Source organism: Ailuropoda melanoleuca, chromosome 11 (genome assembly GCF_002007445.2).
Source record: "Ailuropoda melanoleuca isolate Jingjing chromosome 11, ASM200744v2, whole genome shotgun sequence".
In the NCBI taxonomy this organism is placed as follows: domain Eukaryota; kingdom Metazoa; phylum Chordata; class Mammalia; order Carnivora; family Ursidae; genus Ailuropoda; species Ailuropoda melanoleuca.
This window is the reverse complement of record NC_048228.1, coordinates 44356664-44500842: the sequence shown is the minus strand read 5'-3', so window position 1 is coordinate 44500842 and position 144179 is coordinate 44356664. Positions and strand designations below refer to the sequence as shown.

At 39.8% G+C, this 144179-nt stretch overlaps 4 protein-coding genes across 16 annotated transcripts in view; 1 reads left to right on the top strand and 3 right to left on the bottom strand.

The window, feature by feature from the left end:
- Nucleotides 1–27810, bottom strand: part of HPSE (heparanase) — a 30340-nt gene extending 2530 nt beyond the window's left edge. The window contains exons 1-12 of one of the 3 annotated variants that reach the window (XR_004628812.1): nucleotides 26846–27810; nucleotides 18273–18418; nucleotides 16395–16520; nucleotides 11820–11993; nucleotides 9904–10072; nucleotides 9579–9626; nucleotides 8778–8871; nucleotides 7800–7906; nucleotides 6552–6666; nucleotides 4310–4428; nucleotides 3551–3697; nucleotides 2774–2992 (exon numbers count right to left, since the gene is read on the bottom strand). Coding sequence is in view for 2 of the 3 variants with exons in the window: in XM_034671598.1 (XP_034527489.1) it covers nucleotides 3551–3697; nucleotides 4310–4428; nucleotides 6552–6666; nucleotides 7800–7906; nucleotides 8778–8871; nucleotides 9579–9626; nucleotides 9904–10072; nucleotides 11820–11993; nucleotides 16395–16520; nucleotides 18273–18418; nucleotides 26846–27237 (1637 nt within the window). In the remaining variant the exon portion in view is untranslated. The remainder of the gene's footprint in view (nucleotides 1–2773; nucleotides 2993–3550; nucleotides 3698–4309; nucleotides 4429–6551; nucleotides 6667–7799; nucleotides 7907–8777; nucleotides 8872–9578; nucleotides 9627–9903; nucleotides 10073–11819; nucleotides 11994–16394; nucleotides 16521–18272; nucleotides 18419–26845) is intronic. The other 2 variants (XM_034671598.1, XM_034671599.1) reach the window with 2 other exon arrangements.
- A 38842-nt stretch (nucleotides 27811–66652) lies between these two features.
- HELQ (helicase, POLQ like) lies at nucleotides 66653–110169 on the bottom strand. Of its 5 annotated transcripts, XM_011218693.3 has the most exons (18): nucleotides 109745–110169; nucleotides 108000–108717; nucleotides 103998–104176; nucleotides 103240–103440; nucleotides 102757–102829; nucleotides 100660–100757; nucleotides 99213–99311; nucleotides 97780–97925; nucleotides 93934–94173; nucleotides 91441–91582; nucleotides 90978–91082; nucleotides 83252–83474; nucleotides 81372–81529; nucleotides 79648–79746; nucleotides 76580–76753; nucleotides 74793–74906; nucleotides 73508–73642; nucleotides 66653–67257 (listed from the first exon to the last, which is right to left on the bottom strand). In XM_011218693.3, exons 1-18 carry the CDS (start codon nucleotides 109931–109933, stop codon nucleotides 67150–67152), a joined length of 3201 nt encoding a protein of 1066 aa, XP_011216995.2. In that variant the 5' UTR covers nucleotides 109934–110169; the 3' UTR covers nucleotides 66653–67149. The 5 variants fall into 5 exon arrangements, with proteins under 5 accessions (XP_011216995.2, XP_011217002.2, XP_034527484.1 ...); XM_011218700.3 differs by lacking the exon at nucleotides 74793–74906; XM_034671593.1 differs by lacking the exons at nucleotides 74793–74906; nucleotides 76580–76753.
- Nucleotides 110170–110274: 105 nt separating this feature from the next.
- On the top strand, nucleotides 110275–116089 carry MRPS18C (mitochondrial ribosomal protein S18C). Of its 2 annotated transcripts, XM_002912462.4 has the most exons (6): nucleotides 110275–110432; nucleotides 111226–111278; nucleotides 112818–112901; nucleotides 113785–113842; nucleotides 114369–114428; nucleotides 114512–116089. In XM_002912462.4, the coding sequence occupies exons 1-6, from the start codon at nucleotides 110333–110335 to the stop codon at nucleotides 114586–114588; spliced, it is 432 nt and encodes a 143-aa protein (XP_002912508.1). In that variant the 5' UTR covers nucleotides 110275–110332; the 3' UTR covers nucleotides 114589–116089. The 2 variants fall into 2 exon arrangements, with proteins under 2 accessions (XP_002912508.1, XP_011216987.1); XM_011218685.3 differs by lacking the exons at nucleotides 113785–113842; nucleotides 114512–116089 and having other exon boundaries at nucleotides 114369–114425.
- Nucleotides 116090–117448: 1359 nt separating this feature from the next.
- On the bottom strand, nucleotides 117449–133809 carry ABRAXAS1 (abraxas 1, BRCA1 A complex subunit). 6 transcript variants are annotated; one of them, XM_011218652.2, is made up of 10 exons: nucleotides 133643–133799; nucleotides 131880–132093; nucleotides 131561–131651; nucleotides 127544–127580; nucleotides 124695–124761; nucleotides 122978–123171; nucleotides 122162–122281; nucleotides 121107–121191; nucleotides 118754–118868; nucleotides 117449–118390 (listed from the first exon to the last, which is right to left on the bottom strand). In XM_011218652.2, the coding sequence occupies exons 2-10, from the start codon at nucleotides 131886–131888 to the stop codon at nucleotides 117957–117959; spliced, it is 1152 nt and encodes a 383-aa protein (XP_011216954.1). In that variant the 5' UTR covers nucleotides 131889–132093; nucleotides 133643–133799; the 3' UTR covers nucleotides 117449–117956. The 6 variants fall into 6 exon arrangements, with proteins under 6 accessions (XP_011216954.1, XP_002912507.1, XP_034527485.1 ...); XM_002912461.4 differs by lacking the exon at nucleotides 131880–132093 and having other exon boundaries at nucleotides 133643–133809; XM_034671594.1 differs by lacking the exon at nucleotides 124695–124761.
- Nucleotides 133810–144179: the final 10370 nt, after the last annotated feature.

Sequence of the window (144179 nt, the reverse complement as noted above, 5' to 3'; positions counted from 1 at the left end):
ACGTAACACATGTAACATACGTAGATCACTTACAGGAGTGCCCTGCATGTAGTAAGCACTGCAGAAGTAGTGCCTGTGGTCATTATTATTCTGATAAATAAGCGTAACAGAAGTAACCTGCTAATTCATCAGAACCATTTTTAATATTCTGATATATATTCCTTCATCTCTTTTCATCTTTTTTATGTTTATACGTGCATATCTTCATTTAAACAAGAGCGAGCATACCGTACATGGTCTCCCAAAACTTGATTCTTTTTCCCTTAACATATCTTAACATTTGCTCACACACATCTTCTATATCATTTTAACAGCTGTACAGGATTCCATTGTGTGAGCATAGTAGCTTAGTAATTGTCTAGTGTTAGACATTTGGCTGTTTCCAATTTAGAATTATTTTAATTTTCATCTCTAAAGATCTCTCAAACTCTATCCTCACTAAGTATCAGCAGAAAAACTGGTTTCCATTTAACCTTGGTTGGCTGCCCAGCTCTGGGCTCTGTACCCACAGACGGAAGAAGATAACCATGATCGTGCTAGGGGCTATCAAGCCCGCCCTGCATTTACCCTCAGTCCACACGCGCCTGAGTTTTGTCTTAGCGCCTATATCACATCCATTTTTAGATGGGATGGGGAGGAAAGGCCATGATGTCATCAGGAAACCACAAACAAAAAAAGGCCTTGAAAATACCTCTCAATGCCAGAAGTAAGAGCTGTTTTGCATCAATTTGAGACCATTTTCAAGGGTACATAAAAAAGTTTCAGAAATGCTTTAGGAGACGCCACAGAGCTTGAAGGTAAATCTCATCATAGTAAATTAATAGTGCAGCAGGTTCAGATGATGAAATATGGGCGAGATAATACCCAAGACCATCTGGCTACATTGTTTAATCAGCTGTAAAGATAGCTAAAGGATGCTATCAATACACTGAGGATAAGCTTAAAGCATGTGGGTTATTTCTACATTGGGCTGGGTAAATCAGGGTAGGGTTTTATTCAAGGGTAGTATCTTGTTTCATATTTTAAAGTCAGTAACACGGTGACAAGAAATAGAAGACATGCTTGTCAAGGTTCAGATGAAACAGAGCTGAAAGGAATTAGCAAGCAAGAGGAATCTGAATTAGGGATGGTAGGTAAAATTTATCTGAGAGAAATATAAAATACTGCTTTTATGTTAAAAATATAGTCTGTCAAATATTTACTAGACACTTACTACACCAGACCTTCTGTAGACACTATACAAGTTGTTCAACTAAAAAATGATTTTTTAAAAATATGATCATTGTTTAACCTTCTGAGGTCATTAGAATGAACAAGTGTGCAGACTGAACACTCATCAAACTTCTCTGAGATACTTTTGCAACATTTTACTTTATTTTTTGCAACACTTTAAAAGAGAAAAAAGTATAAGTAATGTATACTCATCAGAGAATTTAGGGTAATAAAACATTATCCACAATCTCACCAGTTTTCCATTAAGTATGAAATGTGTGATCAGAATGCAATGGGGTCTGATAAATATACCAAGAGAAGAATCATTGAAGAAAATGGGTATATTAAGCCTGGAGAGAACAATCTAATTGTCCTGCAGACATCAGAGTTATTCTGGAGAAAATTAGGTATTTGGCATTGTTCCACACTAAGGGTAGCAAACTCAAGTGCCCACGAGAGGCAAGGAATTTATATGTACAAGTGCAGTAGGACAGGGTCACAGAGATAACAGGGTCACAGAGGGACTAAGAAGAACCTGTCTAAACAACCCCAGTTCAACTCCATCTCCTTGGGAAAACAAGCCCAGAGTTCCTAGAATATCTCTTTAAAAAAATTTTTTTTAAGGATTTGTTAATTTATTTTAGAGGTGGGGGAGGAGAAAGGGAGAGGGAGAGAGAATTCCAAGCATACTCCCTGCCAAGTGTGGAGCCCAATGCAGGGCTCTATCTCAGGACCACAAGATCCTGACCTGAGCCGAAACCAAGAGTCAGATGCTTAACTGACTGAGACACCCAGGTGCCCCTAGAATATCTGTTTTTAAAGAATTCTTAAGCTAGAAATCCAGGTATTTTCAAAGTTATCAATTTTTTTAATGTTGGCAACTCAGTAAAAATAAAAATTAACACGGATTGCATGACCACCTCCCCTACCAGAGAAAATAGGGGAAAAGCCCTCTAAACCCACTTGTGCACAGGCATGAGGCATAGTTTCTGACCTCTGCTCTCGAGGACAGAACTTAAAATGGCAGATGGAAAGCAGAGAGAGACATTCCCCTTGCCAGAGAGGATGGCTGCTGGGAGAGGCTGCCAGATCCTAAAGAGGAGGAATCAAGCTGAGCTGAATGGCCTAAACTCCCCATCTAAGGTTGGCCTAAAATATCTCTTAACACTCTTCCAACTCTACAACTATTATTCCATGACTTCAGAAAAGCTTTTCCCTTGTCAGCATCAGACACAAAAATACACATTTCAAAGTCAGAACCCAAATAGAAAAAAAGTATCTATTACCCAAATATGCATTATTTACATTAGGGAGGGGAAAAAAAAGGTTCAAACGGCAGGAAAATTAGTAAGTAAATCATGGTATTTTTATAAAACATGCAGCCCATTAAAAATGTCTACAAAGGCTATGTATGGAAAGACATCTGTGGGTGCCCCCTCTTTCCCATTAGAGGTTTATGATTACAGTTGTAATAAAATAAAGCATAGGGAAAAAACAAGGAATGGTATCCAATGGTAATGTTTGTCTACGGAATATAGGTCTTTGGGGAGAGCATGCTTACTGTCTTTTCAGGTTCTGATGCTAATCATCACAGAAAACATCACTCGTATAGCATTTGCAGAGATGGGAGGAGATGGTGAGCATTTTGTAAACTCTTAATTTTTTACGCTCCAATGTGAGGAGAGTCATGATGAAAAGAGCTCCTTCCAACACACACTGGACAGAATCTTATGATGTTTGTGTGCCTGACTCTTCCAGGCTCATGGTCATCTTGGGCATTCTGTTGAATACAGTCTTTTTATAAGACATATCCAATGACTGGCTTTTAAAACTAAAATGTGTTACAACCAACTTCAAATAACCCACCTAAAAGGTACACGTCCGGACATTTTTTTCCCTTACTCTCACCAAATAAAAACACAACTTTAAACACTGTAAGAGAATCACACTCAGTTCACGTGGTGTAATATGTATACCAACCCCCACGCCCTTAGTACCAATTATACATAGGTACGTTCGCTTTAGTGACTATGTTACTGAGAATTATAAGTGTTTGTAGAGATAATCTACGTGCCATGAGGGTGTCTTGACATATCAAATTGTTTCGAAATGCAAACTATTCCCTAAGGTAACTGCTAATTTGTGTTCATATCTTTCTGCTTTGGACTCTGGGTGAGTTATAACTATATTGATAAATATTCATATATAAACTTCCTGAATATTAGGAATTGTTAGAACTTGAAATAGTTGACCTTTTTTTTGCTCCCTAGCAACACTCTATTCTGATAAATACCAATCAATTTGGTGAAAGTTTAAATGAAAAAGGAAAATTACTCACTTGGAAAGCAATCCATCAAGCCCTAAAGGTTTTATGAGGTATTTGTCCACTTGTTTGTCAAACAGATGAGAGGGCAACCTCAGGCGTTTGGTGACGTTATGGAGGTTTAAAGCATACAGAGTTAAATCTCCTTCTTTATACCTTGGGCTAAAAGCAAATAGATTAACTCCATAAAAACATTTATCTAACTTAAGCAATTAAAAACTCAATTACAAACATAATCATGGATGCTAAGAATTTGTATCTATAATGATGCTGGCCCTCTTTTTACTCTTCCTTTCATGGTTACAGTAGATGGCTGATGTGGTCCTATTTGAAAACACGATCGAAACTATTGCTCCCCACACTACCATTTCCTGGGTGAGAGCATTCTGAGATCTCTGCTGCTTTGCCAGGCTGAGTTGCTAGGAAGCTGGTCAGCCCAACCCTGTTCAAACATAAGAAGGTTAAATAATAAAAAGTGAATTTTCTGGGTTCCTAGGAATTCAAATTATAAACCATGTAAACAGGAGCTTTTCCTAGCCTTATGAAAAAACTAAAACAAATAAGAAAATTAAATCTATGGACACTTTTCAGAATTTCCATCCAAACCATTCCCCTACTTCCTAGGGGGTCCTCACTATTTCAAGAGTTCCCACTCACCGGAAATCACAGGTGGCTTTATTTTGACTAGGATTAATATTTAAGTATCATCCTATTAGGAAGGACATATTACTGATGAAAACTTGTTGACTGGTAAAGGGTGTGTTACACACTTACTGGTTGACATTGGTGCAATGAAGGTATACTCGAAGTTTATTTCTGTCTGGACCTTTCACACTTGCCATAAACACACTGGTGCCTACCAATTTCTTGAACAGAAGAGATAGCCAATAATCCTAGTTATGGTGGTTGGGGAGAGAAGGAACAAAAATAGATCTTATTTCTTTATTTAACAGAAACAGTGTGAGCAAATAGTTAATCCTACAGAGACTGTGACCGTTCTTCTAGACTATTTAAATGGACTACACCTTTTGATCCACTTTCCCACCATGAATCTGAGGGCAGTTTCTTGTTTGCTGCTTTTTATCACTGGAGGACTATACTTGCACAATTCAGAGGGCCATGAGCACTAGGAGATATATCTCAAGAAGGTAATTCATTGCTGAGAGAGTTTAAATATTCTTCATTGTCTGTCATCCAAGAATTCAAAGCAGAGCTCAAAGCAGAACTTTTAGATAGGCACATCTACACACTCACACGCACACAAAGGCAAGTCTTTACAATAAAACTTCTACCAGTTTAAGAGATTAAAATCATTTCTTTTTTTAAGAATTTTAAAATTTTTAGGTAATCTCTACACCCTACATGGGGCTCAAACCCACAACTGTGAGATCAAGACTTGCCTGCTCCACCAACTAAGTCAGCCAGGTGCCCCTAAAATAACTTATTTTAGAACCTTATAACCCCCCTTCCTGAATAAAGTAATGGATTAGGCAACAGTCATTACTAGCTATGAAGTTAAAAAAAAAAAAAAGGGAGCGAGAGAGAGAAAAGAGAGAGACAACCAGACATTATGTGCCTCTTATTGGAAGCATGTGACATCTCCTGTGAAGAATTATTGCAAAACAAAACAAAAACCAAAAATCTGAGTAAGTTCAAGCTTCTAGGTCTAACTGCCAGTTTACAAGAAACAGAGGAACAAGCTAATGGATAGCGCAGGAAAAATTTAGCAAAGTCCAGAACATGGGAAACACTATAGAACAAATTACCCGCTTTCTTTAGTTAATAAATCCCACAGGACAAAAAAGGAGCAGAGGGGAAACTTCAAGATTAACAGACTTAAGAGCTATTTCAACCGAATACAATATATGGATCTTGTCTGTATTCTGATGTGAACAAGCCAACTATTAAAAACACTTGAGACAATAAGGAAAATGTGAAACACCCACTGACTAAACATTTGATGATACTGAGGAATTAGTTAGTATTTCACAGTATAATAATATTTTATATTTGTATAAAGCAGATACATATTGACCTATTTATGGATATGGTGATACATCTGAGATTTGCTTGAAAATAATCCAGTGGTTGGGAGGTGAGGAGTGGGGAGGACTACATAGTAAACAGAATTGGGTATTTATATGCTTTTCTCTCTACTTTGAAATTTTCCATAATAAAAAGTTTTGTTTTGTTTTTTTAAAGAACCCTACTCAGTGTATCCCCAACTCTTCCTTCTTCATCTGAGGAAATGTAGACCCAACAGGGCAAACACCTTTTGTTTTTCTGCTTACATTCAAATTTTTCCCTGGAGAGAAGAGTAGAATCAATTATAAAGGAGATCTAACTTCAGTGTCGTGTGGTGACTGTTAGAGTGGAAAGCATTCAGGCCTCAAAGCCGGGATTTGTATGGGATTCTAGAGTAACATGGGACAATTGTGTGACTCCCCTAATTACCCGACCATGTCTCAGTTTGAACTTCCTCATCTGAAAAATGGATCTAAGACACTGCCTTGCCATCTCCCAGGACGGTTATGCAAATCAAATAAGAAAAGTCACGTGGGGGCGCCTGAGTGACTCATTCAGTTGGGCTTCCGACTCTTGATTTCCGCCCAGGTCACGATCTCAGGGTTGTGAGATCGAGCCCCACCTGTGCTCCTCGCTCCGCGTGGAGCCTGCCTAAGATTCTCTCTCCCTCTGCTCCTCCCCCCTCCACGCTTGCTCCCTCTCAAATAAATAAATAAAATCTTAAATAAAATTAAATTTAAAAATCCCATATTATGTCCCAAGTGACCCACATTAAAAACATTATTCTGCTTCTCAGTTTCTTCTCTTGGGACACAAAAGTATTAAAATGCATGATCTCTAAGGTTTCTTCCAATTCATCATTCCATGGATCGGCTGCCTACTCAGAGTACCGAATTTCCTGAGAGGATTGATTCTCCATAGGAGGTTGGTACAAGAGGCCCTCAGTATACTCCAGGCTACTCACAGCAATGGGAAAATGACAATCACTTACAGGTAGAGGTTCGAAGTTTTCATCCACTAAGTGGTAGTTTCCGGCTCCGAAGAGCACTTGCCTCATCACCACTTCCATGCCCATTCTGGCCGACAGGCCCAATTTATCCAGCCACCTGGAACAGAGTAAGGCCCAGCTCTCTTCATGTTTGGAAACCAAAGAAACTCAATTCTAATTACATGTTATTCTGATTAATTCATCTATGTGGGAGGAATTGACAGGAAACCAGAGAGGTGGTATCAATTATAAATAAGCCATTCTAATGAAATGGAGACTATCCTTCCCTTCTCATGTTCCCACATTTGAGCATGACAATAAATCCTAGAACACTATAAATATGCCATAGCTGTTCCTTTCGGGGTAAGAGGAGTTCTACTAAGCAGAGTAGATAAATTCTCGCCCTAGAGGCAATCATTCTCAGTCTTGCTGGATACCCTCCCCACCTCCCCACCCCCAGACCCATGTGAGGAAGAAAAGGTTGAAGCAGAAAAGGCAGCTTGTGGTCATCCGTAGTAAAATGTGAAGTAAGTAGAATCACACCTAGACTTTTGTGGCTATCTCCCTGCCCCCCTCCATCTTTGGCTAATGGCAAGACAAACATCTTTATTCTTAACTCTCCTCCTCATGCCCCCATGAGCAAAAAGGATTTGTTCTTTATTGTGGATTTACAAGAATGAGGGTAGGAGGCGAAAGAGAATAAGTCCCCATTGTGAGGATATAGAACTATAGATTAAGAATGTTCATGGAGTTATGGAATGTAAGTACACCAGCTGTTCATAGCAATCAAGTTCGTTGTGGCTGGAAGATGAGGGTGATTTCGTAAGTCTTTAAACGCACTGGTAGCTCCTCTGGTATGACCTCATACTTCAGACTCTAAACTCCCTGGGAATCTACGAACAGAGCTACACGTACACTAAGGATCCTTCTCAGACTCGAACGTCTGGATGCACTCTTTCATGATCTCTTTCAGGGGAAGGACTCCTTGGCATATTTATGGGCCATAATTAAGGAACAGCACTTCTAAAACAACTCATTCATACAATGATTAATTTGGAACACCCATTACAGATGTCCAACAAACTTCAGGAAAACATTTTCTTGCAAAATCTGGCATGAATCTTGGGTCTCAGCCACAGAAACCGTCTTTGATCCGCTGTTTGGCGGATGAGCCGTGTCAACAGAAGCTGTTTAATAAAAGGCCAGGAGGACGTTGGAGGCTGATCCCCGAGGCGGTGCTGCTTCACTCACATAAAGCCAGCCACAAAGGTGTTAGACAGCAAGGGCGCTCCACCCCCATACGCAGAGCTCGTTTCTCCTAACCAAACCTTCTTGTGGGGTCGGGTCTCCTCAACAACCTATGGAACAGGAGAGTCCCCATTATATTTGCAGACAAGCTGACCAACTATGGTGTCGAAGATTGATGACGTTCAAAACCTCGTATTCCCAGACTGATTTGTCCAATATGCTTACAAAATACGTTCATGGGCATTTAGGTTTGGGCAATTTACTTTTATTGGAAGACTAAGTGTGGAAGGAATGTAAATCATCCCTTCCTATGGCCTTGGATAGTTAATTCTACCACAAGGCTACTGGAAGTATTTTTAATTTTTAATCAAAACACACGGGTAAGACCTGATGCTAAGGGGGACTGAAAGTGACTAAGTGCCTGTTATCTAAAGTAAAACATGTAAATGTATATCCGTATAGAATTTAGAATTCGCTAGACTGCAAAATAAACACTCTGGATTTACAAAAGTCCCTCCTTGTCCATGGTTTTGCCTTCTGTAGTATCAGTTACCTGCGGTCAACTGTGGTCTGGAAGCTGATGATCCTCCGACCTGTCATCAGTAGGTCACTAGTAGCCTAATGCCACGTCACAATACATATGTCATTCGTCTCACTCCACCTCATCACGGAAGCATTTTATCATCTCACGTCATCGCAAGAAGAGTGAGTAGAGTACAATAAGAGATTTTGAGAGAGACCACATTCACCTAACTTTTATTATAGTATATTGTTATAATTGTTCCATTTTATTACTATTGTTGTTAATCTCTTACTGTGCCTAATTTATCAGTTAAACTTTATCATAGGAACGTATGTTTAGGAAAAAGTATATAGAGGGTTTGATATTATCTGTGGTTCCAGGCATCCACTGAGGGTCTTGGACCATAGCCCCTAGGAAGAAAGGGGACATACTCCATTAGAAAAAAAAAAGACTATTACCTGGAAAACTTTTTGCACAGATGAAGTAAAAGTGTCCAACACATCAGGGTTTAGGAAATCTTCTTTGGTAGCAATTCGTCCATTCAAGTAGTAGCTAAATTATTCAGAGAATATTCAGAAAAAAGTAACAAACCGTACTTTCTGCTTTTAAGTTAATTGGCTACCTGGCTCTCCTTCCTACCTCTTCCCACCCCTCTGTTATTTAAAAAAAAAAAAAAAAGGCAGAACTTCTGGCAAGAAAAGACCAAGATGGAAGAGGATCTGTTATTCTGGTTTTTTTTTAAGGTTTTATTTATTTGACAGAGGGAGAAGCAGGTTTTATTTTTTTAAGGTTTTATTTATTTGACAGAGGGAGAAGCAGGCTCCCAGCTGAGCAGAGAGCCAGCCGTGAGATTCAATCCCAGGACCCCGGGATCATGACCCGGGCCGAAGGCAGAGGCCTAACCGGATGAGCCACCCAGGCGCCCCACAGTTATTCTGTCTGGAAAAGACACAGTCAGAAGTGCAGTACTTATAGGTTACCTGTTCTTTGACAAGCATAGTGATTTCAGCTACTCATCTGCTCCATGATTTAAATGATAGTGTGCCTTGATCTTATGGGAACTACCACATGATTTAAAATAAAGTTTAAATTTTTGTTTTATTAATATTAAAAGTCTAGTACATTGCTGCTTGAGATACCATTTGTTTCTTATTTGAACTATGTCAATTAGTAGTTAAACGGAAATAATTTTTTGAAAACTAAGTAGTAAGTAAAACGAGCATTAGTTTCTTAGTACTAAGAGCAGGAGCCAGACTTACTGGTGCCAGGTAACCGAATCAATCACTTCTCCGCCAGCCTTCAGGAAACTAGAAGAAAAAAATCTATTACGATCTTTACTTAATCCTCATATGCACAATATATATGCACAATGTATGCACAGGTCTATTGCCTAGAAATGGGCTGGTTACTGCCTTAGCATCAGGCAAACACAAACTGGTGTTCTGAGCCAGTCAACGTTTCCTCTTTTCGTAAAACATCTGCTTAAGTAGCAAACGGTTTAATAACAGGTGGACTATTGAGAATTCTCCACCAGAGAGAAATATTATTTTTAAGAAAAGTGGTTCTGCTTCCTCTAGTTCCTACCTCCTCAGTATCTTGACCGTCTTTCCTCGAGGCTGGCCAACATCAGGCCCATAGAGATGTGAAGTTTTGAAAGTGGTTTTTCCTAGAAGTTTATGCAGCTTGACAAAATCTTCTCCTAACTGCAATCCATCGATGAAAATACCAGCCTTCTTCCAGAAACTGTTAGGTTCTGAAAGATAGCAGTTCTCAAGGTAATCATGTACCTAGAAATTTGGTATTTGAAAGCAAACTTAAAAGAAGCATAAGGAAGCAAGAAAACATTTTCCAGTTACAAAAACTTAGAATTCAAAGGCAAGAGAAGGAAAACCACTCATTATGAAGAAGATATTTCAGTTAAACACAAATGCAAATGACATAACTAAAGTATGAGGGGGTATTACAATGATTTGAAGTTAATAATGGGGATATTAAACTAATGGATATTTGGGGAATAGGCTACATCCAGTATTTAATAAACTGATTTACTTAAAGAGGACAAAAAGTTTGAGTGGGAGGGGAAGACATTGAAAAGCTGATTTCTACAATGCCATTAAAAGCCTTACTGAGACTGTTTATTCAGAAATTATCTGTGCAGGTGAGCCTGGAAGTAGCCACATTGAAGACATGGGAAGGAGGCACAGAGTATTCAATCTACTTCCTCAAACATCTTGCACACGCTCTGCCTTGTTCCCTTCTCCTTCTCTCTGGAAAGCAGACCTTTTTCTTGCAAAAGGGGGCCCAAGAAAGAGGGAACAGGATGGCATAGCTCTGTTATCTTACTCTGAAGAGCAGAAGGAGTTGGGGTTGGGTACAGTAGGAAAGTAGGGAGGGAGGGATATATAGAGATGGGTAAGGATGGATTCAGATGATTCATTATTCATGTGTTGCCAATATTGAAAGTTGTTTAGCATCTAGCTAAGATATGGTTCCCTCTGCCCCTATGTTGTGTTCTGAGCTTCACTTGCCAGTTACCCTTAGCAACCTCATCCCCAAATCTGTCTCTCGACACTACTGTAACACACACCACTATAGACATGTATCTTATTTCTTTGCTTTGTTTCTGGTCCATCTGGCTCCCTTCCTCTAGAATGGAACTCCAAGAAAGCAGGGACTTTGCTCTGGAGCCAGATTACCTGGGTTCAAACCCCAAGCCCTCCACTTGGCAGCCCCACATCACATGGGTATTTAACTAATCTTTTTGTGCCTCTTTTGTCATCTGTAAAATGAAGGCCATAATTGTATCCCCCAAAGAGAAAATAATACTTATTAAATGCTCAGAACAGTGCCTGGAATATAGTATGTGCCCATCATATTACTACATCTCATTTCCCATTTTACAGTTCCATTGGCTCATGTGTGGAAAAAGCACCATAAATATGTTTAAATGAATGTGGCAAATCATTAGTACTTTAGTTAGAATCTACAAGTTCTTTGCAAAAAAGTGAAGAGGGAAACCATCAGGAGCTTGACCTGAGTGGTATTCTATACCAGGAACTTCTAGCTTGAGCCTCTTATGATGGTTAGGATGGAGTTGCTGAGATTAATTGACAAGTTGAGAAACAGAGAAAGAAATGAAAGAGCAAAAGCAAAAGTGCCTGCGTTGCAGTTTTCTGAGTCCAGCCTGCCAACCATAATAGGTTTAAGCGATCCCAAAAATGTCAAGTGAGCCCAGGAGCTGTGGAAGTTTCTGAAGTTTCTGGATCCAGCCAGTTGTCTTCAGCTCAAGCAAAACATAAACTAGGATTCACAATAGGTTCTAGGATATATAAAGGAGTGTTCTGCCATAAGCGGTTCCAAAAGTTGCATTGTTGAGCACTCGTACAAGTGTGCCGAGCCAAAAGTATATTTGCTAATATTAAAAAGAATGTCCTAAATTGGAACAAGTAATGCCAAAGGGGAATCTCCTTACCAATGAAATGTTCCCTGGGGGCACTTACCATTGCCTAGTTCCCAAGAAATGTTATAATTCTTGGAAGAGCAATAGTCCAGGAGCAACTGAGCGTTAGAGCTGTTCCACTGCAAGTCTGCTGTTCGTAGTAAGGCATTTAGCCCAAAGATCAAGTCCAGTCCTGAGCAATTTGCAAAAGCATACAGCATATCCACGGAGCTTTCTAAAAGAAAAATGTTGCAACTTAATGGCTGGGTCAGCACTACAGTAATGAAGGCCTCCAGATTTGTTCTCCAACGAATTACTGTTTTGGTTGTTAAACTGAAGGAATTACAGTCCTATATGAGTGACTATAATTATAAATACAAGATAAAAAATTGGACAGGCAAATAAAAAACTTAAAAAACTAAAATTTACTAGGACTTCATTTACTACAGCTGTTGAATCAACTTTCCATGCTGAACCAGGTAGAGTATCAGAAGCTTTGGTCTGGCACTCGGGTTGTGTTCAGATGACCTCAGGGGAACTCCTGCACGAGCCAGACTGTCATTAGTCCATACACGCCACACTCTTCATAATTGAAACATCTCTACTCACAAACCCAGTCACAAAATATTTTGGTAAATTTTACTCTATTTAAAAACAATTTTGGGGAAAATTCATGTATAGGGTTTATTAATTTTAAATAAGTAAAATTTGACATAAAAAACTGGCCTCAGGCTATGGATCTGTGGTTTCCAAACTATGTGCCAAGACATCTGGCAAGCCTCAAGAAATTCACCACGTGGTTGTCAGATTGAACAAAGGAAAATATAGACAACTAGTTAAGTTTGGACTTCAGATAAATGAGGAATAATTTTTACTGTGTGTCTATGCAATATTTGAGAAATACTTATAGTAAAAAAAAATCAGTTTATCTGAAATTCAAACTCAACCAAGCAACCCTACTCACATGGATACTACTGGACCCTTTAGTTTTGCAAGGGAAACGTCAACTCTGTTGGACATGACAAGAACTATTACTAGTAGGATCTGGGACTGAACAACTTAATAACTGAAACTCTTAGGTAATTACTTGGGACTAGGTAAGATAACTTTAAAATTAAAACTAAAAAAATTACTGAGTCACGTAAGTGCTATAAAGGTTTGGGAACTTTTGAACTCCACTTTTCTAACCACTAGCTAGTCTAAAATCACTGCTTGAGAGTGGCAATAATGTCAGTTTGAATATCACCTCCAAGTCGGGTATCATATGCATAATAAGTCTGCAATTTTCACGTATATTTAGGGTTACTTGTTGAATAGAAATTCACTCTTGAACTCTCTAAGTTTAAAAAAAATCTAAGTGAATTACTGGGTAGCTTAGCATAGAAACCCTCAATTTAATATTGCCAGTAAAGGCTGAGGGGCAGAAACGTCTCTCGCAAGTTGTTTGAGGTGTTTTAGATGTCTGCTGTGTCACCCACTTCCGCAGAGCTGCTGCCTGTCATCAGGGAGTTACGGACAACAGGGGTGGAAAAGCTCTCCTGTCCTGTGGACCAGCATTCCACTGGATCCTGAGCCACGGTTTGGGATGACACAGACAGAGCCTTGGGGATTGTTGGGTTCTCCCCAAACCTCCACCCTCGTTTTTCCATGAGGAAACTGATACCCAAGGAAATGAAGTGCTTTGCCCAACACTGGTTAGCTATTTGGTGGCAGTGCCCTTACTAGAGCCTGTTGTGAAGGGGTGACTCAACTGTCTTAGTCACAGCTCCATGTTAGACATACATATTGCAAAATCATGCCGTAAAAAGTTTCCTGAGTCAGGAATCCTCCTAAGACCTGAGCTCCAGGACCCACTCTCCCACTTATAGACTGTAGGATCGGGGTGACCCCTTTACCCTGCGTGAGCCTCAGCTATGGATCCACAGTCCTAGAACTAGCACCACCGTGTGCCTACTCACAAAACCGAGGTTGAAACGGCATATGCGAAAACCCTTCGTAAGCCATAAAAGCCTTTACAGATATCAGGCACTGTCACTACCTCATCCCTCTATGGCATTTTTGAAAAACCTAGAATGCTTGCATTTCAGAATAGTTATTCAACTCATACTTGACTCTTTGTCTATTTCATTTTTCCAAATGCACTTGGAATTTATATAACTTAAAACTCTATTATATGCTTCCTATAACATAATAGTAACATCTAGAATAAGGGCTGTATATTACTGAGTTAGAATCTACTCTTAAAAAAAAACCACAACCCACTCAGCCTACTCTCTCCTCAAAATATGAACAGTAAGAAAACTTACAGCTAATTTTCCAATTCCCAATCATGACCCAGTCTCTTATCTCTTATTCTACGAGAGGGTGGAAAGATACCTGGGACAAGGATAACTTAAATGCCACACTAAAACTGGCACTGGTTCTTTCCCTGGCGTTACGCCATGTCTCTTTATATAAGTGTGTCCAGTTCCAGTGTGGGAGTGGGTGATGGAGGCGGACGAGTCAGGTGATGAGGAAGAGAGGTGGAGAAGAAGGAGAGCAAAGAATTGGCTCATTAAGTAGAACTATTTGAATAAGGAAGTTCTTTCTGCAGTCACACCCAGAATTACATCTGTAACATTGCTTCCTTTTCCTGCCTAAACAGGCTTACAGAGTTTGCAGTCTCATGACAAATGTTTTTGTCACCTTCTACTTAAGTGAAACCCACCATCCAGTGGGTCCTGTAATTAGAAAACTTGCCTATATCTTCTAGGACAACTGTTTTAAGGGTGTAGGCCACTGACTACTAGTCAGTGCCATGACAGACACATTAAAGGGCAGTGACTGTCCTTACCACCATAGACTTTTGCTGTCTCTTCCATTAGACAATGCCAGCCCAAGTTCCTCAGGCATTACCAACCTCAGTCGTCAGTACAGGACAATGTGTGGAAACACCTATAGGCCTCTGAGATACTTCTCACCATAAAGAGTTGGTACCCAGACTAAACACAGTGCATTCCTATCTATATGTTTCTAAGACATGTAAGTTAAAACAAAAAATTTCAAACCAAGAGTCAAATATTTCCAAATACAAATAAAGTATCCATATTTATTAAATATTTTAGCTAATAGGGTGGCTACAATGACCTATTTACATAGTTAGTGAAGGAACTTTCTTCTGGTGTAGGAACTATGAAGGTCCTAGTCCCAGAGGCAGGGAAAGATGGTGGAAACCTGCCATCTTGATTCCAGATAGATTGTGTGAGGTAGGAAACTGGTGTAAATAGGTGTAATGCTTAACAAGATGCAAAATAAAGTAGAAATCAATAGATTACCTAATACCATGGAGTCTTCTCTTAGCAGACCTATATCATAATGATTTATTATAGGTGAGACCTTACTGCTATAGGTCTCTTGTACTCTTGCCATTTCCTTCATGGGATTGCGATGGCCCTGTGTTAGGCCAAATTCCATGCAACCATAGATCATGTTATTAAAGTGTCAGAGTTGTTCCCCCACCCCATTTAAAATGCAATAAATAATTTAGAGGATGTATTACCTAATGACATGTAAACTATTTTCTGATGTCTTATGTGTCACATCTTTTCTATACCTTATAAATAAAAAAATAAAAACCCACTGGATACATTGATCCAGATAGTAGCCAGTAAAATCTTACAAAGACAAAGAATCTACTTCCAATAATGTACTCTTAGAAAGGTCAAGTGACCCAAATTAACTACAAGATAATTATTTTTAAAAAAATGAAAAGACAGTTGGAGAATATCTGAGCAGTTATTCCCTTAGCTGAGATCTGGGCCAATATCATCCCTTACTTAGTTGGGTCTAAAACACCAACTCACAGATAAAAATATTTTTCATAGTTAAATAAGGATTGCCTGTTTCAGTTGTTTTAAAGCCCTGCATGACAACATTATCCCATTTTGAAGACTGGATAACTGTTTCAGTGAATGGAAATAAATTCTGTCTTCGTCGAGCTAGTTCTATGTCTGCAAAGCCACAGAGGAAAGAAAAAGAGAGAGCTGCTTGATGGCCAGCAGTGTCTGGTATGACGCAGGCTTCCACTGCCTAATGGTATACCAGCTCATAATAGGGGTTGCTTCTGGGACGAGAATGGATGGATTCTGGATGGAATGGATGACGAGGTGTGAATGGTTTTCACAACTTGCTCTTTTTTTTTCCCCTAAAGATTTATTTTTATTTTTAAATAAGTAATCTGTACACCCAGCATGGGGCTTGAACTCCCAACCCTGAGATCAAGAGTTGCGGGCTCTACTGACTGAGCTAGTAAAGCGCCCCCATGATTTACTCTTCATACTTCCGTATTTTACTTTTACACAAAGAATGTATCCATGTCTTCCCTGACTTCCTAGTTCTTCAGAGCAGTAAAGGTTATTATCAGCTCGTGATTGAATGATTTCTAGATTTCACTTCATGGCTAGTAGGCAAAGTCAGGTGGAGAAGAGAAAAAAACCCAGAAGTTTGGGGTTCAAGATCTCCCACTAACTCTTGATAACATTTGGGTATTATGCCGCTTTACCCAACTGTTGTAGGGCTTACGTGATTCAAGCTCAAGTTCAAGCTGTCCATGTATTTTGGGGGCTGGGACACCTGCACGGTGCCTTTCATCTCTTACTTGAGTAAGTGCTGTTCTTGAGCTTCTTCTGATGCTGTTCTCTGAGCAGCAATTGTTCCTGGAAGGGCCATTCCAACTGTAACCTCTTCTCTACATCAGAAGGGATGGAGCCAGATTTGCAAATATCTGCAAATGGAAGAAATAGTTTAGAGAATCTCTTTTCAAAGTGGTGAGGTTGAAATCCCATACATTTCTTTCATTACCTATTTATGTGACTAAAGCAGGATAATACATTTCTGGTTTTTAGGTATGAGGTCAGAGAAAGATATATTCTGTTACACATGTCAAATTTGCTGGCTAACCAATCACCACACAAAAAAAACCACCAAAGGGCAGGTCTCCTAAGAAACGTTGGACATACCCTGGACACAGCTACACTGGACATAACTTCAAGTTATTTAACAATTCAGAAGTCTCCTCAGAAACTTAAAATTGCTAGAGAACCCCACTGAAGAAAACATAGTTCAATTCTCTTAAGATTCACTTTCAAAATACTCAGAAATTTGTCTTGCTGGACTCTATCTGCTTTGTGATGATTTCCTCTTGCCATAATGGTGGGACGGGAAATGTTGACTTTTTTTTCTCCTTCAAATATGGTATCCTCAAACTTCTGAGACCACAACATGGGCAATTGGGAAAATCAACCACTGTGCTGTCAGGCCGACCGTGCTTCCTTATCACAGGGCAGCAGAGCTGCTGGGCGCTGGCCGCCAGGGCGGGTCAACAACTTCCTTTCTGGGAAGCTGCATGTTCTGGCTTTCTGGCAGCTGTTGCCTCATCCCTCCCTGTGCTCAAAAAGGTTGTTTCAGAGGCACTTGACCCCCCCACACACACATATACACACAGGATGAGGAAAACTGATGAGCAAAGGAGAGTCTCCTGTCTGAACTTAAGAGACCTTTCAAACACAACGTGACTGATGGGGATGGTTGCGTCTAAACATAAATTATTCCCATATGTCATTTGAAGAGAATTCTCCTGCTATTTTTTCATTTTTTTCTAATTACTCTTCTATCAATTTTGGCCCAATTACTGATTAACTCTTCTGGACACTTCCTAGCTGAAGAAAATAGAAGGAAAATATGTAATATATGAAATAATGAAATATTATTCACTAATATATACATGATGTGTACATAATTCAACTATATATGCACCATATTTTTCATAAATGTTACAATAATGATTTAACTTCCGTTTGATGTCTGTATAGTACTTATGAAAGACATAGGGCAGATCCCTATGGGATCCCTCGTTGCTCCCTAAGGCAGGTTTCTCAGGGGAGCCAACAGGCTTCCAAATAGCAGAAGCACCCAAGGAGCTTGCTAAACTCGTCATCTGAGGTTGGAACTCAGAATCCAAATATTCAAACTCACCCCAGGTGACTACGGATAGCCAATAAAGTTTGACAATCACTGCCCAATAAATCAGATCTTAAAATCCATCCTAAGAAGCAGAGCGTATCTCCACACCCTTTTGTTATACCTTCCATTCACATTCTATTTTCAGAATAAATGGGTTTCAATCCAATGCTTGTGTCTTCAGCTGGAAATACTCTTTTCAGTTTGACACATTTCTGCCCACACGCTCCCACTAAGCAGCTGTGTCCTTCAGCTACAATCATTGTCCTATTTACAGCACAATTAACTCTCAGTTATGCCCAGCACAATTTTTTTGTGTGGGGTCTCACATTCATGAAAACATGGCGAGGAGGAAACCTGCCCCCTGCTTCCTCCTTTGGTGAGAGTGCCTCCATCGGGCAGTCGGGAGCCCCTGATTTCTTACTAATTGTTAGATGTCAGCCGGAACATTTCTCTGAGAATGCTCAAGACTGACTCAAGGGAATTAAAATGTATTGTGAATCTTTAAAAAGTTCACCCTGGTTGACTTGAGACTGCCAGTAACTCTTCTCTTCAAAGGTCGGTTCTTTTTGGGGATCGAAAATGAGAAAGTCCGTCTTGGTGCCACCAAACCGCAGGTATGCTGGAGACAAGCCTCTAGCCAAAGTGCGAAGCTTTGGAGAACTGTTCGGAGACAAGCACGTAATTAAAATTATGTTTTCCAGGAAAATCCAGTCAAACATGTTTACTCTTGAGGTGGACCTATTTCTTAATACGTAGCTGTACGGGGCTTGGAGGGAGAAGTCCTAGCGCGAGAACGGGGAAGTCTTCTCAGTCTGAACCTGTCCAAGTACAAGGTTGCACGTCTAGGCGCCTGCAGGCAACCTGGAGCTCTGACTCTGGCAAGAACTTATATTTTAACTTGACGAGTAGGATAGTGTTGAGTACTTTCAAAACACTCACAACCTTTTATGATTGATGGAGGAAGAGAAGTTAAGAGAGTGGGCACACTAGGAAAGCTGACTCTGTGTTTCTTTGAAAAATAGATTGTCTTCAAAAATGTATATTCTTGGGGCCCCCAGGTACCTCCGTAGGTTAAGCACTGGACTCTTGATTGTGACTTGATCTCGGTGTCTTGGGTTGGCCCCACATCAGGCTCCACACTCAGTGGGGAGTCTGCTCCTTGGGATTCTCTCCCTCTGCACCTTCCCAACTTGCACTCATGTGCTCTCTGAAATAAGTAAATCTTAGGGCACCTGGGTGACTCAGTCGGTTAAGCATCTGCCTTGGGCTCAGGTCATGATCCCAGAGTCCTGGGATTGAGCCCCGCATTGGGCTCCTTGCTCAGCAGGGAGCCCGTTTCTCCCTCTCCTCCCCACTCATGCTTTCTCACTCTCTCTCTCAAATAAAGAAATAAATCTAAAAAAATTATAAAATTAAATAAATCTCTAAAAAAATGTAAAAAAAAAAAAGGTCATGCTCTCAGATAAGTTCATAAATGACTTAGGATTCTTCCTCTTCTCCTTAACTCTGGCTTTTAAGGAAAACTGTCCTTCTAAATTTAAGTCAAATGAATTAGAATTAGATAAGATTCTAATTCCTATCATCAACAACTCTAATTTGAACAATTCTAAATGCATAGCTCATCGAGTCAAAAATGCTGCTGGTGGGTGCCCATTATGTGCTCAGAATGGCACCAAATGCTCTAGAACGCAATCAGAATGCTCTACAATCCCTTCCCTCAGAAAAATGAAGACGTCATGAATATTTAAGTGAATAAAATGAAGATACCAGAAGACATAGGTAACAGGGACACCTGCCATGCATTTCTAAAGCCTCACGCATGTGATTCTGGCCACACTATTCTCTGAATTCTCTTAAAACACAGAAAACCAATGCCATGCAGTTCTTTGCAATGGTCCGATTAATTAGCTTCCATGTGGGTTCTTCCAAATTGGAAAATCATTCCAGGAGGGCTAATTGGCAATATGTCTTAACAACTGAGGAATTAGAGGCCTGACTTAAAATTTAAAATTTTTAAATTTTTAAATCTAAAATTTTAGGATATTGCTGAAACTATATATACTGCTATGTAAAATGTTTGAAAGATGACTTTATTTATGCTTAGGAAAGAGAACTTAAAAGAGGGAAACAGACCAAAGGATAAGTCTCCTGCATTAAAAACTTCAGCAATTCCTCCTCCCCACTCTTTTGTTTGTAACTTGAGAACTTTTTACTGTACTACCTGGGCATTTTTGCCTTCATCATCCTCTTCCTCCATAAAAAAAAATATTTAAAATTATATTTCGTGATGATATTTCTATAAAGACAAACGAGTGAATATTACATATGAAAATATTTTCTTTGACCTAAAAGTTCATGTTCTTTGGATCTCACAAGAAGTTAGAAGATTTTCATGGGCCCCTAAGGGTGTTGTAGTTTCCGGCATGCGGAAACGCAGTACAAAGCGAGGATTCAGAAATGTACTGTATGGTGACTCACATAACATAATAAGAAAAAAATTTTTAAAAAAAGAAAAGAAATATTAGCGACCTGGGATTCAGTGCTGACTGAAACACCAGGCAGCACCAAAGAACCCAGGAAGGATGGCCTGTGCCCCGAAATCCTCACAACCACTTGAAAATAAACAGAGATGCTAACTTGGACTAAGTAAGGATTCAGAAGAAAGCCATTTCCACTTCGCTACAAACACAAACAAAAATAAGCAGGGAAGAGAGCGCTGTTGTTTGATGGGCACAGAGTTTCCATCTGGGAAGGTGAGAAAGTTCCCAGGTGGGTGGTGGTGATGGCTGCAGTATGAGTATACTTGATGCCACTGAACTACACACTTAAAACGGTTAAATGGTAAGTTTTATGGTTGGTATCTTTTACCACAATTAGAAGAAACTGCAGACATAGTGTGATTTCAGCAATGAAAATAATATATATAGAAGGTGATAACAGGGGTCATTAACTATGTACTGAGATGGACGGTAGACTCTCTTCTGTATTTTATAAGCGTTCCATAATAAGCATATGACATTTTAATTCATATAAGGTGGTTTTGTGTGTATGTTTCTATTTTTTAAAGATAAGCGAAGAAACCAAAATTTAGTGAAGGGAGACAGAGCCATCTGTTAATCAATAAATATTCATGGCAGGCCCACTCTGCCAGGCATATGCTAGTTGCTGGGGATACAATAGCAAACAAGACAGAGATAGCTGCTGTTCTCATATAATTTACAGTCTTGCATATATATTTTTTTATTTAAGATTTATTTTTATTTATTTATTTTAGAGAGAGAGAGCTTGCAAAAGTGGGGGAGAGGCAGTGGGAGAGGGAGAGAGAATTCCAAGCCAACTCCCCGCTGAGCACAGAGCCAGACCAGGGTTACGGGGTGGGGTGGGGGCTTGATCCCATGACCCTGAGATCATGACCTGAGCTGAAATCAAGAGTTGGACGTTTAACCAACTGAGCCACCCAAGTGCCCCAATTGCATACGTATGTATTTAAACAGGTAAATAGGCAATTCTAAAACAGTGCTATGAGAACACAGGAAGGGGATCCTAACCCAAACTTTGGGCTGGGGGGTAGGGTGTGGTTAGAGGTTTTGGGGGGAAGTAGCTTCACTGTTTGACATTCAAAAGGAATAAATCTTATCCAGGTCAAAGATAGTGAGGTGGGATTGAAGGAAGCGTTCTAGGTGTAGAGAAATGTCGGCAAAGGCCCGAGGTCGAAGAGAATACGACAGACACCGCTGAAGAGCTAACAGATGGGATTAGAGCCTACAGACTGGGGGCAGGGAGCTGCATGGAGAGGATGGACTACAGAGGTAAATAGGGCCGCACCATGGAGGGACTGTGAGCCACCATGTCCTGGAATCCAGCTTTCTATGAGGGCAATTTAGAGCTATGGAAGGATTTAAAGCAGTGAAATGGCCTCAGCAGACTTCTATTTTAGAAAAGACTCTCAGGCTGCAGTGTAAATACCTGAAAAGAAGGACCAAGAGTGTGGTCACATTAACATAAGCAGGAAGTGATAGGCTGAGATCCGTAACAGCCTTGGGGTGGAGAGAGGTGGATATTCAAGACACCTATGGAGGCAGAAATACTGGATTTGGTGTTTAATCGGATATTACAGAAGAGTCAAGGATTACCCCCTGGGAAGCATCTTGGAAGATGGTAACATTTGCTGAGATGAAGAACGGGATACGCTGGAGATGGGGATGAGGGCAGGGGGAGAGGTTCAGTTTTGTAGAACTGGAAATGCTAAAGCAATACCAAAAAACATATTTCCATCTGGCCCTCGGCCATAGGTAACTGGGGCTGAGGGACACATCCAGGCGAGATGCAGAATGGAGGGTCTCGGTCTAAACGTCAGTGACTGGTGACCTGCAGCCCACGGGTGCAGAGACACGGCCGCACAACGAATACGAGGAGCTTCCTCAGAGTCACTTCAGGCTGGCTCTGTCCCCCTGCCTTTGGCCAGGCATTGATTCTGGTCCTTGGCATATTGACTGCCTTTGATGATAGAGGAAGCTTATTTCGATTTTTTGTGTAGCTGGTACCAGAGACTGATGCCCTCTGGGAAATGGAAGAAAACTACCACCATGTAGAAGGAGCAATGGTACGTCAAGATACATATCTGCACACAGCCTGGGTCAGCCGCCCGAGTCCCAGAGCCTACCTCCCACAGAGAGTGACTATACCACCTCGGGTCACTCTCAATCACATTACTCTGCTTTGATTTTCTTCAAATCATTCACCATTCTCTGAAATTAGCTTCCTGTTATTTGCTTGGTTTCCTATCTCTCTCCCCTCCACACCCTGCAAGCTCTTATCTGTCTGGCTGATCAGAATCTCCGCAGCACCGAGATGAGGGCCCGGCTTACAGCTGGCGCTCAATAAATATTTGTTAAGTGAATGAACAAGCGAGTCCACCCTGATGAAGGGCCAAGTGGGGCCAGACAAAGACTGTTTTCCGAACACAATTAAAACCCAATGCTATGGCTCCTGCCAAGTAAGGAAATCACGTGTTTCAAAAGTATTGGTATTAAAGACCTTGTTCGTCTTCTTTGCAAGGGAACGTTTTCTTGTTTTGAGAATACAATACTGATGCCCTCTGACCAAAAGCAGATTTTAAACAGCTGCAAAACATGGTATAAAAACAAAACTGATCAAAGGTACACTACTTCTATCATATTGGAGGGGGGAGGCGGTGTGGGGGGATCGACCACCACCACAGTGATTCGGAGGTAAACGAAAAATACCCACATAAAAGCAGCTGCAGATAGTCGACTTGCAGAGCAGTTTGTTAGGAAAAGCAAAGTCTGCAGGTATTTTTATTTTACCTTCCGTGCAAAAATACGCTGCTTATCTCCAACACCAAAGCGGAGGTGTGCGGCAGCCAGCTTGCACCGGCGCCTATCCGCTGTGAGAGCCAGCTGGGGTACTTTGAGAACAAGCCGTTGAGCTGTTGGCAGTTTGCAATCAGCCGCGGTGTGAGCATGTATACCACAGAAATCAGGAGAAGAACAAACACACAAACACCAAAAAACAAAACCCACCAGCAGCCCATAGATAGTTTCCCTTCCTCCCCAGAGCAACTGTTAAACTTGCCCAGCACACAGGGCACGACGTCAAGCCACGGAGGCGGGGGAGACCACTCAGGAGGCTATGTGATATGAAAAGAAGGCCCAAGTCAGAAGTCCGAGGAACATCCAACATTTAAGACAAGCTAGAGAAAGGGGCAAAGAAGACGTGTTAAAGAGGTGGGGGAACCCCCAGAAACAGGAGCGACATAGTCCTGAAGGGATGAGAAAGAGCTTCGTTGTCCACCTGGCCAAATGCTGCCAAGAGACCCCAGGACTCTGCTAGGGCCGCAGAATCAAAGTACCACAGACTGGTCCCCCAAACTCGGAAATTTACTCTCTCATGGGCGTGGAGGCTAGAAATCGGAAACCAAGGTGTCGGCAAGGCCACACTCCCTCTGAAGTTACTGGGGGAGGATCGGTTCCAGGTTCCCTCCCAGCTTCCGGTGGTTCCCTGCAGGCCGGAACTCCAGGCTCCACAGCCTTCTCTCGGTGTGGGTATCTGCCTCCACATTTCCTCTTTTTGTAAGGACATCAGTTGGAGTGGATGAGGGCCCCCTCCATTACACTACAACTAGTTCTTTTTTTTTTTTTTTTTTACATTTTTAAAATTTATTTGAGGGGAGGTGGTAGGGGGGACGGTGCACAAGCAAGGGGAACAGCAGAGAGAGAGAGAGAAACAGGCTCTCTGCTGAGCAAGGAGCCCAATGGGGGACCACGACCTGAGCCGAAGGCACATGCTTAACCCACTGAGCCACCCAGGCGTCCCCAACACCAATCTTTAATCAAAAAGAAGAAGTAAGAGCAAAGCCCAGTGTAGTGCCCGGGAACACAGGATGAGAGCCAGACAGGGAGACAGTGGACCTCACACTGGAGTCATGGCAGTCACCTCTAGCACGGGTTGGGTTCATGCAAACTCAGTGTTTTAGACACTTTGCATACATTATTTCACTCAATCCCAAAACAAGCCAGTGAGGTAGGCTATCATGTTCTTTTTACAGACAAGGAACCCGAACAGAAGGAGGCTGTTGCCCAAGGTAACAAACTGGCAGGGGTGTAATCCACATTCAAACTGGTGGGCGATCGCTTAGAGGCCGTGGTGGGAACGCGGAAAGGGCGGCAGTATTACCGAATGCACAGCATCCACTCCAAAGGCCTACCTCAGGTGGCCACGTCCACTTCTGCTCTTGGGTCTTGAGAGAAGAGCCAAGTTTTAGCTAGGGTGGGAATATTCTGCGATGAGGACAGAGCAGGGTTGCCATGCAAAGGGCTCTAGGGAGCATAGTGAAAGGTTTGGGAGGGAAGGGAATGATGAGCACTGAATCAGAGAGACAGTGCTCAGGGGTCAAAACATGTTGAGTCTATGGCTTGTAATTGTTCTCAGTTCTCAGTTTCTCTGAGAAATGAGGCAAAGGTATCACCCTTGCTGAACTGCAGACTGGAAGTTCAGCACGTGTCGGGGGTGGGAGGATAGGGTGGTGCTAGTCAACTGGTTAGCTCCACCGCAGGGTGATCAGACCTGGATCCCAAAAATCCTGCTGTAGGGCTTTTCTTTTGGATCTGTTTCTCCAGGAAGAATCCCCAGATGGCCTTCCTTGGGGAAGGGTGGGGCACACGGTAGCCAGAGCAGCAGAAGAGGACTGGCGTTCTCACATTGCAGTAAGTGGTTCAGTTAGTGCCTCTGTCTTCAGCAAGGCACCTCAGGCCTTCTCTTTCCCTATCATCCCCCCACCCCACCTCCCAAGCTAGGCCCGGGGTCCTCAGATACTGAGCCCATAGTTCAGTGTTTCTCCAGAATTATCTTTCCGTCTCTCCCAACCACCTGCTGTGTGATATCAGCTTCCTATCTCTAAGAGGAAGGTCAAAAATGGGGATTCCTCTCCACCAGGCAATTCTCCCTCTCCTGCCATAGGGAAAGATGGAGGTTAATTATGATCAAAAGAGACACACAGAGAACTGGTGAACGGTTAGCAAATACTCATTATTTTCCAGGAAGAAGCAATGAGCTTAAATTTTGAACACTGTGGCAAACACTGTGCTCCCTACTTATTTATTATCTCATTAAATCCTCATAACAGGCCTACAAACTGTTTAGAAGTTCTATTCTACAGGTGAAGGAATTGAGGCTTGGAGTTGCCAAGCCACCCGTAACAACCAAGCCACCCCTCTTTGGCAGAGCTGGGAATGAAGTCGGTGTGGTCTGACTGCCAGAGTCTTCACCATTACGCTACCTGCTTTTCTTTACAGAATAAACGACCAAAATTAGCAGCGGCTGGCATGGGTACAGGCAGAAGAGCATGTAAGTGTTTGGGAATGAGGAGATGCCCAGCTGTTTGGACTGGTTAAGGTGTGGCTATCTCTGGAGGCTCTCATGACCTAGATAAGTGGCCTAGATGACCTGGGACTGTCCCTGCAGCTCCCTGCCCTGGGATCAGCCTGCACTCATGGGGCAGGGGCCAGTGAACAAGCACCAGTTTGTCCCTCTCAGGCAAGAAAAAAAAATATGGCTGATTTTGCAGCCTCATGTTGAAAAAATATCTTTTTATTAAGGCTCTGTAAGTCCCTGCAGTGGTCCCCTAAGTCTCACTTATTTAATATTTAGATTTTTTAAAAAACAGTATAATACTGGAAATCTCTGGGGCGCCTGGGTAGCTCGGTCGTTAAGCATCTGCCTTCCGCCCAGGGCGTCACATCGGGCTCCTCCACTGGGAGCCTGCTTCTTCCTCTCCCACTCCCCCTGCTTGTGTTCCCTCTCTCGCTGTCTCTCTGTCAAATAAATAAATAAAATCTTAAAAAAAAAAAAAAAAACTAGAAATCTCTACCTTGTGTTCAACTTTGCTGGGAACCTAAAACTGCTGCTTCAAAGTTTATTTTAGGGACGCCTGGGTGGCTCAGTCGGTTGGGCTTGGCTCAGGTCATGATCCCAGGGTCCTGGAATTGAGCCCCACATCAGGTTCCCTGCTCAGCGGGGAACCTGCTTCTCCCTCTCTCCCTCTGCCCTTTCCCCCTCTCATGCTCTCACTCGCTCTAACTCTATCTCAAATAAATAAATAAAATTTTAAAAAATAAAGTTCATTTTTAAATTTATAAAATTATATTTTACATATACACACACTTATTTTCCTTGGAGACCTTTTCCATTTGACTTTTTTTTTTTTTTTTTTAACTTTCCTAATAGAGCTTAGGAGAGGGAAGCCTGGTCCACGATCTTACCTGTCCTACACTGTGCTACAAATTCAAGGGCGCACTTGCTTGGGTCCCCTCCTCCAGGCGTGTTTCTGGGGCAGGTGGGAAGTTTCTTTTCCAATTTTCCCCTAATACCTGGCCCTTAGTTGGCGCTTAGGCACCCCTTGCTGAATGAATGAAGCCGAGAAAGAGCGGTTTGGGGGCGGCTGCCCCGGGAGAGGGAAGGAGGAGAGGAGGGAGGAAAGGAGAGACAGAGAGAGAAGGAGAGAGAGAAAGGTTCCCGGGCGCGGAGGTCAGGGAGGCAGGACACGGGGACAGGCAGGCCGGCGCTTACCCCAGGAAGGTGAGGAACCGCGGGTCCGTGGCCAGGTTGGCGTCGATGGTTAAGGACAGGAACGCGGGACTCACCAGGTGCACCGGCCGCTCGGTGGAGAAGTCCAGCTCCACAACGTCCTCGGCCTGCTCGGGTCCCGCCAGGACGCCCGGGGAGAAGGGACCGAGCGGGCCCAGGAGCAGCAGCAGCGGCAGCCCCGGCTTCCAGCGCAGCAGCATCTCGGGCTCACCTGGCCCGCCCATCCGTGAACCGCCTCCAGCGGGAGCCGCGAACCGCCTCCAGCGGGAGCCGAGACCTCGCGCACTTCCTCCCGCCCCGCCACGGCGTCCTTTTCTCCCTTGCTCCTCACCCCTCCCCCTGCGCCCTGCATCCCTCCCACTCCTGCCCTGCATCCCTCCCACTGCTCCCTCTTCTCGCCGCCCCGCCTTCCCCCGCTCGCTCCCACTTCCTCGCACGCTTTCCCCCTGGGGCCAGTCACGCCCACTTACGAAACCACACCCACTCGGAGGGTGCGGACCTGGCCCGGAGCCAAGTGCCCAGGACCCCTGGAGAGGGAGCGCCCGCGGACCAGCGCTGGGCAAGCCGACCCCGGAGCCCAAGGTCCTTGCGCCCGTTTCCCACTTCCACGCCTTGTGTGGGCGGCGCCAGGTCTTCTGACCCTCAACTCAAACCTCCAGCTGGGCATTCATCGCTCCCCACCTCATCTGGCTTAGCAACGCTTGCTTGTCTCTTGATTAACCATGTGTTCTCTGACCAGAGAGCTGTTTCCCAGGCGTCTTACTTTTACCTGAAAAGTCGAACCGGGGCATTGGCTCGCCCACAGCTAGAAAGACATCCATCTTCAAAATTTCTCTACCAACTCATCATGAAAGGAGCACTTGGCAGAGCCTTAAAATATCAGGTGCTCCAGCACCTGAAATTCAGGACAGGAAGCCTGAGTTTGGGGTAGTGACTGTCTCTCGGGTTTGGAGCCTTTGCCAGATTTCCCCTCTGTAAAGTTACCTTTACCTGTTGGGCAACTCCTTCCGTTCTCCCCTGATGCCTTAACGTTGATACGTAATTGTGAAATTATGCACTTAGGGCTTACTCTATGTGCCTGATGCCCTAGGAGATGATTTCCTCGTATTCTCTCACCTTTTCCAAATTCCGCCAAGTGTGTATTATGCTCAGTTTACATGTGAGGACTCAGGCTCTAAGACATGAACGTGTCCACGTGTCACAACTGGGATGTGAAGGCAGTTATTCAAGCCCGGGCAGATGGCAGACTGTCCCAACTGAAATACAACTTCCTCAAAGAAGCTATGCCTGAAGCGCCAGGCAGCTGAAAGTCCCCATGACACACTCTCACGGCATCCTGAACTGGCTAGAACTTAGCCCATTGGCTAGTACGGTGACTTGTTCCCAAGCCGGCCTCACCTGCTAGACTGTAAACTCCATGAACACAGAGATGGGCTCTGGTCTAGAGCACTCCCTGAAGCTCATGGCATCATGCTTGGCTCTTAGTGGCCAGCAGTAAATGTTTGTTGACTAAACAAATGACACCGAAACCCTTAGGATTTTCTACTGAGATTGCACCACCTATAAAGCAATAAATAAAAATGGACTGGGGGCTCCCGGTTTGCTCAGTCAGTGGAGGATGAGACTCTTGATCTCAAGGTCATGAGTTCAAGCCCCATTTTGGGTGTAAGGCTTACTTAAAAAAAATAGGTAAATAAAAATGGATTGTTTTGAAATGTATATCTAATTTGCATAGATCTGTTTATTCTCAGGCAACTTAGAAGTTAACTATATAGTTAGCTGAGGAATCTGGCAGTTTGAGGGGGGTGGGGGTGTGTATCAGTTACTATTTTGCAATCCAAATCAAGTTTATATCCTGAAACTATAAGAAACTATAAGAAAAATTCATACATAAACACCAAGTCACCAGGAGATCATATGGGGTTAGACATGGAGGTGGAAAAGCAGACAGCTAGGCTCTTTCTCTGCATTTGCCATGACATTGACCCAAACGCCACCTCAAAGGGCAAAACTCACAACAATTTCTTTGGAATATTTGGGCGACTTGAAAAGTGAGTCTTTGCAAGTTTTCTAAACAGTGAGTCCTCGTGACATCCTGAGATATGGGCCAATGCAGTCCACATATAAGTTACTAATATAGAAACTGGGAAAACCTAAATGAGGAAGCCCAGAAAAGCAACTTGCACACGTGATGATCTGTGGTTGAGATTAGATGAGTTTCTGGCTCCTGGATCTAAGTTGGTTTGATCCATTATGCCAGAGACGAGGACTATATGGGCACATAGGAGGGAAGAATATGCAGCGATATTAATAGAAATGATGCTTTCAGAGACACATTGGAATTAGACGCCTTACATTCTCATGGCAAGTTCTAGCTTACATACACCCTAGCGAGAGCCCTTTACATGCATCCTAGCCCCACATCTTGAAAGGTTGTGGAAACTTGGCCACTTTTTCCACCTCCCAGAGCCCACATTTTCTCATCTGTAAAGTGAGACTAATGCTGCATATTTCACAACGTTTTTTTTGAGAATTTACTTAATATATGTAACACGTCTAGCTCCGTATACAATATGAAGTAGGTGTTCCACAGACGTTTTTATTAGTAGTAGTATTTCATTTAATCTTCACAATAACCTTGTAAAGTAGATTTACACCCGGCCTTCTGATTCCAAGTCCAAAGTTTTCCCACTGCGTCACACAGATTTGGTGACTCACAGATTATGTGATGATAATGAGTTAGAAATAAAAATCTTCAGGGGCACCTGGATGGTGCAGGTGGGTAGGCATCTGAGTCTTGGTTTATGCTCAGGTGGCGATCTCACAGTGGTGATCTCACAGCTGTGACATCCAGCTCATGTTGGGCTCCACACTCAGCACAAAGTCTGCTTGAGACTCCCTCCCTCTCCCTTTGCCCGTGCTGCTTGTGCTCTCTCTCTAAAATAAATAAATAAATAAATAAATAAATAAATCTTTTTTAAAAAGGTCCTCTCTCTTCCTCTGCCCCTCCCCCATCAAATCAATCAATCGATCAATCAATCTTAAAAAGAAATAAAAATCTTCAAGTGAGCTAGGACAGTTCGTGCGGATCATTTAATAATTAGGAAGTGGTATCATTTCCACGTGGCCCTTGGATTGATTTTTCTCTTATGGCATTGGGTTTTCAGGAACTCTCACAAGGTTTACCTCATGTAAGAAACACTCATAAGACAACAGGCTGATTTCCGGGCGTCTTCAGAAAATATTAATCTTTTTACTCAACTGTATAGAAAATTAAGATCTTCTTAATGTAGAAATCCCTCAATGGGGGTGATTTCTTAAGCATTTTTTGTTCCTTCTAAGCTGTGTGAATAGTTCACATAAACTATATTGTTTTGAGATATTGGGTAGACTTACTAAATTTAAATTTAAGTTTCAATTTTTTGGTTCTCAAACTACTCTAAAACAAGGAGGAATTAAAAGCAAATATACGCTGGAGTCTGGAAAGGATGTTAACCTGTATTGTGCATGCTGTTCTTTCAGGGGCTTTCACATATTTGTCTATTCATCCAGTCATTCAGATATACACTGGGTGCCTACCATGTGCCAAGCTTTCAGCTATGCAGCAGTAAGCTTACATTCTCTTCTATTCAGTTTATGTCCAGGGGTGCCTGTGTGGCTCAGTTGGGTGAGCACCTGACTCTTGGTTTTGGCTCAGGTCATGATCTCAGGGTCATGGAATCGAGCCCCACATCAGGCTCCAGGCTCAGCGGGGGGTCTGCTTCTCTCCCAGTCTTTCTGCCCCTCCACCCATTCACGCTCTTTCTCTCTCGCTCTAAGATAAATAAATCTTAAGAAAAAAAGTTTATGGGGTGCCTGGGTGGCTCAGTCAGTAAAGTGGATCTCAGGGTCCTGGGATGGAGCCCCGGATTGAGCTTCCCTGCTCAGTGGGGAGTCTGCTTTTCCCTCTCCCTCTGCCCCTCATCCTTGCTCTTGCTCTCACTACTCTCTCTCTCAAATAAATAAAATCTTTTTAAAAAGTTTATGTTTATATATACCCTATAAATATGTATTTCTCTGTGTCTCTAGGCAAGTGGCTACTTAGAGCAGGTAAGTGAGCCAGAGGGTGTCAGAGAAAGCAGGAAATGTCCCTAGAATAAGGACTCATAAGTTCCAGTGGTCACACACACACACAATAACCAGGTGGGTTATTATGGTGTAGGCTGAAGGATTATTTTGGTCACCTGTCTCTGGGATGATGCAGGCCCTAGAGACCCTATTAATTATACTCATGACAAAAAGGCACAATAAAGTGAATTAAGTGGGACATTATTTATTGTTACCCCCAGGCTCTGTAAATAGTGCAAACAATATAAACATGGGGCAGAAAAGGAAGAGTTCCAGGAAATGCATTAGAAATAGGGAAGTGGTTGGGGTGTGGAGATAGGAGGAGGAGTCTTATCTTAATATCATGTGTTACATAATACACATGTTATGTATTACATTATTACACATATTACTATATGTGTGTGTGTATATGTATGTATGTATTTGTGTATATGTATGTAAGACTCTGTACTGTTTTGACTTTTGAACAGACATCAGGTAGTTTTGGGCTTTCTCAATAAGTGCTATGCTACTGGGTATTTACCTAAAGAATACAAAAACACTAATTCAGAAGGATATGTGCACCCCTATGTTTTTTGCCACATTATTTACAATAGCCAAATTATGAAAGCAGCCCATGTCCATCGATAGATGAATAGATAAAGAAGATGTGGTGTAGAGACAGGAAGTAGAATGTCCGTTGCCAGGGGCTGGGGCTAGTGGGGACCGGGGAGTTGTTTAATGGGTGAGCTTCAGACTTGCAAGATGGAAAAGCTCTGGAGATCTGGTTCACAACAACGTGAATATACTTAGCACCACTGGACTGTACACTTGAAGACAGTTGAAATGGTGAATTTTATGTGATATTTTTTACCACAATAAAAAAAAATTTAGCTAATACTTATAGAAAAGGAATAGAGAAGAAAATAAATATCTCCACAATCGTACAGCTTAGAAACAATTAGCATTAAATGATATGCATCCTTCCATGCATTTTTCTTGTGGGTACACACACACACAAGCACACAATTTTAATTAAATATGGGATCATACCCATTTAGTAAATGTTTTCATGCGCCATTTCAATGGCTGCAGAGTTTTCCACACATTAGATGTGTGGCAGAAAAAAACTTTGGCATTCGTTCTCAAAGGTTTTGGTCTCAAGACCCCTTTATGCAATTAAAAATTAGCAAGATTACCAAAGAATTTTTTGTGCATTATATCTGTGATATTTAATGTACTAAATATTAAAACTGATAAATTAGGGCACCTGGGTGGTTCAGTAGGTTAAGTATCTAACTTTGGCTCAGGTCATGATCTCAGGGTTCTGAGATGGAGCCTCACATTGGGCTCCCTGCTCAGCGGGAAGACTGCGGCTCCCTCTGCGCCCCCCACTCTCTCTCAAATAATAAATAAAACTGTTAAAAAACCTGATAAATTAAAAATATTTATTAATTCATTTTAAAATAACTATAATGAACTCATTTCATATTAATATAAATACAATTTTTATGAAAAAATAGCAATATTATCTTTCCTTTTTGTTTTTTTTTAAGAAAGAGAGAGAGCAAGCATGGAGGAGAGCAGGGGAGAGACAATCTCAAGCAGGCTCCACACCCAGGGCAGAGTCTGATGCGGGGCTTGATCTCATGACTCTGAGATCATGACCTGAGCAATTATCAAGAACTGGACGCCCAAATGACTGAGCCACCCAGGTGCCCTAGCTATATTTTCTAAAACAAGAAAACTAGTATGAAGGGAGGCATTGTTTTACATTTCTGTAAATCTCTTTTATATCTAGCTTAGTAGAAGGCAGATGGATTCTCATATCAACTTCTGTAATCAATCCTTTATGACATTACATATGAATCTTCTAGAAAACTGCCCTGTACTCTTAGGAGAGAATGAAAATGGAAATTATTATGTATTATTATGGACAGAGTTTTGACCTTGCAAGGTGTCTGGACTTTCCATGGACTGTGGACCACATTTTAAGAAACATTGTTTTGATATTGCTCTATGTCCTTAAAAATTTGTTTTTAATTTCAGCATGATTGAGGTATAGCAATAAATAAAATTGTAAGATGTTTAAGATGTACAATGTGATTTTTTGATATATGTATATATTGTGAAAAAAAAACCCATCTAGTTAATTAACACATCCATCACCTCACATGTTTCTTTGTGTGCATGTGTGAACATTTAAAGTCTACTTTCTAAGCAAATTTCAATTATACAATACAGTGTTATTGATTATAGTCACCATGTTTCACATTAAATCCTCAGACCTTATTCATCTTATAGCTGAAAATTTGCATCCCTTTACCAACCTCTCTATGTTCTTTTTTCTTTCTAGTCTTCCCTTTTGAACAAGTAGTCAGCCAGGCTCATTGTGGGGGGGTTAGGGGTGGGGGTGAAAAGGCAGGGGAAAGTAAAGAAAGCTTTCATTTCCAAAAGCCCAAACCTAAATCCATGAAGGAGACTGATGAGATGCATGAGAGGTCACATTTCATCATAGTGCAGTATCCCAACCCTGTACTCATTGCGACTTACGTAGATAATTACAGCATTTGCCAGGCATTCTGGGAGAAGCTAGCACTTTGGAGGAAATCTATACATACACTTGGTGAAAAATGCTTTCCATTTTGTATGTTGTTAATTATGACATGAAAAATAAATACAGAGCATGTGTTTCCTAAAAAACTTCCACATATTGTCTCTTCCATTTTTTTAACAAAAGACTAGAGTTTGATTTCATGAACGAAAATTTTAATATCCGTGGTTGTGTTTCAAGAGGCTGATCGCCATCTTGACCAAAAATTTTCAATGATAATCTCTTCAAACTCTTTTTTTAAAAGTTGAAATAGAGTTGACACCCAATGTTACGTTAGTGTCAGATGTACAACACGGTAATTCCACAAGTCTGTATATCACGCTGGGCTCACTGCAAGTGAGGCTACCATCTCTCACCATACAACACTATTTCAATACCATTGACTATATTCCCTCTGCTGAACCTTTTATCCCGGTGACTTATTCATTCCTTAACTGGAAGCCTGTACCTCCCACTCCCCTTTACCCGATTTGCCCATCCCTCTACCCCCAAATTCTTGATAAAATTTTGCTCACACAAGTAGATAATAAGCAATTTTCAATTTTTTGAAAGATTTATATATTTATTTTGGCAGGAGAGGGGGAGAGGGAAAGAGAATCTTCAAGCACATTCTCTGCTGAGCATGGAGCCCATCGAGGGGCTTGATCTCAGGACCCTGGGATCATGACCTGAGCCAAAATCAGGAGTCGGCTACTTAGCTGATTGTGCCTCCCAGGAGCTCCAGCAATTTTCAGTATTTTTAAACAGTTGTAATGGTATTAAAAGAATCTCAGAGCAATTCTTTTTCTTTCATGGCAAAGATAATGCTGGAATTTCCTGATAAAGTGAGTGGATTTTTAGATATAATGAACTTTTTCACAATAAATATTTCAAAATAATGATGAAGCTGTGATTGGCAGAAAGAGCTTGTAGGTAGCCAAGGGGCAGATGGACCAATAGATGTTCCAGATGACATCATGGTGGGCAGATGCCCGGAGGACCAGTCTTGCCCATCCCCTGCCTGCTCCCTACATGCACCGCACCTTGGCACTGTGCAAGCACCTAGAACTCAGATCTAACCCAAAGAAGAGGGAAAAGTCTTAACTGACTGACATTGCATCTACCCCTTCTGTGGAATGGGCTCAAAGTAAAAATTGTTGTAGAAAATGTTTGTAAAGTTTTACATTTAGTACACACCTCTATTTGTGCCTTGAGATTCATTTCTGTCACAGTGTCTATTTAGTTTGTTTCCAAAAGTTTTGTTATGATAAACAACACTTTGGGAAAATTCTTTGCACACACTTTTTTTCTCAGGTAAGGTATTATTGTTTCCTTAGATTAAGTTGCTGAAGCAGACTTGCTGGGTCAAGGGTTTATGGCATCTTTCATCTATCTATCTATCTATCTATCTATCTATCTATCTATCTATCTATCTATCATCTATCTATCTATCTATCTATCTATCTATCATCTATCTATCATCTGTCACTTAGCATCTGTTTATATTTTGCTTTTTATTTTTTAAAAAAGTCTTCATTACATGTTGGTAGAATAATCTTAAAAGTTGTTAACTACTCATCATTTTTCTATCATTTCATTATAAAATTTGCAGCTACATAGAAAAGTTGAAAGAATTATACTATACAGTGAACACCCATATAACCACCATCTAAATGCTGCAATGAATATTTTGCTATGTCTGTTCTATCATGGCTATCCATCTAACCATCCCTCCATTAATCCATCTTATTTTTTAATTGAGATATAACTCTCATAAGTTCCCCCTTTTAACGCATGATTCAATAGTTTTTTGTATATTCACAAGATTGTGCAACCATCACCACTAATTCCAGAACATTTTCATTACCCCATTCAGCAGCTACTCTAAATCAACATCTACTTTCTGTCTCCATGGATTTGACCATTTTGGACATTTCATACAAAAGGAATCATACAATATGTGACTTTCACTTAACACAGTGTTTTCAAGTTTCTGCCATGTTGTAGCGTGAATCAGTACTTTACTCCTTTTCATGGCCAAATAATATTCCATTGTTTGGATATACCACATGTAGTAGTCCCTTTCTCAGCCGATAGACATTTGTGTTGTTTCCATTTTTTGGTTATTATGTATAAAGCTCCTGTGAACAGTTATGCAAATTTTTGTGTGGATATATGCTTTCAATTCTCAGGAGTAGGAGTGGAATTGATGAGTCATATGACAACTCTATGTTTAACATTTTGAAGAATTGCCAAACTGTTTTCCACAGTGACTATAATATATTACATTCCCACCAGCAATATCTGAGGGTTCCAATGTTTCACATCCTTTTGAATACTTGTTATTTTCTGTCTTTTCTATTATAGTCTCGTAGATGTGAAGTGATATTTTCTTGTGGTTTTGATTTGCATTTCCCTAATGACAAATGATTCTGAGGATGTCCTCATGTTCTTATTGGCCATTTGTATATTTTCTCTAGAGAAATGTCTATTTAAATTCTTTTCCCATAATCTTTTTTAAAATTTTTTATTTATTTTATTTTTTATTTTTTAAAGATTTTATTTATTTATGTGACAGAGAGACAGACAGCGAGAGAGGGAACACAGCAGGGGAGAGGGAGAGGAAGAAGCAGGCTCCCAGCGGAGGAACCCGATGTGGGACTCGATCCCGGAACTCCGGGATCACGCCCTGAGCAGAAGGCAGACGCTTAACGACTGTGCTACCCAGGAGCCCCCCATAATCTTTTTTTTAAAGATACATTTATTTATCTGAGAGAGAGAGAGAGAACAGAGCAGGGAGGGGGCAGAGGGAGAGGGAGAGAGAAACTCAAGCAGACTCAGCGCTGACTGCCGAGCCTGACTCAGGGCTCGATCTCAGGACCCTGAGATCACAACCTGAGCCGAAACCAAGAGTCGGACACTTAACCAACTGCACCAGCCAGGGACCCCAGCCCATAATCTTTTTTTTTTTTTTTGATATTGCAATATAAATTGCAGACCGTATACTTTACTCTTAAAGACTTCAACATGCATTATTATTACCTAGAGTTCAATATTTGTTTATGGTTCTCTTTCCTTTTAAGTAAAATTTACATATGGTGTGTTAAAAACAAGACAGTAGGCCACAAATGGAGTTGCTTATGCTAATCACCAAATCTAAACTTAATCACAATTTCATTTCTCCCAGAGATGGAATCTTAAAACAGTTAGTTAGGAATCACACAATTGGTACTAGTTAGGTAATCTGCCTGAGAGACCCCTGCTATCCCCTAAAGAAAAGTGACCTTGCAGTAACTAACCCACTTTTTCTCTTTTTACCTAGGGTAACTTCCTTATTCCCATCCCTTCTGTCTATAAAAGTCCTTCGTTTTGTCCTGCACCTCAGAGTTCCTTTGAGTCTGTTAGATTGGATGCCGCCTGATTCTTGAATCGTTGAATACAGCCAAGAAGATCTTGTTGAATTTTGTGTTTTAACAAATGCACAAATCTTAAGTGTAACATTGAATGAGTTTTGACAAACATAGGAACCCGAACTTCTATCACTCCAGAAAGTTTCTTCAAAGCCCTTCCCGGCAAACCCCTGCTCCCACCCCCAGAGGCAATCACTCTGCTGATTTTATTCATCTTGTATTAGTTTAGCTTGATCTAGAATCTATCACAGAGTCTTGCGTAAGGCTCCTTTTCCTCAGAATACTGTTTTTGAAATTAGTCAGGCTGTTGCAGGTCTCAGAGTTCATTTTCTCTTCCTTTTTTTTCCTCCTCAGCAGTTTCCATTGCATGACCATATCACAGCTAGTTTATCCTTTTTCTATGGATGGGCTTTTGGGGTTGTTGCCAATTTGGGGCTAATATGAATAAAGCTGCTAAGAGCACCCTTACCTCAGTCTTTTGTGGACATATATTTTCATCTCTTAGGGTAAATAGGAGTGAAATTATTGGGTCATAGGGTCGTTATGAAATTGCCGAAAGTTCTTCCCAAGTGATTGTACCATTTCACGCTCACATGGGCAGTGTATGAGAGTTCTGGCCATTCTACATCCCCACCAGTGATAAACGTTGTCAGTTTTAGAAATTGCAGCTCTATATACCTGGACAGGATGGGGCACATAATCCTATTTTATTGTGGCTTCAATTTTCATGTTTCTGATGACTAATGATGTTTTTTATGTGCTTATTTGCCATTTGAATAGCTTCGTCTATGAAACGACTGTCCAAAATTTAGTTAATTGTATAGCATCTTAACATATGTAAGAGTTGTATGCCCGTCCAGATAGTTTAAAAAAACCCAACAACATAGTACTGTGAATTCAGATATTTAAATATCTGAAGAGCCAAAGAAATACAAAATGCATCGGCATGATGGGCCAGTCTAGGCGGGGTGTCAGAGTTCTGTAAATTAATTTAAGAATTAGGGCCTGATAAAACTCACACCCAAGAATGTGGACTGTAACCAGGGTTACATTATGACTTTCAGAGGATCTGGGGCACTTTTGCCTTTGTGAGAAAAAATATTAGAAAATTTTTCTACTACGGCATTGGTATAAAGATGAATATAATCCAAGCTTGATTTGGCATTATATATTCTCTATTATTACATTAATATTTTTCTTCTGATTTTAAAAGAAATTCAGGGGTGCCTGGCTGGCTCAGTCAGCAAAGCATGATGCAGCTCTTGGTGTCAGGGTCATGAGTTCAAACCCCACGTTGGGCATGGAGCCTACTTGAAATTTTTAAAAAAATGAATAAATAAATAAAAGGAATTAAAATTGAAGTATATTTGTGAGCACCTAGAAGTATCGTAGGTCCTAGACCTTGTGCCACTCTCAAAAATGAAGGTCATTCTTGTTATTGACCACCTCCTCCTTAAATTATGGCATAGAAAACTATAGCAATCATAAAAAGGAACTCACCCTAGATCTGGGTTGTGAGAAAAGCGGGCCTTGAGGTCTATAATCGAGGTTCATTGTCCAGGCTGAATCCTCTGGTTGTTCTGCAACCTTTCAAGCATCTGAGAAGGTAATTCCCCAAAGTGTGGGACAACGTAATCTTTTCCCTGGTGGGGAAGCATCTCTCAACAGCAGAGAGCATTAGGTATAGGGATATCTAGGAAAATCACACCTATACATGAATAGTTTGGGGTGAAAGAAACTGTACATATTTGATATTTAAGGATTTAAGAGACTCGGGCCTGTTAGAATATTTCAGCTTTGTCATCCCAGCTAATGTATAATTGAGCAACTGATTCAGCCCATGATTTCAAGTTCAGTTGTTATAAGTTAGATCTGTTAGAGTTTAACTTACCTAAGAACATAGAAAGGTTTGTTTGAGCAGTACTTGAAATAAAAATCAAATATGTTAAGTGTATAAATATAGTTGGAAACACTTAAGGGAATCTACTCACTTTAAAAATCCTTTTTCAAGGTTAGTGCTAAAATTGTCTAGATTTATTGAATTATAAATTTTTTAAAACAGTGACTTTTTAGAAGCTTAAGAAGTAGATTTTGAATAATTTGAATACTAATTTTTAAAATGAAAAGAACTCTCTCTGTGTGCACAAAAACCATCCACGAGATGCTAAAAATTTGTTGTGGTTGATGTATATTGCAACAATGAAGGAAACTTGATTTGGGTAAGTGACGAGGACAGGCTGTGTAAAGCAGGGATCCCAGGAGCCAAGTGCAAATGGGAGCCTGCTCTTAACCAAGCCTCGTATTTGCCATGTTTGGACCTTGGTCCCATTCTCAAACATGTGTCCATGAAGTCCTATGGAATATGTCCTAGCTGCTGACACCCCAATGTCAAAGCCCTGTCTCAATTTGCTACAGTCACCTTCCTACAAAATACACTTTAAATCTTTCCATCAGCACCTGGTCTCTCAAAGATTGCTTCCTCCTTGGCTCAGACTCTCTGCTTTTGCATTATTTACCTGGCTATTCATTCCACCCAGATTCTTCTCTTTACTCCCTGGGTGCAAATGAGAGCTTTTGGAAGCAGCCTCAAATTTTTAGTCACAAGGGTCCTATTTACCCTCCCTTAACAGAATAATAATTCTTTAAATGCTGCCCTGGCGGCCTGAATAAATAGATGCCCCCTTTCAAATTGCCTAATTTGCATCCTGAGCATGATTTAGCCACGCGGCAACATCTAGGATTCTCTTTTTACTGATCTCATTAGTTAACTTTCTAGTTAACTCTGCGATCTATTCTCAGAGTAGCCATATCATATTGCTTGGATAAGGGGAATACTAAAGTCACGGAGCTAATGTGGGTTATTTTAAGTTGCTATATGAGGTATAACACATATGTCTAATATGTACATCTTCATATGCAAAAAGTATCATTTTTTAAATGTGAAGGTGATGATATTCTGCTGGATAGGCAGTTAAGTTATATTAGGTTCACATCAAAGTCTTTGTTCCCGGGGATATTGTCATACACACACCCCTCTTCACATCTGGGAACTGCTCCTCCCACCTGTCCACAGAGTTGATTCTGTGCAGGAAATTTGTACTATGCGGTGGCCACTGTTTCCTGCCGTAGTTGATTGACCAAGGACAGAAATGCAATCTCAACTTGGTCGTTCCTTTCCGGGACATTTAGATAGCGATCCGGGAGAGTGACCGCCGGTATGCAGGTGGGAGGCCCCGTGAACAGAGCTCAGAATCTACGGCTGTGGGGCGGCCAGGCTTCCCCCCATCCACAGAGCCCAAGGAGCCCATCTGCAGAGAGGGAGAGAACCAGATGTGCAGAGCGAAGTAAGGGTAGATAAGGCCAGGGCGGCAAGGGAGAGAGATGGAGCAGCTAATTTCTGATGGCTTTGTGGTTCCTGGTTCCAGTCCCTTGTGAGCCCGAGTGCCCACCCTGTCCTTGGAATCTGCGAAGTGACCCTGCATTTTATAATAAATCCTCCATTCATCCTGGCTTACTTTGCTTGGGTTTCTCTTACTCGTCACCCAAAGAACTTTGACTATGGAATAAAGGCCACTTACTAAATAGTAGGTACAGAATATGAATCTTTTTAAAAAAATTAACCTATTTAGGAGAAGAGTAATGCAATCTTTTTCTGTTTTTGTTTTTTATTTTAATTCCAGTAGAGTTAAAATACAGAGCTATATTAGTTTCAGGTGTACGATGTAGTGATTCAAGAATCCTACACCTACTCAGCACTCCTCACGACAAGTGCCCGCCTTACTCCCCTGCACCTATTTCACCGACCCCCCCACCCCCCACCCCCCGCCTCTGGTAACCATACTTTGTTCTCCGCGGTTAAGAGTCTGTTTAAGAGTAATGCAATCTTAAACGAAAGATCACAACCTAAACTGTTTTATTAGGTTCTACTGTTGTTAGGATTTCCCTTCCTATCTTAAATAAATAAACCGCACAACAAGCTCGACCTGAAATAGTAGAGCGAACACTGCACGAAAATAAGCACATTGTCATTTTCCTTTGATTTCCTCCGAAACTTTTCCTTTCCAGTGGAGAATTGTGAATTCTGTAATAGACCCTATTCAACAGCTCGGTTCAGATCTTTAAGCAGACATTTAATAGGCATATAATAGATTATGCCAACATTGGGAAGACAAGATGAGTCACATTGGTTCTTGCCTCTAGAGGAGCGCCAAACACATAAAGAGGGAATGTCAATACATATACATTCCCTTCCTCCCCTTTCCCTGCGGCTGGGGCTCTATGGGAAGATGGGGTGTGGTCACCAGTGTCAGCTAGCTGGTCCGAACAAGCCACCTTCCTTGGAGTCTGATCTAGCGGAAAAGTACTGAATTGGGACACCTGGGGGTCTCAGTCAGTTAAGCGTCTGCCTTTAGCTCCGGTCATGATCCCAGGGTCCTGGAATCGAGTCCCGTATCAGGCTCCCTGCTCAGCGGGGAGCCTGCTTCTCCCTCTGCCTGACACTCACTCTGTTTGTGCTCTCTCTCTCTCTGACAAATAAATAATCTTTTTTTTTTTAAAGCGCTGAATTAAAAACCTGCTTAGAAAGCTGGGCTTTGCCAGTACTAACACAGATCTGTAAAGTCTTTTCCTAAGCCAGTTTCCTTGTGTATTTTCACGACTGTAACTGGGGCAAAGGGAAATAGAGAAGGGCTCACGTGGGTAGATCACTCAGGATTCAGTGGTCAGAACCGGATGCCACTCCATGTATATTTTGCAGAAAGGGATTTTTAAAAAGGTAAGTACGCACCTGCAAAATTGCTGCCTGGGCCATAAGAGAGGGCTCTGGGCAGGACCTTTGGGATGGTTCTCAAGAACTATTGTAGAATTGGCCCACCAGGGAGTCAGAGGCTGAAGGGACTTGTTGATGTCAAAGACACACTTCTACAGACTCGGTCCAGGACCAGCTGCCTCTGGACACCCATGAAGCTACTGACGGCCATCAGAACCCTGCTACAGAAGACCCCAGGACAGTACTTGCCAAAGGAAGACAGCCACACAGAGGAAGATGGCCTCTACCTCACTTCCGCCTTCAAAACAACAGCAATAATTCAATGTTAGTAAAGCTCACACTTACTGATACTATGCACCAGACTAAGCGATGTCTATGATTTAACTCAGTCCTCATAACAACCCTATGAGGTAAATGCTGTTATTACCCCTGTTTTACAGACAAGGAACCTGAGGTAAAGAGAGAGTAGGCCTATTCAGGTCACAGAGGTAGTAAGTCGCAGTAGAGATGGGCACGCATCTCATTGGCGTAACTGATTTCCTGTTTAGACCCTAGCTGCAAGGAAGTCTGGGAAGCAAAGCATGACTTTGCTTTTCCCACCCCTGCAGCTTTTGCGGGCACACTAGAAGGGAGCCAGGAAGGCCGCAACAGGGCTGTCCACCACATCCATCCCCACCAGGCAGCTGCAGACCCAGGGATTACCGCGACAAAAATGCCACAGCAACAGTGACTCAGCACTAATAGATTCAATGCACTGAATCTGTCATCTGTTACCCAAAGATTAGCTCACCACAAAACCCTATCAAAGTGATATGGACAGCTTCTAGATGGTGTCTGACACCACCCCTATTTGAACAAAGCTTCATTTCGTTTGCTGTCTGTTTATCTCATTCATACAAAATTACTAACTAAAATTTAGTGTTTCAAATTTACTCATTTTTGGCAAAATACAAAGTATTTTTCTTTAAAAACAAGCAAACCAACCCTAAAGAATATCACAAGCTCATTAGCTGTCGATGATTCCCCCTCATTTCTCAGAACCAAACTTAGAAGTCATCTCTTTTGTGAGGATTTCCCCCTGGCATTGAGTACTTTGGGTGTTATTACTTTTCCCTTCTGTGAAAGATCTGTACCTGTCTGCATTAGTTTGCTAGGATGGACATAACAATTACCACAGACTGGGTGCGTTAAAAACAGAAATCTGTTTTCTAACTATTCTGGAGGCTGGAGTCTGAGATCAAGGTGTTGACAGTGCTGGTTTCTATGGAGGTCTCTCTTCGTGGCTTGTAGACAGTTGTGTCTTCAGGGGGCCTTCCCTCTGTGTTTCTCTGTCCTAATCTCCTCTTCTAGAACCAGCCATATTGGATGAGGGCCCACCCTAATGACCCCATTTTAACTTAATTACCTCTTGAAATTCCCTATCTCCTCATACATTCATATTCTAAGGTACTGAGGTTAGGGCTTCAACATATGAATTTAGGGGGACATAATTCAGCCCATAACAATGTCCTTTGCCAATTAAACTGTTGTACTCTCAGCATTTTTCATACCAGATACATTTTTTCCAAATCTAATTTTATTTTTAGATACAGGAGTTAAAATGTTTTATGTTGTCAAACAATGCCCATCTTTCTTTCGTTCAATTCTTCAATTAGAGTTTTTAAATTTTTTTTAAAAGATGTTATTTATTTATTTGAGAGAGAAAGAGAGAGAGCATGAGCAGGGAGTGGAGAGGAGCAGAGGTAGAGGGACAAGCAGACTCCTTGCTGATCCTGGAGCCCACTACAGGGGCTCCATGCGGGGCTGGATCCCATGACCCTGAGAGCACGACGCTGAGATCATGACCAAACCTTATTCAAGAGTCAGTGCTGACTGACTGAGCCATCCAGGTGCTTCTTAATTTTTTGTTCAAAGTCTCTCGAGCTTATTTTGCTATTATTGAAGTGAGAACCTAAATAGTTTTTACTTCTCCAACTTTTTAATTATTCCATCATCACCTTTTTAAAAAAAGATATTTATTTATTTATTTATTTATTTATTTGAGAGAGAGAGAGCGTGAGCTGAGGGAGGAGCAGAGAGAGAGAGCGATAAGCGTCTGCACTGAGCGTGGAGCCCGAGGCAGGCTGGTTCCCGGAACCCTGTGATCGTGACCTGAGCCAAAATCGATAGTCGGGCGTGTAACTGACTGAGCCACCTGCGTACCCCTCCAATATCAGCTTTTGCATATGCCTTCCTTTTTTCATTCGATATGTGATGATGTCTTTCTTATAACGTACATGTCTTTGTATGTAACTCTGTTGCTTTGCACACAGACCTACATATGGGTTCAGACCGGTACCAGAAAGAACGGGAAAGAGTTCTTTCATGTTCAGGTGGAGCATCCCTTGGCTTGTGAGGAGGCAGCTGAGGAGGGCCACGTGCACATCGACTTCCCTCCGTGCTCTGTCTGTAGAAGTGTGTGCAGAAACCGAGTCCCCACCTGACGTGTCACAGCGTCTTCCCTCTTCTTGGGCCGGGTGGTACATGCCAGGCTCCCTGCATCTGATGCTCACCTAGGACTCCGGATCTGGGACAAACAGTTGTTCTTGACAACTGCAGTGATGCTCTATGGAGATGGCAGCAGTGTCTAGTGTCACTGTGTCGCTCCCAACTGTCGTGGCTAAAAGATGACTTTATGTCCTTCCTTCCAGCTAGTTTTCCCGGTGTGGCCCTCAGGCCCCAGGCTGATATTGTAAACCTGCGCTATCCTTCCAGGAGAATTGTCAGTGCCACTTCCTGTCACTTGCTACCAAGAACTCTGACTGCTGGGGCGCCTGGGTGGCACAGTCATTAAGCGTCTGCCTTCGTCTCAGGGCGTGATCCCGGTGCTCTGGGATCGAGCCCCACATCAGGCTCCTCCACTGGGAGCCTGCTTCTTCCTCTCCCACTCCCCCTGTTTGTGTTCCCCCTCTCGCTGGCTGTCTCTCTGTCAAATAAATAAATAAAATCTTAAAAAAAAAAAAAAAGAACTCTGACTGTTGCTTGGGGGTGGGCTTTGGAACTAAGCAGGGGTTGTTGTCTTGTCCCCGGTACTAGCTTTGTGGCCTTAGACAAGATGCTTAAGCATTCTAAGCCCCGATTTTTCTCATTTTGTGAAATAAGAATATATGTCTTACAGAGTTGTTGTTAGAATCAAATGAAATGATAAGTGTAAAATGTCCTCAATAATACCAGCATTTTTGTAAGATCTTGAGAAAGAAGAGTCATTCTTTTACAGGTGTTTTCACATGTGTAATCTCATGTGAGGTTCACACAAAGCAGGACAAAGATCTCCACTTTACAGATTTGGAAACTGAGGTTCCGAGAGGCAAGGTGACACCCTTGAGCTCACATGGGGAGTCAATCTGGGGTTTACATCTAGGTTTTCTGATTTGTGGTCCAGCTTTTCTAGAGCCTTGGCTGTGAGCTTGTAGATTGAGATGAGAGTTTCATGCAGACCTCTGGAAAAAGGTAATTTAGGGGTGGACATTTGGAGCTTATGACCAGCAAGGTGCATTTTAATGCTGTGATTATAGTGAAGAGGAGAATGAGCACGGTCTGCTGTATGCCAGCTCAGAGGAGAAACAGGCGCAAATGGAGGGTATGGTTTGGTGCACAGAGAAGAAGACAATCGGTGTTTTAATAGCATCTGAGAATAATAAGCAGGGGATGGGTGACAAAATCAGGCATTTCAAAGAGGTCAAACAGAATGAAATCTGAGAACAAGCCATTGGCCGCAAGGTGTTCTGCTCCAATCCGCTCACCAGGCTTACCTATATCAACAAATTGACAAGTATTTTATTTTTAAAAAATATTTATTTCTTTATTTAACAGAGATAGAAGGAGGGAGAGAGAGAGCATGGGGGGGAGCAGCAGAGGGAGAAGCAGACTCCCTGCTGAGCAGGAAGTCCAATGTGGGGCTCTCTGGGGGGCTCCCTGGGGGGCCCACTGAGGGGGCTCAATCCCAGGACCCTGGGATCAAGACCTGAGCCGAAGACAGACGCTTAACTGACTGAGCCACCTAGGTGCCCCTAAATTGACAAATATTTTAAAGCATTTGTTTCACTCACGAAAGTAGACATAACTAAATAGAACATCAATGACATTTTCATTGAATATACTGTATTATGCTTTTCACTAATTACCACTAATCTTCTAAATGGCAAAGTTCCCGAAAACATAAGAACATAATAATAATAATTTCTAAAATCACCTCATAAAGATGGAGGCATTTTCTTATTTTTAGTACATTTTTTATTGATCACTAGGAAAAAAATGAATAGCTTTTCTGATACATGTAAGTGCACAATTAAAAGCCAAAAAAAAAAAAAAATCCAGCAACACAAGTAATGTATAGCTATTTCCTAATGCATAGAGATAGGAAGTGTCTGGGATGCCTGGCTGGCTCAGTTGGTAAAGCGTGTGACCCTTAATTATCAGGTGATGGGTTCGAGCCCACAGGGGGTGTAGAGAGTACTTAAGAATAATATCTTTAGGGGAGCCTGGGTGGCTTAGTCAGTTGGGTGTCTGCTTTCGGCTCAGGTCATGATCCAGGGGCTCCCTGCTCAGTGGGGAGTCTGCTTCTCCCTGTGTCCCTCACCCCACTTGTGCTCTCTCTCTCTCAAATAAATAAAATCTTTTTTAAAAAAAATACCTTTAAAAAAGAAAAGGAAGTGTGTAATACTGGTGAGCAGTTTTGTTTTTGTTTTTGCGGGGTTGAGTACAAATGTGTCTGTGCCTGACAGCCTCACTCAGCTCTAACATCCTAAATTAAGGCTGAGCTCATGATTGGAAACTGACTTTGGAGGTCAGTCGCCACAGAGAACTGAGTGGGAAAAGCCCTTATGTGGTGCTTCATACACTGTCCTCTGTATCTTCTGGGGGTAATAATGACAAAGTGTTTTCCTTATGACAATGAAAAAGATATTATTTGGAAAATAGACTGTTATCTATTTTCTTTTGTTAATTTCTTGGAGACTTCTTTTCAAATATATTTGAATGGAGAATATAAATATAATTTTAAAATGTTTTTATGAAAATGGATTACTACCCTGTTTGCATTATGAAAACTCATAAGGACAAAAGAGAGATTCTGGCTACTTTGACGACCTGAAGGCAAATTCCAGTAAGGTCCCCAACAGCATGACCTTTGAGACAAAATTCAACAACGAGAACTTCATCATTTTTCTCACTAAAGGTTGAGCAGCCATAACTGCTGGGACAATGCATGGCAGAATCTGGCTGTTTGGCTTTGACCCCTACTTTCTCCAGCACCCCCCAAAGGAGCTGGCCTGCAGGGCTGTGCCCAAATGGGTTTTCTCCGACTGTTTCTCATGGATCGCTGGTCCTGTCAGCGGCTCAGAGCTTCCTGGAGGTGGGGAGACTGCGCCGGCCTGGCCCGCCAGCGTGGCAGGCTCGAGAGAAAGAGTGAGGGGGCACAGGCTCTTTGGCTCATTTTTTGGGTGAATGTTATAAACAAGCAAAAGGAATGGAGAAAAAGAAGAAAAGCAAAGGGAGATGTGATCTTAGTGGGCATACCAGTTATCACTTTATTGCTGCTTGGCTCAGTATCTATCCTTTATCATCTGCTCTATGATAATGGGCCAGACCCTTTAAGCACTTCTTGTTTGCTGCGAGCATTTTGTTAGACTTTGTCAATAGAAGGTGCTGGAAGGACACTGCAGGAGGAAAGGGTTTCTCCTTCTGGTCTGGTCCTTTATTTTCCCCAGATTAGACACACTTGCTCACCCAGGCAGAAGAGCGCAGGGCCACAGCAGGCTCCCCGTGCCAGAGGGAGTTGGTGTGAGGGGGCCCAGATCCCTTTTGCCAGCAGATGCACCCACTGCCCTAATGTTGCTGTGAGGAGGGGCCTGATAACATCCGCTGTTGCTGCCCTAGCTAGAGAACTGTCCTCAGCCACATTGCTCCAGTCTCTGCCTTCGTCATGGCATTCTTCCCTGTGTCTTCACATCAGCTTCTCATAAGGACATTGGTCAAACCGGACTTCAGGCCCACCTCCCTCCACGATGACCTTGTCTTACTCTTTCTACAATGACCTGTTTTTCCAAATAAGATGATCTTTGGAGGTCCCGGGGTTAGGACTCCAACATATCTTTTTGGAGGGCCCAATTCAACCCATAATGACTATATAGGTCAACTAAGATACCTGGGAGGGCCAGATTCAGCCGGAGGGCTGTCAGCTGGCTGATACTGGTATTCCTCCTCTGTGTTTCTGTGGCACCTGCTTCTACCTGTGTGCAGAGGACCCGTCTCTACCACGTGCCTGTTACGTTATACAGTAATCAGTACTCTGTTCGGATTTCCTGTTAGGCTGTGATGTCTTGAAGGCACCGGCAATTTGTTACCTGGCATCCTCAGGGCCTGGTATCAAACCTGCCACACAGGATTCACTCGCCAAATGCTTGTTGAATAAAACTAGAATAGTTCTAGACTCTCAAACACAATTTGGTTTAGGTTACTGGGTCCATCACTTAGCTCCTCTGAGCCTTTAGTGTGCTATTCGTAAAATGGAATTAATCAAACTAACCTGTGGAACTGTGTGAATAAAGGCCCCAGCCCAGTGTCACGGTTCAGAAAGTATTAGCTTCCAACCTTTGTATGTACAAATACAAACATCCTGGAACACTATCTTAACAAGGATGGATGATTCTGCCAAAACCTGGTGTGATCATTATTGCTTTCATCAGCTTCTAGCAACTGCTGAACCATGTCTGAACCACAGATGTCCACAGTGACCCTTCTCTCCCTTACACAGAAGGAACAGGCAGCATGTTTAATTACATTGCTAAAATGTGTACATTTGCAAGGAAGAAGGAAAGACTACATACCAAAGTATCAGCATGAGTTATTTTTGGATGAAGATATTTGAAATTGTCCTTTTTTTGGGGGGGGGGTCTTTATTTTCTAAATTTTCAGTAGCGAATATTAGTTTTATAATAAAAAAGCTCTTTCCTCCTCAATAAATATTATTTAAAAAACAAAAGTACAAGATGGGCAGTATCTGTTAGATCACTCTTGTTTGGTGGGTTGTTGTTGTTTTTTTTTTTTTTTTTACCTTCAATCCAGATTTGACACGGTTTGTTTGCTTATCAGAGAGAGAGCACAAGCAGGGGGAGCAGCAGGCAGAGGGAGAAACAGGCTCCCTGCTGAACAAGAAGCCCCATGCAGGACTCAATCCCAGCACCCCGGGATCATGACCTGAGCCTAAGGCAGACGCTTAACTGCTTAGCCGACTGAGCCACCCAGGCGCCCCTGACATGGCTTTCTAAAAGTTCACAGCATAGTCAGCATTCTTTGTTCACTGGTTACATAGAAGGTGGAGAGTTATTTCTTCTGGGATTTTGCAGTCAATGCAAGTGTTAAAAAAAGAGAAAAGAGGCCCCGAATGGAGCCGCTTGTGCAAGCCCACATCGTCCAACCAACACCTACTACCTAACTAACTGCAGCCATAGTTGTCACTGAGCTCCCATGAGTTTGCTCCTGGGGGAGTTCCAGGTGGGGACCACATCAGGGGCAGTTGTCACACAAAGGAAATTTATGGGGCACCTGGGTGGCTCAGTCGTTAAGCATCTGCCTTCGGCTCAGCTTGTGATCCCGGGATCCTGGGATCGAGCCCCACATCGAGCCCCACATCGGGCTCCTACGCTGGGAGCCTGCTTCTTCCTCTCCCACTCCCCTTGCTTGTGTTCCCGCTCTCGCTGGCTGTCTCTCTCTGTGTCAAATAAATGAATAAAATCTTTAAAAAAAAAACAAAGGAAATTTTATTTGCAGCAAATAAGGAGACCACAAGGAATGACTTCCAAAGAGGTAACTCCGGGAGCAGGGGTGAGTGGGTTTCTTCTTTTTAGAGTTAGAATAAATCTCAGAAAGGGGAGTTTTGTCGTCTTACGTAGAGGTAGGCAGAAGACTGCGCGCGCATCTTAAGGAAACGTCACTGTACGGACATTGTACCTGGTGTTAGGGAGGCTTGGGCTCTTCCTTGGGTGGGGATTTTAACATTATAATGAGGCCGAGGAAACCATCGCACTAGGGGAAGGGGCTACGGGCCAGCTCCAAGAGCAGGAATGAACAGGATGGGGTCTTGGGCTCCTCATCTCAGGTAAGGCATGCAGGGCCTCGCTTACCTTTGAAACAGCCTTGATTGTCTCCGATCTGGTACGGCAATTTCCAGGCCTGGCAAAAACTATTACAGTTTTTTGCATTCCCTTGACACCCCTAAGGACTGGGCTTTTTGCATTTCCTTGTAATTGAGCACCTCCTGGGAAGTTCTGCAAGCACTGTGCTTGGGCGAGCAAGGCACAGACCAGAAAAAATAGCTGGGGGCCTAAAATGACTTCTCTTGTTTCACAAAAGCTCTGTCTCACCTTTCTTTTTCTGGCTCACAACCCTCTTGGGAACTTTCCCAGTGTAATCTGAAACCCGCCCCAGTACTCACCCGGCAGGGATTGACCAGAGGAAGAGGCAGGCCACTCCAGGTTGGCAGGTGGCAATTTTAACAATAACAAAGGGAACTTAACTCTCAGGAAGCTTGTCCTGAGAGGCAGCAAGATGAATGGATCCCCGCACCCGTCCTCCAAATCTTAGGAGTTGATACAGAGGCCCTAACCCGTGCAGGTGTTTTCAACATCACATCACCATCCCGAGGCTATGTCCTTGGAGCAGTCTCTAGGAGCAGGAAAGGAAGTGGAACCGACATTCCAAGGACAGGGGAAGGAGTAAGGAGTCTCCAAGTGCCCCAGTCCAGCTCACGGGTCTGTTGGAGGTCACATCTTTTTGATGATGTTACCCATATCTGGGGACCCCTCGCTCTTTCTGCTTACATAATGTCTCAACCTCTCCCTGGAATGGAATCTGAAACCAGTCAGTCTGAAACCACCTGATTAGCACTAGAGAGGTAATCTGCTCCCATACCCTTGCTGTCCCCCAAAGGGAAGGTGACCTTGCCACAAAAAAAATCTACTCTTTGCTAGTAACTTCCTTGTCCTCCCCCCTTCTGCGTATCAATGTCTTTCATTTTGTATAACTCTTTGGAGCTCCTTTCTATCTGCTAGATGGGATTCTGATCCATGAATCCTTGAATAAAGCCAACAAGATCTTTAAAATTTACTCAATTGAATTTTGTTTTTTAATTCAGGGGTTCAACATATGCCTCCCAAACCTGAAACCAGAACTCCTTTTATTTTATTTGCCAAAAATATCGGGGCTGGTCACTACTTCTTACAAGAGCTCAGCCCTGGGAGCTATTTTTATCAAAGAAATCTCCTATTAACAAAGGAAAGGAAAAATTTTAAAAAGAAATGGATAGCATGATTTCTTGGAAAGAAATATGAAACAGTGAAATGTGCTTTTGAAACAAAGGTGATTTTAAGATCACATACAACTTATTTGAAAGCAATACTAACGTTTATTATCATTTGGTTAAGGACAGGTTATAAGGACACTGTTGTTTAAAACAGAGAACTTAATCTTGAACTGAATCTAGATAAAAAGAAAATAAGAATTAATTGGTGTCAAATGGCCTTATTAGGAAAAGAGAAGAAATGCATGTCCACAGCTCTGACAGATTTTGCTTTCTTTTTTATTTTTTTAAAGATTTTATTTATTTATTTGACAGAGATAGAGACAGCCAGCGAGAGAGGGAACACAAGCAGGGGGAGCGGGAGAGGAAGACGCAGGCTCATAGCGGAGGAGCCTGATGTGGGGCTCGATCCCATAATGCCGGGATCACGCCCTGAGCCGAAGGCAGACGCTTAATCGCTGTGCCACCCAGGCGCCCCAGATTTTGCTTTCTAACTATTCTAATAAACTGGCATTTGTTGGGGAACTATAATTAAAAATGAAACGTGTTCATAACTCAGAAAACCTCTCTACGAAGAAGAGAAAGAAAACCATCTTTTACCGAATGCACATTAAGCCAGAATGTGGTACGCATCTCAGGCCATCTGCTGAAAATGGCAAAGACAAGGGAAATCTTGCTCTCCTGCAGCTGAGTGGGCGCCCCCGTGACATTCGGTGGGTTTTGTAATTTGAAGTCAGATGATAGTTGAAGTTAGGTCGGTCCTCTCCTAGCAAACTGGGAAGTAGGGCGCGATCTTCCCTGATGATCACATTTCAGAGAGATGGCTTCCAGTCCTCTGTCCTGGGGAGGCGGGGGGGGGGCATTCCTGAGCTGTGAGACTCCAACAGGCTTATTTAGCCATTAAAAAGATTTATATCTTTTGTTTGAAGAAACAGAGAAAGAAATTCTGAAACAAAAGGGAAAGGAAGGTCTCTTCCCTTGTTTCCAAAAGGAAGAATTAAACCTCTTATCTGACCTTACACACGTCCCTGGGGTGACTTCTCAGTTCACTTACCGGGTGTCAGAGAACGAGGGGGGAAAGCAATTCAGTGAATGTCAAGTATGCAGTTTTTCCTTTTTGGCAGAACAGCAGAAGCATACTCTTTTTCTGATTGCCTAGACCAGGGATTTTTAGCCATGGCACTATTCACATGTTGGGGCTGGATGATTCTGTGTGGTTGGGACAGTCGTGTATATTGTAGGAGGTTTAGCGGCATTCCAGGCCTCTCCACCCACTAGATGCCAGGAGGATAACTGCCTCTCCCAACCTGTTGCATGAGGAAAGGGCACAGGTAGAGACAGGGAGAGACAGGAGGTCAGGCAAGGCTCACGCAGGGGGCTACGTGACCAGGCTCATGGACATCCCAGATGTGGAGAAATGCTGAGGCGAACGAAACCAGAGATAAGGGAACATAAGGAGACTGAGAAGACTCCCTCGTTTGTCTTCAATGTCAGAGGTGAGCTCTCTCAACGACACTTACAGCTGGGCCGCTGAAAGCTACCAAACATCACAGAAAAACTAAACACGGTGCTATTGGGGGAGAGGCGTCAAGATTTAAGTTCCCCGGTCAGTTCTCAATAAAAGACTGCCACTAACGGCCCGTAGTGGCAACCCGTCAGGACCCCTCTCCCTCTGGAGAGCTTTTCTCTTTCCTTTCTGTTCTCACCATCACTTACTAACTTTCACTTCACTTCACCCTTTCGTGTCCGTGAGATTCATTCTTTGACTCCCTAAGACAAGAGCCCAGTAACCCTGTAACACTACAGTAACTAAAAATGTCTTCAGTCATAATCAAATGTCCCCCATGAAGTGAGGATGGCAGTTGCCCTCAGTTGAAAAGCACTGGCTTTGACAAATGATCTAAACACACAGCCCTTGGGGCGCCTGGGGGGCTCAGGCGGTTACGCATTTCCCACTCTTGGATCTGGCTCAGGTTAGGATCTCAGGGTTGTGAGATCGAGCCCTGTGTGGGTTCAGCGCTCAATGAGGAGTCTGCTTAAGCTTCTCTCTCTCCCTCTCCCTCTGCCCCTCTCTCCCACCCCCCACCCTGGCTGGTGCACACATGCACAGACACTCTCTCTCTCTCTCTCTCTTTTTTTTTAAAGATTTTGTTTATTTATTTGACAGAGAGAGAGAGACACAGCCAGCGAGAGAGGGAATACAAGCAGGGGGAGTGGGAGAGGAAGAAGCAGGCTCCCAGCAGAGCCTGATGTGGGCCTCGATCCCAGGACTCTGGGATCACGCCCTGAGCCAAAGGCAGACGCTTAATGACTGAGCCACCCAGGCGCCCCCAGACACTCTCTCTTTAAAACAAAACAAAACAAAACAAAACAAAACAGAACAGGGGTGCCCAGGTGGCTCAGTTGGTGAAGCATCGGCCTTTGGCTCAGGTCATGATTCGGGGTTCCTGGGATCGAATCCTAAGTCGGGGCCCTTCCTCAGTGGGAGGCCTGCTTCTCCTTCTGCCCCTCCCCCTGCTTGTGCTGTCTCGCTCTGACAAATAAATAAAAATCTAAAAACAAAACAAAACAAGAACACAAACCCACAGCCTAAACAGGTAGTTGAGCCTAGCCTGGGCTGGGATCCCCACAAGTCTTCTCTCTCACGACCTGAGCCACACCTGTCCAAGGCGCACTGGGTAGTGTTCAGTGGTGCACGACTTGAGCACTGGATTCCGGAGGACCTGACAGCCAGTCCTCTTGGTGGAGGACATGCCTGTTTATACCACCAGTAGCCAGCCTCCTTCCCCTCCCCACGCCCCACCCCAACAACATCTTTAGTCATCTTTCTCAGTCCTTGTGATGCAGGAAGGGGGGGTTATGACCCTAACCAGTGTAGCTCCAGGGTTTGTCTTGTGTCCAGGGCCTTACCAATCACTACAATCTCTCCTTTTGGCTACCCTGAAAAAGAGGAAAGAGGAATTCTTTTTGGGATGGTTTTACCTGGCTGTGAGGAGATGATTCTGCAGGCAGCCATCTGACCACCATCATGGGGGAGGCCTGACTGAGAATGGAAACGGTTCAGGGGGAAGTAGAATTAGGATAATAGGAGACAGTGTCCTGGGGACAAACGTCAAGCCCTGGCTTTAGCTGAGTCTGAAACCACTGCTTCTGAATCGTTTGCTACTGAGTCATTGAAGGGGAGACCTTCGTGTGCAACTGGCACACAGCGCTCATGCGCAGACTCTCAGTGCTCTCCTTTCTTCCCAAATGCACGGGGACCAGGAGGGGTGGGGGATGAGAGTCACGATCTTAATCTTCTCTCTCTCTCTTTTTTAGTTGGCAAAGATTTTGCCTCAAAATATTTATTAATTTCTGTGGTGGTTTTAACACATTTCCACAAATACTTTGATACTTTGCCTTCAAGCAAGCGGAGCTAAGTTTGTTTCCCCTTAATTATGAACTAAGTAGACTTGGTGACGCACTTCTAGCGAGTAGAGGATGGACATGGAAAAGTACTAACCACAGTGTCGAGAGCTGCAGATACCACTGAACTAAGGTGGTCAAAGGAAACATCTCCAACAATAACAAACGATGGTATCGTGTACTCCCTGATATGATGCAACCAGAAGGGTATTCTACTGCATGATATTTCTTCCAAAAATGGACTGCCCGGTGTAATCATGAGAAAATATGAGACAAGCTAACATGTGGGGGCATTTTACAAAATAACTGACCAGTTCTTCAGGTCAAGCTCGTGAAAACAAGAGAAGACCAATAAACTGTTAGGAACCAAAGTTAACTAAGCAGGCGTTTTGACTAAATGCAATATGGAATCTCATTTAGTTCCTGGAACAGAAAAAAAAAGTTAGAAATACATTATTGGTACATTTGGTGACATTTAATAAAGTTTTTAGTTTCGTTAATAGTATTGTATCACTGTGAATTTATTAATTTTCATAAATGCACCCTGATTATTAACATCCTCTTCCTTTTTTTTAAGATTTTATTTATTTATTTGACAGAGAACACAGGCAGGGGGAGCAGCAGGCAGAAGGAGAGGGAGAAGTAGGGTCCCCGCTGAGCAGAGAGCCCGACATGAGGCTGGATCCCAGGACCCCAAGATCAGGATCTGAGCTGAAGGCAGATGCTTAACTGACTGAGCCACCCAGGCACCCCCTCTTCTTCTTCTTCTTCTTTTTTTAAAGATTTTATTTATTTGAGAGAGAGAGTGAGAGAGAGAGAGAGAGAGCATGGGGGTGGGGGAAGAGGGAGAGGGAGATGCAGGATGAAGAGGGGGCCTGACACAGGGCTGGATCCCAGGACCCCGGGATCATGACCTGAGCCAAAGGCAGATGCTTAATGGACTGAGCCACCCAGGCACCCCTTAACATTCCCTTCTACTCTCCCCCAGCACTGGGCTCTACCTTTGTTCTGAAGCTCCTGTCCTCATCACTTTTGTTATGGTTTATTTATGCGAAAGTCTTCTCTGCTACTAAGCTACATGTTTCTTAAGGTCCAGAGCCTATCAGATTCATCTTTATATCCTCTGCAGCACACACCAGACCCTCAAACTGTGAGTTACATGAAGCAACTTCAACAGGTACCAAACTCAGTGATCTACGTGTGTTTTAAATTGATGTCCTGGTTTCCACAGTAAGATTAGAGGGAAGTTTTTAGCAGTGTTCAGATTCTGGGAGCTGGGACCATTTGTTTCCCCTTAACTGTCTGGACTCCCTTTCTTTCTCTGTATTATTCCTTGCTCATAGCTAGGGACACATGCCATGGCTAAACAGCTCGATTGTCCCTTTCTTTGCAAGCCAGTCAATGTTTCCTGAGTTCCTGCTGTCTTCAAAACACCAATAGATTCCCTGCTCCTGTAAAGGGTTTAAGGATGGCGGGCAATGGAGGGGTCCTGATGGTGCTGAGGAGGACCAAGCCATGGCTATCTGTTTATCAATCTGGAAAACAGAGCCCATCCTAGATAAGTCAGTTGAGGGAATATGATATAGGTAACTGCTTACAAAGTGTTGAAAGAGTTGAAAAGTCAAAGAAAGGATGGGGAGGAAGGAGGAGTAAGCCATGTATTGGCAACAGAAAAAGGTGCTGCGAGGGACAAGGTGGTCTCAGGAGGCCAGGAGCCAGAGCCACCACCGTCCGTGGGAACCTTAGGGAGGGGCCAACCTTAGCATAAAGATTATTTTTAGTTAAAAGCAATCAAGACCCAGCTGATTGAGGAAAAGCTCTTACCTCCCTCCACAACTACGTAAAAAGAATTTAGCTATTGAACCTGCTCCAGGAAGAGAGCTAGCACCACAGACAGCTACAGATACTCTGAACTACGCATGGTAGACAGGGCGGCACCTAGCAAGGCCTGTTCGCTCCAAGTCCTCTATGCCCCATTGTTTCTGAGTGGCCCAGGAAACATTTGTTTACCAAACATTGACTTTTTTCATTCTTCCTGAAGATTGCATTCCTTCTCTTTGAAGACCCAGACTCCTACCCCCTTCTGCTTAGTTCATAATGACATATATACTTCCTGTTGCCTGACTGTTTTTGGAATTTCCATGTCTACGTGGATTCTCTGTAAACACCCTGTTGAATTTGATTTTTCTCCTGTTAATCTGTTTTATGTCAGTTTGATTCTTAGTTTGGCTAAAAGGACAGTGAATGGGATAGGAGTTCTTGCTCTCCGACAGAACTACCCACACTGGAGGCTCCCAGAGATGCTGATACCAAAGAGGGGCTGCCTGGCAGAAGATGGAGCCTCGGAGGAGCCGTGGCCAGAGATACTGCCCATCGCCTACCAGTGCCTCTCAGGGGAGAAACTGGAGAAGAAAAACTTTTCCTCTACCCTCTCAGGTTCAAGAACTGGGGGCCTGAGAATTTAACTGACAAAAAGCAGATTAACAAGAAAAAACGCAGAGTTAGCTCGTGTGTGCCTTCAGTTCACACCGCAATTCTGTGATGAGTAACTCGAAGGGGAGGTTAGAATATGGAGTTCATATGCCTAAGTTAGTAAGGGAAAGGGAGGCTGGAGAAGAGGCTTCTCTTGGAAGAATAGGTTTCTTTAAGAAAGACAAATGGTTTTTAGGGGAAAAAAGAAAAGAAAATGTGTGGTGATGTCTGTTTATACAGGGGCAGGTGGTCTTTCCACCATGACATTCCCCTAGAGAGGGGAAAACGGTAGGTTTACTCTTGGTCTCTCTCCTGGGAACAGACCCACCCCCACAGGGAATTTATGGAAATTAAATTTCTCAGAAGTTTCTCCTTTGAGTCAAGTAAGGGAAGTTCTCAGAGGGCTTCTTGCTGTATCTGTTGAATCAAATATCTTCAAGTTAAGATAATCTTCATACGAACTCTGGATTTAGAGGGTCCTGAGGGGGTTCAGGACATGCTACCCCCAAATATGGCACCATAGCATATTGACTATTTTAACCTGAAAGAGTTGGAGAAAACTGAAGTGGGAAGGTCACAGTGGCCTTCCTTCTGCCCTTCTTCCAAAATAGGTAATAAAACCCCCATGTGAGAAGTGTCTTCCCTGTACACCAGGAAAGGAATACCCTATCTCCAAAGACAAAGGGACATGGAGAATCATCCGAACAAAGAGGTCTTACATAAGTTTCTTCTACTAGGCTTACCCCATACTCCTTTACTTGTTATATTTCTACACAACTGCCCACTCTTCATTAGACCTAGCATAAAAATACTCAGGCTTAACTGTTTCTTTGGGCATTATGTAAAACCTATATTAAATAAATTTGTGTACTTTTCTCCTGCTATTCTGTCTCTGTTGGTTTAATTTTCAGACCCAGCCAGGGACCTTGAAAACTTTTCCCCTCCTTACAGTCCCCATAGTTTTAACCTAATTGATGGCCAATTGGGCAAGAGAGCCTGGGAAATGGAAATGTCCAGACTCTAGGCCCTGAAATTCAGAGAAAGAAGAAGCAGGGAATAGTTCTAAGAGCAAACAGGCAAATGGCCCGCCCATCTCTTTTTCTGTGGTCACCTGTGATATAGCTTTACCATTTGCCCTTCTCGAGTCCTCCATTTAAGGAAACAATGCCCACCCATCAGACAGCAAGCCCAGTGCTTCCCTTCTGGGTCTGCTTAAATTGCTAACTTAGTGGTACTGGCTAAACAGCTAGCAGAGCTTTGTATCTGAGAGACCTCAACCATGCCTCCGGCAGTCACATACATGGAAACAACCAATTTATGTTGGTTTATAAGCAACACCAAACTGAACTGTCCAAATAAAATACCCGAACAACACTTGGAAGCTTCTTAATTCACAACGTAGATGCAACAAGTGTTCCCATGGATATGGAGTGAAGCCATTGTACCTAGGGAACAACTGCCCTGCGATTCCAGCAGAGAACAGCTGGGGCACCTGCTTCAAAGGTGGGATTCAACTTTCTCTTTCTCCAGAGATCACTGAAGTTCACGATGGAAGACCAGAAATGTGGAATGGGATTCTTTGGTCCTAGCCTGCTTAGTGGCTTGTCTCAGACATAGGAATCTAATCAACTGCTGTTTATGAACGGAATCACCAGCCATCAGGAATCAGAAACATCCCAATTATGCATTTGGAGTAAACAATGGGAAAGACTCTTTCTCTCTGCCGAATTGACAAGAAAGAAGTTTCTTAGCAAGAAAGAAGTTTCAGCAGCAGCATCTGCTGGAATGTGCTCATTTGGCAGGAAAAGATAACAAAGCGTGCACTCCCATCAGTAACAGAAGGACAGATGCGGCACTGCCCACTTGCTCCTCTTGTTCTTGGCCTATTTAGGGAGGCGTCACAACCTTCTTACCTTTTCTCTGTGTGGATGTGGACTCGTGTCCTCCTCTGTGCCTCTCTCAAGGACTTTCAGCTTCTCCTGCAAGAACACATGTTTCTCCAGCCCGACATCTTGGCACAGGCGAGACTTTTTGGCAGCAGGGCCATTAATGAGAGGGGGAGCTGGCGTAAATCTAGGAAGCCAGGGCACAGGGGAAGGCAGTGACCCAATTACTGACAGCTGTTAGAGCCTCATTTCTCTGCATTTTAGTTTCCCCAGCAGAGTGGTACAGACACCACCATCATTAACATTTAATTTTGATTTAGTATGTCTGCACTGGCTGGAACAACTGAAGTGCAGCCTGTTGCCTATAAAAGTTCAAGCCCCTTCGAGGTCATTCTGAACTGCACCTGCCCAGCCCCAAGCGAGGGGTAGAGGAAGCTGTTCAAGGTCATTCCAGCTTCTTCCTGCTACAGGAGTCTTGAAAGATGAACGTAAAAGCTATGCGAAGAGCGGGGATTACTTACGCACAGCCCTCTTCCTACTCCCCTGCAATCACGCTGAGAAAAAGAACCAAGAACTAAGGTTGTATAATATAGATTGAAGGAAACCAAATATTAATTTTGGTGATGGAGTTTTTTTAAGTGAGCTAAGTGATGCATTTTGAACATAACTAAAGAGTGACGAAGATCCCTTCCTTGACCACACTCTTTTTTTTTTTTTTTTGACCATACTTTAGACAGGCTCCTCGGGGCCTCTTTTTGACCAGGCCTCAACTTTGACCTATAAAACCTGCAGACTGTCAGCACAAATGATTTCACCCATTCTGCAGCCCCCAGAAGCCCCTGCTAAAAGACCTGAACAAACACTAACATAATTTCTAATTGCTCAAGTCTGCACCCCTAGGATGACCCCAAATCCTTTTAAAGTATCTGCCTGAGAAAATTGCCCAGAGAATTACTGTTTGTTCCAGCCAAACCTGGTGATAATAAGGCCCCAGGAATACCCCCACCCAAAACCTTCCACAGTTACTTTACGGCTTGCCGTTGTCAATCCTTTCTCCCCAGATTTTTTTAAAAATTCAATCTACATATATGGTATTATTAGTTTCAGGGGTAGAATTTAGTGATTCATCAATTGCATATAACACCCAGTGATCATTACATCAAGTGCCCTCCTTAATGCCCATCACCCAGTTACATGGTCCCCCCCACCTTCCCCCCAAGCAACCCTCAGTTTGTTTCCTAGAGCTAAGAATCTCTTATGGTTGGTTTGCCTCCCTCTCTGTTTTCATCTTATTTTATTATTCCTTCCTTTCCCCTATGTTCATCTGTTTGTTTCTTAAATTCCATGTAAGAGTAAAATCATATGGTATTTGTCTTTCTCTGACTGACTTGTTTCGCTTAGCATAATACCCCCTCAAAATCAATACAAATAGGTCAACACTTCGACATATAATAGTGAACTTGCAAATTTCAAAGGTAAAAAGAAAATCCTGAAAGCACCTCAGGACAAGAGTTCCTTAACCTACAAGGTTAGACACATAAGGCTAACAGCAGACATGTCCACAGAGACCTGGCAGGCCAGAAAGGACTGGCATGATATATTCAACACGCTATCGGGGAAAATATGCAGCCAAGAATGCTTTATCCAGCAAGGCTGTCATTCAGAATAGAAGGAGAGATAAAGAGTTCCCAGGACAAACAAAAACGAAAGGAATTTGTGAACACTAAACCAGGACTGCAAGAAATATTAAAGGGGATCCTTTGAGCAGAGAGAGAGACCAAAAGTAACAAAGACCAGAAAGGAACAGAGACACTCTACAGGAACAGCGACTCCACAGGTAATAAAATGGCACTAAATCCATACCTTTCAATAATTACTCTGAATGTAAATGGACTAAATGCTCCAGTCAAAAAACACAGGGTATCAGAATGGATAAAAAAAACAAGACCCATTGATATACTGCTTATAAGAGACTCATTTTATACCCAAAGCACCTCCAGATTGAAAGTGAGGGAGTAAAGCCCCACTTATCATGCTAAGGGACATCAAAAGAAAGCTGGAGTAGCCACCCTTATATCAGATAAACTAGATTTTAAGCCAAAGACTGTAATAAGAGATGGAGAAGGACACTATATCATAATAAAAGCGTCTATCCAACAAGATCTAACAGCTGTAAATATTTATGCTGCCAACTTGGGGGCAGCCAAATATATAAACCAATTAATAACAAAATTAAACTCATTGATAATAATACGATAATAGTAGGGGACTTTAGCACCCCACTCATAGCAATGGACAGATCATCTAAGCAGAAGATCAACAAGGAAACAATGGCTTTGAATGATACACTGCACCAGATGAACTTCACAGATACATTCAGAGCATTCCATCCTATAGCAACAAAATACACATTCTTCTCAAGTGCACATGGAACATTCTCCAGAATAGATCCCGTACTGGGTCACAAATCAGGTTTCAACCAGTACAAAAAGATTGAGATTGTACCATGCATATTTTCAGACCACAGTGCTATTAAACTGGAGGTCAACCTCAAGAAAAAATTTGGAAGGACCACAAATACATGGAGGTTAAAGAACATCTCTCCAGCTCTGAGATGCAGACCTTCTACCACTCAGCACTGCCTTCTCAAGAACTCAGAGCTGCCCGTTGAAATGCAGACATGCAGGGCACCTCCAGCTCTCCCACCAGGCAATGGGCAGCTTACTCTAACATGCACCACTGCCTCCTGTCACAAAGGTGCTAGAAGTTTGCTTCTCCTCCAGAAAAGCACTGATGAATAAACCCAGTCTGCTGGGACTACCACTTGTTCCCCTCCTTACTCCTTCATTCTGGCTTTAAAACACCCAACCCCTTTGCATGGATAGAAGTTGAGCTCTGGTCACACTGGACCCTCTTCCCCATTGCAGTGGTTATTACTGAATAAAATCTATCCTTGCCACTTTAACCCGTGTCCGACTTATCTTTGACAAAAGCCAAATCCACATTTTGTATCTGCCCTAGGGAGCAAAGGTTAGTTTAGACAGATCACAGTGTTAATAAGGCTGAGGTTATGAACTTGATCTCCACATGGCTCTGTCCACATGGTGGCCACACGTGCATACCTCTGTCAGGTGTCATTGGTGCCTCTCATTGATCTCGAGGGACACCAGATTTGAAATTAGAGAGTACAAACCATTTGCTGCTGCTTTTTTTGTTTGTTTGTTGTTATTGTTGTTTTGGCTTCTTGTTTCTGCTTTAAGAGCTCAAATATCCAGATGGTGTGGGATATAGCCTTCACTTTGTTTACCTCAGCTAGAAGACTACCTTCATTTCTGCCCTTCCCCAAACGTCCTTCTCCCTTCTGCCTCAGACATTCCCAATTCCCCTGCCTTGTTAGCATCTAGTCCATGGCTAACCTCTTCCACCAGGTCTTTCTCAAAAACTCCACCTCCCACTTCTCTCTCTCTAGTGTCTATAAGCACTGGTCTTTTGTACCCCGTTTCATCTGCTATATCAGTGGCTCATGGTTCATGTAACTATGCAGGAAACAAGAACCAAACATCCCTCCTGTTGTTTTCCATCAGAGTCAAGCATCAGACTAACTATATTGAAGCCGTTCAGTAAAATGCATTGAGGTATTTTCAGAGCTTTCAAACAGCTTTGACAAATTTCAACAAAATGATGTTGAATTCCTTCATCATTTCTAGGATGGGCAATAGGCTGTTATCATAATGCTCTAAGTACTTAATCTATTCAGAATCAAAGTGGTGTTACTGTACTTTATACAGAGTGAGGAGTCAGGCTATTGCCTGGGGATTTTCTCCAATTTTATGTGTGATAGGACAATAGGTTTTACACAAGGAAAAAAATCGTTTAGCATACAGTATTATAGCAATTAGTTCTTTATACTTCCCTTGCTGTTGGCCCACATTTTCATAGTTTTACACAGTTCTCTTTATTATTATAACATACCTTGGGGCGCCTTAGTGGTGCAGTTGTTGAGCGTCTGCCTTCAGCTCAGGGCGTGATCCCGGCGTTCTGGGATTGAGCCCCACATCAGGCTCCTCCGCTATGAGCCTGCTTCTTCCTCTCCCACTCCCCCTGCTTGTGTTCCCTCTCTCGCTGGCTGTCTCTGCCAAATACATAAAATAAAATCTAAAAAACAAAAACAAAAAAACTAATAACATACCTTACGCCCATTTAAAAGAGAAAAGGGTCCTTGGATAGAGCCCCACTGGGGCTTTCTGCTTCTCCCTCTGCCCCTCCCCCCTCCTTGTGTACACACTCGAGTCTCTCTCAAATCAATAACATCCTTAAAAAAAAAAAAAACTTCTAAAAAAGTACTCAGAAGAAACAAAGCATACATTTGAAGGCGGAATGTACCAAATTTTAAACACCAGATATACCAGTGTATTAACGTGGGCTGCCAACTTCATTTGTTTAATGTGGCCCTTAGAAGCTTCTTCTGCAATCTCTGTGCATGTGTCTCATTTTGGGGGAGGTTTAATCGTCTCACGTTTGGTTCAGCTAAAGCAAAACCACTCATTTCTTCCAGAGCGACAATTACAATTCTACATAGCAAAGTTTTTACACATTACATACCTACATTCTCCTGAAAGACAATGACCACATCCTCAAATACTCCAAATGGCCACATATCACTTGAGTAATGATTTACTGAAGAAAGGGATCAAAAGACTATTTTCAAAATGCAAAATGAAGGAAATGAAGTGTGCTAGTTTATCACATCAAATTTGTTTTAATCATTTGACAGGATTTTAGGCATTTAAGATAACATGTTATATGCTCAGTCTGCCATCTTGATCAACTCCTCTCCAAACACTTGTAGGGTAGCTCATAATGTAAATAAACACAATAATAATAAGAAAAAAAGAATTATCAGAATGACCCAGGTGTGAGCCTCTGTCAATGGGGTGATCCAGGGCAAGCCACACTTTCTTTGTAACATTTAGAGTAAAAAATAACATATAACTCAGAAGGCCAAGAGGAATGATCTAGAAAACACATGGATGATGTTTAGTAGTAGTAGTCACACTGGCACGCGACAAAACCCTCAATAAACGATAATTTCTTGTCATCCTTATTACCACTAAGGATTACAAAAGAAAATATACACTTATCAATGTAATTATAAATGACTGGGAATTGTCAAAGAAAACCAAGTATTACAATGCTTACATATCCTTGGTGTTTCCTTCGTCATAATGGGATGTAGTTCAAAAGCTTCAGCAATCCTTTTGTGGGAAGCTTCTTACACATGGAAGCATAAAGCCAGAGAGAGCCTTGTATTTGTCCTTCCTGAAAAAAATATCAGTGTAGATATTTGTTGAGGGGGCAGCTGGATTTGAAAAGATTTAAACTTGACCAAAACTTTGACCTACCTAATAGAAAAGTCTTTTTTTTTTTTTTTTTTTGGTGGTGGTGGTGGTAGTTGAAGCTGACAGTGAAAATCAAAAGGAGCCAGGACTTTCCAAAGATCTTGGGGAAGTTAAGCATCCTAGAAATGGGTGAGGTGGTTCATAGCTTCCCCCCACCCCCTCCCCCAAAACATAAAAACTAAAAGGAAAACCGGACAACACGTTGGAAGTGCTGAAATTTTAACGTTTTCAAGCCTGATGTAAAGGAGCTGCAGGTACATTTTTGCTGCTTCAGCATAGTCAGATGACACCATCAGATTCCACATTCAAATCTTTTCATTTACCTAAAATTTAATCTGGTTTAAGGACGTGGGTAGAAATTCAGCTTCCTGTTTTTCTAAATCATAAGGTAGCCATTTGTTCCAACTCCATTCACCAAGTTACTGTTCTTTTCCACAGGGACCCAAGCATAGTCTGTCCTAACTCTTGATTTCTCTGCCTCCCATCCCTTCTCCCGGACTGTGAGGAAATGGAAACAAAAGCAATGCACTGCACCCTGGCTACAGGGGTGGACATAGGACCAATCAGACCATTAGAATCCTCCCAGGGCCTTTTCCACCTGGAGTTGGCCGCAGAGAGCTCTTTTTGCTTGGATCCTGAAGCTGTAAGGAAGTTCAGAGTCCCCTGAAGAAGAGGTGGCAAGTCCTCCATGGTGCTGAGTCTCGTTCTCGTAGTCCTCAGGCCAGTTCGAGCCCAGCTGTGGCTTGAGAATGTGGTCATTAAATATTCCTTTTCGTGTGAACTACATATACCTGGATTTCTGTCATTGGAACTGGAAAAACATTTCTTATATGTTAAATTCTTCAGTGTATTCGAGTTTATTTTTATTTTCACTCTGTTCCCACTGATCTACTTTTCGCTTTTTCTCTAGAGCTAGAGTGTTTTAATTTCTTTACATTTTAAAATCTTTTAGGGCTAATCCCCCATCATTACACTTCATATAGTCTTTTAGTTGAATTGACCTAGAGAAACCTTGATTGGAGGCAGGGGAGATTGTCCTGGATTGCTGATATAGCTGTTTGGTTTCTGTAAAGTTAGCCCCCCCCCAACCAATCTTGCCGTTTCTAATCTTAAATTAAGTTGGTCAACTATACTTCAATTAAAAATAAATGAATAAGAATAAATTAAGTTGAGGCTACTACTTGGTTTCTTATAAATTGGTTAGCAAGAATCAGAGCTCATCTTCAGGCTTGCTTACTTGGGTGGACCAATAAAACTGGGGTTTCTAGATTAAAAAAAAAAAATGAAGACTGGACTGTGAACCACTGTGAGCACACCTTAGTGGCTGGGCCCGAGTGGCCAGGAGGCTAGCCAGCTGCTCTTTCACAACCTTTTTAGCTGCAAAAAGCGGAGTATGTGCAGTGAAGCCCAAGGTTTTACTAAGACATTGGATGCCATACTTTGGCTCACATGAAGGGCGGAATGTCAATAAATGAAATGTGATGTTAGGGCTATGATCAAAGGGACACTTAGGAGGGGATAAAATGGGCAGATTCTACTAAGACAATATCATATGAATGTTAAGTGCACACACTTTAGATGGGAGAGCCTGGTCTGAATTCCTGCTCTGCAACTAACTTGTACATGACTTTGGGAAAGTCATTTTAATTTCTCTGTCTCAGTTTACTCCTCTGTGAAGTGGAAATAATAGTATGGGCCTTACAGTGTTGTTAGAAGGGTTAAATTAGTCACATGAAAGACTTACAACAGTACTTGGCACATAGAAATTACTAGGTAAATGACGGTTATAATAGTCTAAAATGTTAAGGCATGAAGAACTTAGACTGTGGATCTTTTTGCATCATTTCCAGTGGATATCTCAGACAGGTGAGTAATACTTTAAGCTAGTCCAGCATTCAAAGACATTGCTAGTTATATTCTTTTTTTCTTACAGATAACCAGCCATGTACATTTGAGCTATAAATCTAAAAAGGGATGGGGGAGAGGCAACATTTAAGTTGTGTTTAAAGAGAATCTTTGAATTGTTAACTGGGTAGTATTCATTCTTTGCACAGGTCCCTACTTTGTGTGATGGACTGGGCTAAGTGCTGTGTGGCATATGAAGATGATAAAAAAGGTCTCGGCCCTCCAGGAGATTTCAAATTAGCAGTATGAAAAAAGACATGGGCATGATGAAGGGCTCAGAATACTTACAGGAGGGGAAGAACCCATGTATGGGGTGGGGGTGAGGATGCACTTGAACAATTTCATAGAGGAGACAGTATTTGAGAATTTGCAGTTGACACTTGAAGCATATAGTAAATTTTTTTAAAGATTTTTTATTTATTTACTTGAGAGAGTGTGCGTGTGCGTGCACGAGTGAGTGGGGAGAAAGGGCAGAGGGAGAGAGAGAGAAAATCTCAAGCAGACTCCGTGCTGAGCATGGAGCCTGATGCAGGGCTCGATCTCACAACCCTAAGATTATGACCTGAGCCACAATCAAGAGCTGGATGATCAACCAACTAAGCCACCCAAGTGCACCCACACAGTACACTGTAAAGATATTTTTTCATGCACTGGGGGTAGCAAAAAACAATTAGGAAATAAACAGTTTGGAAATCCCAGGGAAAATTCTGGGATTTCAAACAGTTTAGTTTGATAAAAAAATGTATAAGAGAATAATAAAAGGTCTGGCTGCAAAGGTAGGCTAGAGATATGTTGAGGCAGTTGGATTTCATTTTGTGATGGACCCTAGATATTTGAGCAGAGAAATAATGTGCAAGTATTGAAGAAGATGGATTATTAGTGGGCAGGGTGAAAGGTATATTCATACATCATCCACAGTCCTTAATGTATAATTAAAATGTATTTTTTCATTTATAAATTATAGGGAATCTAATAAAAATATGTACAATAAATCATTCATGTTTGAAAATGCTCGTCAGACAGCTTCACGCTTTTTCAGTGGAAGAGGCCTCCATACTGGGGAAATCAGAAGGCAATCTCAATAACTCTTCCACTTCCTCTTGTAAAGCCTCTGCTTTTTCATGCAACAGCATCTACGATAAAAACATCAAGACGTGAGGCCAAAATACGCATTGCCAGAGAAATGCTACCATTTTTACCACTATCTATTAGATACTTGAATCCTTACACATCAGCAATCTAGACATTAAAACTAATAATGAGACTGAAAAATAGCCACTTAAGCATAAGTGATTATAGTAAATGAAACTGAAGCATTTAGCTAAAGCCATTTTAGCTGACCACTGCATTTGGTATACCAAAAATAAAGAAGCTTTATTACTCTCAAAGATCTGTTTTATTGAAGATTCAGCCACTTAAAAATTAACTTTTAATCTATAAAATTTAAGGCAATTTGGCAAAAATTTAATTAGCTCTTGAAAATACTATCCTTTATATGTGCTTTTTACTATTCCTCAAAGTTTAGCAAGCTATCTTTTAAAAACTTATCAGGGTTTCAAAGAAAAGTTTTATTCAAGCTCCTAAAATTAACATGGCTAATTTCAAAAGAAACATAATGAGTCAAGAAAGTATTTCTGAACATGGCACAGAGTAGATGTCAGTGAGTATTTTCTGAGTAATGACTTTCCCTCTTTCTTTTAAAAACTGGAAATTGGGGTGCCTGGCTGGCTCAGTTGGTAGAGTGTGCAACTCTTGGTCTCAGGGTTGTGAGTTTGACCTGCACAGTGGGTGCAGGGATCAGTAAAAAAAATAAACTTTAAGAACAAAAAACAAAAAACCAGAAATACAGTTTTGGTATTTACTGCAGCTGGGTATTATGTATATTGGGTGCAGTATTTGCATTACTTCTGTCGCAGAAGTTTTATAACAAAAAATCCAGCAAAATCATATAGAGGAAAAAAATTAGAGGATACAAAATGAAAGTGAGAACTCCACTCTACTCATCTGACATAAAGCATAGCATTACATAGTATTATATATAGAAGAGATTAAATGCAATGAGGTAGGCTTTCCAGTAGCTGAGGTAATGGTGACCACATAAAACTAATCTCCCAATATGTCCTCTAAAAACTATACAGATCAATGAGAACAGCAAGTACACTGCACAAAACCCATGCGCCAGCATTACTAGAATACAGAGAACACCATCACCTTCATACTATGGTACAAATACCTGCCAATTTTCAGAGGAACCATTTCTCAAGCTCCCACTCCAAGGGACTGCAGAGATCAAGATAAGATTGAGAAAAAAATACATGGGAAGGAGAAGAGGGAAACAGAAGGTCTTAGATTAAATAAAATCACCTCCAGAGAGAGAAAGCCTACCCCAAGTATAAAAATACTGAGAAAAGACTCTTTGTAGATTGAGGCACTGTCTGTAGGAAGGGACTTATGGATGAAACGCCAGAAGGCAGTCTTGGAAAGGCAATCCCTCTGGGGGAGACGACGAAAAAAGGGAAAGGAGCCCCTTAGGCTGAGCGGGGGGTGGAGAAATAAGAGAGTAAAACTTAGGATCCGGTAGGACAAAAGGAAATTCAAAAAATCAAAGAACACAATTTTCCTTGTACTCCTCTCCAAGCCATTCATTAAACTATCCTTTGCCACACTGACAGAAGAGGAGACTCAAACTAGAATTCTCACCAACCACTCCAGATGGCCATCTCTGTCTGAGAAATGCAGGGGTTATAAGCAGTTCTTATTATACTAAATTACTATACAAAAGGAAACAGAAAATGAGAATCAAAGCTCTCCAGCTCATAAAAATTTATTCTCCTGAAAGCAAACTATGAAGCAGAAAAACTGTAACGCAGCATTCCAAACTGAATTAAATATTCTCAAATAAACATTTGGAAATATGGGGGGAAACACATCCTGAATAAGTCCCAAACTAAGAACAAAAATTGACCCAGAACAGGAAGAAATGAAACAAAAGTTGAGTAAGCTCAGGAAAGAAGTAGAAGAAACAGGCAAAATCATATTAGAAATAAAAATTAACAAAGTTCCCAAAGAAGAACAGATTATAATAAAACTTAATTAGGAACAGGGGTGGGGCAAGAAAACAAGATGATGAAAATGAGATAAGGAAAGAAGTAAAGGGGTGGCTGGACGGCAGAGTTGGTTAATCATCTGGCTCAGGTCGTGATCTCAGGACCTCAAGCCCTGCATCGGGCTCTGTCTTCTTAGAGTTTCTCTCTCCCTCTCCCTCTGCCCCTCCCACCTGTACTCTCTCAAATAGATAAATCTAAAAAAAAAAAGAAGTAAAAAGGGTCAGAGAGATTGAAATGGAAGACGGGCAAAGAAGATTCAACATATATATAATTGGAGTTGCTAAGAAAGAAAAATCAAAGAGTGGATCATATTGAGCTAATATTTAAAACTACGATCTGGGGCACTGGGGTGGCTTGGTCAGTTGAGCATCTGATTCTTGGCTTTGGCTCAGATCGTGATCACATGGGTCATGGGATCGAGCCCTGGGTTGAGTTCCATGCTCAGTAGGAGTCTGCTTGATATTATTTCCTTCTGCATTCCCCAACTCACACGTGCATATGCGTGTGTGTGCTCTCTCTCTCTAAAATAAATAATTAAAAAAAATAAAACTACAATCCAAGGAAACTTCCAGAAATAAAAGAAAATAAAAATATCCTAGTAAAACTATTTCAATTTAAAATAAAGAAAATAGATTCATGTTTTACATACTAAAAAAAAATCATAAGGATGGGGAAACTAAAATGGAATACGAACAGAATTTAACTGCTCTTCAAATGAATTACATAACCACAGTGAAGCAGATTTTTTAAAAAAGTAACATTTGAACACATACATTATTTCAATTATATATTCTCAAACTAAAGACAAAAAGAGCTGTAAATAATACTGAACTTGTTAGTTTTTTTGCAATAGTATGCTTTAACAATTCTTTTTTTTTTTTTTAAAGATTTTATTTATTTATTTGACAGAGAGAGACGGCCAGCGAGAAAGGGAACACAAGCAGGGGGAGTGGGAGAGGAAGAAGCAGGCTCTTCGTGGAGGAGCCTGATGTGGGGCTCGAACCCAGAACGCTGGGATCACGCCCTGAGCTGAAGGCAGACGCTTAACCGCTGTGCTACGCAGGTGCCCCTGCTTTAACAATTCTGAAATTATTTTCAGTGCATTCTAGGATTAAGCAAAACAGATAAATATGTTGATGAAAGCAGGAGCTGGGTTTCTCACTGTTAGAGAAAGGAACTCCAAATACGAAAAGAGGTAAGACTACAATGAGTCCTGTAGTGCGGATAAGTGTGGATTACAGGTGACTGGAAATTCTTTGATGTTTACATTGACAGATGGGATCTAATTCTTCTCTTGGACTTGTGATTCACTTGTAACTAACGGAATGTAGTAGAAATAATGCTGCATGATTTACAGGGGTCTGTCAAAAGAAACTGCAGTTTCTGCGTTAGTTTCTTGGAATGAGACCATTCCAAGATCTCTTGCATGCTTCCTCTCATATCCCAGCCCCACACTATAAGAAACCCAAGCTAGGGGTGGCTGGCTGGGTCAGCTGGAAGAACCTGGAACTCTTGATCTTGGGTTCAAGCCCTATGCTGAGCATAGGGCTTACTTTAAAAAAAAAAGAAAAGAAACTAAAGCTATAAATAAGAAACACACAATATTTTAAAAGGAATTATATCAGACTGAATAAAAAGGAACAGAGATGGTCCAAAATAAAAAGAACCTTTGAACCCTTGAACTTCTACGGACAGGGAAAAGACTGAGAAAGCTATCTAGCTGCAAACATGGGCCATTACTTATAGGAAAGAAAGAATGATTCAGATGAGGGAATTCAAAGCCAGGAATAATCACTCCCAGGGAGAATTTAGGAACTGGCCACATATGCCTGGCTGGGTATCAGAACTGCTCCTATGTACCACATATTTTCCCTCTTTTTGAATGGGAGTATACTGTGGCTATCCTGTCTCTGTTCACCATTGTACGTACAGCTCTTTAGTTCACAGGTCTTCAGAGTGAGAGGAATATATCCGTGAAATTGTGCTCAAGGAGCATCAACTGCACTTAGATTTGATTTAGGAGAAATACAGGACCTTGAGCCTGAGTCATAAGGGGATAAATCTTTTAGGGATGAGTATATTTTGCATGTGGGAGGGATGTAAATAATCTGAGACCAGAGGGCAGACATTACAGATGCCTGCAAATTATCTGGCCCTCCCCTCATGTAGAGGCAGGGTCTAATTCCTCTTCCTTTAGATCTGGGCTGATCTTCATGGCCTTCTCATAACCAACAGGATACAGCAGAAGTGACATTACTTCACTTCTGAGGTTAGTTGAGAAGATTTCCTGCCTTTTCTGCCTCAAATCTCTCAAAATGGTCACTCTCTGGACATTTCCTGTTGAAACTGAGCTGCCATGCCATAAGAAACCCAAGCCCCATGGAAAGGCCATATGGAGTTGCTCCTGTTGAAAGCCCCAAGTAACAGACAATTTTCAACTGCCAGCCATGTATGTGTACCATCTTGGATATCCCATTCAGTCAAGCCTTCAGATGACTACAGCCCCAGTCAAAATCTGATTGTACTTGCATGAGACTCCAAGTAAGAATCACACAGCTAAATCTTTCCAGAATTCCTAATCTACAAAAACATAAGCAAAATAAAATAGCTGTTTTAAGCCACTAAATTCTGATGTAAAACTTTGTTATGCAGCAGTATGTACCTGGGAAAATTAGAATTGGAGTTATCAGTATGAGTTCACGGCCTTTAATAATTTACATATAAGTAGAGAAAAATATACAGGCTTATGGGCTCTCTCTGCTAAGAGAACCTAGAAACAATGATATCTCTCTCGTTGTGAGCATACTTAGCCCCTCAAACTTGGGTTTCTAAAATACCACTCCTCACCAAAAAGAAAGAGGGCTCTTTGGAAAAACGGCTGATTCCATGACTAAGGCAAGCTGAACTTGGAATACCTTGTGCAAGAGTACTAGTTATTAAAAAAAAAAAAAAGAGCACTAGTTATTAATTTTATGGTTTCTCAGCTCCAAATCCATCCCTCAATGTCCTGCTGGAGACAGATACTAGAGCTGGATCCTGTAAACACTTCTCCTTTGCCTGCCGGTACAATGTTAAGCTTTGCCAGTAGAGGGCACTGGAGGGACTGCAGGAGGAGGGGTTTCTCTTCCTGGTTTTGATGTGTCTTTTTCTTATGGCTCCTAAGGGATAGTCTGGTATGCTGAACATCTGGTGGCACATATTACAGTGAGTTTCAACAGCATCCCTGCAGACAGCTTTCCAGCAAGTTCCATGGGTACTCAAGGTAGCTTCCAAGCAAGTTCCACCTTGCACTCCAGGGAGCTTCCTAGCAGTTCTCTCAGCATTGTGGTGGGCTTGCCAGCCGGGGCTGCAACACAACAAACTTATCTGCCGTCCTGTAAGCCACAGCCACACCCTCTCCAATGAAGTATGAATCCCATCCACAGGGGGTGGTGTGGGGTGAGGCTGGACGCTTTTCTCATTATTCCTTCCACGGTTGCTGAGGTTCCGTTTACCCCTTAGAAGCCAGCTAATAACCTTTGTTACTAGTTACTAATTCTTTATGTTAAACTTTCCTCTTCAAATCACTGTGTGGTTTCTGTTCCTAATAATTAGACCCTGATAGATACTCCCCAAAAGTAAGAACGTCCAATAATGATGGGGATAGGTCAAAGAGACAAATTGGCCCACATCTAGAAAAGGATAACTAGGATGGTAAATTGCCTAAAACTAGATTATTTATTATGGATGAAAGAAACAGAAAAGAGAAATGCTTGGACACAAAGAGAGCTGTTTTCAAATATGTGAAAAACTACCATAGGAACAAAGAAAATAGACTAGTTCTAGAGGGGAGTACTTACAATGTAATGGTGGACATTGTAAGAAGGCAACAGTTAGCCCCATTATATTGGAGTGCTCTTTGTAACACTGAGGTTCCAAAAATAGAACGATCTAAATTTGAGGTTGTAAGCTCCTTGTCAAGGAAGGTGTGCGAAGGTGCGCAAAGGTGGGAAGACCAGATGGAGATGTGGAGGAAGGGACTTCTGGGAAAAGGGTGAGGAAGCAGAATTCCGTGAGTTCCAGAGTTCCCTGTACTTCAGGGGACACTTGAGATTGTCTGTTTTTTAGGAGATGCTTTTTCTCTTTTTAGCAAGACTTGTATCATAACAGATGCACTATTTTATCCACGTATTGTGAGTATACACTTTTGTGTCTATAGTTAAATGCTTTTGCTTTTATGTCCAAAGTATAAAGAGAGAACATGAAGGGTAAAAAAAAAAATGGTTTGTTTGCTTACCTTTGCTGATGAAACAATTTGCTTGGCCTGGCGTCTTGATAAATGATCAATTGTCCTTATTAGCACTTCAGGATTTGCATTAGCTAAGTGCATCAGACTTTTATAGCCTGCGTTGTATAATTGTCTTGCTCGACCCTGAAAGATATTACAAAAATCGGCAGGGTCAGAATTTGGGATTAGGAAAAAAATAACCAAGTGTCTTATTGAAGGGAAAAATTTCACATGCAAGAGACACAAACAGACTAAGGTGGTAATAAATATGAAGACATAACACATTCAAATTCTGAGAAATTTTAAAAGATGAATTTGGATGGTTCCAATCTGACTTCAAGACAGCTTTTTGTGCAGTTTAAGTTAACCGATGTGTGCTGCAATCAGGAATGAGAAATCCATTATGGCACTCAGGTGAAGGGCATTATTTTAGACATCCAATCAAGATGTTCTAGTCCAAGATCCTTAAAATGTTTTCACCATCTACTCAGGGGACTGCTGGGTGCGTGTGTGTATGTGTGTGTGTGTGTGTGTGTGTGTGTTCCTGGGCAGAAGAATGCTTCTGATTGAAGGACTGAATAATAGAATAAGCTGAAATCAACAGTTGGCTAAAAACACAAAGCTGAGAAACCAGGTGAGGATACTTTCTTCTCACTCCCTTAGGAAATGGAAATAAGCCTTGTTGCTCCCAAATCGCCACTTCCTAAACAAGCACTGAGTCTAAACTGACAGAAGGAAGTCTTCATTGGAGTGGAGGAAGGACGAGATGCTAAGGACGAATGGTAGCACACACATAGTTGGGGAGTCTAATTTTTATCCCTACTGTTATTTTTTTTACAAATGTGATTTTTTTTTCCATCAGGACTGCTTCCAGATTTACAGGGGATTTCTGGGAGGCTGTGACAACAATTTATTTTAAAAAGAAAACAACAGGGGTGCCTGGGTGGCTCAGTCATTAAGCGTCTGCCTTAGGCTCAGGTCATGATCCCAGAGTCCTGGGATCGAGCCCCTCATTGGGCTCCCTGCTCAGCAGGAAGCCTGCTTCTCCCTCTGTCACGCCCCCTGCTTGTGTTCCCTCTCTCACTGTGTCTCTCTCTGTCAAATAAATAAAATCTTTAAAAAAAAGAAAAAAAGGAAAAAAAAAAAGAAAACAACAACAAAACACCCTCTCATGACCAATGAGGAATGAGGCTGTTGTTGTTACTCACCTTGTGATAAGAATCCACAAAATAGAAAAACCTGATTTTTCTTTTAGTTGAAATCATTTCAGTTGGGACACTGGGAAGCTACTAACCTCTAAAACTCCAGTCACTTCCATGAGAGGAATTAGCTCTGCCTTTACACAGTAAGTCAACTTCTTGGTAAGTTCTACCAAAAGGGCTCTGTAAACCCAAAACTCATCAAGTTCCTGCAGAGCACAAAGAAATGTACAGAATTGAAACCTGGTTAAGTTATTCCAAGGTTTGGTTGGCATGGTAGGGGGCTCACAGAAGATGTTCCCTGATGTAAGCTCTGAAACTTGGTTAAGCCAGAGACGAACAATAATTCCATGAAAAATTATTATAAGGAAACATGGGCAGAGACTGAAGGATTTGATGAAGTGGTTTTGGGATGAGCAAGAAGATTGAAAACTGAAAAATAAGACAGTGAGAAGAGTTCTATTCATTTTTTATCAAAACACCAGCAAGTGAATCCGTAGTTTTTCTTAACCAAATAACTGAAAACAATTCCCACCTCTGGGAATTTATCCTGAAGACAATATATTACATGTGGAAGGATTTCAATGCAAGATGTGGCAATATTTAAAACAACAAAAATACTGGAAGCAATATTTAAGACAATAAGGATATTGGAAGCCATGGGTCAATAAAGCTGGGTGGGTAAATGGGAATTTATTATATTATTTTGTCTTATTTTGTGTTTGAAATTTTCTGTAATAGTAGTTTTTTTTAATGGTCGCTTTCCAACCTTTGGGTGTCATTGTGAGCCCACATGATACGTGGGGCAGCATTAGCCCGTTATTTTGTGACCACTAGGAAAGCAGTCAGCGCACTAAAGATGGCGGAGTAAAGAGAAAACCTTGACCAGAACGCTGAATTCATCAACACTGAACTGCCTTAGCTCTAGCTTTCCTGTTACGCATCATAATCTTTGTTCCTTATTGTGTAAACTTCTATGGGGTTTTTCCGTTACTTGTAGCTAAAGGCATCCTAACAGTATTGATGTACTATTTTATACCACTTACACAACTTTTTAAAAAGAAAAAAACACTTTACTGAAAATACACTCATGAGAGCACAAGTTATCAGGTAGATTGTTTCTAGGATCAACCATCAAATTATAGTTGTTTTTCAAGTTCCATGTAGTTTCTTTTACTTGAATAATTCTATAAGGCTGATGTCCTTATAGTCCTAAGTAAAACAAATGGATAGAATTTTAGGGTAAGTGTCTTTAAACATGAAGAACAACAAACAGAAAACTTAAGAAAATACATTTTAAAGGCTAGCTGCTTCTTATTGTCTATAATTTGTATCTACTGCTTAGCTAGCACATGATTAGGAAAGGTAAGGTAATATTTAAAACAGCATAAGTAGGAGATGTTAAGAAATGTGAATTTGCTAAAATAATTATCATTCAACCCAAAGTCAAGTATTTCGGATGAGAGCATGGTCCCTGTAGTGACAAGGCGGCTGCTGGGTACTGGTGATGCACTAATCAAACCCTTTCCATGGTTATCACCAGGTAAGATTATCACATAATCTACACTGATGGAGAACTGTTGTTTTAAGAGTTGATTCCAAATACTTGTAGCTATTAATGGTGGTTCTAAGAGTAGGGATAACTAGGTGCTTTCCACTTGTTCGCTATATATTTTAGGTTGTTCTGCCATTTTTGTATCTCTACCATAAGTTAGTATACAGGACTTTAAGAAGAAGATAAAAAAATATATATTTTAAATAAGTGGTTTATGTTAATAGAACAAGTCAACAATGAGGAAATAATGACTAACCAGTTTATAAGTTAGTAGCAGTTAAAACAAAAAGGTGCACAAAGTATGTGTCATCTAGTTAATGGAATTACCTCACAGAAATGTAGCACACAAGAAGAGAACGAGGCAGCTCCAGTGAGAAGACTTTGTATATAGCCTCGAGGCATATTAAATTTTTCAGACACACTCCAAATGTTGGTCTCTTTGAGCAGGGTATAAAGAACAAAAGACAGGTACAGTCTGTTGACAATGTCCTTGTCCACCTTCTAAAAAGACAAATCAAATAAATTTATGTACTGGACCTGCTAAAAATGTACATTATGTTGAAACTGGACAAAAGGTAATGTGAATGAAGTTACACTACAGGAAAACCAGAAGAGAATGATTCCACAGGGAAAAAAAAAAGTTCAACATACATCCTTTAATTCAGATTATCATTTTTCCAAGTATAAAAGAAAAGAAAATATGCCAAATTTCCATTTAAACTTCTACAGGGGAAGCTGTAGCGGGTTGAATCATGTCTGCCCCACAAAAAGATATGCTTAACTCCTAACCTGTGGTACCTGTGAATGCGACGTTATTTGGAAATAGGATCTTTGCAGATGTAATTAGTTAAAGATCTTGAGACGAAACCATCCTGCACGTACAGTGGACCCTTTAAGGCTCTTTATTCAGTGACTGGTGTCTTTATCAGAGGAGAGGACACAGAGTGACACAGATAAGCAATGTGAAAATGTGAAGATGGCAACGTCTAAAGGAGACACTCAAGGGATACATTTACAAGCCAAGGAACACCAAAGATTGCCAGCAACCACCAAAGGCTAGGAGAGAGGAAAGATTTTTCTTCCTCAGAGCCTCCAAAGGGAGCCATCTTGCTTTTCAGACTTTTGGCCTTCTGAATTGCAAGAGAATAAATTTCTGTTGTTTTAAGACACCAGTTTGTGCTAATTTGTTATGGCAGCCCTAGGAAAAGAATATAGGAAGGGAAGGAATTGGGAAGACCTTTACATTTACTATGGTATTTATAGGTTGTATATATTTGTGAATGTAATTAGACAAATGCATTTATTTAGATAGGTATGTAAATAAGCTTGTCTACACTAAGAGTAAATATGAGATTCTATAATCTCTACATGGTCATGACACATAATTAATATTTTCAAAGTTAAAACACTGAAAGGGAAAAATGCTACCTGTAGTTGACAATTTCTGTGTACCTGCTTTTGCCTGTGGTGACCGGTTCTTGTGTAAAGTATTTCATAAACACTATCAAGCTAACTTAGAAACTGAGTAACTCATGCTTAAAGTCAGAGGAAAGAAAGGATGAACTGGAAAGAGAAAAAGTGGGTATAAAATATAAAATTATATCCCCGATGATAGTAAAAGAATGGGATGAGAACTTACAGTGGCATATCGAAGACTGTATGAATTACAGATTCTCCATGTTGATACTTTTAAAAAGCATTAAGCTGAAAAATCCGATAGTTGAATTGCCAGTAGGGAAAGATTGCTTTTTAATTTCCCAATTTTAGTGCACCTTCATTATTAACTATAATTTGAGTCAACGTAGATTTTGCTTAGAATGTATTTTCTAAGCCAAGAAAAATGATATAATTATATTACATGGCAAGATAAGATGCTTTATGCCAATTTCAAGATCTTTTATAAGAAATCTTTAAAGAAAAGTTGGAGTATCTTTTTCAACGTAGAGAAATAAATTTGATTTTAAGTCAATATCATGTTCTCTAGAATTTAAATCAACAGAACATTTAATGACTGTATTTCATTAAAATGTAACAAAAATAAATTCTGATTCAAGTTTAAAAAGATGCATTATTCTAATAAGATTTTGTAAATGTTTATTATTTGGTAATGAGTTCCAAATTAATATGATTTTTTAAAAAGATTTTTATTTATTTATTTGTCAGAGAGAGAGCACAAGCAGGGGGAAAGGCAGGCAGGGGGAGAAACAGGCTCCCAGCTCCAATCCCCATGATTTGAGCCGAAGGCAGATGCTTAACCAACTGAGCCACCCAGGCACCCTTATTTCCATTCCTCTTAAAGTTAGTGTATAAAACAGTTGCTTTGTATTTGTTGACTAAACAAAAGACCATAAAGAATATTAGACAAAAAAGTATTAATTTATCCGATAACGTCAACCTTCCACAGAGTTTTACGTAGTTTAAGTACTAACTAGACTGGGAGTTGTTTAAGAACAACAAAAAAAAACAACAAGCAAAAAAACCCTCAAACCCATCCTATCTTAGAATCCCTGACACCAAGTATAATGGCTTAATAAAAAGTTTCTAGGTATGGGGGGTAGGAGTTGGGGGGCTGGCTGGCTCAGTCAGAGAAGCATGTGACTCTCAATCTTGGGATCATGAATTTGAGCCCCGCATGAAGTGTAGAGATTACTAAAAAAAAAGTTTCTAGAGGGGTGTCTGGGTGGCTCAGTCAGAAGAGCATGTGACTCTTGACCTTGGTGTTGTAAGTTCAAGCCCCATATTGGGCGTAGAGATTACCTAAAAAAAAAAAGTTTCTAGAAAACACATTTTTCTCTCTTGAACTGAACTTATTTCAGGATTATATACTATCATAAAAACATTTTATAAATATATTACAATTTTTATACTGTAAGACATAAGTAGCCTAAGAAAAATAGATTAATAAGGTTTATCTTCTCCTATGATAAGAAGCTTATATGTGCATGACAGAGTGTTTCAGAAATGCAAAGCTACAAAAGAAGGCCCTCATGCCAGCCAAAAAAACTGTTTTTTTTTTTTTTTTAAAGATTTTATTTATTTATTTGACAGAGATAGAGACAGCCAGCGAGAGAGGGAACACAAGCAGGGGGAGTGGGAGAGGAAGAAGCAGGCTCATAGCGGAAGAGCCTGATGTGGGGCTCGATCCCAGAACGCCAGGATCACGCCCTGAGCCAAAGGCAGACGCTTAACCGCTGTGCCACCCAGGCGCCCCAAAAAAACTGTTTTTTAAAAGATGCCCAAATTTCTGGTTCTCAGATGTTTTAAATGATAAAATGGGAATTATATTAACTTAAAGAAAAAAATATGAAAAGATCAAATAAACAAAGGAGATGATACAACAGCATTAATTGTGCTAAATCAACTTATTTAGGAAGAGAAAAAAAAGACTATGGTACCTTTTTTATAGCTTGACCTGATGCTTTCTTCCCAATAAAGTTTTCAGAAACTCCAAGAAGAGCAGCTACATTTTGTTCTGCAGGACTGAGCTGGCTAAACTACATGTAAAAAGAGAAAACACAGAGAAAAATCAAATTATAACTTTTTAAAATGGATTTATTTATTTGAAAAAGCAAGAGAGAGCGAGAGAGTGTGGGGGGGGGGTTTGCTGAGGCAAAGGGAGAGAGAAAATCTCAAGCAGACTCCCTGCTGATCACAGAGCCCGACATAGGGCTCCATCTCACGACCCTGAGATCATGACCTGAGCTGAAATCAAGAGTCAGACACTTAACTGACTGAGCCACCCAGGCGCCCCTCAAATCGTAACTTTTTTTTTTTTTTAAGATTTTATTTTTATTTGACAGAGAGAGAGCCAGTGAGAGAGGGAACACAAGCAGGAGGAGTGGGAGAGAAAGAAGCAGGCTCCCAGCGGAAGAGCCTGACGTGGGGCTCAATCCCAGAACTCCAGGATCACTCCCTGAGCCGAAGGCAGACGCTTAACGACTGAGTCACCCAGGCGCCCCTCAAATCGTAACTTTTAAACACCTGCCATTTGAACCAAATCCAGTATTTCCTGTGATATCACATTTTCATGGTTTTAAAGGATATGAAATAACATGAATGTATTTACACATATTGTAAGCTTAAAAATGTATTATTAAAATACAACATATTTTAGTAGAATACTGAAAGGCATGGTCACAAGCACTGTGACTATGGACTATGGTTTCCATAGACTATGTGGTTATGTTTAATATTGAGATGTCTGGGGGAAGGAAGAAGAGGGAAAGCTTTTGACCATAACTGCATTATATAGTACCACTTGAAAAACTTAGGTACAATTTTAAAATAGGAGATTAAAAAGAAAGTTAATTTCCTGGAATTAAGAGCTGCATATTGCATCTGCCTAACATGTGTTCATGCGTCTGCCCTGCTCATAGTAAAATCATAATAGACTATACTCTAGCACCTGGTTTTGTAACAGGTAGGACCAGCTGCACCTTCCCGTTGTGATAAAACTGACATTCCTTCTCAGGTATTAACATCATCAGGTTTAGTCATCATGCTTGGCTCTGAGAAAGCTTTCATGTAATTAAAAATCTCAAGGGGCGCCTGGGTGGCACAGCAGTTAAGCGTCTGCCTTTGGCTCAGGGCGTGATCCCGGCGTTATGGGATCGAGCCCCACATCAGGCTCCTCTGCTGTGAGCCTGCTTCTTCCTCTCCCACTCCCCCTGCTTGTGTTCCCTCTCTCGCTGGCTGTCTCTATCTCTGCCAAATAAATAAATAAATCTTTGAAAAAATAAAAATAAAAATAAAATAAATAAAAATCTCAAAAAAAAATAGCTTTCACAGTTTTCGTCACATTCTAGACAACATAAAATGGAATGGTCACCAAACCGTAACAATAACTATCTTTGGGGAATGGGACCAAGGAGGATCTTCTTTGCTTTTCTGCACTTTATTTTTTCAATAATGAACATGTTTATATTTCACAGAAAAGTAGTATTTAAGTTAAACAAACTGAAAATGCTATTGCCATATTACTATTTTAAAAACTGAAACATGAAAGGCCCAATTTCAAATATATTTTAGTAGAGGAAAAAAAAGTGAATAATCACTTGACAAAAATTACATCACCGTTAATAAATAAAATAGCCTATATTTAAGAACCTTATATTCTCACCTGCCTGAAGTATATCATCCAGTCAGGGACACACTGAGAAGCCATATCATATGGAGTTGTTAGGTAAATTAGGTGAAGAAGGCTTTCGAGCACAAGACCTTCGAGACCTTTCTTCAAGTCTCCGTAGAGAATATCACAATAAGCCAAATCTATAGTTCCTAAAAGAAAGATCAAATATTTCACCTTTCATAATTACCAAAGGGGGGAAAAGGTGATTTTTAAAAAGGTCTTGTTTAGAAGTTACCTAAACATAACAAAAAGTTTTCAATATCTTAATTTTTTTAACTTCATTATAGTGAACAGTGTTATATGAGTTTCAGGCGTACAATATAGTGATTGAACAATTCTGTACATTACTGAGTATTCATCATGATGAGTGCACTCTTAATACCCTTTATCTATTTCACCCATCCCCCCACCAAAATCTCTTCTTACGTAATTTAGCACAACTATTTTGGAGGTCATTTTGATAGGATACATTAACATTTCATAAGTACATACCTTCTGACCCAAACACTCTGTTTTTGGAAATCTAACCCAGAGAAACATTTCCGCACATACCCAAAAACACATAAATGGAGATGCCCATTGCAGCTTTGTTTATAATTGTGAAAAATTAAAAAAAAAGTGCAAATGTCCATGAACAGGGGAATGGTTAATTAAACTACAGTATCCAGGCTATGGATGATTATAGTAGTAAGAGAAAAATGAGGTAGATTTAAAGGGACTCACATGTTAAGATGCTCCTAATATTTTAAGTGAGAAAAGCAAGCTGTCAAAAAATACTTACAACTATGATTTCATCTTAATAAATAAGCTATAAAACATATAAATGTATATACATGCATATGTATAAAATCTATACACATATACATACAAATATACAAATACACATATATAATATACATACACACACTTATCTATATACATAATAATATATGGAAGGGCACACATCAGATTGTTAACAGTGGTTACCCCTGGGAGAGTGGAAATGGGACAGGAGAATGGGATTTTCCTTTATGTAATTCTAAGTTCTAAGGATTTTTTTTTAGACAATAGACACGTACTATTTTTCATTAAGTAAATTATGAGGTAGCCATTAAGAAAAAACTATTCACTGTCATGGAACAATTTTTAAGATATTAAGCAAAAAAACCAAATTGTGGAATTATACAAATGATTGTTTATTTGAAACAAAAGCTTTAAAAATCTTAAACTTGTATACAAGTATGTATTATGCATTGAAATGAGATGTACAGAAAATGTCTGAGAAGATGTATGCCAAATTGTTATTCTTGGTAGGATATTCAGATTTGTATGATTGCTAGGGGAGGGGTGTGTGAAGGGTGATTACCATCTTTTTCCCCAAATACTTCTACAGTATCCTAAATTACTTGTAATTCAAAACATTTTTTGCGGCACCTGGTGGCTCAGCTGGTTAAACGTTCAACACTTGATTTCAGCTCAGGTCATGATCTCAGGGTTGTAAGATCAAGCTATGAGTCAGACTTGTGGTGGGTGTGGAGCCTGCTTAAGATTCCGTCTCCCTCCCTTTCTGTCCACCCCCCGGTCCCTCTCTGAAAAAAACCAACATTTTTTCAACTTTTTATTTATTTACTAAAAAAAAAATTTTTTTTTAAAAAGTAAACTCTACACACAACATGGGGGTTAAACTCACGACCCCGAGATGGAGTCACATGCTCTACCGACTGAGCCAGCCAGGCGCCCCAATTTTTCAACTTCTAAAAGCTAAAGTAGTCTAATAGCTTATAAGATTAATGCTACTAATATGAAATTACAGTTCCAATTTAAAGAAAAAGAATTATTTAATTTCTATTTTTTCCCAGCACATTTCCTCAGAAATGTAGGTAAACTCTTACCCTTAAAAGAAGCTCGTCCCAGTTTTGTAATATTAAAACTACACTGGATCTCTTCTTTGGACTTATCAATAGTGTCTTTTTGTAGAAGTCCTTTTTCTGTCAGGTATTTAAGTGATTCGACAGTTATTTCCCACAGACTTTTTTCTTTCAACAAAATCTTTTGCTGAACACCAAAAAATGTACCACACATAAAGTGATATATGTCATCAAGATTTGTTGCAATCTGAAACAATTCAGGACATCATTGGAGCATTTTCCTTAATTTAAGGCATCATTTTGAATGCACGTTTGAATACCTCAAAGCTATTGAAATAAATTAGTATAAAACTGACATACACATATAAAGATAATTTTATAGTGGCATTTTAAAATTAATAAGAAACAATTTAAAGTTGTCATATTTATACCTTTTATGAGAACATCTACATATTTTTCACCCCAAAACTCCTCAGATTTTTAAATAATTTTTTACAGTATCTCCAAAGCTGTGCTGTTTACTCTCCAATTATCACTAATTTCCACTCAGCCTCCTTCAGAAATCCTCCCTTCACCCCTTTCCATCCACCTGTAAAGCATTCTTTAGCAATAAAAATGGTATTAAAACATACACATACACGCAAAACACAACTGAAAGTCTCCATTGAAACAGGATCAGGCAATATTTCCCGCCTATCACCTAAAAATAAATAGCAGTCTTCTCTTTTTGTCTCTCTCATTCCTGTTTTTTTACTGCCTTCTCTCTCCCCCTCTTAGTCACTATTTAAAACTTAGCTCTCCATTTGGTATTCAGATGTAGAGTTGATGCTGAATTAGAATTAATTTTGTATTAGCCAATTTCAATGAAATCAGCATGTTATACTAAAATACAGTCAATCAATAAACATATTTTGGGATGCCTGGGTGGCTCAATTGGTTGAGTCTGCCTTTGGCTCAAGTCAAGATCCCTGGTCCTGGGATCCAATCCCACATTGGGCTCCTTGCTCGGCAGGGAGGCTGCTTTTCCCTCTGCCGGCCGCTCTCCCTGCTTGTGCTTTCTTTCTCTCTGACAAATAAATAAATAAAATTAAATTTAAAAGTTAAAAAAAATAAGCATATTTCTCTCTCCCTTATAATTCTGATGATATTTTCAACTAGAAAACTTAAGTAGTTATTTGATACTAAACCGATATAAGGGTTAACAAAAAATATGATGAGGCATAGACATTTCCTGTTGCTATTCCTTTTAATAAAACTCACTTTTGAAATGTTCTAATATTTATTATTATTATTCTTATTTTTGAGAGAGACAGAGAGAGAACAAGAACGGGGGGAGGGGCAAAGGGCGAGGGAGAGAATCTTAAGCAGGCTCCACACTCAGTGCAGAGTATGACGTGGGGCTTGATCTCATGACCCTGAGATCATGACCTGAGCCGAGATCCATCCAGAGTTGGACGCTTAATTGACTGAGCCACCCAGGCACCCCAAAACTCAGTCTTAAAATAACATTCAGTTAGGCCAAAATTGTAGCTTTAAGATATTTAAGACTGATACTCAGTTTGTAGATTACCAATGAACTTAGTTGTTGTATTGTTTTCTACTTGGTTGATTACAGTTAACATTGGGGATATAAAAAATATCCTTTACTTGATCCTTCTAGCTATCATCATGTTATCTTTCTAACCCTCTGTGAAAAACTTATAGACATAGCGATTTAGACCCACTGGTCCAGGCTCTGCCTCTGGCCTCCACAGCTTCTCAAAGCTGGATTCTCCACTGTTGCCCCAACCTTCAGGTTCACCCCTACCCGACTCCAAAGTCAATCCATTCATTCAGTCAAGGATTTACAGAGCATCAACCACATGCCAGGCATTGTGTTAGGCACTGGGATTCAGGGACAAATAAAAATAAATGTGGACTCTGCTTGCACAGGGTTTACATTCCTGTGGGGAATCACTGCACTAACCAGAATATAATTATAAACTGATAGGTTCTACTAAAGCAATGTGGTTTTATAAAGCATACAATAAACTGACTGAACTCAGAGGCACAGGGAGGCTTCCCTGAGGAGCGGTGGTTAAGTGAAGTCTCAAGGGCAAGTAGGTGAGGGTGAGTCCAGAAGATGGGTGAGTCCAAGCTTAGTGAGCACTGGGGTGGGAGGGAGCACCAAACATTTGAGAACCAAGAGTGAAGAGTGCAAGGTGGCTGGTAAGAGAGGAGGATGGAGACAGGCAGAGGCCAAATCTACCATGGTAGACCATGGTAAGGAATTTGGGTTTCCTAAATCCAAAAAACAATGGGAAACCACCACTGACAAATTTTAAGCAGAGTTGGGTAGCACATTCTGAGTTTACATTTCAACAAGATCAATCTGTGTGTGAAGAATTATTTGGAGGGGATGTGGGAAGGCATGGCAGACTGGATGCAAGGCAGTCAGACCAGCTAGGGGACAATCACACTGACCCAGACAGGAGACTGCAGGAGCACAGACCCCAGTATGCAGGTGCAGGGATAAGGCTGCAAGCAGCCTACAGAACCTACCTCTCTTGGCCTCAGATTCTTTTTTTGTAAAAGGGGAGTTATATTACTAAATTCAAAGGTATGCAAGGATCAGAGATAAAACACATAAAGTGTCTAACAGGGTGTCTGAAATACGGTCGTGATAAATAAATGATAACTGGAGGCTCCCTAAATCCTATGGCCCAAGCACTGTTATGGTCTTTCATTAACTCCTGCAGTTTCCTTCTCTTCCACCAAAGCATGGACCTCGTGTCTCCAGGGGTGCTCATCTGTACCCTCCTGCCCCGACCTCACTGCCAAGTCACAGACCTTGCCCTTCTTGCTTCTCCCCTCTCTTCCACCTGCTTGTTCCTGTCCAGAGGACTTGACTGCTGCTTCAGTTCCAATTCTAAAGGTTTTCCAGCTCTCCGCTGTGTCTAGAGTTCTAGCCTTCTTCTGCAACTACAGCCCCGCTGTGAGCCCCTACTCCAAGGTGAGAGAGGAACCCTGATGGCCTGGCCTCCTCATGGCTGGGTCCAATTTCTTGAGTTCTGCCTCCTATGGGCAGGCTTGGAACAACAGCTGCCTACCTGCTAATCTCCTGAACCAACTGCTGCCTGGACTTCTCACTGCTGTACTTCAATGGTTAAAACAGAATTTAAATACAACTGCTGTGCCCCACAGATCTTGTACTGCCAGGCCCATAAAACCACACCCCCATAGCCAAGTCAGTTCTCCCAGTCTCCCTGTTACCTGAGTGCTCCCATCTTAAGTGAAGCCCCAACTCCCTCCCAATTCCACTACCTTTTGCTGAGTCATATACACATTTGTCAGATGTACATATTATGAATATTTCCTCCATGCTTCTTACTTTTTTAACCACGTCTTTTGAAGATGATTTTAAAATTATGATGAAGTCTACTTGCTTGATTTTTCCCTCATGGTTTATGTTTTTTGCTTCCCACATAAGAAATCTTCAGCCAAGGTAACAAAAATGTTTCCCCTGTATGTTCTTCTAAAAGTTATATTTTAGCTTGTAAGTTTAGGTCAATGGTCTATTTTGAATTAATTATTTTGGACAAAATCAGAGTGAGGTAAGAGTAAAGGCTAATTTTTTTTTTCTTGTTCTACATAGATATCTAGTTGATTCAGCACCATTTATTGAAAAAAACTATCTTTTGTCCATTTAAATATCTTGACACCTTTTGTTAAAAACTGATCATATGTAGGGAAGCCTGGCTGGCTCAGTTGGTGGAGCACGCAACTCTTGATCTTGGGGTCCTGAGTTCGAGCCCCATGTTGAGTGTAGAGATTTGTTTTTTAATTGAGCATATTTGTGTGGGCCTAATTCTGGACTTACTGATCTATTGGTCTATATGACCCTTGCACCAATATCACACTGTCTTGATTACTGAAGCTTTACAGTAAGTTTTGAAGTAGTGTGAAGACTCTGTTATTTTTTCACAAAATTAATTTTGGCTATTCTACTCCTTTGCATTTCCAAATAAATTCTATTAGCCTTCAATTTGCACAAATTAGCCTGTTGAGATTTTGGCTGTGATTGCATCAAATTTATAGACCAATTTGGGAAGTAACATCTGACCAAAACTGAATGTTCTAATTCTTTCTTTTTTTTTTAAAGATTTTATTTATTTATTCGACAGAGATAGAGACAGCCAGCGAGAGAGGGAACACAAGCAGGGGGAGTGGGAGAGGAAGAAGCAGGCTCATAGCGGCGGAGCCTGATGTGGGGCTCGATCCCATAACGCCAGGATCATGCCCTGAGCCAAAGGCAGACGCTTAACCGCTGTGCCACCCAGGCGCCCCGAATGTTCTAATTCTTAAACATGGTACTTCTCTCCATCTGTTTAGGTCTCCTTTAACTTCTCTCAACAGTTTTACAGTTTTCAGTGTATAGATCTGACACATATTAGTTAAAATTATCCCTAAGTAGTACATCAATAGATGCTATTGTAAATGGAGTTGTTTTTCCAATTATTTGTAATGAATATACAGATACAACTGAGTTTTGTATATTGACCCTGTACCTATGACACTGCTGATTACACTCTGGTTTTTGTACATTCCTTTGGATTTTTCTTGAACATAGTATCAGCAAAGAAGACAGTTTTACTTCTTCCTTCCTTTCCAATCTACATGCCTTCGTTTTTCTTCCTGTGTTGTACTGGAGATGATTTCTGATATATGCTGGAAAGTAGGGTGAGAGCAGACCTCCTTTCTTTTCCTGATCTTAGATGGAAAAACATGTAGTCTCTCACCATTAAGTGTGATGTTACCTGTAGTGTTGTTGTTGTTGTTTTTTTAATAAACACCCTTTATCAGGTTGAAGACATTCTCTTCTACTCCTAATTTGCTGAGTTTTTATCATGAATGGGTGTTGAATTCTGTCAAATGAATAGTAACATTGAATTTTGAATGTTAAATTAACTTTTTGCATTACTGGAATAAACTCTGCTTGTGTTGCTGGAATACTAATACTTCAATAAGGATTTTTATATCTATTTTTACCACAGATATTGGCCTGTAGTTTTCTCTTCTTGTAACAACTTTGTCTGATTTTGGTATCAGAATAATGGTGGTCTCATGAGATGAGCAGTGTTCCCTCTTCCTCTACTTTCTGGAAGAATGTGTGTGTGATTGGTATTATTTCTTCCTTAAATGTTTGATAGAGTTCACCAGTGAAGTCAGTTGGGCCTAGAGTTTTCTTTGTGGGAAGTTTTAAGTTATAAATTCAATTTCTTTAATAGATCTAGGACTAGACTTTCTAATTCTTCTTCAGTCAATTTTGGAAATTGTGTCTTCCAAGAATTTTCCCCATTTTATCTAAGTAGTTGAATTCATTTTTCAGCATTCAAGTGTAATACAGTTATTCAAGGATTATTCCTTACTATACCTTTAATATCTCTAGGATCTTTAGTGGTGACCCTCCTTTCATTCCTGATATTGGTAATTGATGTGTTCTCTCTTTTCCCTCTGATCAAATCAGTCAATAATCTTACTGATCTTTTCAAAGAACGGGCTTGTAGCTTCATTATTTTTTTTCTCGTTTGTCTACTTTTTATTTCATTTCTGTTTTTAGTTGTATTATTTCCCTCTTTCTACTCTGGGTCCCCGCCACCTGATTCCTAAAGTAAAACTTAGGGGCGCCTGGGTGGCACAGCGGTTAAGCGTCTGCCTTCGGCTCAGGGCGTGATCCCGGCGTTNGTAAAACTTAGACTAGTGAATCTGGATCTTTCTTGTATTCTAATAAAAATTTAAAGCTATAAACGTCCTTTTAAGCACTTTTTGGCTTTATGCCAGTAATTCTGATATATCTGTTTTCATTTTCATTCTAACATCCCTTATGATTTCTATGCTATTTAATTTCCAAATATTTGCGTAATTCCCTGATATCCTTCTATTACTGCTGGTATACTATTGTTTCCATTAGACACCACACTGTATTTGATTTCAATCCTTTTAAATGTATTGAGACTTGTCTACAGTCTCAGAATATGGTCTATGTTGGTGAAATATTTTATGTGCACTTGAGGAATATTCCATTCATACAATGTACACTGGAAAGAGTACAGTCCAACAAGGCAGGAACCTAAATTATAGTCCCATCTAAACCATAACTCACTGAATGATTTTAGACTACTCACCAATTCTCTAAGACTGTTACATTATCTAGTGTATGAATGTAACTAGACTGGGTGATCTTCATGAGCTCTCCCTCCTTTACTAACTCCTTTGCAACCCTCCTACTGCAGGTCTTTACTAATTACACATGGATTACTACAGTTGCTTCTAAACTAGTCTTGCAATACTTCTGCATACTATTATCCCCATTTTACAGATAAGGCTACTGAGGGGGGTTTAAGAGAGAGCTAATAACTTACACAGAGTAATAAGAGACAGAGTTGGGACTAGAACACAGGTATGTGTGATATCAGAGCCCTTGCTCTCAACCACCACATGTCACTAATTCTCCACTGATAAGTGACAGTGTCACAACACTGTGGTCTACTATTTAAGCATGCTCTCCCATTTTCCCCAATTTACAGCACACAGTCTGGCCTAACTTTTCCCACCCAACTTTCAACTCTTCAGGATCTGCAGTCCTCCTCTAGAGCTATACAATCTAGTCTGTTGACTTTCTTAAGGTCTCTCATCATTAATTCTATGTTAAGTACGTGGAATGGCTTATTCCTTCCTTTTGCTTATCTAGAACTTCTATCTCCTTCATTGCCCAGCACTGATTCCTTTTTTTCCTTATAGCCTTTCACTATTCTGAACTGCCAGGGAATATTACAAGATTACACTATTCATCTACAAGTAATCAAAACTTATCTTATGGTATTTTTTATTTATTAATTACTTTCTGTATTTTCACCTAAACTGTTCGGGTTAATGAAGGTAGACTACATGATAGGTTAAGAGCATTGGTTTTTGTACAACAAATTCAAACCCTGGCTTTGCCACTTTATGGCCAAGTGACCTTGGCCACAGAATTAAAAAATTACTTAAGAATAACCATAGAGGCGCCTGGGTGGCTCAGTTGGCTAAGCGTCTGACTCTTGATTTCAGCTCAGGTCATGATCTTAAGGTCATGGAATTGAGCTCCATGTCAAGCCCCGCATTGGGATCTGGGCTCAGTGGGGAGTCTGCTTGAGATTGTCTCTCCCTCTGCCCCTCCCCCTGCTTGCATTCTTTCTCTCTCTAAAATAAATAAATCTTTTTTTAAAAAAAGAAAAGAATAACCGTAAAAAAGAAGTTTAACTCAAGAGTAATCCTAAAAGAGACAGCTAATTTCTTAGAAAAGACTGTTTTCCTGCTGTGCATTTTTCTTTTTTAATTTTCTGCCTGACAAAGGCTATAGTGATCTCATAAATGTTTATAATATCCTAGAATGATCACAGGGCTACAGGTGAACCTTATTCTTAACAAGGGCAGAGATGATGGATTATCTCACATCAGGACCTATGTCCTTTTAGCTTATTATATCCTTCAGAGTATGCAAGAATCTCTCACTTGTAATAATGCCCAGTTATGATTTGTTGATTTCTATTTCATACAACTCAAAGCATTAAAATGGATATATAAATCTAGATTCAGATTTATCATGTCAGATTATTCTTTTCCACATTAGATTAGAAGTTAACATTTTTTTTCATACTTACAGTTCTTATAACTTTTAAGTCTCTATTATCTCAGGTTATGGTAATAATTTAAAAATAATGAAAAATACCTTCAAACCAATCAAAGAGAGAAACAAAGTTTGGATTCCCTTGGTGAATTCTTGAACAAGATGGCTATAACAATTTTCCAATGGTCTGCTTATTAACTCCAATACCTACAAAAGTTAAAGCATATTATGTTTTATGTTTTTATAAAAAAATTAAGTGTTCCATATAAAATTTTATATTTTGCATAGATCTTGTGGAAGCAGGGGGTGTTAAAGACATAAAGACAAACAAATATGAATTTAGCAGGTGTTTTCATGAAAATGGAAGAAAGATAAATAAGGAAAATACTTTTCATTGCTTGTCTGAACTACAAAAGTATTCAAACTATTCTTTCTAATTCTTAATCATAGAGGATAAACATTATTGAAAGAAATCTTAATAATTAATTTTTAAAAGATGATATCATAAAAGGGATTAGACCAAAGACCAAAAAAAAGATGAAACAACCAACAACCAGATGATTACCTGTTGCTTGTCTTTTTCTTGCAGTATAAGGATACTCTCCCCAATAGAATCTATTCCAGCACGGCCAGCTCTGCCAATCATCTGCTTATATTGATTCCTCTTTAAAAATTCCTTAGCAACATAGGGAGCTCTTAAAATAACTCTATGGAATTGATAATATTAATTAAAAGTGATATTCCATCTATACTAATATCTATTTTTTAAATTCTTAATTTCATTATATATGTGATGATATTAAATATATGACATGTTAACCCAAAACAATAAGTAACTGCTATTTAACAAGCACTGGTGATGTCCTAGATTCTTTAGGCACAAAATTCCTGGTAATAATGTTCGTTATTATTTTACCTTAGTTTTTCCAAAGGGGCTAACTGAAGCCCAGACAAACTAAATGGCTCACCTCCACACACAAAACTAGTAATGACTCGGGCCTGGTTTGAACGGGTTGGCCTAGCTCCCGAGCTTGAGTGTTACTAGAGCAACAGTCTCCAGAGACTGATTCTACACCCCACAAAGGAAAAATCTCACCATGCATTGCCAACATATGCATATTTATTTATTAATTTATATTACTGTCAACTATATAAAATTCAGGTTTCAACTGTTTTGACCTACAAATATGGTAATTTCAATCCTGCTCATGTAGATAGAAGACTGTAGCCAGCTTTCCTGTTCGAAAGTGAGAGGAAACCTATGTCATTTATCTGCTAATCAGCCTACTCCTTTATTAACCTCAACAGACAGCCAAGATTACAAACACTTGAAGAAAACTAAGGGCATAAAAGAAGAGCAAGGATAGAAGACAGAATAAATGTCTAACAGAAACAGGGAACAGAAAGAACTTTAAAAAATTCTAATCAGGGGGGCGCCTGGGTGGCTCAGTCAGTTAAGTGTCTGACTTCGGTTCAGGTCATGATCTCAGGGTCCTGGGATTGAGCCCTGCATTGAGCTCTGAGCTCAGCACAGAGTCTGCTTGTTCTTCTCCCTCTACCCCTCCCCTTGCTCATGTTCTCTCTCTCCAATAAATAAATACATAAAATCTTTCAAAAAATAAAAAAAATTACGCAAGGATAGCAAAATAAAAAGTAAATCATAGAAGGAAGGCGTGGGATACAAGAGGCAGTGATAAGCAAAAAAAAAAAAACAACAAACAAGTATAATTTACAGGAAGGTTTAAATAATTATGGACTATAAGATGAGAGAAAATTAAAAATCTGGCACTAAAATTCTAGGTAGCTCCAACATACATGAGGCAGTATAGGAGAATACACAAGGGATAAGACTCTTGTTACGTTCACAAGGGGAATTAACAACTGGGATAAGAGAAATAAGATATATAACTTTCTTTCTTATTCTCCAATTGTCTGAAAAATGGAAAATTTAACCCATGACAGAGATTGAAAATAAAAGAATGGAAAAAGATATACTTGGCAAAGAAAATGTAATCCTAGTGTTTAAAGTGAAATCACTCAGTGAGAAAAACAAGGAACTATTACAGTGATAAAAGGTATGATTCAGAGTAAGATATTTAAAATGAACCTTTGTATACCTAAACAGTTTTGAAATACAAAGCAAAAACTTCTAGAAATACAAAAAGGAGAAAGTCAACTCCATAATAACAGTGGGAGACTAACACAATTCTCTGGTATTGACAGGTCAAAGAATCACAAATAGTAAGAAAATCGAGGGAGCTGATAACATAATTATTAACTGTGATCTCATGGAGATGTAGAAAACTGCATACACAACAGAAAATATGTATGTCTTTTAATGTGGATGATTTTTAAAATTCACCCATGTGTTTGAAAAAAATGTCACAATTTTTAAAATAAAAATTATAAAGAGCAGACATCAATTATACAGGTCCATAGCTCTGGTAATAACTGAAAACATAATGAAAAATCTACTCTGAAAAAAGATGCCAGACCCAGAAGTCTTTACGGATGAGTTCTCTAAGTTTTCAAGGAAATACCTATGTTAAATAAACTCTTTCAGATCATAAAAAATGGCAGAAAGCTTGCCAACTAGAAAAATAAACCCTAACATCAAAACCAGACAGAGAGAGCACCAAAGAAGGAATTCTAATACCAGGATATCTACTAAAGTTATTTTTCATTAAAATATTAAAGGAAACAAATGAGGGGCACCTGGGTGGTGCAGCTGGTTAGGCAGCCGACTCTTGGTTTTGGCTCAGGTCGTGATCTCAGGGTCATGAGACGGAGTCCCACATTGGGCTCAGTGTTGAGTGATGAGTCTGCTTTGAGACTCTCCCTCCCTCTCCCTCCGCCCCTCCCCCCACTCTCAAATAAATAAATCTTAAAAAATAAAAAAATAAAATGAAGGAAACAAACCAGATAATCAACTCCGCAAATGATGAAAAAACATCTGATAAATTCTCATCCATTACTGAGAAAGAATAAAACAACAAAACTCCTGGCAAACTAAGAGTTAAAAAGTTTTGCGCCTGGCCCAAAGCTACTTCCATCTTACCTTCGAGCTGGTAGGTTAACACCTGCTGCTAGGGTGGATGTGCAGGTAAAAAGGCACAGAACTCCTTTGGAATAGGCCTCCTCCAACAGCTTCCTCTCGTCACTAGTTAAACCACTGTGGTGGTAAGCAACACCAAAAGGGATGGTGCGCTTTAAGACGGGACACAAGTTGCCACTGCTGATATTCTTCAAGTTCTTAATCACTTCATGTTTTTCTTTCTCCCTGTGTTTCAGATATTCCCTAGGAAAAAAGCTCTGTTAGAAATATGAACCCTAGATCTTACAGTGACAAAGCGCCTACTGTTTTAATTTTAGTAGATGAGTGTAAACGTTCTTTATTAAAAAATATATTACTTTCATGAATCTAAGTATCTAAAATGTTCTTAGAATTTTGATTCTGATTTCATTAACTATTAGGCATTCTCTCAGCCTTTTTGTGGATCACAGAACCCTGTGAAAATCTGATTAAAAGTAAGGAAAAAAAAAACCCATAACATAAATATAACACTCTGCTTATAAGTTCATGGACTTCCTGAAGTTCATTCCTATACTGCCTGTGAATCCATGAATGCTAGGTTTGGACACCTGCTGTAGATGTTACAATTATTTTTTTTCATTAGAACATACATTTTTATTGACGATTTTTTAAAAAATTTGTCGTAAATGTTCTTCTCTGAAGACGGAAACATACTTATTATCAAACCATACATATTATGGAAAATACTGTCTAAACGCTAGCATTTTAGAAGCTTCAATGATATCCCACAATGTCTCTGCATTTAAAAGCACTTATTATTTTAAATTCCTTTTAGAAAAGAGAGAAAGGACTAAAAGACGAAGTACAACTAATAACTAACTGCCTTCTGAATACCAGTAGCAAACAAATATAGTCTACAATGTACATGTTATAGCCATGGCCTATGTTGTTTCAGTGTGCTTTGTGGAAAGAATAGAGAGCTCCGGCTCTATTACTCTGATGTTAACCGTAGAAGGCCAGTAACTTCATAAGAAGCTGTGAAACAGGGTGCAAGGAGATAAAAGAAGAACAACGAAGACAATGGTCAGGAGTCATGGGCGCAAGAATTAGAAGTGACAGCTGAGGAGGGAGCAGCGGACTCTATTACGAGTTTCCAGTCAGTGTGTGGGGCCACGAAAGGGAGGTACAGGATGAACTCTTCTCAAGAAATTACATCCTAAATGGGGTGAAAATATGGATAATCACCATACAATTTTAGAGAAGGGAGACACTATTTATAACCGGCCAGGTAAGACATGGTTACACGGAGAAGATTTCATGGCAGAAACCAAGATCTGAGCGAGCTCGTCAAGAATGAGTGTCAGGTGATGGTGAGGGGGCAGGGAAGCTGCTACTCTTTCCCGGTAGAGGGTAAAGCATGATCAAGGGTGTGGAAATGAGAAGTTCAAAGCATAAACAAAGAGAAGTAGTTTGGATGAGCTGCAAGGTGAATGAAGAGTAAAGAAATAAGGATGGAGAAGGAAGTTGGATCCGAGCCTGAATTCTAGACTAACAAAGCTCTGTGGTATCATTTTTAGGGAGATTTTCAGGGAAAGTGATATGACTAGAGCTTCGGCAGTTGTCGGCAAATGGTGTTTAAAAGTCATTCTTGACTCAGAAGTCAAAGGTAGTGACAGCTATAAAAAAGATGATAATTTTCCTTGATATTGAGACAATCACTTGGGAAAAATCTGTTTCAGACTTTGCACTTAAATAGATATAGAGCCGTATTCTACTGCCCAGATGGTTTTACTGCAACAGCTTCCCATGCCATTTATGGTAAGGAAGCAAATAATTAAGATACAGTGGATATCCCAGGACTCTCCAAGAAATCATGTTTTAAAGATATTGTTCAGATCAGAAGCCATTTAGCTCTAGATTTTACTTTAGCTGCATGTAAATTACAGAAGAATATCAAATAGTATGCGTAAAACATGATTCTTCATTTCTTAATCAATAGCCACAAAAAAGGGTGCTAAACTATACTCAGAATATTCAGCTTATGAAAGCAGCAAGTAATATGCAAAATATATTTTAGAGGAAATTTTCCTTCAGAAGTGTTAAGTCCTATTTCTTTAACAAAAGTATCAAGTATTAGGGCGCCTGGGTGGCTCAGTCTGTTGAGCATCTGACTCTTGATTTAGGCTCAGGTCATGATCTCAGGGTCATGAGACAGCCCTACGTAGGGCTCTGCATTCAGCTGGGAGTCTGCTTGATATCCTTTCCCTTTGCCCCTCCCGCCACTTGGGCCCACTCTCTCTCTGATAAATAAATAAATCTTAAAAAAAAAAAAGTAAGTATCCAGTACAATTCATTAACTAAGAGTTCTGGAAAATCAAATTTTTAAGTGCTTCAATGTTAAACATCAACATTTATGATCCAAATAAACTATTATCATCAAAAAGCAAAATAAGTCAAGGGTATAACTAATAAATCACAAGTCTTCCAGTCAAATGTTAGTCTCTAAATTTCTACATCACTTAGCCAGTGCTAAAATTTCCTCAAATTATTCAATGAAAACAAATGATTTACTGAGATTACCTCAATGATAATTTAATTTCCTTAGGTTTTTACAATCAACATCATCATTGTAAAGGCAGACTATTAGTTACCAAAATGGAAAACTCCTTGACTCTATCCCAAGCATCTAAATCTTTGTGCTGGTCAATAAATTTAACTCTATTAGACCAATCCATGACAGTAGGACTGGAAGGGGAGGTGGGAGATGACTAGATTAGAATCCAGGGTGATAAAGGTCTGTGGTGATACAGCACTGGTTAAGGAGCCAAAAAGAAGTCTGAAAAATCTGATAACAACTCCACACGGGACAAAGGTAGAGAAAAAAACTGAACTGTTCATACTCAAGGTCACTTTATACTTATCTCTATGAGTATAACAGAGCCAGTATTAAAATACTATCAAATTACAAACTAATAAATTTCTTAAGTAATTAAGAAATTTAATTCAAATGTCTACACAACTTAAGTGTGAAGTATACTAAGAAAACAAAGGCAACGGTATTTAATTAATGAGAAGGTTAAACTAAAGATAGGATTCATGGGGTACCTGGGTGGCTCACATGGTTAAGTGTCTACCTCAGGTCATGTCTCAAGGTCCTGGGATTGAGCCCTGAGTTGGGCTCCCTGCTCAGCGTGGAGTGTGCTTCTCCCTCTCCCTCTGCACCTCTCTCCCACTGCTCGTGCTTTCTCTCTCTCTCTGCCTCTCTCTCAAATAAATAAAATCTTAAAAAAAATAAAAATATGATTCATATCTGCAGTGATTAGTGACTGGTCCTCTGACTATCATAGCCAGTGGCTGACCTCGGCTGGATGTTGAATCTGCCTGGAAAGTTCTACAAAATAACAATACCTGGGTCCCATCCCCAGAGATTGTGATTTGTCTGGGATGTAACCTGGGCACTGGGGTTACGCAACTAATGAATCATCGAACTTTACATCAGAAACCAGGGATGTACTACTGTACAGTGACTAACATAATATAATAAAAAAATTTTTTTTTAAATTTTTAAAAATTTGGAAAAAAAAAAAAGCCCTTGAGAGGATTCTTTTGCAGTCAAGATTGGGAATCATTGATCTAAGCCATTATATTAGTCATCATTCTCTTACATGTAGTCTTAGAATTTTTCTTTGGCTATTGCACATATATGAATTTCACAGTTAAACGTTCTTCAAGGTTAGGGCACTTAGAATCTAGTACAGCAACTTAATATAATGTTCTACAAGAAATAATAATTGCTTGTTGAATAAACAGAATACACAGCATGTAAACCATGATAAAATAAAACAGAGTATTTTTTAAAGATTAACATACTTGCTTAAAAATTTGCATATCATTTCTGCTACGTTTTCACAGTTCTTCTTAGTGGGACAGAAAACTAAGCAGGAATAATTGGGAATAACTTCTGTCACCAATGCTACCAAGTGATCAGGATCCATCTTTTTCAGAGTATCAGAATACTGTACAACAAGATGCAGGAACAAGGTAGTTAGTAACCATGAAAACCTGTCGTTTTACCAGAGTGCTTTGAAAGATAAGTAAACCATAATTTTCATACATTTTCAAAGTGCAATTTTGAACTCCTCATTTAATAAATCTGATCATTTAAAAGAAAAGATGAAACCCAGATGAAACATGAAAATGTTAAGTCCCACTTTTAGGTTATTAGGGTTTTGTTAGGTGTATTTCGTTTTAAACTAAAGAAGTGAAAATAGTAAATGTTATTAATAACCCCACTGCATGTTCACCTCTACCAGAACAAAACAAAGAAGTCCACAGAGAGAAGCAGAGATTGGTCCTAATAACAGTCAAAGGACCACATAAACAAGATATACTTTTCCTATTACTAATAGTTTTCAAAAACAGATTCAATCATACTACAGGATAAATTTTCAGAATTAAAAAAATGTATTCATCAAGCACACACAAGGAACCCAACATAAGGAAAAATATAAAATTATTTAAAAATCTCACTTTCTTCAACTTTACTGAAAACCAAGATACAGATTTAGAATAATATACCTTTACAGAATTCTAAAAATATTGTAAAATCCCTTTCTCCCCTTCTTAATAACCTTCACATAAGTTACAGAACATTAACACAGCAGACATTAACATTTTCGTACCCAGTACCTGAACTACATAGCCCACAAAAGTTTCTTCTTGTTTTGCACTTATTGCTGAATGAATAAATATTCAAAGGAGAGGTCTGCCAATTTTCTTGGTTCATGGAGCTCCAGGGCCAAAAGAAATACCTAACAGCTTTGTTTATTAGGTATTAGGTACAGACAACTTAAGTATGTATTTCCTCACAATGCAGTAGCCGTTTGCATGAATAATACACGTCAGTTGAATGAAGAAAATATTATCTCATTCTTAACCATAACAGCCCACTAACAGGATGTGCACACAACTGGGCACTGCAATAGTCTTTCAGATCTTTGAAGCAGATTGGACATGGCTACTCTTTTTCCATCCCACACTGATTTTCACATGGTATTTTTTACAGTAACTGCAAAAAACAAACAAAAAACTTCACTAAGATATATCATAAAAAGGAATACAGTGTGATCCGATGTCCAAACTGGAAACAACCTTGAGTCAGTAGTTTGTATGGTGTCCAACAGATGTCAAGCACCAGCTGTTTCTCTTAAATATCTAAACTATCCCATGGTACCTGTGAATCTTTTGTGGTGCCCCAGGGCACCAAGTCTGAGAACCTCATACTCAAGGGTTATCAGTGTTACCTGACAACCAAGGAGACGTGAAAAAGTCATGCTGTTCTCAGCTTTGCTGTCAACTTCATATATTGCATCGTTTATTTTCAAATATTCTTTTAATTCAACCTTGAATTAGAAAGACATTTGCAATTAATACCATATATAAATTCCTTTTCCACAGTTTTAAATTTTGTAAAATGTTGTAAAAACGGACAGCTATACAAAAACTGTAGCTTTTCTAAGGTATGTAAAACATGTTTCAATGTAAAAGCTTTTTCTTTACCATTTCTTTAAGTCTCTTTTTCCCTTTCAATCAAAGTAGGGATTAATTTCCTTGAAGGAATACTTTTGAACAGCCACGATCTAAAAGGAAACCAGACACTTGCGCATTTGTCACAAGAAGTATAAATAAGTCAATGTTCACATTCTGTCTTATTTGTGTTATTCAAGATCTAAAATTTTGTCTTATCAGTCATCAGTTTTAATTGTAAATACCACCATATTACTTTTAATTTAAGTATCTGTAGACAAAAAATGTGTTTTTTTAAAAAGATTTTATCCATTAATTTGAGAGCACCAGCAGGGGGAAGGGGCAAAGGGAGGGGGGAATCAGACTCCCCACTAAGCAGGGAGCCAGACAAGGGCCCAGCCAAAGGCAAATACTCAACTGACTGAGCCACCTAGGCACCTGACGAAAAAAATGTTTATAAATACAGTTCATTGCATTTTTAAAAGAATAGTGTCTAGGGGCGCCTGGGTGGCACAGCAGTTAAGCGTCTGCCTTTGGCTCAGGGCATGATCCCGGCGTTATGGGATNGTCTAATTCGACTATTATTTAAAGTCAGCAAGTATCTCTCAAAAATTCTCTTTTCTGAAAAGCTATTTGGACACTGACCATGCATATTAGTACTGCAGACAGAATATTTGTTCATTATAAGCTACTTCCAAATAACTATGAATTATATTTATTTACTTTCTTTAAGTCTTTTGGGAATACCATGATTAGGGAGTTTAAATTTAAATCCACATGAAGTCTTCACTTATTGAAAGAGCATTGTAACTACCAAAGCATAAATATTTGAAAACATTTTAACTTTCAAGATAAAATGTTTTTATGTGCTAATAACTCAAAACATGACTAAATTTTGACCAAATGAAAAAAACTTACCTCACAGAATAAAGAAATGAAAAAATAGAATGGATCTGGAAAATCTCATTCAATAAATATTCATTGAAGGGCCATGGGCCAAGCATTGTTCCAGGTGCTACAGATACAGTAGTGATCCAAGCCAAGGTCCCTAACCCCAGAGTTTATATTCTCTATACATAAACTCTTATTAGCATATAGCCACATCAGGGGAATTATGCCCCTTCACTACTCTATAGATTTTTTTTTATATAGTATGTTTGCTACTTTTCTTCCTAAGTAAGATGATATACACAAATCCATACAGTGCAAACCTTAGGTACATACCGGTCTAAACTGACTGGTGTAATATTCGGCTTGAAGGAACTCTTGTAGGTCTTCAACATTGTTCAGTGTTGCACTCATGCCAATAATTTGAGTTGCTTCTAAAAAAAAAAAAACACAAAAAACCAAAGGATTGAGGAAAATGTGTTATTTAGTGTAACATAATAGTAATTTAGCAATCTTTTTGTGTTCTGGATTCTTCCTGAGTGATCCGGGAAAGGAGAGAGTGGGGAGGAGGTAAGAAAACTACAAAGATATTAGCAGAGTATTATTCTGGCAATCAAAGACTGAGAACTTACAGGTGTCCTGAAAGTTACTATTTGGAATTTTACAGAATTTCACACTTGACAAAAAGTCGGATCTTTATCAAGACTTCTAAGCAACAGTGATGACTATAAATACGCTTGTTGCTGACTCTCTGGACCACTGTTATGAAGAGTTATGACAGGTCCCACAGGTATACCTATAAGCAGATGTACGGTGTAGGATGCAGGGCTGAATAGATCCTTTATGGGATCTTGCTATCAGGTTGTCAACTTTTTTTTTTTTTAAAGCAAAGGTGGAGTGAAACTCATGAAGTTGCACGTCCTCCTGGGCAGTGTAAAATGGCTGCCTTCCACAGGAAAGCAGTTCAGTCAGGCAGGGTCTATTCCCATCATCCATTTTTAAAAAGTTTTTTATTATTGAAGTATAGCTGACACGTAGTGTTATATTAGTTTCGACTATAGTGATTTGACAATTCTATACATTACACACTATTCGCCACGGTAAGTGTAGCTATCATCTATCATCATATAACATTATTACAATATTATTGACCATATTCCCTATGCTTTACTTTTCAACCTTGTGACTTATTTATTTTATAACTGTTCAGTTTGTACCACTTAATCCCCCTCAGCTATTTTGTCCATTCCACTATCATCTATTTTTGATGCATAAGGAAACAGAGGTGCAGTTAATATAAACTTGCTCAAGGTCACATATGTAGTCAAAAGTGAGTCAGGATTTTAATCCAGCTCCAGAGTCTGTCCTCAGCCATTACGCTATACTCTCTCTCAGTAGTAACCCATGATCTCCTATAGAGAGACAGTGGGGAAACCAAGAGAGAGTGTTTCAACACTCAAAGGAAAAAAAATGATAAACAACCAAATGCTGAAGAAAAAATCATCCAGTATACACTGGATTTGACAAGTACGTGAGGATTCTCCTCTTTTCCTCTGCTTTCTATTTTTCCATAGAATTTGTCACCGTCTGACACACGGTTATGTTTTCTTCTTTATCTGTTTATTGTCTACTCACTTTCACTAAAATACAGGTTTGATGAAGGCAGGGTTATTTTTTTGTGTGTTATTCACTGCTATATCCTCAGCACTCAAAATACTGCCTGGCACAAAGTAGGTACTCAATAATTTTTTTAATGAATGGTTATAAAGTGCTACAACCTGCCTAAATATCATTGCTATCAAAATTTTAAAAACACTTCTTAGTATTTGACCTTCAAAATTAATCATTTTCCATATATAAGCTATTGCAATATATAACTTAATAAGTTATCTACAAATAGGAAAGAAGACATTTAGAACAAATATTTCATATACGTTGAAAGACTATCTGATGTTGCAAATAGCTCGTTAAAGTGACTACTTACATCTACTGCTTTATTGGTACTATGAGGATCATACTGGTGGCGGCGGCCACAAACGCTTATTGAGGGCTGCGTGCTAGGCAACTGCTGACTGCTTTACATTAATTCCTATAATCCTCCCAACAAACCCTCAGGATGGTACCATTATTATCCCCATTTTACAGATGAAGAAATACAGAGGTGGAGTCACATGCCTATGCACTCACAACTAGTAAGTGGAGGATAATAATATGGGATGTCCTTAAATGTTAATTTCCTTCACATTCACAACTCTGTTCATATACCCATTCTCCCAAGAAAAATTGATAAGTTTACTTCAGAAATAAAAAACCAAGGCAGGAAGCTTAAGTATCTTACTCTAGGTTACATAGTCTAGCTAGTGATAGAATTAAGTCTTTCACAGGCCTCTTGAGGACAAATCAGTTAGTGACCACTTTTGAAAAAATACTTACTGCTAGTGTAGAGGATTTTTGCTAGGGTCATTTCCAGTATAGCCCCACGGCTCCCTTCACCAATCATGTGCAACTTTGAGATTTTAAAAAAAGGAGGGAGGGAGAAAAGTAAATTTGCATATAATGCTGATATAGAACATACAGGTATTTATAGAAATGAAGTACATAACTCTTAAGCATTCTGGATATAGCAACTAGAGTATATATGCATTATATCACTGGTATTTTGGTTAATGAGGTTTGGGGGCAACATCCTGACATATATAGATTTCATAAATACCATTATAAAATTGAATATATACACACCTATATTCACTCTTCAAAAAACACTTGACATAAAACTGAATTTATGATTACCAAGCATGAAATGTATTCATCTGTATTGTCTAAATACTTATTTTCATAGTGGCACTAAGCACACACACATAATAATAAATGTTAGTATAATAAAAATGTTGATAAATTATAAAAGTAGTTACCAACCTCATCTACAACAACCAGACCCAGACTGCCAATCCTTCCAGTTTCAATCAAAGAGTTCACTAGACTATGTCCTTTTTCAATAGTGGCAATATATAGAGATTTTTTTTCCCTTCTTTTAATTGGAGGAAATTTTCCTTTGCTTCCAGCATATTCTTCAACAAAGAAACCCAGTTCTATACCAAAACTCGACAAACCTGAAATCTGGAATATAGTTAAAATAAACAAACAAACAAAAATCAGATAAATAAGAACTCAATTATCAAGTACTCATGTTGATTTTTGAAAAATCTAAAATAGTCACAGATAAGACATATATACCTAAGAAATGTCATAATGAATGTAACTTTTAAACTACATAATCAATGTGGAAATAAATTAAGTCTCCTCTGATGCAAAAAAAAAAAAAAAAGAATAATTCACTTACTTTGATAAAATAATTGGGTTACTTTCTGCTTGAAAAGGTAGGCTGAATATCATTACATTAAATACCAATATTAAAATGGAATTTAATGTACCAGTTTAGAAAAAAATAAAATTCTTTTTGCAACAGGTAATTAGTCACTTAGAAGATTTTTGGTAGTCTCTACATCTGCTTTTGCACATCCTAAAAATATTCTCTACCTCTTCTCAGTCAATAAAAAGTTGTTACATTTATGCTAGTTTTATTATTTTAATTATAATTTAAGTTTTATAATTTTATATTTTAATGCTAGTTTCATATTTAACAAATACTCTTTGTTTAAAAAAAAGAATCACACCTTTTCTTGGACAATTGCCACATATGGTAGGATCATTAGAACGTCTCTCCGCCGGCAAAGCAGTTCTTGCAGCATTAATATCTCAGCCACGAGGGTTTTCCCACCACTCGTTGGCAAGGAATATATTAAGTTTTTTCTTTCTTGCACAGAATTCAATGTTAAGCAAGTATGTTGCCATTCTGTGGAATGAAAAAAAAAAGCATTATTTTCCCCTTCTGCAATTCAGTCTCCAAGTTTTCAAAGAAGGAAAAATCAAATCCCACTGTACATCCATCTTCTCATAATGGTCAGTGTAATTATACATCAATGTTAAATGTCAAACATCCCCAGGATAAAATGGACAGAGCCAGTGAGTGTCTAATTCTAATTTAGGCCTGGGCAGCAGAGTGGGCAACTAGGCCACCTATCTGCCAGCTGCACACTTAGGTCTATGATTCCAACAGTGCCTGGGACATTATCTGAGACATCAGAAGGAGCTAAAGGACAGTATGAGGATCTGGATGAATTCTTAGGCTTTCCTCTTTTGTTCTGCAAGGAGATTGTGTAAGCTTCCCTTCCTCATCTACACAAACATCCTAGAGAGAAATAGGGGGAGAAGGAAAAAAAATCTATGAAGTTTTATACACACTAAGAAAGACTATTCAACTGACTGTCATGGGGAACTGAACTCTGGTCTGAATACCATTTTGAAGTGTAAGAATATTTCAACCATAAAAGGCTAGGATTGGAGTGCCTGGCTCACTCAGTCCATAGAGCATGTGACTAGTGATCTCTGAGTTTTAAGATCTCTACAGGTTGGGTGTAAAGACGACTTAAAAATAAAATCTTCAGGGGCGCCTGGGTGGCTTAGTCGTTAAGCATCTGCCTTGGGCTCAGGCCGTGATCCCAGAGTGGGATCGAGCCCAGCATCGAGCCCAACATCAGGCTCCCTGCTCGGCGGGAAGCCTGCTTCTCCCTCTCCCACTTCCCCTGCTTGTGTTCCCTCTCTCGCTGTCTATCTCTCTGTCTCAAATAAAATACAGAGAGCACAAACAGGGAGGAGGGTCAGGGAGAAGCAGACTTCCCGCTGAGCAGGGAAGTCCAATGCGGGGCTTGATCCCAGGAACCCTGAGATCATGACCTGAGACCAAGGCGTATTCTTAACCACCTGAGCCACCCAGGCACGCCAAAAATAAAATCTTTAAAATATAAAAGACTAAGATTATTAACTGGCACATCTAGAAGTTCCACAATTTAGCAAGGTGGAATTCATGAAAAGGATCACATCAGTGTGAAAACTAGTATAACTACTCTGTAGGCTAATCTGACAATGTGGAACATCAAAAGTCCTCAAAACGTGCATTAGTATTTTATCACTAGAAAAACGGGCAAAAGATATAAGACATTTCACAGCAGGGGGAAATACATGAAAAGATGCTCAACTGCTACTTTCTGGGTTGGCAAAATAAATACACAAACAAAATACAAGTAACTACTACTACTAAAAAAAAAAAAGCCTCACACATGGAAAATCCAGAGCTGACTTGACTGGGAACAAATGACATTCTTGTGGTGGTTGATGAAAGCATAAAATACTATAATCTTTTTGGAAAGCAAACTAACAGTATCGAAAATAAAACTGCACACTGTCTTTGACTTAGCAGTAATACTTCAAGGTCTCTACATCTATAGAAATAAAAGCAAGGACATATAAAGATTACATACAAGATGTTCATCATAGCAGTGTTTATATATAACAAAGAGCCATCAAGGGGTAAAAGTTGAATGAATTATTGCACAACTGCATGATATCACTCTCTGCAGCTTGAAAAAAGGTGGTATAGACTGATTTATAACACGCTCAATATACAGTTAAGCAAAAGATCATAAATGTGTATTGGGTTGTATAAAACCAATTATGTACAGGTATTAGAAATGAACATATACATAGAAAAGTTGTACTTGAATGTATTGTTTTCCAAAAAAATTAAATTAAAAAAATGACTAATAGGATATATTACACAAAGGTATTAAAAATAGTTACATGTGAATGAAAGCCAAGTGACTTTAATTTCTTGTATTTTGGTGATTCCCAAATATTTGCAAATGGTTTTTTTCCACTTTAAAAATATTTCAAAAATACTTAAGCTTAATATTTAATACTTATATAATTAAAAGTATTTCAGACTGGTATCACCCATTATACACGAAACTGCAGATGTCTGCATGAAAATACAACTTGACCATTTCTGCATTTTATCCAACTCAAATTTTTAAAGTATAAAATGACCAAGATAGCAAGTATTTAGTAATATTATTCATCTTTACACATTAAAAAAAGATGATATTAACTTGGTTCTGAACATTTATATAAACACATTAAACATGCAATTCTACAATAAAAAGGCAAAAAAACAGTATAAGGTTGAGGTTCTCAAGCTCAGTGGTTCTCAAACTTTTGGCATATCAGAATCCCCTGGAGGGCTTGTTAAAACCAACTGCCAGGTCACAACCCCAGAGATGGATTCAGTAGGCCTACGGTGGAGCCTGAGAATGCCTATTTCAACACGTTTCCAGGTGATGCTGATGCTGGGGTCCAGGAACTACACTTTGAGAACCACTGCTTTAGTGCAGTGAAAAGTGGCACACATAGTTATGCTTTAAATTGGTCATGTCATCAGGCCAGATTTATAAGTAAAAAGAGATTCAAAAACCTGCTATTTACTGAAGTTCTTACTTAGAAGCTACCAATATAGTTACGGAGAGCATTACCACAGTCTAATTTGCCATGTCCTTGACGCAGAACATAACTTACGAAACAACCATTATTGTTATTATTATTCCTTTTTAATAGATCAGGAACTAAGGCTCAGAGTGCAAAACCTGTGCTTCAGTGACAGGGCTGGAATTGATAACTAGGCTGAGAACCCCCAGCAGCCGAGAACCTACCACAGTGTCCCAGGCACAGTGTTAGTTACGTAAAAAAAGATAAGTTAGAATGAGCCCTGTCCTCAGGGTACTCAGTCTGGCAGGGGATGCAGATTAAACAAAGAACAAGGTACTAGGACAAAAGCAGAGGGAAGAAAGTTAACACCTATTTTGAGGGCAATACACACCTTTAGCTCTTTAACTGCAAACCTCACAATTTAGAATTTATTAGACTCTTATAGCCTTATATTAGACTTTGTTTCCTGCAGTTCTACTTCTCCACCTGATTGTCTTCTCCCTGAGATGAGAACCATGTTTTCACATGGTTCATAAGGCACTAACATAGGAGCTTCAGAAATACTTAGGAAGTGACTGGTCAATAGGCTCATCTTTGAGGATGCCAGCAACTGTCCCTTCTTTGTCTAAAATGACACATATCTGAAATACATGCAAGGACCCAGGATTTTTGAAAAACATTATAATATATATTGATATTAATACTATCTCTTTGCACTTAACTCTTCAGCTGTCTTTAAAGATATTTAGTTTTAATCAATGGTATTACTAATATTGATACTTTCACTCAGGACATGAGTTGTCAAAGGAACTTCAAGTTTTCGTACAGAAGACAGAGCCAGCCAGACACACCATCAAAGAAAACTGAGAAGCAGCTAGATAGTCAGAGAAAAAACCAGGAATGGAATGTCAAGAAGTCAAGAAATGAGTGCTTCAAGGGTCTGGTCAATTGTGTCATGTAAGCCACTGAGAAGTCAGGCAAGTAAGAACTAAAAGTATCATTGGATTTAGACACCCTCATCATTATTTCTTAAGTGAGAGCACAGAACCCAGAGTGGACTGGGAATTAATTTGAGGTGAGGAAAGGGAGACAGCAAGGATAATAGATTTGAGAAGTGTGACCATGAAGGGAAGGTAAGAGGTTCAGTAGCAGGTTAGGGATGGAAAGTTGAGAGGATGGCTATTTTTATTTGTTTTAAGATGAGATATAGGACCATAGAAGCATCTGTTTTCTATTGACTTGCACTAGTAAAATGGTAATAATGGTAAATTTTTTTCATTTCAGCAAAAAGCATTTACCATATAATTTTTCAATTCCTTTGAACTGAACATAAAGGTCTCTCACTTTGCTGGGTAATGAATAAAAAGGACCAAGGTCATTTGATGATGACTCAATTGTTTTCTTAGCAACATTAATTTCTTCAGATAGGAGAGTCTCTTTGAGCTGTTTAGTTCTAGAAAATATTGGCGTTTGGGCCTTGGCATTTCCAGTCATGGCACTTTTTAGATGTTCTTTAAGACTTTTTCTCCTATTTTCCTCTGAACTACTTTTGACTTTAGAAGAGGAATCATCAATTTGCTGGTGGTGTTCTATACTATTCTGGGGTAATTCCTCATTGACGGTCTTGTGAGAGGATGCGTTCCAATCCCTCTCTCTAGTACAATGATCGCCCAAATCATTTGAAGAGCTCTTCAAATTTTCAAAGTATAAAACCTGTGAAGAAGGTACATCATACAAAATATCAGGTTCTGGTTCAACAGAGACATCTTCATGCCTACACTGGTTCTTTATGTGCTCATCTGTTTTTAATTCAGTAAAGCTGCCCACAGTAGTAATGCTGAGTTTGTTGTGTTTGATGTTTTCTGAATATAGATCTTCAGTGGCAAGGTCTGAGGCATGTTTCCTATGTTCAGGAACTTGCATATATTGTTGTTCCAGGTCATCAACTTGAGCTAAAAAAGAATTTTCAGCAAAGCTGTCATAGTCACCAAGCATGTCCTCTTCGCTGTCATTATTCTGGAAAGAAAATGAAAATCTTTATGGTCAATTCTAGCTTCATTAGAATAAAAGTTTCAGCCTAGAGCTATTCCAGGTATATAATCACATGGATCATAGACCTAAATGTAAATCACCCTATGAAATGGATTATATCATCTCCATTTTACAGATGAAGAAATGTCAGGCCAGAGTGTTTAAGTGATTTGTCCAAGCTGCACTCCTAGGGTGTGGTGATACTGGGATCCTAATCCTTAAGCCAGTGTTAAATCCTTAAAAAGTAGTAAGACCAATAGACATCTACTGGAATGTCATCTCACTAAAAGTTTCGGGTAACTGCAACACCATTCCTCCTCCAGACTCCAATCTACATAGACTGGCTTGTAAGAAAACCATGCTTGTACGACTGGACACTCTAAGGAGATTCTGCTCTTAGGAATTGAAAGGGAGGGTCTGCACACTGACCTGGAATGATCTCCTAAACAGGGAGATGTAAATTTAGAGGTAGCAATATAGTGAAGTGATTAAGAAAACAGGAAACTACAGAAGTGTAGTTCTTAACTTCTCAGGGCCTGATTTCTGTTGTCAAATCTAGATAATGTAAATAGCTTAACAAAGTACCCAGCACATAATGGGTGTGCGATAAACGGTCGGTTTTATTAGTATAGTAGGAGAAGGAACTTGGGAGAGCTAGATTTGTGTCTCAATCATGCCACTTATTTGCTGCATGTACGACTTCTGTGTCTCAGGGGTCTACCTTTGAGATCTGTATAAAAATGAGGATAGCAAAGCTATCCCTCACAAGTGAGGATTAACAGCGGTAACAAAGTCGAGGTAATCAAATGAAGGCTAGTAGACAATTGGGCTACTGTTTGCATATAGGAAAGGAACAGCCAAAATTTTGGAGTTTTTAGTTCCATGGCTTCTAGAGCTGGTCTTAGTGTTCTTTCAGTGAGCATGCGCGGTAGGAGACCTGGGTTTGTATCAGCTCCCCCAAAGTGGACAATGACACAAGAAACTCGGAATTTGAGAGCTGAGGAGGTTGTACCTCGACCGGTTGCACCTCCACGGTTTTCCTCCTCCGCCGGTTCCCAGCCACCATCTCCTCCTCTTCCTCCTCCTCATCGCCCGGCGTGAGCTCGGCCGCGGCGGGGGCGGCAAAATCGCTCGCTAGGCTAGGACGGTCCCTTTTGCGGACAGACACCCGCCGACGGATGCGGGAACCACCTTCATCCATGGCAGGGGCCCGAACTTTGTCCGTGACCTAGCCGCCAAACCCCCGTGGAAGAGGGAGCGGAGGGCAGGGCGCGGGCAGCAAGTGGGGCAGTCTGCGCTCGCCCCTCCATCCACCTTAGTATAAGACCACAAATCAATTGCCGGTGCTTTCAGACCGGAAGCGGAGGTAGAAGCGTAGGGGCCCGCCTTTTCCTTGTCCAATCATAGGTGTCCCAGGCTTGTGGCCGTGAGGGTTAGAACGAAAAGGTGCTGCGCAGGCGCATTGAAAACCTTATCGGCTCTTCTCATGTTCGCCCGCGGAACCTTTGAACCGAGTACTCGGGCCACCAGGGGAAGAGCACGGGCGGGGACTTGTCAGGACGATTTGGAAAGAGGAAAGGAAGAGGAGGAGCGAGGATCCATGGCGGCTCTGGTTGCTGTTTGCGGTCATCTAGGGAGGAAAAAGTTAACGCACTTCGTCAAGGCTGCTGTCTTCCTTACAGATCCTGGGACTCACGCGGGTACAGTTTCCATATCCTGTGCTCTTTTGTGGCATTGCTGCTATTGCGGTAGCGCCAACTGGGTTGGTGGAGTTGTCACTGTTAGCTAAACGACGCCGGCTTCTAGGAGATTAAGAGCTTCTCCAAGATGGGTGGGAATCTGTAATGACCCATAACTAGTATTTTAGAGCAGAAGGGGGTGTGAATGTCGTACAATACCCCCCTCCCCCTTTAAACACACGGAAAGAATGATTCCGTGATTCTCAAAAAGAGGCAGGAACTTACCTGCCTGAGAGCTCCAGGTAGTGTTGGTGAGGAAGGGACATTTCCAGAGTCACCAGGTAGCACATTACAGGAGTTGTCTAAGGTCCCAGATCCGGACGAAATTGTGACATGGGCTCTTGAGTCTGTTATTTCTGCACTTTATCTTCTCCGTCAATAACTACTCTTTAGGATGTCTGTTACGTTTTCCCTTTGGTGTAACAGTGCCTTTCAGTTGCTTTCCCCTTAAGTGTTTGCCTTAAAATCTGTCTCTAACCATGGAGTGAAGGGAAAATAAATTTTACGAAGAGAGCAGGTGAGAGGTTTGTAGGGGTGGAGAAATACATGCCCTTTCCCCAAAGCCTTGGAAAGCACATTCATCTTAAGTCTTATTCTGCCTCACATCTAAAGGTTTTTATCCAGTCGTTCTATGTGAATATAAAACCTTTCTTTTATATCCCTCGATTCATCTTGCTTCCATAAAAACAAAAATCTTTCTTTAGTTGCTGAGCTGATAAAAAGAATTGGTTTGTTGCTGTTTGTTTAATTGCAGTGCTGTGGAGAAGTTGTTCACAATATAAACAGGTAGCTGGCAATGAGGACCTGGTAAGACTTTTTTTCTTCCTTTTTAAAGGCATTTGCAAATGTGACCAAATTCTTATATTTTAGCTATTTGAATAGAGTTCAGCTGGAGGACAAAACGATTAAGATGATAGTTTGAGTTTGAAAATTGTAATTCATTGGTGAATTGTCACTTAAGTGCACTTTGAAGTAAGAGAATTCCTAGAGTTCTAACAAGAAGCATTGCTTGTGTAACACTGTATTTTTCCTCTTAGATCTTAAATTTAAGGATACGTGCTTTGGAAATTAAAAAAGATAGTTTTGGTGGGTGCAGTAATTGCAGAATATCCAACAGAGGGATTACAAAGTCTGCCTGTACCTTGGCTTTCTTCCCCACTTCAGATTTAGTACTTTGTCCTATTCATCACTGGGGGGGGGGGAGTGGGTGTTTTAGTAAATGAAGGATCAAAATTGAAGTTTTATATCAGGACATTAAGTAGTTTCCTTAGCCTGTAGGTGTATTTTTATGCATTTCAAGTACTAGCATTGGGCTTGGCCAGTGTAGGTTTTCTTGCTACCTGCAAAGATGATTTGACACTAATCAAACCTTACAAAGCCCTTGTTGCAGTGTAAAGAGGGAACATAGTTATTACATTGAGTTGCATGTAAATTGGATTAAGAAACTTTGAGGAGTTGGAAAACATAGAACTCCTCTAGTCCCTTGAGCATCCTTCTTGGTCATCTAATGCACACCAGAGTTGAAGGAAGTAAAGGAAATTACTAGTTTTTCTAGGTCATAAATTCCCCTGAGGCTCTAATGAAATACGGGCTCTCAGAAAAAAGCTGTCTCATTCATTTGAAATTTTGCATAACTACAGGGGGTTAAGGACTTCAAAGCCATTTCTAGGTTAAGAATCTCTTGATTAGGGGCGCCTGGGTGGCACAGCGGTTGGGCGTCTGCCTTCGGCTCAGGGCGTGATCCCGGTGTTGTGGGATCGAGCCCCACATCAGGCTCCTCCGCTATGAGCCTGCTTCTTCCTCTCCCACTCCCCCTGCTTGTGTTCCCTCTCTCGCTGGCTGTCTCTATCTCTGTCCGAATAAATAAATAAAATCTTAAAAAAAAAAAAATGAATCTCTTGATTAGAGACATGCGTATAGTGATTATAGAAGGGAGGCATGTGGCAGAAGCATTAGAGGCAGCAGTGAAGACAGATAAACCAAAAAGGCTGACATAAATGTATAAAGCAGTCTGGGACGATAAAAGTTATCCTCCCATAAACCTTTGTTTTCTCCAAGGATTGTATTTTATCCCAGAATCCTCTTCCATGATTTAATTCCTCCTTAGTCAAACCAGAGTACTTATACAAAATATGTATGAACACACTGAAATCTTTAAAGTGGTGACGCCTTTTCAGAAATACTAATTTTCTTTCTATAAGCAAAACTGTTGTATTTTTTCTTTTTCATAGTGAGAAAGGTACAACTAATCCTTTGGATAGATTTAAATGTGGTAACCTTAAGATTTAATTTTTTTTAATTTAACGCATTAACCTGTATTATCAGACTGTTTTTCTTTTATCTTAGCCCGTTCCAATGGAAAATCCTTATAAGGAACCTCTTAAAAAATGTATCTTATGTGGAAAACGTGTAGATTATAAGAATGTACAGGTGAGATATGGTTTTACTTCCCTGTGATATTTGATTTTAGGATTTGCTCCTGTTAGTCATAACTAAAGAGAATCAAGTTAGTTTTATAACAGGCTTTGTGTAGAGGCACCTGTTTTAATAACTTTATAATTTCAAATCTGGTTTTCTATGTGTAAGACATCTCTATTTTATTCTTAGGAGAGCCCTTTGGCTCTCCCTTATCTACTATTATTTCAGGTCAGTGTTTCTTTCTTGTCTGCCTTGGAGGTCACCAGTATCGCACTATGCAGTGATTCTTAGTTGGTAGAGTTGAATAGTTTGGAAAAATCTCCTCTGGTGAATTTGGTCTCTGTACTAATAACACTACTGGTGTCACTGCTTCAAATGTAATTTTATCCATTGTCCAGGGCTCAGCAAATTAAAAGTGGCAAATCTGAGGGAGAGAATGGTACTAAAAAAGAATTTAAATTAATAAACCATAAATTACAGCAAGTGGGCTGATGTACCTGTCGCTCTTGAAGACCTCACTATAGTCTGATACAGTGTGATAGCTTTTCGTGACAGATGAGATGGTTAGTGCCTTATTATAAGCAATAGTATTTTAGGAAAGTATCTGTGGAAAAGTTCAAGAAAACAGCTTTAGCACTGAAAAAATGTGTACATTAATCTGTTTTGACACACTGGATAAGAGATGTTAACTTTAGTAATCAGCTTTTTCATTAAAAAAAAACGACCTATTAATAGAATGAGCATAGTTCAGTATTTTTATTTATATTTTATGAAGTTTGAAATTTATTAATAAACTTTTACATAAGTTGACATAATTTTTTAAATTTACATAATCAAGGTTGAACAAATGTATTGATATAAATTTTTTTTCTTCTCCAAATAAAACTCAAAACAGCTTTTGTCCCAGTTTATTTCTCCATTTACTGGATGCATTTATGGAAGGCACATAACAGGTATTTTGTTTTCTGTTATAGCAACTTATAAAAAATTATACAAATCTACTTCTGTTATTTAAGAAAAATGTCAAATTTTCAAGTTGTGCTATAAATCACTAGTAGACCAGATACTACAGATACTTTGAGAAAGCCTCTTTGTAGGCCAAAAGGATTATTATTTTACATGTTTTCTTATGCTCAGAGTTAACTATAGGCAGACAATGTGTAAAAAAAATTAGGGCTTAAGAAAATTGCATTGATGTTTTGGTGTATATTATAATCATTCCTATTTAAACCAGGGCCTATTGCTTATAGGTCAAGTCAGATCTGCCACCTGTTTTTTAAGTAGCTTATTTACATAGTGTCTGTGGCTGCTTTGGGAGCTATATCAGAGTAATTACAACAGTGACTGGCCCACAAACCCTAAGATATTTACTACCTGGCTATTTATAGGTTTTCCAACGTTTTCTTGACTTAAGATAACTGCTATGCATTTTGAGTGTTGACATTTCTTATGAACATGAAAGCATTTTTTTAAAAATAGGTCTTTGTGGGAAGAAACAGAAAGAAATCACAAAAGCTATTAAGAGAGCTCAAATAATGGGTAAGAGCACCTAAAAAACTGAATTGGGCTAATCAAATGTTTGCTCATTATCTATTGTGAAGCATTTTCATTATCTTTTACAGGGCTTATGCCAGTTACATACAAGGATCCTGCATATCTCAAAGACCCTAAAGTTTGTGACATCAAATATCGGGAGTAAATTATATGAGTCTTATCATCAATAAACATATTTTACAATAAATGGTTGTATGATTCTAATATTGACTCAAATTATAAGATTATTTAATAAACTTTGGGTAGAAAATCGGCTAAACCTTTTCAAACTAAAGTATTTTTAATTCTTAGTAATTGAAATCCTACAAGGAAAAAGTGAGTAAAGCTTCCTCTCCACTGCTCTTTAAAGAAAACAGGTTATTTAAAATGTTAATACTCATTACATTCTATATACACACATATACAAATTTTAAAAACTGGTACTGTGGATGGTCCCAGTTAGCTCATACAACTCATTGGGATTTAAAATATGGGAAGGATGACTTACATTAGAATTTTACTTTAGGCCCAGATTCTGTCTTATAAATGGGATATTAGGGATATGGGTGCATGAAGATGGAATGCTTGTATTAATGTACAAATTCCATGTGGCAGGGTGTGGATTTTCTAATTAGCAAATAGAAGTATGCCTGGCTAGGACAGTGGGTCTTCTCTCTGTAGAGATGTTACATGGGGATGGATAGTGGCATAGTCGCAGGACCTCAGATTTACTCCTGGGCTAGTCTATCTTAAAACTGGTAGCATACTTTAAAATGATCCATAGGCAAGTGGTCTAGAACGATCTTATTTACTCCAGTGATAAAAACTAATAACCAAAAGAGGAGGATAATTGGGGGAAAATGATCTATGAGGACCCTTTTCCTTCCTTTCATTTAATACCCTGAAACTTGGGTCATCAAACTTCATTATGGAAGTTCAGCCAGTACTGACCTCAGCAAGCTTCTCTGAAAATTTAGCACTTCTTTCTTCACAGATGGATCACTGTGCACAAGTATGAGCCAAATACATTACCTCTCTATAGTGTTTTAGCAAATTGAACTTTGTATGAAGGCCTGTTTCTTGTAAGCAGTCTTTGAAAAATCTTAAGCTTTTGTCTTCAGAAGACATTCGAGTATGTTGGTTACTTGTTGCTTTTGCAGTTCCTTGTCTAGCCCGTTTTATCTGTTGGTTTATAAACTGGTACATGGAGGGCAGGGAGAGACTGAAGAGGCAGACAACTCCAGATTTGTGGGTGGCGGGCTTAATAAACACGGGAAATTACTTACAAAGTTTGTCCTGGGTGGCCCCAAGACAGGTAGATCTCTGCACCTGCCTACTAGTCTTAAAAGTTTATACTGAGGCCTTAACTGGGTTCAGTGACACAATCCATATGGTGTCGACACCTTACTTTCTCAAGGCTATGTCCTTGAAACAGCTCCCACTGTGGAAACAGTAGACAAAATATACATTCCAAGGATAGGAGTGGGTGAGGAACCTTTGCTTCTGTCCAGCTGGCAGGTCAACCAGCAGTCCTGTGCTCTCAGCGACCTCCTCCAACAGTTCATTTGTTGGTTGCATTTAGTCTTTACCTGTGTTCTATGTGATGTTCTGTATGCTCTAGTGATGCTTGTGGTTACTTTTTAAAAAAGATTTTATTTATGAGAGGGCACAAGGTAGGGGGGTAGAGAGGGGCAGAGGGAGAAGCAGACGCCTCGCTGAGCAGGGAGCCGGAAGCGGGACTTGATCCCAAGACCCTGAGATCATGACCTGGGCTGAAGGCAGATGCTTAACCAACTAGCCACCCAGGCGCTCCTATTTGTGGTTATTTCTAAGTTAGGCTTCAGATTGCCAACCTTCAGACTACTCCTCCCTCTGCCTGTGGTGTTACACCATAGTGCTTCTTAGGTAACCAGTTTAACAATCCCAACAGAAACTCATTTGTACAGAATATCCCTGCTGTTATGTGGGCTTCATTAGCACCCCATGGTAACTAATGCATGTTAACATAGATAAAAGATAGTTTTGATAGTAGCTAACAATTTGTTCTGTCACTTAGAAGTAGCAGATGAAAAAGCAATGGTCAAAGTGTATGTTCAGCATTTCATCCAGCGAGTAAAACATGAAGGCTTCATATGATGTACAGGCATCCTGGAAAATTCTCACAATTATGGAAAAGACAAATACAAAAAACACAGTAAAAGCTCTTTTAGCCAACTTCCACTTAACCAACTCACTGGGTTAAACTGAGGCTTTACCTCCTCAAAATCATACTGAAGCCCATGACTTAAACCTGCTGAGTTCTGCATTGCCAAGAGGCAGCTATTTTGTTCCCAGACCCGTGTTAGTTTTGTCTGTCATTGTATTCATGAAGTATGAGCATTAAAGTTATTGATTGTTGCATTGAAAATGAAGTAAATGCTTTTGAAAGATTTACAAAAAAATAACTACCTTTAAAAAAATAGTTGTCAAGTTAGGTGTGGTTAGGACAACTGAAGAACGTTGTAAGAAGGAGGGTGCTGTGAAATGAAAAAAAAGCATTTTGTACTTAGGTTGCTTTTCAAGTTTCTTTAAATTCTTCACTTTAAAGAACTAAAACTGGGAATTGTAAAGGTTAAATAATGGATGTGATTTACACAGGAACACCAATATACTCACAGAAAAGTTCCTAGTCCTATAACAAAAAGTTGACGAATGTACAATTCTGCTTTATGTTAAAATGAAATATCTGTGATAGACATACCCACACACGTATGTACCATTTTTTAGTCCCATTTTAACTGGCCTTTTCAGCTACTTGACCAGCTGCTGATCTTAGACACACTACATTACCAGGCTTGTTCTGTATTCAAATTCTGGATTCATTCAATTTTGTGTAGAGGACTCTAGACTAGGGAGGGAGATTTGTGCTGCATTATAGTTTTGCCATAATTAGAACTAACAAACAGAAATCTAGGACATGTAATTAAATTTGAACTCCGATTCAAATTCAATTATTCATTAAAGCAATACGTTTTCAATGCCTAATATTGCATGTTGTCCAGCATTTTATTTGGCAATCCTAGCCATTTATCATAACTTAAGGAGCAGGAATTACAAAGACTTAGATAAAAATGAAATGCATTTCATATTAACTTTAGACATCTTTTTTTTCTATTGTGAAAGTAAGGTTAGTTTTTCTTTTCCAATGCTAAAGAATGCTATAGAAATTTAAAAGAATATCATTTAAGCTTTTCCCTCAACAGTTTTATAAAAGAGCAAATAAGGGGGGGGCGCCTGGCTGGTTCAGTTGGTGGAACATACAGCTCTTGATCTTGGGGTTGTGGGTTCAAGCCCCATGTTGGGTGTAGGGGAATTACTTAAAATCTTTCACAAGGTGGGGGGGGGGACAAAGGTTATGGTTTTAAAATAAAGTGCTTTAAAAAATAAATGTACTAGAATTTATGTATTATTGCAAATACCTGAACATAGTAAAAACAATATAAATGGCTTTACCACCCTTCAGCCAATTAAAAATGTCCTTTTGGCCTAAAAGGATCAAAATGTAGGAGACTGTGGATAGTCACCAGAACCCTTCATTTTTTCAATGTCTTCATCTGTTTCAGGGCTGCTCATTGTAGGTGCTTTTTCTTGATTACTACTATCAGTATCTGTTTTAGATGGCTTGTTTTGTATCTCTACCGGCCGTGACTTCTTGAATTGCCATCCATCATCGGTATCTAAAGCTTTACGTTTAATCATTTGCGGTGCACTACTAGCTGGACTGGCTTCAGGAATGTCAGTGCATTCTACCATTAAGGTCAGGTTGTCTATCACATTGAGCTGGTGGTTGGCAGTACAGCTAGTTTTAGAAATATGCCTATTTTTCAAGGAGATAACACATGAATGAAGAAATTCGCGATCTGGAAAAAAGGTCCGTAAAGCTTGACAAAGAAAAATGTTCTCCTGCGGGTCTTTTTCGATGTTTTCTCCTAAAGAAAATAAAACAACAGTTCAACATACAATATTTGTTCTACAAAGCTTTTGTAGCAATCTATTTGTTAGTAAAGTCAAAAAGTCCTCTAAATTGAGGAAAATGGTGTGCATAATCCCAAATTCTAATTTATATGCCACTGTATTCTAAAAGTTTAAATTGTATTTTGTAATATTAACAATATAGTATAGCTACAATAATAGCAAGTTCTTTATTCAGCAGGATTTAAGAGTATTAATAAAACAATTATTTTTAACCCTAAGTTAGATGATCAGTTAGTGTAGCCAGCTCATCCATAATTCACATCAGTGAGAATTTTTTTAAAGCACAGAAGGTAGTGATGTGTGAACTTTTTACTTACGTGCTGCTTGAATTTGTGCCTGTTTTCTTTTTTTAATTTCCTGTTTCAATCTGGTTACATCCTTTAGTAGTTTCTCTACTGCTCTCTCACTATGTTCTACTTTCTTGCATATACTCTGCAAAATGAAATAATTTAAGGGCATAAATAAAATTCAAAGTTGTGTACTACAGTCTAGCTTCGCAAATTATAGAAAATTCTTTGTGGTACACAGTATCAAATATTCTTAGCCTTTATAAAACTTTATTTTGCCATTTTCTGAAGGAACTCAACAAGCACTTATACGGTGCTTTATAAGTTATAAAATGCTTTACAGATGTATTAACTTCCCATTTATACACAGCTTTATCACACCAGTTATCTGCTTGATAACACACAGAAATATTTCAGTCAGTTTGAAACAAAAAAATACTGTAGTATTTTGAGAGAATGCATATTTACTGCAAACATTTAATATTAAGAAACAACAAGGAAAAGTAATTACGTTTTATTGTTATGAAAAACTACTACAGGTTTTTAATTAGTGTAAAAGAAATGACTTTTGAAAAGCAGACTGGCTTTACTTGTCATCAGTTTTAAGTACTAGTTAAAATACCCTTTGATTCCATGACTTCATTTTGGGAATATATTTTAAGTAAATAATAAAACTTTATATATGATGATGTTTCTTAGTATAATATCAAATCAAAAGTAACTAATTTCCAATTATAGGGTAATAGGTTGTTACATCTAGTTTTAGAATGTTAGTTTTTTACTTCTTCATGCTTAGTTTTAAAATGGATGCATTTTAGGATATCTGCCCAGCCTATTTCTCACGATCTTGTCCACCATGCCATAAAAGTTCACCAGCAACCCCTTCATCAACTTTCACCCTAACTGACCCAGGGAGAGATACCACATAGCCAGCTGGCAAATCCCAGTCTTCTGAACAGATCTAAGTGCTGTTCTCTGGTTAGCCAGTGAATGAACAAACAGATCTGTAGGTACTATGAAGGAAACCATTGTGCAGACACAAAGGGAAAAAGTAAGTTCTGACGCATTCCAGCTCCTGGTTCCAATTCCTTCCTGAAGCTCAGCTGCTTTCTGCCTACAGTCCCTGTAATCCACCTCTACATTCCCTATTTTAGCTGGAGTTAGTACTTTTGACATAAGAGTTGTAATATATTGCTATATGAAATACACTGCCATTAAAAAAAGAGCTAAAGAATATGTAGTAAAAATGCTTAATGACATCAAATAAAAATCATGACACAAATTTGTAAGCCTCCATCACTGTCAACTATGTAAAAGCATGTACATAATTAGGGAAAAATTAGAAAATACGGCAAAGTGAAAATAGTTACGTTGCAGTGATGGGATTCTGGATGTTTCCCTATTTTCTAAAATTTCCATATTATCATTCACATTAAAAAACAGTGAGCAATATTAGTATAAAATGTATTAACCCTACTTCTCTTAATGTGCTGTATCGATGAGTATGGTACCAATGGAATATACTACTCAGATCTCCATTTGGAGGCATAGTTGACTAACAGCCCCAGCTACCATCCTTTTGGGTCTACTACTGAAGCCACGCTTCCCCTAGGCTGCTCTTAACCAATGACTGAGCACAGTGGGGTATTAGTACAAATCCATTCCAGTAGGATAACTTCGCTGAGACTCCCATCAGCCTGGCTGAAACCACTCTGGCCCTGCAGTCTAAAGCTCCCTCTACCCAACTGTCCTCCCTTTGTGTCTCTTTTCTCAGGTGTCAGACTCAGCATTACAAGTCTCCCTGCCTGCTCTTGCTCCTACCCCTTTTTTTCCTTCTCAGGCCTAATAAATCTCTTACATGTCTAATCCATCTTGAGGTCTACTTCTCAACTGATTCAGTGAGACAGAAGTTAGTACTGTGGTAGATTATTTTGTTCTCAAATACTGCTTCCCTTTTTATCCTGTAAAAGGATTATGTATATCCCTACTGCCATGAAACAGGGATATATAATCTGGCCAATGAAATGTGAGTAGAAGTGACATGCCAGCTCTGAGAAGTTTTAAGAGCTTTGTCAATGTCTACCAGCTTTCTTGCTCTTTGCCCTTGTCACGAGAAGAGCATGTCCTAATAAGGGCTGCTTTTTCACTCTGGCTCCTAGAATGAAGATGACACTTAGAATAAGAGCAGAGCTGCAGCCAAGATATGTGAGTGAGACTAAACTTTTGTTTATTAGACCACTGGGACTGAGGTCTTTGTTACTGAACCTAAACTACTACAAAAATATAAACCTAATCAAATGTCAAGTTCTCCCTAAAAAAATTTAGTTATCAATTTGATATGAACTCTAGAAGTAGTCTTTAAGTGTTTGATATGTTAACTTACCTTTAATTCCTCTTGTAAAGAAGCATACATTTCATTTATTTTATGTACCTCCTTTAAAGATCCATCTTCTGTAAAAAATTCAGAGCTGTAAAAATTACCATTTTGTCAGGCAAATGTACAGAGGTCATTTTAATGCTACAATGAAACACTTATTTGTAGTTGAGGAGCAAGAAATTTTTTTTTTACTGATTTTGTAGGGACCATATTTTGTCAACCTACTTGTTTCACATCAAAACCAATCAGAAAACTTAGTTCATATATCTTCACATTAGCGGACTTTGAAGCCTCTTAAGTACTATTGCCAGGACTCAAAAGAGGTTAAGAAAAATAAAGACTGAGGAGAGGGGGAGAAAAAGGTTTCTTTCTTGGCAATGGGGACCAGTCCATTTTAAAAATATTTTATTGAATTTAAGTCATCACTGACTGAAAGAGGCAACATTATATTATATACCAAAAAGGGGGAAAAAAGGGCCAAGGCATAGTTTGTAAAATATCCCAATTTGAGATGTAAAACTCTGGCTTAGAATCAATGAAGCATGGTCTTCAGTTTCTATAAAACGGTTAATCCTTGTGGGGACACAAAAATAAATAAATATCTAGTCCCTTACTCTTAGTTTCTATTCTAGTAAGCACTCTATAGTACCAGTGTTATTTCTGACATTAACTATTCCCTTAATGAACACAAAAAAGTTAGCGCTCAGAAGCCTCTAGGTATGAGTGAGTCTTGGCTAAAGCCTCATATTTTTGTCATTACTTAATATCCAGTCTAATTTCATGCCTTTAATCTAAACTGCTGCCTTAGAAAATTATTTTGAGACTAGCTACTTATTCTTAGAATACATATGTGGACACATACAGGATATAAAACACCCCCCCTTTTTTGTACATTATAAATGGACAAGTGCTAGAAGGAAATATGGAGAAAGTAAAAAGTCTGTTTTACTTGAATAAGGTGGTCATTAGTTTTCCTTTTATTTTTATTCTGCATAACAAAAAATTAATTTCAAAAAATGAATAGGAGTAAGTTTAGTGGGAAAGCAGCTGAAGAATCTCACCTGTGTGTTTTTACTGCTCGGCTAAAACCAGTGGATTCACAGGAACCTGGCACAGTTTTATAACCCAGTTGTTCAGACATGCCCAGATTGGCCACCACTAACGGTATTCTGTGAAAAAGTCTGAAGAAATAAAACTTTAAAATATAAACTTAAAGTTTATAAACTTAAACTTTATACTTGAAGTTTCCCCTACAAGATTAAAAAACAACAACAAAAAAACCCATTCCATACTACTTACCTGAGATAGAATTTACTGACTTGAGGCAAATGCCTTTAAAAGTGGTGAAATGTGCAGTGTAAGATAGCTGTGTGAAAGTAATATACTTCAATGGCTATTTTGACATGTAAAAATAGGCAGTATTGTTGAGATTTATCATGTCTTCCATGAATAGTAAAATTAATCTTAGTTGTTACTCCCTTACTTAATCTTCATGTTCCATGAGAATGCTATATTACTTGGGAGGGGGAATTAACTCATTTGGTGGGCCTTGCTTCCTTGCAGAGGTTAGAGAAAAGCTGCTCAAGTACCTAGGCTTAGTTCCATACTATGTCCTTTAGCAACCAGTTTTCCACTTTATGGTAAATAATAACAAATCCTCGGTGCCAAAAACACTCATCATCGTTCCATACTGGGCTTCTAATTTCCTTATCTAACCTTCATTTTCCCATCTATAAAGAAACACGGTAGACCAACTTTGGGGGGTTATTGTGACAATCTAATGCAACAATATTTGAAAATATGTGGTAAGAGGCAAAAGTACAATTGGATATATTTTTCTATTAACTGAAAATAGCCAGTGACTGGCCAACATTTACCCCTTCTGAGGTTTATATAAGGCATGCTCCAGCCGATGAGTAGAGCAGCTTTCTGTTATTATACTTGGTGTTAACAGTAGAAAAACAAGTTCCTGGCTTGAAAGATGATTCTGTAAGTTTTTGTGAAGCAGTCGCTCTCTAAATGTCATGATCTGGTCTGAATGACGGCGGAATTTGTACCAACCAACCACAGCCTGAGAGAAAATACAAAAAAAATATCAGGTGTACACCTTAATGGTTATAATTATTACATCTCACTATCATAATTAAGCAATAAAGTTGACAGCTTTAAAAATGGCTTTCTTAAATTTAGCAAGATTTGGGGCATATATAAACAAAGCACAAACAAGTATACACTTTACTTTTTTTTCTATTTATTTTATTTTATTTCTTTGAAGATTTTGTTTAAGAGAGAAAGAGAGAGCGAGAATGAGCTGGGAGGGGGAAAGGGCAGAGGGAGAAGCAGACACCCCGCCAATCAGGGAGCCCAATGGGGCAGGGCTCATCTCAAGACCCCAGGATCATGACCCCAGCCAAAGGCTCACCCAACCAACTGAGCCACCCAGGCGCCCCTACACTTTATTTTTAAAGTATGCAAAGTGACTTACGGTCAAATTACTTTCCATTCAGTTAAAGGGCTACTATTTTATTAGTATAGGGGAAAAAATTCCTAACTTCCTCTAGTTTCTTTATGGTATTTTGCATTTTAAAATCTTAGTCTTTAGTCAAAATTTAAATGAAGAAAATGTCAATGAAAACAAGTTAACTTCCTGTTCGGGTACTTGGTTAGCTAAGTAAGTAAACTGAACCCAATAACTTTTAACTGAAATTTATATGGGAATGATATCACCTACCCCACAGAATTGGTTTCAAAATTGAGTAAGATCAGATGAAATGGTTTTATAAACTGTAACATCTGCTGAACAAATTTGTATTACTAAATTTTTTTAAACTGGAAATAAATCTCATTCACTGAGAACTTAATAATTATAAGAGAAAAGCAACCACTGTGCTTAGAGATCGGCGTGTGACAACTTTAGCAACTACGTTTTATATCTGCACATTTAAACTGAGGAATTTAAAATGAGTTCTCTTCTTTTTAAAACTAAAAACTTTTTACAGGTACATTTTAAGTATCCAAATATAATCGGGGGGAAAGCCCAAAGCATTTTCATCAAAGGATGGTTTTTAAAAGAAACTTCTTTTACTGAATCTACTTTTATTCTCAAGAGTTCAAAATGTTTTAAGAAGAAAATACCCATCCCCCCCATTTGTATTTGGGAAAAAACCCTATTTTGATCACTCAACAAGTCTTAATTAAATACCAAGTATGCAGTAGAGGGTTCCAGTGAGATTCTATATAGCAAAGTGCTAGTAACTGCAGCTATGTAAAAAGTTAGTAATGAATTAAGTCCTAGAATAAATGGTACTTGGAAGGGGTATGGTAGCAATGTAGAAGAGGAAGAGATCAATGCTAATTAGAATAGCTGAGGATGAGAACAAGATTAATACTTTTAATGACTAGTTTTGCTCTGAGAGCAAAATTTCTGAATTTCTGGAAAGAACAAGCCTTTCTTCACCTGCTTACATGACATTGTGAAGACAAGTGCTGCTTAAAAATTTTGTTAAAGTATTACACGTTTTTCAGAGCTGAAAATAATATATATAATACCAAACAAACAAACAAACCAGATACAAAAGGTAAGTCAGGGAATACCTTTTTGACACTTGATAATATTTTCTTCAGTGCTTGCTCATTTAGTTCACCAGAAGAATTATAAAAGCTGTAAAAGCCCAAATTAAAGGCATTTCAAATAGGCTAAAAATATGATTTTATTAGCACTTTTAATTTTAGTTACTCCTTACCCAACCAAAATCCATATACCCACTTGCTGGTCAGATGAAGTTCTAAAAATAATAACAGAGAAGTTTCTCAAATTAACAGACTTAAAGTGATAGAAATATGAGGCCCATAAACAATGAGAAAGGAAAAGGAGTGGAGAAACTTCAAGAAATAAGTTTGGGCATCACATTTTTTTAAGCCTAAAACAAAACAAACTATCCATTAAACATAAGCTTTAAACATGGCCAGTTCACAATTCCTTCACGGTTTACTTATTAAAACTTTTTTTTACAATATTGATACATACAAAAGAATGTATAAGTAATGAAACACAACAACAAAAAGACAGTTTATTCACTGCTAATTCCAAAAGCTATACCTCTAATCAAGTTGAGAAGTGCTTTAGGAGCTGGTTGGTTTTGGAGTGTTTTTTGTGGGGGAGGGGGCAAGGGGTTTAGATACTGGTTTAGTTTAGTGGTCTTTGTTCTGCTGGAATGTCAAAGATACTAGGGAGAATTGAAAGATAATTCTAAAAGATTTGGAAGTAAAGTGTTTACTTCCAGCTTTCTTCCTTCTCCAGTAAAAGGGACTGCAGATAATAGGTTCCTCCTTTTAACATTCACTGAAATAAACAATATTCTTTTCTATGATGGTGAAATACCTGCTATGCAAAATCCTTTATAAATATTCACTGTAATAGGCTTTTACTAGTAGTTCTAATCTGTACCAAAATTTAGTTATGTCAAACTGAAAAAAAAGATATCCTAATAAGCAATATTTTTTTTAACTTACAAAGACTTACATTAAAAATCCTCTATCAAAAAATTTTAATGGGAAAATAGACAAAATGGAGTGTTTCACCTATCAAAAGGGGATTTCAACTGATCAAACAGATCCCTCCACTTTACCTGTTTATTATTCTAACATGAATACTCTAAATACAAGAGTTTATTCCTGTATTTCTCTAGCAGGGTCCACTTCCCACTTCTCAAACTGGGGCATAAGGCAATACACCAGGTATATAAGAAACAACAGGATAACAGTGTACACTCTGTGCAAACACTGTTTTTATGTGAAGTTCCTGGGAAGGGGGGCCATTTTTATATACAAAGATATTGTGCAGAATTCATGTTAAACTGCATAATTTTTTAAGTGACTAAGTTTTAGGCTTCAGTGGACTGTTTTCCAGATGTTTCCTCCAGATTCTTGATAAGTGATTTGGTGTTTTTCAGTGGAAAACTTTGAAAAACAGTGTTATTAGAAAAGGAGTGGCAAACTTTTCTGTAAAGGGCCAGACAGTAAATATTTTAGGCTTTGCTGGACACAGTCTCTGCTGCATATTCCTCTGTTGTTCTTTTTGTTTTTTAAACAACCCTTAAACAATATATTAACTATTCATAGATGGCGTATAAAAATGGGCCATACTTTGGCACCCTCTGTATTAGCACATAAAACTGGGGATTAAAGTTTATCCAACTGGGACTCCAAGAAGTATGGTATCAAAAGGCTTTAACATGTTTACCTGTATTATTTAAAACAATACCATTAACCAGTTCTGTGGCATTGGTTATATCATGAACTTTTTAGGCCTATTGTTTTGCTAAGCAAAAATGAAGTGTGTAGAAAATTTTACTGAATGACAGCCTTTTCAGGGGGTTCTCCTTATGCCTCCCTCCCCTTTATCTTGTGAGGCTAAAAAGCTGAGGGTTTCTCATCACTGCATCAGATGGGCTTCCTCCATTCTAAGACTCTATTAAGTTGGTATAATTATTTAAGGCAGTTGCCAGTAGATTTTAAATCACTTTTTCTTTTCACTCTTCCTTCCTAATCTTTTGCTGCTCCAGAGTCCTCAGGAAAGTATGTTTTATGAGTCTGCACCAAGAATCCCTCATTCAACAAATATTTTTATATGTCCATTGTATGTAAAACACTATCCAAATTCTCTCTCTTTCTGGTAGCCTTGATTTCTGTCATCCCCAACCACAGATCCTTTTCACCCTTACCGTATGCTCCACTGCAATTCTTATACAACCTAAGTGTACATACAGTGTGACTGTAATATAGAAATACTGATTTTTCAACTACGGTTTATATAAATCATAAAGTTACTTCATTAAAACTACACATGTTGTGGTTACAGGTGTTTATGAAAACTCAAAATTTATGTGTGTACTTTTCTATATATATATGTTATACCTCAGTGGAAAGTTTTTAAAAATATCATAGCCTATTAGGGCTACAGTACTATCTGTAGGACTAATAACACAAATTTTCACCATAGGAAGGCAAGAGGAAGCAGTCTGGATAAAAAACCTAATCAGTTAACAGACAAAAGATTAAATATGTGGTAAGTGAGAAAACAAATGATGAAATAAGCTGAATGAAAGAGCAGAAAAAAGGGCTGCTGCTGACGTACGAGAACTGTCACTGAGTTTATAATATGCAATGAGGTGACTGAGTGTGAGAAAAGCAATCCTCTAGGTAAACTGGTACCTGGGAGAGTCAGTGGAGACCAGCTAAAGCACGCATATAAATACAGAGAAAGAACCATAAGACAGAGTTGAAATGAACAAGTGAATTTTCAGGTATTTTTTAAAAAGTCTTTTCATTTTTATCAGTACCACCATGTATAAACTGATAATTAAGATGTTTTATTTTAAAAATTATTTTATTTGCAGAGAGTAATTTTCACAATGGATCATTTACTTGCTCTTACAACGTACCTGAAAAGCTGATAGCATGGAATATATTTCTGGATGTCTGGAAAAAAGGAATTTTTTGTTATGATTACATTGATTATCATTTGAATAGCATATACTGAGCACTTCACATATGAATGGCATATATTGAGCAAAGAAGTACTTTAACATTATCTCATTTAATCCACACAACAAACCTATGACACAGATGTTATATCAGTCCTTCCATTTAAAGATGAGGTAACAGGCAGAGAGAATGGTGGGGCCAAAATTCAAACCCAGTGCCTCAGTCTTAACTAGAACACTACATCCCCTCTAAACAGGTTTAATAATGACTGGCAACACAAGAGATAAATTTAAAGTTACTATATTTTCATAGAGTTCTAAAAAGGTTATGCTCTACTTTTACCCAGTTGATAACAGCTGCTAAAGGCATTATCTTTTATTTTTTTTATTTTTTATTTTTTAAAGATTTTATTTATTTATTCGACAGAGATAGAGACAGCCAGCGAGAGAGGGAACACAAGCAGGGGGAGGAAGAAGCAGGCTCACAGCGGAGGAGCCTGATGTGGGGCTCGGAGCCTGATGTGGGGCTGGATCCCATAACGCCGGGATCACACCCTGAGCCGAAAGCAGACGCTTAGCGACTGAGCCACCCAGGTGCCTTGGGAGTTTTATTCGTGTTAATAAAAATACATCTAAATACATCTAAATTCTGTGCAAAAGAGAAGAAATTCTATGGCATAAGACACCATTATATATCTTGTAAGAAATATCAAGATGAATATGGTGTTCCCCCTATCATTCCAAACTTTCAGATCTTTCAAACTTATTGAAGGAACAGTTAGGAGTGAAACATCCACACCTGCTAACACAGAAACTCATCAAGAGAATACAAGTTCTGGGGTGCCTGGCTGGCTCAGTTGGCAGAGCATGCGACTCTTGACCTCAGGGTTGAGAATCTGAGCCCCACTTTGGGTGCAGAGATTACTTTAAAAACAACAACAAAGAGAATACAAGTTCTTCTCAGCTTCCCACTTTAAAGTGTCCCTTGTGTCAAAAATAAAATTTTACCAGACAGCATTTGCTGGATCACTTAACAGCAATCATCTATTTCAGAAAGTTCCCGTGACATGTCCTATTTGTGTGTCTCTTCTTTGGGCAGATCCTAGCCAGATTACTAGACATTTTTTTAGTCACTTAAATCAAAAACATCAGTTTAGAATCTGACTCTTCAGCTAGATGAGGAAACAGATTATCAAACTGCTGTTGAACAATCTCTTCAAGTAAACATCTAAAGGCTGGAGACATCTATGCATGTTTGTACCTGCAAGTGCCTTCTTTAAAGAGAAAACTACATGAAATCACCATTTCAATAACTTTATGTGTATATTAATAAAATTAATTCAGTCTTTTAAAAAAAAAGGAAAAGTGATCATCCTCCTTAGACATTTTTCTTCTAGCAATGTATGTTATCCTCAGATAAATCCCTGTCTGAAAAACAAAACAAAACTGAACAGAAATGGTCTGGTAGTGATAACTGGCCAAATATATGCTGGTGTATGTTTGGAAATGTGTAGGATGAAAATCTCATTAACTAAAGAAGTGTAGTAATTTGTAGAGCTTGGATTTTACTTGTTAGTCATCTAGTGATCCAACATTTTAAAATAATCTGAGCAAATACTTAAGTGTTCCTTCAGCACTTGCCTAAAACCCTGAAGCTTAGCATTGTTCCCAGCACAATGGTGTTGTTCAATAAATGGTTGTTTAATTAAACTCCTTAATGTTTGATTACTTTGGGCAACATGCCAATTACAGTTAGGGGGGGAAAATGTCCCAACGGTTTGCTTTTAAAGCTTGTGTCTGGGGCGGGTGGGTGGCTCAGTGGGTTAAGTGTCAGACTCTTGGTTTTGGCTCAGGTCATGATCTCAGGGTCCTGAAATTTAAGCCCAAAGTGAGTTCCATGCTGAGTGTCAGTGTGGAAGCTGCTTAAGATTTTCTCTCCCTCTGCCCCTCATCCCCTCAAATAAATGAATCTTAAAAAAAATAAAGCTTGTGTCTCAGCAGGAAAAAACACCATTAACAAAGTAAAATTACAAACTGTATAAACATATAACACAGGACAAAAGGCCAATTACCTTGAGTTGTAACATGGTATTACAAATCAGTCAGAAAAAGCAAAATAATTCAGCAGAAATACAGTCAAAGCATGCAATAGGCCTGTCCTTTTCAAAAAACAAAAGCTGCCCACAGAGTAATAAACACTCAACCTCATTTGTAATTAAGAAATACAAATTAAAATTATTTTTATTTATCAAATTGGCAAAGATTAAAAAATTGGATAATACCTACTGGTGGCAACAGTATGGGGACCCACGCATTTTTACATATTGTGGAGGAGTCTTAAGATAGCATGACTTTTCCAAAGGCAATGGCTACAAGGAATTTGACTTTCCAACAGACTCAAGGCATAGAGATATATGCACTACGAAGTGTTTTCTATAAACAAAAAAATAGTAAGTCATTCATTGCTGATTATATAAGTGATGGTATGTAGATACAGCAGGAATATAGAGCCATTAGAAAGAGGGACAAACTATACACATTGATACTATTCTGCACTAATAAAACAGTATCAGTGGAGATACTTATCCTGGAACTATTTATCCATATATAGTATAATCCCATTTGTGTATATAAAAATATATACACATTTATATACGTGTTTATTGTTAATGAGCGAAAAAATACTCGTAAAACAGGGGTTGCCAAAGAGACTCTAATGAGACTGAATTTACTTTATATATTTACTTTACACATATATACATTTATATACATATGTAAATTTACAGATATACTTCCATTTTTAGCCTTTTAAAGTGGCAAACAAAAAAATGACATACAGGACTATCAACTGATACAATCTTTCTGGAAAGCAATTTGCTAATATAGATCAAGAACCTTAAAAATGCTCAAACCCTTTGACACCATAATACCACCTCCAGAAAAATGTATAATAAATGTAGAAAAATGTATAAGGATGTTCACTGTGGCATAATTTGTGAAAATGAAAAACTGGAAACTGATTATAATTTATTTAAAGGACTGCTGAAATCACAGAGAATACAATGCAGTTATAAACAATAATACTTAGAGGCTTATTTAACATGGGAAAGTGGTCATGACACAATCTAATGTCATCATGCCACTTTTTTTTTTTTTAAAGATTTTATTTATTTATTTGACAGAGATAGAGACAGCCAGCGAGAGAGGGAACACAAGCAGGGGGAGTGGGAGAGGAAGAAGCAGGCTCACAGCAGAAAAGCCCAACGTAGGGCTCGATCCCAGAACGCCAGGATCACGCCCTGAGCTGAAGGCAGACGCTCAATGACTGAGCCACCCAGGCGCCCCAATCATGCCACATTTTTTTAATAAAACCCACCGCCAATTTTGTTTTTCAAAATATGCTTAGAAAAAAAATCATGTATTAGGTAAGCAGAAAAGCCCCTATATATTTCAAAGCTCCCTTTGCCCTTCTTCCTGAGAGAATAGCTGCCACCTGCTGCAGGTGCTTTTCCTCCCACTCCTCAACCTCTCTGCAGGCTGGCCTTTTCCCCATTACACTCCACAAGTTCTGAGGATTTTCAGTGATTTCATCACAGTTTTTTCAGTACTCCTCTTCCAACTTTTCTGCTGATTTAATGTTTTTGTCTGAACTGCTTTATTTTGTTTTATTTATTCATTTTTTTTGGTCTTGCTTGCTGGTTCCTTCTCCTTTTGCTGGGCCATCTTCCTGCCACTTAAATATAAGCAGGAGCTACTCCACCCTTGTTTCCCCATGGTAGTCTTATCTGCATTCTATGTCCCACACTCTTTCTTGCTTTAGCAGGCCACGGCCATAATTTTAATTGAGAAATGAATGCAATAAAATTTGCTTTAAAATGTTTTATCTGTTTCTTAAAACAATTTAAAAACTAATTTATGCTGCTCCCATTCAGCATAAACCACCAAATATAAGAGACACAGAAGTAAGTGACTCACCAATTGTATAAATAACTTCAACATCATCCATTTGGGAATCAGTAATACTATTCTTGGCTTCACCTTTCACTTCCCCAAGAAGAAAACCTTCCTATAAAGATAAAAATAAGCAGTATATGGAATATCGTGATTGAATTAACAACTCACTTAACTAACCAATATTTCCCAAGTGTTTCACAATGTATACAAAGTGTGTGCTACAGCCCCTGGTACTCAAAAGAAAGACCAGGTGCATTTCCAGCGTAGTTAGGAAACATGAACAGTAGAAAGACTGTAAATAAAATAATAAAATGAGTAGAAGAGATTGTAAATACCACACCTGGAACATAAAGGGCTTAAAGCCAGAAATGAGCACACAATGTTTGAAGAAGGAGGAGCAGAGCAGTTTGCCTTCGAACAAAGAAGGCTCCCATTTCTGAATAATGAAATCATAGATAGATGGGAATAGCGCCGATAATGGAACATCCCAAATAACTGGTCAAGGACTCTGGATTCATGGCACGTGCTTCTGGAAGCCAGTGGATGCTTCTGAGCTATGAAATGACACAATGATTAGTGTTCTTAGATTAAAAATTGTACAAAATATTAAAGATCTGGAATTCATTCTAAAAGGGAAGCTGTGAGCCCTGTTTTTAAAATGCAGGCATTTGTCTTTCAATTTCAAACTTTTTAATTATTTCACTTGGCATATTTAAAGACCCAATATGCTTAAAAGACAATAAAGATTTTATCTTCTTTATAATTCGTTAAGAATGCCCCCCCCACTCCATTAAAAAAAACCACAAGCCGAATGTTTCAATAATGTGTCTTTACTGGAGTCGTGGGGTAACAATCCAGAACTCGATAGCCTGTGTTCAAGATAAACCCTGGGAAAGGAAGCGGGGTCAATCCAAGTACAGCTATCCAGAAAACCACCTTTTAAAGATGTTAGGAAAAAGATGTAAGAAATAAGAGCCCATCTAACATTATGGTACTTCTCAAGAGCTAATACTTTAAGCTAGAGACTTAAGGACCCATTCTGTTTATATTCACACTAAGACATTCCAGAATGATTTCCACAGTTGCACACAGTTTAAATCACCATATATTTGCTCTCAGCTGGGTGTTAATCTACAAGGTTATTTAAAATTGTATACATGAAAAATATCACTTCCAACCTTATTAGGATTGTGCCAAAAAATTTTAGAGACAACAGACTTTATAAAATGAAGGGCACAATATTTAGCAGAAATCAGTAGGCTTTGTTCAGTACGGTATTCTTTAAACTGTACTAGCATACTAAACACTTAAATCTAAGACATTACTTCTCAGGCTCAAAGTTTTACAGTATTTTTCTGATTTCATAAAAGTTTTGAAAACGTGTACTGTATTTAAAAAACTACTTCATTACGTCATCCAGACATTTTGAACCTGGCAGAAGTATGAAATAATAACTAATATTTGAGGATAAACTTAAATGGTCCATTATAATGGAATGCATCAGAAAAGGAACTGAGGCCTCACAATTTCAAAAATTTGACACCAATGTAAACAAAAGTCAGATATCTGATACACCAAATTAGACTTCGTCATCCACTAAGCCTTCCCCCAAGACAGCCACAGGATGCATCTTCTACAATTCCCTCACTAGCCTACTATTTCAACAAACACGCACAGTGGCTGCTGTGCACGAGAAAATTTAGCTGTCTTTGAAAACTACTGACGGTAGTGAGGAGAAACGGAAAGTTAACCGGCCACCTTCCTAGCGTAGTGGGAGAACGCTCTGTGAACTTTCCATCCTTTCACAACCAAGTTTAACCAGAAAAAAAGGGGGACGCTGGAAGAGAGAAACGGGGGCATGTGGGACACTACGGTCAGGGCGAAGAAATAAACACTGGTTAGAAGAGGGAGGGCTAGTCCTGGAAAAGACTTGGCGGGCGGGAGGCACACCTAGGACGGCCCAGGAGCGGGGGAAGGCAGAGCGCCAGGGCAGAAAGCCGGCGGGGAGCTCGTGGGCGGGGACCGGGGCAACGGCAGCGGCGGGGCGCCCGCGCGGAGCCTCTTCTCAGGCGACGCCGGAGCCCGCCTCGCCCCTCGTCTCACCGTGTCCGAGTCGGTGTTGAGATGCTGGAAAGCGAGCGCGCCGAGCACAAATCCAGAGAGCACCGCAGACGTGCTCTCGCCCTCCATGCTTCCGCAAGCGCAGCGCCGCGAGAGGGTGCGGAGGCGGTGCGCGCCTGGCCGGGTCCTTAAGCGTCGCGGCGGCAAGGCGGGGCCGAGCGGGTAGGCGGGGCCTGCGCCGGCGCACAAGAAGTCGCTCGCGAGAAGCCGCGCGCTCTGCGGAGGGAGCGGCCCGGGGAGGCGCGGACGCCCTTTGTGGGGAAGGGTGCGGCCAGGTGGCGGTTCCTGGCGGAGCCGGCCTCGGTGGGTTCTTCCCAGGCAGCGCGGTCGGGGCCGCGTCATGGCTTCGGCTTCAGATTTTGCCCTGAAGGCCGCTGGGTGTTGGGACACCTTTGCAGAGCACCATGAAGCGCATTTGGGTGGCCAGCTGCTGCTGAGCGATCCGTGGCATATATGCAGACTATAAAAAAATGAACAACGCTGACAGAATAGAAGAATTGCTTATGTAATTGTAATAGCACAATGGAAATGCTGTGTTTATGGTTCCAAAGTGCATGATACTGCCTTTTACTCACTGAAACTTCTAGAGTACTAGTACCCCTTTCAGAGACTTAACTCCTCTAGAACTCTCCAGTTATGGTCTATCCCGTGGGGGTGGGATGGCTTGGGTTTCTTTGAAGGTTTGCTAACTTTCAGAAAATTAAGGACTCAGGGTAATTTAATGAATACACTGATTATAAACATCGTTCTGACAGTTTAATGATATGTAAGCCATGCTGTGTTGGGTCATTTGATATAAATGGTAAGGGGAGTGGGAAGACCAGGGCTTGACAATATTCCACGCACAAATATGTAAAGCTCTGTTTCTTTCTTTTCTTTTTTCTTTTTTTTTAAAGATTTTATTTATTTGACAGAGACAGCCAGCTAGAGAGGGAGCGCAAGCAGGGGGAGTGGGAAAGGGAGAAGCAGGCTCCCAGCGGAGGACCCCATACAGGCTTGATCCCAGGACTCCGGGATAGCGCCCTGAGCAGAAGGCAGACGCTTAACGGCTGAGCCACCCAGGCACCCCTAAAGCTATGTTTCTTAAGTGATTAAAAGTCAGAAAAATATCAGACTCCTGAATTGAGTTAGTATTGCACATTTCTGGGTTTTGTTGTGTGGTAGCCCTGTTTGGCTGAGTAACACCTTGAAGACGTGTAGAATTATGTGTTTATTACCTAAGATTAAGTTTCTTGCCTTCATTTCAATAAAATCATTGTTGATATGAAAAGATTTTTTCACATAATTTCTGTTTTATAAATGGTAATGATGTAAAGGATTAAAAAATAAAATGTTACACTATTTCAAGAGACCAGAAATAAACCCTCAATACAAAGTCAAATAATTTTCAGTAAGTTTGTCAAGACCATTCGTTAGGAAAAGGACAGTCTTTTCAACAAATGCAAAAAAATAAAGTTAGACTCTTACCCTACACCACAGACAACAATCAGCTCAAAATGGATCAAAGATGTCAACATGAGACCTGAAACTGCAAAATTCTTAGCAGAAAACATGGGAAAGCTTCACGACATTGGATTTAGCAATGATGTCTTGGATGACACCAAAGGCACAGACACCAAAGGAAAAAATATACAAATCGTACTTCATCAAATTAAAACCTTTATCTGTCAAAGGACATTATCAAGAGAGTGAAAAGGCAACCTACAGAATGGGAGAAATATTTGTAAAACATGTATCTGATAAGAGATTAATGTCCTGAATACATATAAAGATCTACAACTCAACGACAATAAAACAACCCAATTCAAAAAGGAGCAAAGAACTTGAATGGACATTTCTCTGAATAAAATGCAGAGATGGACAATAAGCCCACAAAAAGATACTTAACATCACTAATCATTAGGGAAATGCAAATCAAAATCGCGGTGAGATACTACTTCACATTCAGGGTGGCAATGGCATAATTAAATTATATTTGGTCTTTGTGCCTACCTCCAGGAACAGTGCTTCTAAAACTTTTGGAGTCTCCGAAGTGATAGAAGTATCTTTTGCTAATGTGACTCTAAGGGTGGGGGAGCTAGATAGCACAAGGATGGGAGCTAGTTGCCGGAAAGACCAAACCTTTATTAGATTGGAAATTTTAGCTCCATTCCTGACCTCTTAGGTGAGACGGGCTAGAGATTCAGTTTAATCACCAGTGGCCAATGACTTAACCAGTCATGCCTAAGTAATGAAACCTCCATTACAACTCCTTAAGAATGGGATTTACCTGAGCAAAAGCAAGCAAATGTTTGAGAAGCCTTATAAAATTTGTTGTCTCAGCTTCTTCTCATGGCTCTTTCAGAGACTAATAAAAAAATTAAATTAATTTAAAAGGAAATGGGGAAAGGCAGAGAGGAGAGTCAAAGAACTCTCCCAGTAAGGTGGAAATCTTTAGGCAGTTATTAAGAAATGAGACAAAACAGACATAGATAGGGTTGAAAAAAGGTCTTAATACAGCACTATTGAAGATTGGGTGGACCAAATGAACCCCCTTCTGGTTCCCCAACATTAAAATGCCCCAAACAAGTTTGCTCTATTTACCCCAGTTTGGAGGAATTTAAAAAGCTGGAAGGCAAAGAGAAACCTGGCCTGGAATGACCTGGGGCAATAGGCAGGCAGATTAACCAAGATAAAGATTGATACACCGGCCAGGGTCCCTTCGCTCGGGACCCAAAGCCTAACACACTCAGAAGTGGGTAAAATGGTCAAAGGATGAAGAAAAGAAGTTCCTGAGATTCCTGGACACAGGAGACATGTGCACATGGTGAAGCCCTAACATGGGCTACAATTCGATTGAGGGAATATAGAAATGTAAGAGTTGATAGGATTAAGGTGAAAGTTTGAATGAAAATTGTAATGTTTAAACAGGCTTTATGTGAAGAGGTTGTGTCTCCTATATCTAAATGTTTTATGGGAAAACAGGACAACAGGCTTAAAGTGGAATCACTTCTGCAAAGCCCCCAGCCCAAGCTGAGACTTAGTTTCTGCTCTCCCAGAGATGGAATCTTTGACTAGTTCGTAATTAGCACTAGTTAGGAGTTCTGCCTGATAGACCCCTGCTATACCCAAAAGGAAAGCAAACTTGCAATAAGCAACCTACTTTTTTGTCTAGTATAACTTCCATGTTCCTGCTCCCTTCTGCCTATAAAAGTCTTTCATTCTGGGGGCACCTGGGTGGCTCAGTGGGTTAAGCATCCGACTCTTGGTTTCAGCTCAGGTTATGATGTGGGGGTTCTGGGATTGAGCTCCACATCAGGCCCTGTGCCAGTGCAGAGTCTGTTGGAGATTCTCTCTCCCTCTGCTCTTCCCCTTCACTGTCTCTCTTTAAATAAATAAAATCTTTTAAAAAAATTCTTTCATTTTGTACAGCTCCTCGGAGCTCCTTTCTTTCTGCTAGATTGGACGCTGCCCAATTTATGAATTGTTGAATAAAGCCAGTAAGATCTTTAAATATACTCAGTTAAATTTTGTTTGGTAACAATATTATATCTGACCAGGGAACACTTTTCCTGCATAGTGTGGGGCGACCCGAGATCAATCAGGTGGAGACCAGCAACACAGGAAGTGAGAGTGTTCACCCAAAGCAGAACAAAGTAGGTAGAAGTTTATTGAATACACTGCAGGGAGCAGCAAGCAGGACATAAAGGAGAGACTCTCTGCCAGGAGGCAGTGGTTGGGGACTGCAGTTAAGGAGGGAAGGTGAGGAAATAAGGGAAAGTATGGAATTTTCCTTTTACCTGTGCCCATTGGTCAGCTAGGGCTTAGAGATACTTTGAGGAGGGTTGCCTAATGTGCCTGTTTGTATTCAGCCTGGGGGTCACTGTGGGCCCTTTTACCTTTTCTCAGATTTTCATTGCTCAAGTTGTTTGCCTAAAAGTGGCTTCTACCCTTAGTATTGTAGAACCAAAATCTGCTAAGGCTTTTACTTTATACCGTGAAGTCGTCCTATAGTAAAACTGTTGTAATTTACAATTCCATAAGAAATGAGTGCCTTGAAAAAATAAATTGTCACTAAATGGAATCTTTGCCAGTGTTATGGGTCAAAAATTTCCTCTCAGGTAGTTGCAATTATTATAATTGGTACTTTGCTTGCTCATGAAACTGAAACATTATTTGGGCATTTTTATTTGTTCTCTTGTAAATTATATCAATATAGATTTGCTCTTTTTCAATTGCTGTTTAAATCTTATTGATTTAAAATAGTGTTGATATAGTAAAGGTATTAAGTTTTTTCTGTCAAATATTCAAAGTGTTTTTTTCTCAGATGTTTTTTAACTTTTGATTGTATTTAAGGTAATCATTTTTAATACAGAAATGCAAAAGTTTGTATTTAAAATTTCCATTCATGTTCTCAATCTTTCTGTGTAAGGTATCAAGTTTAGGAACACTTCCCTGTCTTATGATTAAAAAACATTATTTGAAATAAGAGGCAATTACTAATTAGGATTAATGGACTAATGGGTGAATGGAACCATGATGGAGATCATTTACCAAAAGTCTAAACACTGGATTCACACAAACAATAGAATTGTTTTTAAAAGGCTTTAAAATATAATAATTGGTAATTGGTACTTTTCTTCATGGGAAAGATCTACCCACCTTGGAAAAAAGGCTGATTTCAAGGACTGAAGCACAGAAAATACAAGATGAGCCTGGTACTTTTTTTTTTTAATTCCAGAAAGTAAAAATGGGCTCAAAGAATGATGTAAATAGTCAACTTGACATAAGAATCAGGTGGAAGAGGGTGATACTGATCAAATCTGAGGCAATTTAAGTATCAAAATCACAATAATAATGGATTATGTCCCATTAAATAAGAATCTTTGAGTCCATACTGATATAAATTAGTGAATAAATGATTGGGGTAAGAGAAAGCTCTTACTTTCAGTAGAATACCAACTAATCAATGTAGAAGAAATCACGAAATTAGAAAATGTCTTTTAGCAGCTATCATCATCATCATCATAATCAATACAGGCAACAGATACTACAAGTAGTGGGTAAAGTTTGAGTAACACACCGTTAACGTAGTCTCCAAGTATCTTCTCAAAAGATGTTTGTGAATGACAGGAGGAAAAATAATTTTACAAACATCACCTTAACCAAATAATGAAAGTTAACATCACCAGTAAAGAGACAAATCAAGATCAGATGCCTCGCGGTATGAGGCTCTGAGAAGCCAACACCATATCTGTGATATTCTTGCTAAAAGTGCATCACCTGAATCTGATCATGAAGAAACACCAAACTCAAATTGAAGAACACTTTACGGAATAACTGACCTGTACTCTTCATAAATGTCAATGTCATGAAACACGAAGACTGAGAAATGGCTCTAGATTAAAGAAAACTAAAGAACCTGGACAACGAAATGCTGCAAGGAATAACACACAAGACAGGGACAAACTGGTTCAAAAAATATTGAAGTATTGTTGAAAAATTGTTTTATCTAATTTTACTTTGCTTTACCTATAATTAGCATATGATAACTCAGGAAAACCTGAAAAATGGAGAGATTTTGGAATCTCCACTTTGAGAACTATTTAAAAAATTTGTAGGTGTGCCTGGGTGGCTCAGTCAGTTAAATGTCCGATTCTTAGTTTCAGCTCAGGTTATGATCTCATGGGTTGTGGGATCGAGCCCTGCTTTGGGCTCCAAGCTCAGTGGGGAGTCTGCTTGAGATTCTCTCCCCCTGCCTCTTCCCAGACTCGAGTGTGTGTGTGTGTGTGTGTGTGTGTGTGTGTGTGTGTGTGTGTGTGGCATGCATGCACTCTCCCTCTCAAATAAATAAATAAATCTTAAAAAAATTACAAATAGACCTCCTCCAGTTACCCAAATTCTAAGTCTTTGAATATGTTTGACTAATAGTTTGTAAATTTTCTGGTCACATTGAAACTTTTCTGCCATGCTCTGAATTTTGCTAAATATATGTATTTTTGTTTTTCCAACATGGGGAATTCCTTTAATATAGCCTATTAATGATAATTTTTTTAAGATTTTATTTATTTATTTGACAGAGAGAGACAGCCAGCGAGAGAGGGAACACAAGCAGGGGGAGTGGGAGAGGAAGAAGCAGGCCCCCAGCAGAGGAGCCCGACATGGGGCTCGATCCCAGAACGCTGGGATCATGCCCCGAGCTGAAGGCAGATGCTTAACGACTGCGCCACCCAGGCGCCCCTATTAATGATAATTTTTAAAAACACCCATTTTACAGGTGAAATGCTTAAGGAACTATGAAAGACACTTCCATAAATGAAGGGGGAATGAACCATGAGAGACTACGGACTCTGGGAAACAAACTGAGGGCTTTAGAGGGGAGGGGAGGGGATGGGGGAATGGGATAGACCGGTGATGGGTAGTAAGGAAGGCACGTATTGCATGGTGTACTGGGTGTTATACGCAACTAATGAATCATCGAACTTTACATCAAAAACTAGGGATGTACTGTATGGTGACTAACATAATATAATAAAAATTATTATAAAAAATAAATGAACAAAAATAAAAAATAAAAAAGAAAGAAAGAAATGTCAATGTGCATATCATTCCCCAAACTCTAAGAAGGTAAAATGAGACGATCTGTTACAAGAGCAGAAGAGTTTGAATTTCCTAAAAAGCATAATTTTCTTTCATTTAAAGTTTTACTCCAGCAGCAGCAGCAGCATCACAATATTATCTCTACCTCAAAATCTCCATAAAATTATACCACATGAAAACTTTATAGGAAGTTCTTGTGAAGATTGGCTTGACTCTTACTATGACAGATTCCTCCCTGGTACATTTCTATTATTGTCAAGTATTTTCAAAATACCATTTTCATAGTATTTGTCCAACATGTATGAGCTACATTTCCAAAACGAGCATTACTAGGCATACCCTCCTTCATGTACTACCGCAAGATATAAGAAAAAACACCAGTAGAAGTCAGTCTTAGAACGTACTATAAAGGAACATTTTGGACTTTATCTAGGTTTCTTAAGCTCCAAAGCATACTCTGTGGGAGTGTGCTTCCTAGCCATACTAGTTTTCTAGGGGTACCGTATCAAAATACCACAGACCTGGTGGCTTAAATAATAGAAATTTATTTCTCACAGTTCTGGAGGCTAGAAGTCCAAGATCAAGGTGCTGGCAGGATTGTTTTTTCTGAGGCCTTTCTCCTTGAGCTTGCAGATGGCTTCCTTCTCACTGTGTCTTCACATGGTCTTTCCTTTGTACATAAGCACCCTTGGTATCTTCTTGTATATCCAAATGTCCTCTTATGAGGACATCAGTCACTTGGATTAGGGCTTACCCTAATGATCTCATTTTAACTTAATTACCTCTTTAAAGACCCTACCTGCAAAGATAGTCACAATCTGAGGCACTTTTGGTTAGGACTTCAACATAAGCATTTTGGGAGAACACAATTCAGTCCATATCATCAGCCTGATGTGTTTGGGATCCCAGACATCTAGCTCCACTGGGGATCTTAATCCTGAGATTCATTAAGTAGTTTCCATAAGCAGAAGTCTTCCAAAAGTAGAAATCTACCTCCAAATGATGTATATATCAGTAAGACGCCATTGATATTGTCAAAGATAATCAAAGCTGGACATTGGTTAAAGTGGTAAAAGCAGCTTTTATTTAGTAACTAGTGCCGTAGGGGAAAGAAGCAAGCTCCATTCTAATTTGTGATACGGTGTTTTAAAGGGAGAATGAGAGGGGCACCTGGGAAGCTCAGTTGTTTGGGCATCCAGCTCTTGGTTTCAGCTTGTGTCATGGTTGCATGGGTCTTGAGATCTAGCACTGTGTTGGTCTCTGCACTCGGCGGGGAGTCAGCTTGGAGGTTCCCTCCCTCTGCTCCTCCCCTGACTTTCTCTCTCTCTCTCAGATAAATAAATACATGTTTTTTATTTTATTTTATTTTTTTAAAGAAGAATGAAGGTATAGGGAGGGGGAGCAAGTACAGGCTTGAGCAGAGTCAGGGAAGTGAAAAATACATAAAAAGGGTAAATGTGTTGGTTAACATAAATGTGATTAGGCCATCTCTTTCTGCTAACCAGCATTTATCAAAATTAGGCTCCCTCCCTCCCCCAAAAGACTGGGAGGAAAAGACCCTGTCCTTCCTAATGATTACATTTCAAAGGTATGATTTTTGGGTCCTTGAGAAAGACACTCCTGGTTACAGGAAATACAAATGCATCTCAGTGGGACAGAGGAAGGATTTATAATTGTAAGTCCTTTTTAATAAATGCTATAAGAAAGGGAGGTCAAGGGCCTATCATCAGGTATTGGCTGAAACAAACGTTAAGTACTTTTGGCAGTCTTGACCTTCTCTGGAGGGCGGGGTGGTGGTGGTTATCCCAGGGATATGGCCTTCGTCTGCTAGGAACAATGCTAAAGTTTGGTCAAGCCTCTTAGTGCATGGGTTTGGATTGGAGCCATTTGTGCCAAGAGTTTTTTGTTTGTTTATTTATTTATTTATTTATTTATCTGAGAGAGAGAGGGCATGTGTGTGGGAGTGGGGGAGGACGGCATGGCAAAGTGGGAGGGAGTAGGACAAGGCAACACTGCACTGAGAAGAGCAGACATGGGGCTCAATTTCATGACCCTGAGATCATGACCTAACACAAAACCAGGAGTTGGTCTCCCAACCAACTAAACTACCCAGGAGCCCAAAGCCAAGAGTTTTTACACTTCTTGGTATGAACATCTTTCTCTGATGATCTTTGGATCAAGATCCATGATCTGACAATGAACTTTAAAATCCCTAAATATCAGGAGCTAAGATGGTGGAGGAGTAGGGGTCCCCTTTTTCAGCTGGTCCCCTGAGTCGAGCTGGATAGGTACCAGACCTGAACATCCATGGAATCAGCCTGAGATGCAGGAAGATACATCTGGATCTCTACAAATGAACATCTCCAGTGCTGAGTATTGAGGTACAAAGTGGGGAGCTGTGAAGCCGCTCACAGAATTCGGAAGATAATTGGAAGGGGGACAGAGCCACCGCATTCGGGCACTGGGAAGCGATAGCCACCTCCACGGGGGAGCAGGCAGACTCAGGAACCGGCACCTGCGAGACAGCAGACTGAGACCGTGAGCCTGGGAACATGCGCAACCAGTCTGAAAACCAGAGCTCCGGTGCGCTCACTGGGACCAGACTGAGACCGGGAGCTCCGGTAGCGTGCGGGGCGGCTGGCGGCTGGTGGTGTTAGGAACACAAAGGACAGAGATGCGCTGGCCCTGGAAGTGAGGGCTGGGACGCCGGGTGTGGGGCACACATCCCGTTTTTTTTTTTTTTTTTTTTTTTTTTTTTTTTTTTTTTTTTTTTTTTTTTTTTTTTTTTTTTTTTTTTTTTTTTTTNGCAATTCTCATATCAGATAGACTGGATTTTAAACTAGAGGCCATAGAGAGAGATACAGAAGGGCACTATATTATTCTTAAAGGAAGTATTCAACAAGTGGATATGACAATTATTAATATATATGCCCCCAACAGGGGAGCAGCAAGATACACAAGCCAACTCTTAACCAAAATAAAGAGACATATAGATAAGAACACAGTAATAGTAGGGGACCTCAACACCCCACTATCAGAAATAGACAGAACACCCTGGCAAAAACTAAGCAAAGAATCAAAGGCTTTGAATGCCATACTCGACGAGTTGGACCTCATAGATATATATAGAACACTACACCCCAGAACCAAAGAATACTCATTCTATTCAAATGCCCATGGAACATTCTCAAGAATAGATCATGCTCTGGGACACAAAACAGGTCTCAGCCAATACCAAAAGATTGAAATTATCCCCTGCATATTCTCAGACCACAACGCTCTGAAATTGGAACTCAACCACAAGGAAAAACCTGGAAGAAACTCAAACACTTGGAGGCTAAGAACCATCCTGCTCAAGAATGACTCGATAAACCAGGAAATCAAAAAACAAATTAAACAATTTATGGAGACCAACGAGAATGAATACACAACGGTCCAAAACCTATGGGATACTGCAAAGGCAGTCCTAAGGGGGAAATACATAGCCATCCAAGCCTCACTCAAAAGAATAGAAAAATCTAAAATGCAGTTTCTATATTCTCACCTCAAGAAACTGGAACAGCAACAGAGGGACAGGCCTAACCCACTGACAAGGAAGGAGTTGACCAAGATTAGAGCAGAAATCAATGAATTAGAGACCAGAACCACAGTAGAGCAGATCAACAGGACTAGAAGCTGGTTCTTTGAGAGAATCCATAAAATTGATAGACCACTGGCAAAACTTGTCCAAAAACAAAGAGAAAGGACTGAGATTATTAAAATTATGACTGAAAAGGGAGAGGTCACGACCAGCACCATTGAAATTGCAAGGATTATTAGAAACTTTTATCAACAGCTATATGCCAAAAAACTAAACAATCTGGAAGAGATGGAGGCCTTCCTGGAAACCTATAAACTACCAAGACTGAAACAGGAAGAAATAGATTTCTTAAATAGGCCA

What these genes read in the sequence shown, in the direction of transcription:
- ABRAXAS1 (XM_002912461.4), bottom strand. Translation starts at nt 133,729, where the DNA reads ATGGAGGGCGAGAGCACGTCTGCGGTGCTCTCTGGATTTGTGCTCGGC. An exon ending in CCATGCTATCAGCTTTTCAG is followed by an intron (nt 124,762 to 127,543) that starts GTACGTTGTAAG and finishes GGGCTTTTACAG; the next exon opens with CTTTTATAATTCTTCTGGTG. An exon ending in GGCACAAATTCAAGCAGCAC is followed by an intron (nt 118,391 to 118,753) that starts GTAAGTAAAAAG and finishes TATTTTCTTTAG; the next exon opens with GAGAAAACATCGAAAAAGAC.
- HELQ (XM_011218693.3), bottom strand. Translation starts at nt 109,933, where the DNA reads ATGGATGAAGGTGGTTCCCGCATCCGTCGGCGGGTGTCTGTCCGCAAA. An exon ending in GTCTGGTTGTTGTAGATGAG is followed by an intron (nt 102,830 to 103,239) that starts GTTGGTAACTAC and finishes AAAATCTCAAAG; the next exon opens with TTGCACATGATTGGTGAAGG. An exon ending in TCTCTTTGATTGGTTTGAAG is followed by an intron (nt 83,475 to 90,977) that starts GTATTTTTCATT and finishes GAATTGTTTCAG; the next exon opens with ATTGCAACAAATCTTGATGA.
- MRPS18C (XM_002912462.4), top strand. Translation starts at nt 110,333, where the DNA reads ATGGCGGCTCTGGTTGCTGTTTGCGGTCATCTAGGGAGGAAAAAGTTA. An exon ending in TAGCTGGCAATGAGGACCTG is followed by an intron (nt 111,279 to 112,817) that starts GTAAGACTTTTT and finishes CTTTTATCTTAG; the next exon opens with CCCGTTCCAATGGAAAATCC. An exon ending in TAAGAGAGCTCAAATAATGG is followed by an intron (nt 114,429 to 114,511) that starts GTAAGAGCACCT and finishes TATCTTTTACAG; the next exon opens with GGCTTATGCCAGTTACATAC.